The following is a 142,223-nucleotide window of genomic DNA, read 5'->3' on the forward strand; positions in this document are numbered from 1 at the left end:
GTGTGTTCATGTACATGTGCGGCAGCCTGTCTCCGCCCCTTCCCAGGCATGCGCAGGGCGATCGACCGTCATGTGAAGAGAGGCTCCCCGCTGACCATCCTCCTGTGTGGGTGCAACACGCCCCCAGCGCTTCGGCCGCCCGCCATCCCGCTTGGTCCGTAATCGATTTGAGTGGGGTGCAGCGGGGGTCAGGTGCGAGCGTCCAGAATTCTTTCATTCAGCTGGTGCTTGTACCAGCAGTGGTAATTTACTTACACTGATTTACCCCTTTCACAGCAGGGTCATTTTTACTGTTTTACTGCAGGTTACGTACATTGACCAAGGATACTACAGCAGGAGTGGGATTCAAACCTGCGTCCTCTGGCTCCCCGTGCACAGCTATTAACCGTGACGCCACCTACTGCCCACCTTTAATGGGGAGGGAAACGGGCGCACTTTTGCACAGCGGGTCTGTCAGATGGAGCCGTTTATGAGATGATACACCGTTTTGTCTGACCTGCTGCATTATTTACACCGCTGAGCTGTGTAGAAGAGCCTTTTTACACCGTTTCTTACTCCGAACTCATTTATACAGCTGGATATCTTTAACAGGCAGATTGAGGTTAAGTACTCTGTTCAAGGGTTTAACAGCATAGCCCTTCTGGGATTCCATGACGGTACGATACAAGACAGCAGAGTACAGAGCAGTGCGGTCTATCTGTGTAAAGCACTTCGCCCTGCGGACACACGCAGAGCCGCACACGCGTCGCGTAAAGGACGCGCGTTTGCAGCTGACATTACGTGATAAAGCTGAGATGTCGGACCTTCACGGCGAAGGGCCACGATCGGTGCTGCGAACGGGTTTGAGGGCCACGTGTATAAAAATCACAGTAAGTGACACACTGAGACTTAAATGTCCAAAGCGAACATTTAGAAGAATTAAATTATTGTATTGCAGGGTACAGTTGTAGAGTTTTCGATTATTATTTTTAGGTGCAGTGTGTGTTCAAGTGTCTGTCTCTCTCTCTATAGCTGTAGCTATGATGTTCATGATGGACGTATATATGTAGGATATACAGTATTTTATACTTTACATTTTCGGGTTGCATGTGGGCACCCTTCTATTAAAAAGTACAAGTAAAAATAAGTGTTACACCACTAATAGATTCTTCAGTAAATATTATAATAGGGTCATAAATGATGTTCGCGTTGTGACGATGAAGGGGCCGCTGGCAACGGAGGAGAAGAAAACAAAACGGGCCCTCTGAAGCTCTGTGTAACCCTGGTGCGCTGAGCTTTGTCTCGGGTCACCATGTTTACCACGTTTGCACCCACTGTGAGAGATCCAGCGCTCTGCCGCCGTCCCTCTGACACAGCCAATGCACAGCTCTTACTTTGGGTGAAAACGCACAAGCGAGGAGTCATGAGTCGGGTGTGACATGTGGGGGCAGGGCAGCGGCGTGCGGTTGCTATAGGGTTCAGCGTGTGGTGCTCTTACATAATGCTTTTGCTTGCTGCCTTTGCATCTGAAGGTTGCTGGTTCAAATCATTGAACGTGATATTTTTCATAAATGTGGTTTTTTTTTGCGCTTTCTACTTCCGCTTATACCAAGTTGGGTCACGGCGAGCTGGAGCCTAACACAGGGCTCAAGGCTGGAGGGGGAGGGGACACACCCAGGATGGGACACCAGTCCATCGCAAGACACCCCAAGCAGGACTCGAACCCCAGACCCCCCGGAGAGCAGGACCCGGTCAACCCCGCTGCACCGCCGCGCCTCCCCCTTTACCATAAAATGCTCTAGTAAAAATAAGTTGCCCGTTTCTTTAAATAGGTAAATAGCTGAGGAGAGATTAATATAACCCTGCTCTGTGACAGAGTAAACCAGTGTAAGTTGCTTTGGAGAGAAATATCACCTAGAGGAATGAATGTGATAAAAATGGGTCAGATTGTTGTGTAAAAAAAACAAACTTCTTTGCTAATTATTTATCCGATTCCAAAGTTCTCCAGCATGACTTACACTGATTTACCCATTCACACAGCAGGGTAATTTTTAACGTATCGTTCAGGGTAAGCACCTTGATCAGGGGTACTACACCAGGAGGTGGGATCTGAACCCAGATCTTTGGAATGCAATGACAGCTCTAAGGACTACGCCACCTGCTGCCTTCATTCCAGATGGTTCCTGGGGGGGTCATTAGTTACATGGTGCTGTGTTAATGTCAGACACACACACACGTCTGCAAAAACAGGACTTCCAGCTCTTCACAACAGAACTTCCATCAGAGGGGCAAGAAAAGCATAATTTCACTTGTTAAAATCCAATCGAGTGTGACAGTGAAGACGGTAGAGATTGGCACTGCGCCGTGGAGAGGAAACACGGTAAAAGGAGGTAACCCCTTATGATTCTGCATACATTCAGGGGCAGTTTCAGACTAGACATGTAAACGTTGGGGTTTAAAAGGTGTGTTACGTTGCATGATGCGTCTGGAAAAGAGCGTGTGTTTGTGACGAGCTCCGGAGACCGAACCCATCCTGTTCTGGTGCACGCTGGTGTTCTGTCTGTAGTTGACGGAGCAACATCTGTAGAAGTGAACACTTCTGAGCTTTGCTGACGTGTGGATCCTCTCCGGTTCGTGACGAGACACCGGAGCTCACGGTGCCGGCGGATCCCCGTGTCACATTGGCTCTCACATCCAAGTGAGCCCTGCGAGTCCGGAACCTTCCCCGATATGAAATTAATACTCGTGTGTTCATTCTAACTGTAGCGAACACTACTTGTGCGCATTTCTTTTTTTTATCGATTGGCACTGGGTAACAGCAGCATGGAGATGGAAAGAGCAGCGCAGAGAGGTCATGAACACATCCAGCAAGGGGAAAAAGTGCAATATTTCAAAATGACCCATAAACAGGTAAATCAGTGTAAGTAATTTAGCATTATCTGTCATAGTGGAGGAAAGAGTCCGATAAAATGAATAAATAGAATAAAAAGCCTTTGGATGGGGGCAGCTGGGAACCTCGGGGGACACAGGAGGAGGCAGGTGGATCACGCTGGGTTGACCAGGTGCTACAGGGAAGCAGGTAGGCCTTGCCAACGAGCGTGAACTACGAAAAGCGTTCGGGGTCGAGGGGCGGTGTCGGAGCGTTGGGCCGGGAGGTTCCGTTGCCCGCATGGGTGCGAGTCTCTGCGAGGCCCCCGATTAACGGCAGGATTTGCATTGTAATGAGAGAGCTTATCTCCGCGGGCTCGGCGGCACCATCGAGACCCGACCTGCGCCGCGTGCCATCGCCCGGCTGGCTCGATCCCGGCCCGGCGCAGCCTGGCACGAGCGCTCCGCGTGACAGCGTGCCGCTCGGCGTCTTCGCCGCAGGACAGGGGCTTCGCTAACTGCAACACGTTTTCCGCTGTGAGGACGGTGCCAAACTGACGGGCTCCAACTGAGCACAAGTTCGCTGCCTCGACACCTCCTTCTCCAGGTTTCCACGGATGACAGATGCTGTAGCTGTATTTCTGTTTTTCTCTCGCCACTCCCCCCCCGCCGGTGCGCTCGGAGTGGCTGATGCATTTCTAAGTACAATTTTGCACAGATCAGGTGAAAATGAAGTAACCCTTCAGTGAACTGGGCTCCCACCCAGGGTCTACAGCACCCTGCATCATTCCCTGTGCTTCCAAGCTATACTGTGGACCACGAGGACTCGGCGCCGGACAAGCGCTGCGTCCATAAGGTGAAGAGCCGGTGTGCTATCGAAGATTCGTTCTTTGCGTTTGAGGTTTCCGCTGAATTCAGATCACGCTGCAGCGTTGGCTCATCGTACCGCAGTCACACCGTGTGTCTAGCAGTAAACTCGAGAGTGGTACCCTGCGGACGGCTCGTCGTTTCCAGGGTTACTGCCAGAGATGCTGAATCGTAATTAAAGCCCGAGCCTAGCGTCTGCTCTGGCGATCCCTCGAATATGTTCCTTTTCGCTGTGATGAGAAGCTGTGTGCGGCGGGTTCCAGCGAGACGCCGGCGTTGGGGGCCGATGAAGAGCTGCGGCGTGTGCCGTCGTGTCGCAGTCGCCGTTCGCCTCGCTGTCTCCCGCTCCCTGTTAGCCAGACATCCGCCTCTTTGATAGAGGCGCTGGCAGCTCCTCAAGGCTCGGCGCCGGCCTGTTGCCGTTGGCACCGAGTCCGAGCGCTCCGGTTCGACGGCAATTCGCCGAACGCGTGCTTCTCAAACGCGGCTTCTTTGTGTGTCGGAGATACCTGATGCTTAATGGTGCACGGATCAGTTTAATGTCACGCCTAATTAGGGCTTCAGAGAACGCGCTGAAATGTCAATATCTCAGCTGTGTCCTGGGGGGCTTTAATGAAAAGACGTGTTTATCTTATTTTCTTTTTAGCAACAGGGCTTGGACTTTGATGAAAGACATAAACTGCATGTAATTAACTGAAATATCCCTTTAATACAAGATAATTCCCAAAAGTCTTGTGTTGCCAGGAGCAGAAATGTTTGGTTCCCTCTTTGGCGGATTCGTAAACTAGGGTTAGAGCCGTTGCCTTGCACGTGAAGGGTTTGGGTTTGAATCCCGCTCCTGCTGTACCGTCCTTGATGAACACATTTACCGTAAACTGATACAGTCAAAATTACCTTGCTGTATAAATGGGAAAAGCACTGTAAGATGTTTTGGAGGGAAGTGTCAGATAAAAATGTGCATTTTTTTGCACATTTAGGCATACTCTCGCCATATATCTGCCCTTATCTGACCCCTAACCAATGGCAGTTCCAGCCCTTCCCATCAGGCCTCGGGGCGAGTTCCGCTCCGCAAAGTGCACGGGCTCATGCTAATGGTATCACAAAGCTGTAACTGGCGAAATGAAAAGAATCCCAACCCAGGTCAATTAAATTAGGAAAACAGAAGGTGGATGCCACGCCCACGCTGCCGGTGCAACGAGCTACATCTGGGACCCGGTCGAGATGGAAGCGTAAAAGGCGGCGACAGGACCAAGACTGACGCGGAACCTTGCTCGCCTCGCGCATCAAGCTTCCTACGGCTCGCCGTTCTGGTTATCCGTGCTCCGTGCTCCTGCTCCCTCGCTCCTCGCCTCGTGTTCCTTGCTCCCTGATCCTTGCCCCCCCCCCGAAACCTCCTGACCCGGTTGGATTCCTGCGCTCTTTGACCTTTTGCCTGAATATCGACTTCGCCTCCCGGATCTCCCTCAGTACGACGTTTGCACCTCGGCTAACTGCGCTTGTCTGTGACAACGATTATTGGATCTTCCTTAATAAACATCCTGTTCCCTCCGCGCTTGGCTCCGTCCTCTCACTCCGGGAGCGGAACATGGCAGAGGATGTACCCAGCTCCCGAATAGTGTCTTGCAGCTGCGAATATGTCTCACTTATGCATGTTTGGGAGACATTTTTGCCAAAATCTGGTTTCGACAACAAACAACGCACGTTAAGAGTACCTTTTATGGCAGAGCTGTAGAAATTTACTGGCGCACTGGATGCTTTGCTGCAGCTCATGATAGTTCGCCGCAGAATGGAAGCGCTTCCAGGATTCGTGCACTGATGTGAAGTAATTTGCAACAACGTGGAGGATTATGCAAAGCGGGTGCGCCGCCCAATCCGTATGGTTTTATCCAAAATTTGCGCGATCCATGTTGCTCAGAAGAGAGGTCTATTGTGCCGTCTCGAAGCGGAGATCACCAAGATCACCCTGGAAGGCTGAGCAGGTGGGGACGATTTCTGCGTCCCATCCTAAGGTGCGTTTTCTGCGGGCCGGGAGCACCGGGGGGCCGGCTGCCAGCTGTCGGCTCTTACGTAACCGCACCGCGACTCTGATGATGAAAGCACTGGCCACATCATCGGCAGTGAGTCATCACTCTCTGACGTCCTGGAGACAAACCAGCGACGAGGGCGAGTGGGCGATGTTTTACACACACGCGGACCACACGCCCTCCCCCAGCCACCATCACCACCGCCTGGGATCTGCTGACAGTGTTTACGCTTTGAAGAAGAATCGTCCGCCGCTCTCGGCGTGCCTTGTTGTTTTCCTCCTCCACGGAGCTGGCGTTCTCCAAAGTGCAGCTCTGCAGTTTTCTCTGCTGGATGATCTGCATATGTGGCTTCAAACATGTCGTAGCTCCGCGTGGCTTCAACATAATGCAGCAGCAGAAGAGCAGCAGCTGCTCTCCGCCAAAGGCCAGCTGTTGAGGTGCACAAGAAGCCCGGGTTGCTTGTATGTCTGATATTTATATTCAGTCATATAGCAGATGTCCCTGCCCCCCCACAAAGAGATCTACAGTGTTGAGGTACTTACACTGATTTACCCATTTATACACTCAGTCACTCACTCCTGTGAATGGCTTGCCCTTGCCAGGGTGACAGCGGTCCAGAGCCCAGTCACTGGCTTCTGGGCAAGGGGTCGTACCGTGGACGGGACACTAGTCCATCACAGGGTAGCCTATTTATTCACCGGGGTAATTTTTACTATTTATTTATTCTTTTTAAAATGACTTAATGAATATTAACTAGTATTTAGCTTACACCTGTACTCCAAAATGAGCTACAGTGGTAGATACACCACACTAAATTACTCATTCTATAAATTCCGTGCATCACTTCAGCCTTCTACACAGAAGTGCAGTTTAACAAGCACGAATGCACACACAAGAACAAGTAGGTTATAGCAGTTTGGGATGTTCTTGGTGTTCTCCATCTCTGAACTGCTTCTCAGCATGGACAAAACCCCAATTCCTCTAGGGGACAAGCCTGGACGCTTTTCTCTCAATAAGGTGAAGAAGAAATTTGACTTCAGACAGTACTGCGGTGACTAGGGTGTTGCAGTGTTAATGGAGAGCAGCGCTTTGTCCGCCAGGCCGCCTGAAGGATCAACGTGTGCTGAAGGTGCAGCAGGTCGCTGAGATAAATGTGCCCGGCAATGTGGATGTACTGTGTATGTACATACATCCTCTCATGAGCGGGCCTCAGGTGGCAGGAAATTGGAGTAACCGGACAGTCCGGTGCATCACTGTATCGTTTATAAAGACATTTTATTTATTTAGACAAAATATAAGAAACTTCTTGAATCTATTTTACTGTCTTATTTTGTCTTGTCATGCGATCATAGGTTTTACTAATGTATAACAAGGTTACTGCCATGCCAGTATAATCACGTCTATGATAGCTTGGTAGTCTGGTTACGTGTTGATGAAGTGTACCGCAAATTATTTCAGAGGGAGGGAGACACTCACTCACACATAGCACTGGTCCTGAATTACCTTTAACAATGGTGTTACAGAGGAATATTGTTCCAGTGATCATATTATTAGTTATTGATTTGCGTCACTCAGCAGGAGTTCATTGTGTTGCCATCGCCATGGTTACATACCGGCAACAACAGGGCCCACAGCCACTATCAGGCGGCCCTCCGTCCAGGGATTCAGGGCACCTGGGGCCCATGGACTGCTATGTGTTAGGGTTAGCGACTGTCTGTGAAGGCCACCGAAGTCCTAATCATCGCGTGGGGCTGGAGATGTGTTGGAACGTCATTCGGCTCCAGAGAAGGAGCAAATAACAGTGACGTTTGGGCTCTTTGATACTCGTGCACGAGAGCAAAAACTGCCGATTCTCTTTCACGCTTTAGATGTGCAGGATCGGACCGTCTGCTTGCCCCGGACAGCTCGATCGTGAACCCCTCAGCCGAGGTCCGATAGTTCGCCGAGTGGGGCAGAGCGCCAGGTCGTCGGTTTCAAACCTGACTCCGAGTTCCACGCTTTCAGCTGTATGGACTTTCTTCTGATTGATTTCCTTTACAGCGTAAACAGTACAATGAAGAAGGAAACAAAGTGGCCGCTTGGCAGGTGACATTAGTGTTGCTGTGCCATGCAGTTGTGGGTTTGAATCCAGCCGCAGCTCTACCTGTGAGTCTGCACTCATCACTGAAAAGTTGTGCAGAAAATGGATCGACGGGAGGATGAATGGATAATGGATGGCTGGATGGCAAAAAAGCAGGACTTCATCCCTCCAGACCATCATGAAACAAATGTCCCGTGACACATTATAATGAAGAACGAGACAGAGACACAATCGACACTCGCGTTTGATATTGTTTACATAACGTATTAACTCCATAAACCGTTGCCATGGACACAGTACTTGCCAGTCACAGGTGGCTTTATTTTGGTGACAACGCAAGCTAACTTTTAATTAGTCAGTCAGGAGTGACACTCTGCAGATAACAAAGCTATGTCTTTCATGTCTTTTTTATAAGCTAATTCCTCGCAACAATTCTGGGAAACATTTGTAAACTGCTGTCGTTCAGAGTCAGAGATTCTTTCTGTATGGCATCTGAGCAACTGGAAACTTTTGCAGCATAATCATACACCTGGTATTGTTGGCTATATAAATATTGTAAAAGGCCGCAGTTGGTTGGATATTTGCGTGTTTTTTGTGAGTTTTTTGCGAGTACTCACCAAAACGCATCTTTTCTTTCCCTGGAGGTTTTCGCCAAAGTGCTTTTTCAGCGCACTCAGCCACCGTCACGCGGTCTCCTCATGTCTGGTCTTTCACTTCTACAGTCAGCAATTATTAATACCACTTATTGTTAATTGGTCCGGCTTTTATGTATCTAGTTTGAGACAACCGATCCGGCATGATAAATTGAGATAGCATTTGAAAATCGCGCAGATCAGCTGTACGACGCAATGCATTGTGGGAATATTGTACCCACGCTCTCAGCTGGTGCTCTGCTGTCTCACCTCTACGCCGGTGTTTGTGTTCGCACTCTTTGCGTTGCACCATTTATTTCAGTGTGACATATATCCCTAGTCCTCCTTAAGCCAGTCCATGTGCACCATCACAGTACATTTAATTTATGATATTGTTACTATTTCAATTTTAGAGACATTTTATAAATTAAATTTCTGCCAGTAGCTCACCATTATCCAATAGACCCAGCAAACCTTAAAAAAGCATACTAGAATACAAATAGCAACAAGAAATAGCAAATCCTTGATTTATGCATTTATTTATACAGTGGAGGAAAAAAATGTTAGACGTATAATCTCACACACACACACACACACACACATTGTCTGAAACCACTTGTCCTGAGTGGGGTCGCAGCGAGCCAGATCCTAACCCGGCAACACATGGTGCAAGGTCGGAGGGGGAGAGGACACACCCAGGACGGGATGCCAGTCTATCACAAGGCACCCCAAGCAGGGCTCGAACCCCAGACCTGTCAGAGAACAGGACCCAGCTAAACCCACTGCGCCACCGTGCCCCCCTTAGACATAAAATATGAACTAAAAAGAAATGTTGTTTTGGTTACATCTACTGTGAAAATGTATGTAGAATGGTGAACATGGTGAGGAATCTTTTTTATACCCAGGCCCATGTTTTCTACTACAACTGTGACTCCAACAAGCGTCACTAATGGGATTGAACAAAAGATTACATTTTTTTTGTTTGGCAACAAACTTCAAAAAAGTGAAAGCGCATTGCTGTTGGTATTAATTCTGATTTAATGAGTCACGCAACTTTTTTACTTGTGACATGAGGGGTGATTTTGAGTTGAAGCTGAGGTGGGTTTTGAACTGTGGGGTGTGGAGAGAAAATACACGCACCCGCGCACGCACTCACGCACGCACACACACGACGCCACAAGAGGACCACGAGACCGACGGAGAGGCGCAGCCGGGTGTCGTTAGCACAAGGTGACACACCGCGACTTTTCCCCTCAGCCGGCAGACAAGGGCACACGTCGGTTTGCATCGGCGAGGTCGGCAAACGGCCCTGCTGGGGGTCGGCGTGGGGGTGGGAGACACAAACCCGAATGGCCCTTCCGCCTGCGGTGGCGGTTGTGCAGCTGGGAACGATGGCTAAAAATACCCTCCGTGCTCACGGGACGTGGGAGTCACGCCGGGGGCGAACGGAAAGGTCGTCTTTCGGCCGTGTCTGAAAATGTCGGGGCGCAGGGTTCGGGGACGGGACCCGCGACGTCGACTCGAGAGCTCCGTGGCCATGTGCTCCCGGGAGCTGTATTCACTGCCAGAGGACTGTGGGATGATATTGGTAATAGCGACACACCCAAAGCCTCAGATTACAGGAATGAAGGCCAAAAATTTATATATAATATGTTTACACTCATATTTTATTACTGTCTTTATTATCAGAGGATCTGCATCTTGATACCTGCAGGAGCTGATCGCTCGCTATACCCCAGCAGGAGCGCTGTGCTCCTCCACCTCTGGCTGCTTGGTGCTCCCACTCACAAGGGGTTCAAGTTCAAAAGTCTATTGCTCTTCAATTTTTGCCCCAAAGTGGTGGGACGAGTTCCCTGTGTCCCTCAGAGCTACTGAATCCCTCCCACATTGAAGAAGAGTCTCGAACCCATCTCTTTGAGAGCCACTTCTCTCCTGACAGCTCCATCAATGAGTCCAGCACCATCTGCTGTGATTATCTATGTATTTGCTGTTTGAATGTCACTTCTGTAGGAGCTACCGGAGGGATGTGAACCGGCAACGTGGTGGTGTCTCACACACAAACTGTGTTCATAACCATGTGTCTGTGTCTAAAGCTCTTTGTTGATGATGCGCTTTTCTTTTCTCCGAGTTGCATGTCACTTTGGAGAAAAGTGTCTGATAATTAATACATCGTCGTTGTTTCTGATGTTTTTGCACACAGTTTTGCTTTGGTGTCTCAGGGTCTCGACCAAACCCAGTCTGTGTATCTGAGGTGCGAAGCTGTTGAACGCTGCAGTGGGAGGAGCACCGTGTGCAGTTAAGAGCACTGTGTGGTCGCGCTCTTGTTTCAGTAGCACAAAAGCAGCGAGGGCTCCATTCTGCACGCTTCATGAATAATTCGGTGTTGACACGGCTTCAGACCACTCCTTCCCGGTTTGGGTTCGATGGGTTGGGTCGTGATCCCAGTGGAGGAACCGGGCCTTCTGAGAACTCGAGGTGGTGAGTGCTGGACGGGGGCTGACAGCAGCTGGTCGTCAGCCTCTCCACCCTTCACCTTCCCTCTGCACGAGGTCTTCTCTTTGGCCTGTAGGCAGCGTCACTGAGGCATCTGAACAGCAGCAACAGGGTTCCAGCTCGTTGTTTACCGTAGTACAGTGGGAAATAAATGAATTGTGTGTGTGTTTTGATGTGTGAAGATGTGTGTAAAGCAGAAAGGAGGCGTCCTGCTGCGGCTCCCTGCGGGGTGTATTGTGTGTGTGTGTGTGTGTGTGTGTGTGTGGATGGGGGGGGTCTCATGGGAGTGTGTTGGGAGGAGCAGGAAGTTCTTACCTGCATGGCAGGCAGCTCATTAGCACCTTTGAGACGCATTAGCAGAAGTGGGCACCGGCGGGACCCCCCCGGGTGAAGATGGACTGTGGAGGAGAAGGCTGTCTGAACATTCTGGTGACAAGCGTTTAACTCATAGAAGAGCTGTGGGGGTGGGGGCAGGTCACTGGACACAGAGCACCATCTGGTGAACTTCACCACGGTAAACTGACAGTGACGACTGAAGCCCTGCCGTTTGATGCTAGCTTGTTAGTTCAGCTGCTAGAGTTACAAATAAAGTGTGTGTGTGTGTGTGTGTGTGTGTGTGTGTGTGTGTGTGTGTGTGTGTGTGTGTGTGTGTGTTTTTCCTCATATTCGACAGCTCCGAGGACAATGATTCAGATTTAATGTCATGGTTAGTACTGAGTGGGGGGGGGGGGGGGGTGTCCTGTGCTTCCTCTGTACTCATTTCACTCTTTTATAACTGTGTGAATGTGTCCATTCATTCATTCATTCATTCATTCATTCATTCCTTCCTTCCTTCCTTCCTTCCTTCCCAGGGTCATTCCAGTCTTCCAGCCATATGGTACACACACCTGCACAGTGTTTGACAGAGACAGTCAACTGTAGGAGACAGCAGGTGGCGTAGTGGTTAAAAATGCTACCTTAGACTCAAAGGATGGGGGTTCAAATCCCCCTCCTGCTGTAGTGTTTTTGATAAGGATGCTTACTTTGCATCAAGACAGTGACGTATGACTGCTGTTCGACTGAGTAAATCAGTGTGTGTAGCTGAGAGTAGAAACCAATAATATAATATAATAAAATAGGGATACATATGTATGGACTGTATGTATATATAGTACAGAGTTAAGCGTCGAACCTTCGGCGCTTTACTACGCAATAAGTAAAGTGCGGACCTGTTGCTCTGTCCAGGGCTGCACTTTCTTTCTCCGACCGTGTGAAGAAAAACCCGACGACTCACTTGTTTAATCTGCACTGTGGCGAGAGCCTGTACCGCGGTACAGAGAGCTTTGCATCTCTTCCTTGTGATAATTCACTAAAAAGCCCCCCGTGTTGTGCGGCAGGCCGCGCCGCACCGCACCGCACCGCGCAGGGAACGCTGCCGTTGCCTCGTCTCTTTGATACGTCCCTAAATATTAACGAGGCCGCACTGGGGCGCTTACACCCCGCTCTGTGTTTGAGTGTCGGGTCCAGAAGCGCCAAAAGAAGCGTTTCTCCGCCGCCGTCGCGACGGCCGAGGGGGCCGATCCAGCGGAGGCGGCAACGCGGAGGTGATGGAAGGAGGATGACGATCGGGACGGGACGGAAGGGGAGTTACCGATGGGCGATGACCGACGGGGGGACGACCGGAGGCCGAGCCCTTCTCGTCTGACTCGCCTCCCGTTTCCCTCTCTCTGATAGCTGAGGAACGATGCCCTGCTCCTGCCGCTGCCGGGCGTGACCCCACACCATGCGGAGCGCCACCAGTTTCTGAAGGACAGGAGCCGAGGCCTCGGGTACGAGGAGAGGAACAGGCACCGACTCCCGGTGAGTGTGGGGACGTTGGGTGCGGAAGCCGCTCCGGCGCCGTCCTCGCGGCCCGGCGGCTTCCGGATCGTCTTCGTCTTCTCGACCGTCCTGATCTTGGCAGCGCGTTTGTGTCGCGGCCCGGCAGCAGCTCTTCTCTCCGGTCAGCGGAGAAACGGTCCACGTCTGAGACGACTTAGCGAGACGCCCAGATCCGCAGCGAAGGAGAGTGCGGAATGAACACACGGTGTGTGGGGCGGACCGATACGGATGAGACGTATCGATCGGTGAACGGGGCGTGACTGCAACTGTTTTTGCCACTGGTTATCATCCAGGAGGTTGGGGTGATGATGACTGCGTTCATCGCTGCTTACTCTAAAGAGAAACTTGAATCCACCTGGGTCACGACTTGCTGTTTTGAAGATGGAGCCGAAGGTAACTTGCGTCGTGATTATCTAGGGCTGCGATTGGCTCTTGTACAAAGGGGTGTGTTTGTAACTAAGGCCGCGATTGGTTGTTGTGCAGATGGAGATGACAGTAAGCAGGGTCCCGATTGATTGTTGTTATGAAGAGATGACGGTAAGTTGTGATTGGCTGTTGTACAGAGGGAGGTTATGACAGCCCTGGCTGTGATTGGCCGCTGTGAAGGTGGAGCCGATGGCGAGTAGGGTCGCGACTGGTCATTGTGCCGGTGAAAGCGTAATGATCACTGCGGCCTCACGCTGGTCTCTTGCCGGGGACAAAGTTTCCCGCCTCGCTGTCATGAACGACGTACGGCTAAGGACACATTTCCTGTAACCTTTCGTATAAATGTAGGAGTTTTAATGAGGATGTTTTCGAAGTGAACTTCAAGCGGCGGGAGACTCACCGCTGCTCCGCTGCTCCGTTGCTCCGTTGCTCCTTCCCTCCTCCCTCCAGCTCTCGGGTTTCGCGCGTTTCCCACGGAACCGTGTGTTATTTCCGCACGCGGCCGAAAAGTGCACCTTGACCGTCGGGTGTCGTCTCGATTCGCCCGCGAAGCCTCGCCCTGTCAGCCGGGATTTTTCCAGAGGCGGCCGCGGTCGCGGGAAGCGCCGAGTCGTGCCCTTTTCCCTGCCGGTTGCTAGGAAACCGCCCCTCCGGAAGCTGCCCGACTCCCGTGTCAATAAGCAAGGTTATTTTTCTGCAGCGTGGAGTCAACAGAGCCTCGCGGGAGGGGGACGAGAACGGCCCGTACCTGGAGCGGCGCGACGGGGTCGTAGACGGGCAACGGAGGGTTGTCGTGGCAACGGCAGTTAGAGTGTGGTGGGAAGGAGCGGCGAGCGAGGAACATCAGATTGCGGCGCTGGCCTCCTTCGCACTTGACACGCGGAGCAGCGAAGCATCATGGGAACGATCGTTCCCAGCGGCGGGCGGCTCCTTGGGCGCGCGGCCCGCTGTTAAATCCATTTCGGCCCAGAAACTTCCGGCGAGAAGAAAATCCTGTATCGATGTGCGCACGTGGGACACGCTTGGAGTCACGGTGACCTCACTGCCGATGGACTTTAAGCCTGTAACAGTGTGCAAACGTTGAAATTTTAATGGGATACGGCGAGCGTAGGGGCTGGACTCACTGCCTCTCGAGGTTGCAGGTTTCAATCCCACCGCCTGCTCTAGTACCCTTAATTAGGGTACTTACCTTGAACTGACAAAGTAAAATGAACAGGTATAAATGGGTCAATATGCGCACGTGTGAGAAAACTCATCAACCAAATGCAGTGTCAGTTGAAGTGTCCCACGTTAAGACACCCCCCGGCCCCCCACCCTCACAAAAAGGAATGGGGGCACAGGAGTAAATTTCAGAATGAAAGAAATCACTGTTAATGAGGTCGGATGTCTCTCTCTGGTTCCGACTCTTCTCACATTAACATTTCAACTGCAGGCCTGTAGCACTAGGAGTGAAACTGGCCAGTAGGTGGCGCGGCAGTTCGGGTCGTCACTTTCACTTCGATAGATCAAGGCTTGGATCTCACCTCCTTCTGTGGCATCCTTGATCGACGTACTTACCCTGGATCGATCGTGTAAGCGTCAGCCTGTGGTTTACGTGGGTAAATGAAGTCAGTTTGGACGAAGGTGAAGCTCATCTCAGTCGCACTTCCTGACGTGAGGTGTTGGTGTCACGCGCTGCGGTGTCATGTCGACCGTTGCTGTCAGGATTTTGTTACATCTTTCATGAAAACATGTTCTGTCCTGTCACAACTCATGAGCTGAGATGAACTGAGGAGACGGATTCCTCGCAGGCCGATGTTCCGGCGTCGCTCTGATCTTCGCATTATCGGCACGCAACGTGAAACCGCCCCGGGGGGCTCCAGCAGACCCTTTTTTCTGCGCTCAAAGTGCTCCGTCTTCTCGGAGAGGAACTGGGCCACTTGGAGAGAACTCACACGCGTCACTACTTTTATTGTTAAAGTGACACACGGCTGCTCCGGCCCAGCGATCGATGGAAATTGCAGCCTTGGCCCCGCCTCCAAGGACCAGTACAGGTGGAGTGGGCGGGGCATGCTTACTGAGCCCAGGGGGAGAAAATGGGCGGCAAGAGATGAGCAAAGAGGCTGGTTGCGATCTCGGTTTACCTTTATACTGACGGGGGCACTGGAAGGGCCCGACCTGGTCGATGCGACACCACAGCTGCGAGGAGAAGCCGCACCGTTTGAGGAGCTCACGCAAGCCGGCCCCATTAGAGGGGTTTTCCCTCTCGTACCCGAACACGGCTCTCAAGGCGGTCCAGCGCCGTTTGTTTACTTGCTTGCATAATACCCTCTGTGTAGCTGCCATCATACCGAATTGCACGTTTTGTCCCAGAAACACCGCGGTAATGTAGCAATGCTGAAATATTAATATTCCTCATGAATAATTGATACCTCATTATATTGCGTGTGTGTGTGTGTGTGTGTGTGTGTGTGTGTGTGTGTGTGTGTGTGTGTGTGCGTGCGCAGTAAGGAGAGGTTTCAAGCATGGGTGTCATATGCAAGTGCTTGGAGCCATTATTTCTTTGAAGTTATTGCAAGGGCTTTGTGTGTGTGTGCGTTTCATGTTAAACTGCCATTAAAAATGTTCAGGGGAATAACTTCTTAACTTAATAAAAACTTGTGATTCAGTATAGTAATTCTGCCACTGACTGGTTTGAGATGTCGCTCTGTGTGTGTGTGTGTGTGTGTGTGTGTGAGCTGTGCTCATGCATAGAATGCAGAGTTGTGCTACTGACCAATCCCAAAGCTTGTGGGGAGCTCCGCCCCATTCCTCACCGACTGACCAACGAGATGCTGTGTGGGCGTGGCCTGAGCGGCAACCATACAACCTACCGCGTGGTTCCATCATTTTGGTGAAGTTATGGAACGGAGGCTCGTTACTTTTACACTCTTGGTATGTAAATGTATTTTATAGCAGTGGTCGATTCCTCGAGTTCCGTCTTTAAAGATGTGGACGACCAAAGTGTTCAGTGTTACATTTATCTGCTTCTTTTCTCCAAAGTGACTCATAGTGTTACACTTATTTAGCCGTTTACACAGCTGGGTAATTTTACTGAGGTAGGCCAGGGTAAGTACTTTTCTCAGGGGTACTGCAGCTGGAGGTGGGATTTGAACCTTCAACCTGTGAATCCTAGGGTGGTGGAGTCTAATCCCCCCGTTTATCTCTCTTCTGCTTGAGTCAAAGTTATGGAGAGTTTGCACAGCCTTCTGGAACACCTGACTTTGTTTGGGGTGGAAGGGTTCGAATCGCTGCCCTTTGACCTTTAGGTTGCAGGTTCAAGTCCCCTTCTTGCTGTATTCCCCTTGATGAAGGTACTTACCCTGAAGTGATACAGTAGAATTTACCCAGCTGTGTGACCTGGTAGAAACATTGTTAGCTCCTCTGGAGAGAAGCGACAGACTAAGTAGTTAACGCACAGCTGTGTGATCATAACTCTGAAATACTGCGATCTTCTGCCCTCGCTTTATGTCCTCGGATGTATTTCCAGTTTCTCGGTGCCGTCAGTCTAAGAACGAGTGAATGAAACACGTTTACAGCAGGGACAAGAGCTTCCAGAGATGTTCCGCCGGTCTCGCTGCCCGCCGCTGTGGCCCAGATCTCCCGTTGAAGCGAACTGGCTGCGGCTCCGGGTGCGACCCGGGGATGTTCCACAGCACATCTCCTACAGGAGCGGAGACCCACCCAAACACCCCACTTTCCCTGTAAAGTCCCAGGACGGTCAGCGGTCTCTGCACACGCCCGCAGAGGGTGGAGAAGAAGGTTCTGGTTCTCCCTGGACCGCCCGCGTTTCCGAACCGCCAGGTGGAGCTTCTGCACTCCTGGAGTCTCGGCCATGAGGCACAATAAGGCCTTGAAATGGTTTATTACTTTGCTGCAGCAGGTGTTATCCATCACTGACGTTCGCACACACTTACGTCAATGCGCCTGTGCGCGTGTGTGTGTGTGTGTGTGTGTGTGTGTGCGCGCGCGCGCGCGCGTGTGCATGTGTGTGTGTGTGTGGATGTCTCTGCTCCCTCTTTCAGCACAGCCTGAAATTTTCTGATCTACTTGCACCCAAAACAAGAACCATCCAATGTTCCAGGTTACAGAGCGGCTTCTTTCTAGAACGTTCCGTAGCCTGTGGGTCACAGTAGCAAAGAAAAGGAAAAGAATTTAAAAATGTAAATGGATAACAACGAAAGACATAATGACATTAGGATTAAATGATGTTTAAATAAGAGCGAACAGTGCAGTACGGTAATAAAAAACGCAAATGCACTCTGTCAGGGAGCTTCAGCTCGAACCCAGGACCACAAGCTCTCCGTGAGCTGCTGGATCGCTGCGTTACTTCAGCCGCAGTGTCATGCTGGGTAATGATGGTAATAATGATGTTATTACACGATGCACCACTCCCACTTCTCTTTAAAGAGAACGGTGGCGGGGGTCCCTGTCTCGCACCTCCACCCTGAGATGGGGGGGTCCCTCGTCCAGCCGTCCCTCCTGCCGCTCGCCACTCATGATAGTGACACTAATAAGGCGCATCAGGAGGACACACCTTCACACAACCGTCGGTCTTCTGCTGCTCAGGCTCCTGTTGCCTCTCACGCTGGATATTTATTATGTACTGTTCTTTATGTTGGGTGTGCGGTGGTGCAGCGGGGTTGGCCGGGTTCTGCTCTCCGGTGGGTCTGGGGTTCGAGTCCCGCTTGGGGTGCCTTGTGATGGACTGGCTTCCTGTCCTGGGTGTGTCCCCTCCCTCTTCAGCCCTGTGCCCTGTGTTACCATGTTAGGCTCCGGTTCACCGTGACCCCCCTTGGGATGAGTGGTTTCAGGCAACGTGTGTGTGTGTGTTTAACATAAATCTTTAAGTGATTTTCAGGAGTAGAATAAAAACAGATAAAAGCACGACACAAAATATATAAAATACTGCCTTGAAGATGAAGAATTGGGAGGAATCCTTGTACTTTTTCCACCAGCCGTCTCCTCTCATTAGTACCATCATCATTTTTCTCCCACGAGGGAGGATATTGGGTAAAATGACACAAAAAAATAAAAAAACCCCTAATATCTGCAAGTATTCAAAGTTAAGTGAACACAAAGATATTTCATTAAAACGTCAAACATACTATTTACATATAATAATGTTATTGTCATGTCAACGTGATTTTTAAAAATGACCTCGACGATATGTCAGAATGACTGGTGAGTCACATGACTGGACCCCCCCCCCCCCAACCCCCACCCCATTAATGTGGTCGAGGGATGATCAGCTTTATAATAATAATTTCATAATCCCTTCATGTTTCCTGCTGTTCACTATCGCAGTTCCGTGTGGGAACTTATTGACTGAGGTCGTGTCCGCATGGACGTAACCGTGGCGATGACCCGCTCCCTGCCTTGTCATCCGATGAGGCAGCCCCCCGCCCCCCCCCCCAGGCCTTCATCATTTCCGCTGGCTCTGAGTAGGACCGTGCCGATCGCCGTGACAACCGTCCAGGGAGCCGCACGTCCAATCGGCCCTCGGTTCCACATCTGCTCTGCGGTTTCAGTTTTGTTCACACATTTAGTTTAGTCGCTGTAAAGTGTAACATGTGAGAGGGTCACACTTTACACAGGAATTCGTTTCTCCTCCAACCAGTCAGGTTTAGTGATCTCTGGAGGGGACAGTAGCAGGACCCCCTGGACTTCACTGTCCAACCTGCCGGACACAAGCGCAGCCTTTCGGTCGCACCCCTCGGTGCTGCAGTGAGGTGTCGTCTAGACTAGTGTGGGACTGCGTGGACACGTGTGTCCTCTGTGACCTCAGTGTGTGTGTGTGTGTGTGTGTGTCTCTAACCTTTCAAGCTCAGTGAGCTCGCGGTTGTGTTCAGGTGAACGCACGTGAACTGACCTACAAGTGTGTATTATGTAAGAGCCCGTGAAGCTCAGGGATGCTGGGTGGGGGGTGCGTGTCGGGGGGGGGGGACTGCCGCTCTGCTCTGACCGCATTTGACTTGTTATTTGGCGCGTATTATGTGTGCTGTTAGCAGGGAACTCAGCCAGTGGAGCCCCGGTACGGGCCGTTCGGCTCCCCCACCTCCCCACTGGGAGGTCCTTCATCCTTGCAGTGTCATGGTAACAAAGCCATTGTGTCCATGATAGACAAGGCTGTGGCCCCGCCCCTTCCTCCCTCTGCCTGCTTTCTAAGGCGAGAGATCCATCGGCCCGCCCCTTCGCCACCGGTCCAGTTCTTCGGCCCGCTGCCCCCCATCCCCCATTCCCACCCCATAATAGGGTGTTAAAACCGGGGGCTAAAGTGGCGTCTCGCACACGTCTGTTACTTTAACTGAATTAAACCTTCTGCCCGAATCGTGACGATAAAGTAGTAAACGGGAGGAAAGCGGCGAAGGTGTTAATCGGTGCGGAAAAGGCCGGCACACGACGAGCGAGATAAACATGAGAGGAAAAAGCACCTTTTCCACAAAGCACTAATACTTTCCCAAATATGACACTGAAAACTCGCCCTCATTCGCTCAGTATTAATAACAATAATAATAATAGAAATCACAGAGTTCTCAAAAGGAAGCGGTTCTCCTTCAGATGCTCTCATCTTCTCCTTTCAGAAGCGCTGGAAGATTTGCATTAAAAATAGCGAGCAATATTTGGGACAGGAACTGTGTCTCTGCGCTCATATGAAATTTGCTCCAGTGGTGGGAAGACCAGCAAAAGGCCGGGGGAGATAATGAACTGGGCCCAGTTTCCTGCTGCAGCAGCGTGGAGCTTCCTGTGCGCCGGCGATTCTTCCGGAGCACCCTGGCGACACCCCGGGGACGGTATTCGAACCGTCGGTAGCAGCGCTGCTGCCTCACGTTCCCTGGCTGCTGCGAAGGAGCATGGGTTCGATCCCCACTCAGTTCGTGTGGAGTTTGCACGGTCCTCTCGGTGCTCTGGTTTCCTCCCATAGTCCAAAGACAAGAAGTTCAGGTGGATCGGTGATGCTAAATTTCCTGTAACGAGTGTGTGTGTGTGTGTGTGTGTGTGGCTACCCTGCGATGGGCTGGTGTCCAGTCCAGGGTGTACCCTTCCCCTCAGCCTTGTGCTCAGTGGTTCCAGGATAGGCTCTGGATCATCACGACCCTGAGCGGGACAAGTGGTGAATGGAATTGGATGGATGGATATTAATGAAAAGCAACAGCGCAATAAAACCGCAGAGAAAAATCATTAAAATCACATTAAGACCAAAACCGTCAATCGAAAAGCTTCTCTACTTATTATCCGAACGTGGCGACGGGGGGAGGGGGGGGCTCTGCTCTCTGGGCTCCGTGGGTTTGAATCCCTCCTGGGCTGCTCACCAGTCGGAGGGGTTGGGGGGGCTGTTAGGATTCGAGAAGCCGTGGGGCCCTCGCTGTGCCCCCCCACCACCAGCCCCCGATCTCATCTTCAATAATGCAGCTCCTTCCAGCAGGATCCCTAAACGTTCATCTAATTTTCATAAGGCCGTTATATGAGTGGCACATGGTGGCGGTGGACCGTTCCGGCGAGGCCTCACAGACACTCGCGCAGGGGGGCGGGGTGTGAATTGTTGCACCAGCAGCCCCCCCAGGGGAGACCAATGGGGGACCAGAGAGGATGTCACTGTGCACGTGTGTGTAGATCAACTTAAACCGGTATTGTTTATTAATGTTTATGTGCTGAAGGAGTGCAGAGCTGCTGCACACACACACACACACACACACACACACACACAAACTACCGCCTTGGGCCTTAAAGGTCCCATTCACTCCTCGGTGGGGTTTATACATCAGTGAGCTCATGAAATTCCCACCGTGTCATGTGTTACGTTCTGAGTCTCCAGGTGACACCTGCATCAGAACCGCAAGATGGGCCGTTTGTACATGGACATGTGTCACTGGTTCAAGTCCCACCCCTACTGTACTACTGTGGTAGCCTTGATCAAAGCACTTACTCAGAACTGATACAGTAAAAATTACCCTGCTGTACACATGTCACTCTGGAGAAAAGTGTCAGATAAATTAATTACCTGCACTGATGGCTTCTTGTGGTTTTACACACGTCACACACTTGCTTCTTGGTGTCTTTTCTCCCATTACCTCCCACCTCAGGGTGGGGGCGCTATTGTCTGAGCTTGTTTCCAGGACCTGGCGCTAATGTGGGTCATCAGAGCCTCTCTTTGCTTTAATTAGCATTTCATTATTGTCACGATCATCTCTTTTGGCAGCTCGTCCGACAGGTTTAAATCTCACACACACACACACACACACACACACACACACACACACACACACACACACACACAGGGATTGTTCCAGACAGTTACCGCAGGGAACTTGCTGGACATCAAACCTGACGCTGCAGTGAAGTTCAGGGTCACAGAACCGTACTGCGGAAGCCCTCCGGCTCATGTGGAACACCTTCATGTTGATTTCTTGTGTGTGTGCATATGATCATGTTCATGTGAGTGTGTGTGTGTGTGTGGCACAGCCTCCTGCATGCCCCCACAGCCCGTCTTGCTCTCTGGGGCCATACCCATTGGTGTGTGTATCCAGGAGTGCAGTAGTGGACATGCCGGAGCCTCAACTCAATTGCCTCCTCTCTCTGAGTTGTTTGCTTCATTCATTCTCACACACACACACACACACACACACACACACACACACACACACACACACACAGTCTACAACCTCTTGTCCTGAGTGGGGTCGTGGGGCCTTACCTGGCAACACTGGGCGCAAGGCTGGAGAGGGAGAGGACACACCCAGGACGGGATGCCAGTCCACAGCAAGGCAGCCCAAGCAGGACTCGAACCCCAGACCACCACACAACGGGCACCGGCCAAACCCACTGCGCCCCCTCTTTGCGTCATTCGTTTTTAATTATCTTTTCCAAAAATAAAAATATAATGTTTTTCAGCCACAAAACCCATTGCCCTGTGGATGGACTGAATATATGAATGACTGGAGGATTTCTCCAGAGTGACTTACACTGATTTACCTACAGTATATATATTGCAAGGTAACATGTACCACATCAGTTCAAGGTGAGCACCATGATCAAGGGTATTATGTGCAATCACTCAGGCCAGTTTAAGGGCCTGGACCCAATGTCCGGGTAATAATGTGGTGGGAACCCCCCCCCCCCCCCCCCCCAGTGCTGACCCAGAGCAATATCTCTTCATATTTTCATCTGGGTCACTGGGCACTGGTCCAGAGCGGGGGCTGGGCAACGGGTGCTGTACTGTACTCTACTGCCCTGTACTGTACTGTACTGTACCGCTGTACCGCTGTAACCCGATCGAAGGGCCTCGACAGGCGTTCTCCGCTCCACACGACATCCGATCGGGTTACAGAATTCAGCAGCCGCCCGGCGCCCCGGATTCCAAACCACACCGGGACTCTCGCCCGTTCATCTCCTTGGATGTGGGGGTCCCGCTCCGAGCGCCAGGGGGGATGAGGGAGATCGTGAACCAACCGTGTGCCGTCTGCATGTGGGAGAAGGTAAGGCCTGCGGTATGGAGTACAGAGTGTAGTAAAGCATAGTAATACCTCACAGTGGCGATGACGTGTCTCCACACTGTAGTGTGTCCAGGATGGTCTCCAGGGAAGCTGAGGGGTTTGAGAGCAGTATCTCCTTTTGCATGTAAAGCACTTTGAGCTTTCTAATAATAATAATAATAATGGTAATAATAAGGAATACATTCAGCAGCACAGTTATTAACTTTTCGCCCGTATGTTGTTGGTGTCGTCGTTGATATTGCTGTTCAGTATCACTGAGTTTTTTGTTGGCTCCTGTTCACCACATACAGTATTTCCTTCCAGAACGTTCTAGGCTCCACTTGTGTCCTTAGTGTTAAAGGGCTGTGTCCACTGTCACTGTCGTTGAGTCCATCCACCTGGTTGCTGCTTGTTTTCTTCTTGCTCCACTGTCACCATGTTTTCTAGAGAAAAGATATTTCATCTCATGTCTTTCCTTGTTTGTTGTTTCTTGTCACTTTTTGGCCACATTGTTTGAACTCTGGAGCAAACGTGTTGAGAAGTGCGCTGTGCTGTCCTGAACGCAGCTGGAGGGAACTGAACTGACCCTGTGATGGTCTGGTGTCACATCCAGGGTGTACCTTACCAAGCCTACTGTCATGTGCTTCTAGGATAGGCTCTAGACCACCATGACCCTGACTTGGGATAAGTGTTATTGGTGGAGACTGGACTGAACCGAAATGACCTCAATTGAATTGAATTGAATTGAATTGAATCTTTGAAAAGAGCACTTTCTGTTCACTTTAGCCCAAGTTTGACCATACACGAATTTGGTCACTCCTGCAGCTGGAAGGTACGGGTTTTGGTGACTCATGGTCTCACGTGGTGCAACCCAACCGTCTCGAACCCGTGCATGCGATGCATGTCGCAGGGTCGTGGTAAATGGACACCGAGAGTCGACGGAAAGTCTGTGTTCCCCCCCCCCGGCTGAGGAAGGTGAGAAGCACCTCAGATGTTGCATAACTGCCGGTCGCCTTGCCTTCTCCCCTACTATGGCGTTGCCCTGTTTGCATCATCTTCCAGCCCGATGGAGAGGTGGTGCTGGAACTGCCCACACACACACACACACACACACTCATTCTGGGATGCTGGTTGGAATTTGGCGTCAGATTTCAGTGAAGGAGAGGAGATCTCCTGTCTTCGTCGTCCTGCGATGACTCATGTTCTTTCTCTCCCACGGCCGGGCGAGCGAGCGAGCGAGCGAGCGAGAGAACGAGCGATAAGGGTTCAGGGCGGAAGGGGGACAGAAAAGCTGGAAGAAGGCGAAAGGAGAGAGAGGGGGAAGTGTTCGAAGCGCCTCGTCTGACAAATTGTCATCCTTAATGGAACATGTGCTCGAGGAGCTCCTAGCGCTGCTCTCAGTGCGCCTCTGTTTGTGGATCTGGAAGCTTCTTCAAAACAGAACTGACAGGCCAATTATTCTCAGATAGCATCTCAGGTTCCTGGATTACACCGCGCAGCTCGACTTTATATTCCCACAACGATGGCGTGAGCAAATAATTACGGCGATGCTCGCTCCTCTCGGAAGGCCGCCCCAGAAGAGGCATTTGCACGGTGATTGGTCCCCGGGGGGGTCTCCGTGACGCGGGGCGACAGCTGGCGGGGAAGTTGGCCGTGACATTTACAGCGATTGAGGATGCGGTGAATTGTCGGGTTCCGCAGCGTAACAGAATTCAGCTTCGCGACCTGTTCATCCTCGCTGTGGTGGCCAGCAGGTGGCGCAGCGGTTTGAGCATCACCTCGTAATGGAAGGAGCCGGGTTCCATACCCTTGATCACGTTACTTACCTTGAACTGATGCAGTAAAAATTGCCCTGCTGCATGAATGGTAAATCGGTGTAAGGAGCTCAGCGCACAAACCTCACACTGTAAATGTGAGAAATATGAATACGTACAAATGACTTGTACATTTAACCTTTGACCTCTCGTTCCTTGGCCTGTTTCTTTCCTGCGCTGCGCTCGGGACACGGCGAACCTGGTTTCACCGCGTTCCTGCCACAATTCGCCTGCCGTCTGAGTCTTCGCGCTGACGCGCCTATTCTTAGCACTTTGTGTCCAAAGATGCTCGTCTCGCCCCAAAACAGCTCCCATTAGCAGGAAGCGAGAGACGTCACACCTCTGCTCACCTCCAGCTGCGAACTCCACGCAGCCCCGCTATACGTCACCTTCGGTTCGCTTCGGGCTCTTTTCATTCACCCCCCACGGAATCCCACAGGTCTTAGCTTCAACGTGCCCAAATGGAGTTACCCCAGCGTTGTGACTTTACTCTCCTTTACCGTGCAGCGACTCGCCGTTCTTATTAAACCTTCTTTACCACAATCCCTCCAACCGACACCGTGGGGGGGCACCTGTCCCAGGGGGAAATGTGAGTCAAGACACGGGTCCCACCACACTCAGTGATCATGGAAACGGTGTCTCGTGTCTCATCTATATTAATAATTAATATACAGAGCTGGTGAGAAGTTTGAGTACACGTGCTTAAAACGAGATTCGTCCGGCCTGTAAAACCGAGAAGCTGCGCCTTTGAGGGGTGTAAGTCAGTCTTTCGGACTGATGAGTGAAAATGGAAAATATTTGGGTGCAGCTGCTGAGTATTTGTAAGACACAGGAAGGATGAGCACGTGAACTGTCCCCGTGTGGGTCCCGCTGTCCAGCATGGTGGTGGCAGTGGGATGGTGTGGGGCTGCTTTGCTCTGCGACACAGCTGGTGATCTTTACCAAGTCCACAGCAATCTCAACCAGCGTGGTTACCATAGTGTACCTGAGAGACATGTCGTTCCACCAGGCTTACGGCTGGTTGGGCGGTCCTTCGTTCTCGCAGAAAGATACCGACCCAAAATACACCGCAAATTTGTGTGACAACTATCTGACCAAGAAGGGATATGAAGCATTGCCCATTGCTAGAAACTAGTGTCCTGCACGTGTACTCAAACTTTTGACTGCTAGTGCACAAATCAGTGTAACGTGCTGCAAATGAGTCATGTGGCACTCGACAGAGAAAGAGTAAAGTGCGAGAAGAAGGCCACGTCACGGCCGGTTTAGTTATGGGGTCGACTCTACGTGAGCCAGTGACTGAGCAGGACCGCACTGTGCAGCGTCCTGTTAGTTCCTCAAAGGGCCCCATAGGGGGCGCAGCCCCACAGAGCACCAGAGCCTGTGCAGAGTGTCCTTCTTCAGGCTCCTCCAGCGGTAACCGCGTGTGAACAAGGCCACTGGTGTATTTGTCGTCTGGTAACATGTTACCCTCTTCTGGTGGAGCTGCGTTGAAGCAATTACTTAATTAATCTCCTGAGCTCACCTTCTCAACCATTCCAGATATTTGTTTACAGTCTGGATGAGCGAGTGTGCAACCAAAGAGACGCAGCTACATAAACTCTCTGATGGGTGGCAGGCTGGGATGGAACCGCCCCCCCCCCCGCCACTGGCTCTCCTCTTGGATACTCGTACAGCCCGTCCCCCAAACAGGCAGTTACTTTGACATTCGTTCAGTTCTGAGATGTTTTTCTCTGAAATGGCTTACATCTCAGAAAGCAAAAGTGGTTCAACAGACAAAAAGCTTTAGCTACAGATACAGGATTGATGGACACACAGCTTGAGCATGTGACATCACCATGTTGCTGGTTCACATCCCCCCAGTAGCTTCTCTAAAAGTGACATTAAGAGAGCAAATACATATATAGTCATAGTAGATGGTGTTGGACTCATTTTTGGAGCTGTTAGGAGATCAAGAGAAAAGTGACTCTCAAAGAATGGGTTCGGGACCCTTCTTGAATGTGGCAGGAGGGATTCAGCAGCTCTGAGGGACAGAGGGAGGCAGCCTTCTAGCTGCAGCATCCTGTACCTGCTCGAAAGGCTTGATGATAGAGACCAGAAAACCACACCAAAGGGAGCTGCCATTGACCAGGTGAGATTTCACCACAGTCTGGACCAGCAGCTCCACAGAGTGTGTTGTGACGTCATAGCGAAGGATTCTGCAGGACCAGGTTATGGCCTCGATGCGTCGACTCAGAGACTTGAGTAGTTTGTTAGCCCCAGGCTCTCGACTGATGATGTGGACGAGATGAGCGAGCTGTCCGGTGTGACAGAACAGGAGGAGTCTGACGGCAGCCCATGATTGACGGCATCTAAAAATGAGACGAGATTGATGGTGGTTCATGTCCAACAGGCCGCGTGGACAAATTAAATATGTTTGACGATAAACACCCGAGAAACTGCATGAGCCACTTGAATTAGTTCGATGATTGCCCCGAATACAAGACATGCGTGAACACACACATACAGTACATCTTTCACTCTTGTGCTGGGCATATAAGCATGAGAGCACCAGCAGTAAGTGGGGCTGAAACCAACGACCTTCAGGTTACAAGTCACGTCCTTAACTGCTGTGCCAACTGCTGCCTCTATACAAGTAAAGAATGGTATAGCGGCCTATTAGACTGGTGTTGTAGTGATTGCGTGTGCGTATGTGTGTGCGTGTGTATGTGCGTGTGTGCAAAACGGTGCTAAAACTGGGCCAAGGTCAGGTGGAGGCTGGAGCGGGCTGTACTGGGCGGGGCGTGGGGGTGGCCGCAGTGGACAACCAGGTGCATTGTGGGTCTGGACTCTTGCTGCTGGCACACCTCCAGCGCAATAAGAACAACTGATTTTTCATTTAGCGAGAGTTCAGAATAGGGTGGGGAGGTGCAGCAGGTCGTGGAGAGCAGGTGGGTGTGAGCTTGCGCCCCTAACACGCCGTCTGGACACAGTGACAGGTAGGGTCAGTTTGGTCAAGGGACGGGCAGGTGGACACTGCCAGCGCCGCGGTAAACACATCGTCCTCCACAGCGTCACGTGTCAGACCGAGCCGCATCAGATCATAAACACACACACCAGCAATGAGGCCCCAACGCGCCCCGTCTGCTGGGCATCATTACGAACAGAAACATGACATCATCGACTTTACGCTCCCTTCGAAGCTCTTTGTGTGATTCTGTGCGCTCGTCCGCTCGCTGTGATGTTGCTGCCTGGTCCTTCTCATCGGGGTGATCTGGAGTGTGTCCTGTCTCTACTCACTGATGCAGAAGTGTGTGATAACCCTGCGGGGTGCCGTGGCTCCCTGGCTTCTGTCACTGCAGCCCTGCTCAGATGGCTCCGCCCACACCACCATCCAGCACCTTTGATGAAATATTAACAGTTCCCCAATTTATTCCTTTATCTGATAGGACGATTTATATTTACTTACTTACCTGACTCTTCCCCAAAGGAATAATGTTAAGCTACTGACACTGATTTACCCATTTATACAGCAGGGTAATTTTGTCCAGGGGAGCAGGTGGCACAGTGGTTAAAGAGGCTGCCTCTGGGCTAGGGTTTGAATCCTGCTGCAGTGCACTTGAGCAAAGTACTTACCCTGAAAGGATACGGTAAACATTACCCTCCTGTATAAAGGAGTAAATCACTGTAAGTAGCTTAACATTGTTGTTTTGAAGAAAAGAGTCAGATAAATGGACGTTAGACTTCATCGTAGGCCACGCGGCACTTCCCTGGAATGTCAAGTAGGCGCTGGCCCTTTAACTGCTCACACAGGTATGCTAATGTGCTGCCCCACGGGAATGTGCGCAGAACCACGTGCTGGTTATCTTTACCTCCCATATTCCTCGGGCTCAGACCCTGTAACCAGCTATTAATGAGATGTTCTCTCTGGATCCCAGCACTTGTAAAAGACTGACTGCGGCGGGAAATGGCTCTGATCTTCAGGTGTAATTTACCATTAAATACACAAGGTGCATGCAACGGGGGTGCGGTGGTGTAGTGGGTTGGACTGGGTCCTGCTCTTCAGTGGGTCCGGGGTTCAAGTCCCGCCTGGGGTGCCTTGCGGCAGACTGGCGTCCCGTCCTGGTTGTGCCCCCTCCCCCTCCAGCCTTACGCCCTGTGACAAGTGGTTTCAGACTGTGCGTGAGTGTGTTAAATGAAGAAAGTTCTACTAAAAAATACAGGCATCTATTGATTTACGAAATAAATCTGTTCTTGAAAACGGAGCAAATATCAAAATTTCGGACACCGAAAATCTATTTCCCATTATTTTAACTGGGGGGAAAAATAATGTTTCCCAGACCATCCAAAAACCCGAATGAATTTTCTCAAACATCAGTAGGACAGTATAATACGCTGTATATCTATCAGGCCATGATTTCAGTCTAAATTAAAGCACATTTACACACTTACTGTTCTGAAGTAATTCCCCTTTTTCATCTTAATTTATTGGTTCTCTGCAGGAGGAGCAATAAACCGAGCCGAGATCCACTGAGCTCATTGCGTCTATTGTGAACGACTTTCTAAAACTGCACAATGCTGCTAAAATGCTCATAGATGCTTGAAAAACGATCAGTGAAACCTTGCCCAACTGTCTCTAAATACCACACCCAATACAGGCAACAGACACTCCTGTCTGGTCTCATACACTTGCTATAAATCCTCACTTTTTTAAAGCAGCTCTTACATTCATAACACATTAACACAGATACACCAACTACAGCTCCTCACTGCACTCCTGCTGCACTCGTGCGACTTCACAAATGTTTTGGACACGCTTCAGATGAATTTCATTATACCGATTTTTTGCTTCATAAATCAAAAATTAGGTATGACAAGCAAAGAGCCGTTATACCTAAATCTGGATAAATGGAAGGATGCCTGTAAACTGGAAAATGTTGGCATCATCGAAAAAAGCGTAAGACTGCCATTCGTAGTCGGAGAAGTTGCTTTATCGCACATTTCTACACGTTGGTCCTTCGTTCAGAGCTGCTGAATTCACACTCGCTGTTTTCATTGTGCGGCAAGGGTGATGCGGACGAGTCTCTGAACACGACAGGCTTCACACGTGTGCAGAACCGCTGGAAAACCGTACGCTTCGCTGGAATGCGGAGCTCCTCGTCGCCTCGAGACGCGGAGCCCCTGGTTGAGTCTGGTGGCCACATTTACGTGCTTTCTGGGATTTTATTTACCACACCCAGCTTAACTGTTCCTCGCTTAGAGGAAACAAATTCCCACAATCCCTCGTTGTGTTACTGGGTCGGAGCCGCAGTTTGTTGGACATTTCATGTTCAGCGGATAAAAGGATTTTAAGTTGACCTGAGGTGACCCGCTCTGCTGTGACAGCCTGTGCGGAAGCCGCACGGGGGAGCGAGTCGCGGGTCCCACCTAGACACTCTGGGGACCTGGCCGACGGCCCACCCCCCAGGGGTCGGATCCCCCGGCACCACCGCTGCGCGCCCAGCGCAACTCGTCTCACGATCATCTCGCAGTTACCTTAGCGATCGTGTCACGATCATCTAACGATCATCTCAGATCGTCTCGTCCCCTGGCGGCAGAGGGCTTCCGGAACATGCGTCCCGTGCCCCTCGCCCTCGTCGCAGCCGTCGACACGAGAGTGCGGCGCGGATGGGAGCGAGGCGCTAAGAGAACAACAAGGAGAAAAAAGCCCAAGGTTAGAAACGCACTTGGAAATCTGTCTTCTGGGGCCCACGATTTTTCTCCCTCGTCTCTGTGAAAAGACACCCAGAACGGAGCGGAAACGCGATTAGTCTTGCTGTCACTTTGCATTCAGTCAGAGGAAGCGGGTGCGGGAGGGGCTTGGCAAGCTGGAGTGCAGAACGAGGCCCATTTATTGTGTCCCTGCCGCTGCGCAAAGACTGGGACTGCAGCCCACATATTATTATCGTTATTATTATTATTATTATTATTATTATTATTATTATTATTGGAAAGCTCTTTTCTCCAAAGTTAGGCAGTGAACGCTGTGTCCAGGACTCGAGAACACGGGAACTTCCGTCTTACTATCTTTTATTAACTTGAAATAGCACATACAACATTCCTGAGTATCCGGCCACTTCCAGTTTGCTTTTTTATCCATATAATAAAAAAAGAGACTACGCCCACTTACATGATATAGAGACATACCTCCGTTTATTCACCGGGTAGGTGCTGTGAAAGTCTTGGATGTAGCCATAATACATTTTAAAAATCCTTTGTAAGCTTTTACTGTTAATATTTTTATCAAGTTACAGTAAAAGCAGAAGTAATTGAAAGTAAAAAACACTTTGTCTCCACAAACTCTTGTTCAGTGCTGATCGTTGACCAGTTCATCTCGTAAACATGTTCAACGTTCCTCGTGCTGTTATTGATCGCTGACACTCAGGAACGCCAGAGAGGAGCCGTAGGAGCCGTTCTCTCCCCGCAAGGACGAGAACTTAACGGAACGCAGCAACAACAACCAGGGTCTGGAAGTCGCACTGTTTATTTCCTCTATATTTATGATATTTATGTTCAGGATCCTACTAACAGTTATGATATCAATCGCAAGAAGAGATAAACACACAACACCAGCTGCTGCCGAGTGACGGTACAGATCCTTCTGAAAATTGGATCCCTTCCCGACACGGCGGTAACTCATCATCCCGTTCGCGTGGACGCCATGGAGACCAAGCGTGAAGCTGCGTTGTGTAAATGGACCGCATGACAACCGCAGACATGAAACGGAAACGTGTCCAAAAACGGGGCTGGGGTTGATGGGGGGCGGGGGGGGGCGCAGGACGCCTCCACCCCTCGGGTTTTTCGGGGCGTGTGACTCCACCTGGGAGGGGGTTGGCCTGGTTGTTTAGTTGCAGAGTGAGGCGTCACGCACTGGGAAACGAACCAATTTGTGTGTGTGTGTGTGTGTGTGTGTGTGTGTGTGTGTGTGTGTGTGTGTATCATTTGCCACCCTCCCCTGAGTCCCCCCTCCCTCAGTGACTGGCAGCAGCAGTGTGATGCTCTAACTGTCATCCTGTCACCACAATCTGTTCTGCTTGTGATGCCCCCCCCCCCGCCCCCCACTGAGTCCCACACTGATATTCTAAGTTACATTTAATTTCACACACTGTTAAGTTAGACCCCCCACTATCCATACACTGCTCTCACTGCTCAGCTTCTGCTTTGGCTCACGAGCTACTCCACCCAAAGTGTTGCATGTCACCCGCATCATTACCGTAACAGTATGTCACCTGCTCCATTGCCGTAACGGTGTATCACCCGCTTAATTACCGTAACGGCGTATCGCCGGCGTCATTCCCGTAACGCCGTGTCACCTCCTTCGTTACCTGCTTCGGCAATGAGCGTGTCACATACATGAATAATACTCGAGTGCCATCGTCTTCATTATTTGACCGTTTCACATTTGCTCCGCTGATGTGAGTATAGGTCACGTGCTTCGGTAACATCGCTGAGCTCTTATTCTCGCTAATGGGATTAAATGGCTAAATTTAATATTTCAAGAAAAATGTTCATTTTAAGCAGAAATACACTGAGTGACACAGAGTGCGTCCGTTTCCTTCGGCTTCTGCCCCGACGAAGGATGAGACTCGTGCACAAGCGTTTTACAGTGACCCTAACAGTGACCCTAACAGCGACCACTTTGTCCCAAACACCGAGCGGCTATGATTCATATCTGAGTGACGTTTCGTTCGTCTGCGGACAGTTGGCTGACGGGTTTTTTTGGATTTCCCTCTATAAAACAGTAAGCTGTAAGGAACCGAAACAAAGTCTCCGCTGTCTAAATGATGAATCGTTCAAGAAAACTGCGCAAGTAATACATTTGGGAGTGCGGAGCCGTGGAAGAAATATAATGTCTTTAATCTTATATTGCATAATTTCATTTGAAGGCCTTTCAGCCTGATTTCCATCATCTGGCGCCGGGACTCTTACACCAGGGTGTAATATGGTACTGTACTGTACTGCGCTGTACTCGCCATCTGCAGGGCATCGTATTCCTCCCTGAAGCGTCTGTGAAGAAAAAGTGTCCAGAAACACAATGGATTGTTGGAAAAATGCACGCGCTGCATCGTTAGGAAACCAGAGTATCGTTCTGGAGAAGTCGCTGCTTTATTATATGGATGCTGTGCAGTATGAAATATAGCGAACGCAGCGAGTCGGTAAGACATTTACGTTTATTCATTTAGCTGACGCTTTTCTCCAAAGTGACTTACAATGTTAAGGTTACAATTATTTACCCATTTATACAGCTGCGTAATTTTACTGGAGCAATTCAGGGTAAGTACCTTACTCAAGGGTACTACAGCCAGAGGTGAGGCTTGAACCTGCAACCTTTGGGTCCAAGGGCAGTTGGTCATTATATCTGAGTATCGTTTAGATAATGCAGTATAATACATGACTGGATTATGGTAAAAACAAATAAAGATGAATTTAAATAAAAATTAGGAAAAGTGATGTGGTCCTTATTTGCACGTAAAGGTGTAAAGTTTCGGTGTTTCACTGCAGACTCTGCGGTCAGTGTGAGGTCACACTCGGGGGCAGCTAACAGGGGGGACGACAGTGTCGAGCTCGAGTTGCCGAGGGCGACAGCAGTGTCGCGCACAAGGCGTGACGGTTACTGCGGGGGGTGGGGTGGGGGGGGTGGCTCTCAGAGAGCGCACAGACGAGGAGAGCGGAGCACAGGCGTCGGCCACAGCACCTCGAGGGGAACCACCGGTCGGCGTGGGTGAGTGACCACTGGGGGGTCTGTGCCGGTTCACAGAGCCTCACCGCTCACACACACACACACACACACACACACACACACACACACACTCCTTGCGATGCACAACCCTGTTGTTGCTCTGTTTGAGGCGCCTCCTTCACTTCTCCTGCTGCTGAGCCCCGTTGTCGCCCACCTGCCTCCTGGGTGCACTCCAGTCGGCAGGGGGCGCTGTGCACAGCTGTGGCCTCGGTGTTTCCTCTGACTGTTGGACGTTGTGCTGGTCTTGTGTGGTCACACCCCCTGCTCCAGCTGGAACTGGTTATTATGATTAACAGGGTGTGTGTGTGTGTGTGTGTGTGTGTGTGAAAGGGCAGCAGGGGGCGTACTGGTTAGAGCCTCTGACTTGACCCAAAGGTCAGGTGAACCTCACTGGACTGGGCTCTGGGCTTGAGGGTTGTAGGTTCAAATCCCATCCTCCTGCTGTAGTAGCACTGCACTAGGTACTCATCTTGAATTGATACAGTAAATGTTACCCTGCTGTATGAAAGGGTAAATCAGTGTAAGATGCTCTGGAGAAGAGTGTCAGGGGAAATGCGAATGATGAAGTGCGTAAACCGCTCTGTCTTCACCGTCTGTTCTGTGGCTCCATGCGGCGCTATTTGAATGTCGCCAGACGGGTTTCGCTCGAGTTTTGTCGGTGACGCCCGAAGCCTCTTGGCGCCGGGCCTCCTGTGGAGAGTAAAAGGGATCTGAGGGAAAGAGAGCTGTTTTTAACGGCTCCTACGAGACACATTCGTGCGCGTCGTCAGGTCTGTGTTTGTGTGTTTAAATGACTTTTCTTCATTTTGCTGACACCATTCGACTGACATGGTTATTTACACTGTTATTTACCCACTTAGACTTTAAGGTAACCGTTACTGTATTGATTCAGGGTGAGTGCCTTGATCAATGGTACAACAGCGGGAAGTGGGATTCAAACCCGGGTGCGTGTGCCACCCGCTGTCTTCAACCCCCGGCCCGCGCCTCGCTGTTGCCATGACGACAGGTCAGGTGTCAGATGCACCTCGCCGCCCCTCCCTCCTCCATCCGTTTGACTTCCTGTCCCTCCCGTGTCGGGACACCGAGCGCTGCCCTCCTGTCCAGTGCTGCCCAATGTGCTCCCATGATGCCTCACCTGCCCGGCCTTATAACTGCCCCAGCTATGATCACACCTTTTGGTGAAGGTGGGTGGGGGAGCGGGTGTTTCCTGACCTATATTAACATATTTAAACAAGGAACATAATCTGTGAACTTTGTACCACAAACATAAAAAAAAAACTCCTGGTCAAGACCTGAGTCCGTTATGGGGTCTCTAAACATGGGAGCAAACGCACACACGCACACACGCACACACGCCGGCTCTGTGTCGGTCGCAGTGCCATTCTGCAGTCCACCTACACACCGGTTTCTATAGCAACCCTATAAGTCTTCCTGCCCTTTCTCCTCCCATGATGCTCGTTTGCTGCAGCGTCTCGGTGCGAAGCGGGAACACACACAGTGCCGGGGTGGTGGGCATCCCTGTCCTCAGCCAGCGACAGGCCGGAGAAGGGCAGTGCGCTCCCACGGGCACCATCTGCCCGTCTCTCATTCCTTCTCTCTCTCTCTCTCTCTGTCAAACACACACACAGACATACCCGCTCTTTAGGCCTTGTCCACTGCACACTGCTGTACTTTAAAGTGTGTAAAGACTCAGCTGCATGTGTATTGTTCATCCAGCAGGTTGCGTAGTGATTAAAGGAGCAGTCTGGCACTCGGAGGAGTCAGGTTCGAATCCCACCTCTAGCTGTATTACCCTTGATCAAGGAACAAGTGGTCCATTCTGATGATGTCGCTAGTTGAAAACCCCCTTATGCTGTGTTATATAAACCATAAGCATATACTGTATAAGCAATTAACATGCATGAATGCTGTGTTACATAATAAGGCTTTGTTATATTTTTCACTAATTATACAAATTATTGATGTTAAAATAATGCTAATAAAGAAACTGTTAATGTAAAATCAGTACAATAGTGGGGGGTGCGCCGGGTTTGTCCGGGTCCCTCCCTCTGGCGGGTCTGGGGTTCGAGTCCCGCTTGGGGTGCCTTGCGACGGACTGGCGTCCCGTCCTGGTTGTGTCCCCTCCGCCTCCAGCCCTGCGCCCTGTGTTGCAGGGTTAGAGTCTGAGACAAGCGGTTTCGGACAGTGTGTGTGTGTGTGTGTGTGTGTGAGACAGTACGGTAGTTATAAAAATGAAATATAGTACAGGCCATTATTTATGGATAGCGTAGTTAATACTGTACAGAATTAGTCAATCGGTAATAATCACCTTGGTGACTGAGACCCAAACAATGACAGATATGGATGTTATCATACAGCACATGGAGGCTCAGTGTATAATAATTATCATGAAGTCGACAGAACGCCCTTGTATGTTCAGCTCATCATAAGCCACACGTGTTGCAAGTCGAAGACCACCTGTACCGAATGCGATATTGATGCGGTAAAAAGTACCGTGCTGTATGAACGTGTACGTTTCGTCGAGTACAGCAGCAGTTAAATGACTAAATGACCAAATCAGCAGGCAGATGGCGCAGCGATGAGGGACACGGACCAGGACTGCGCAGCTTCTCTGGGTTGGTTCGCTTCTGAGCCGACACCTGTTAACGAGAAGGTCCCGGGATTGAAGCCCACCTCCTGCAGCAATACCCTTGACCTCAAGGTACTGACCCTGAACTGACACAGTAAAAATTACCCTGCTGTACAAATGGGTAAATCACCGTGACTAGATAAACACTGCAGGCTGCTTTGGAGATAAATGAATAAATGTAAACGAGTGTGTGATAAAACAGTCTCGACGTGGTCCTGAGAGTCCGGCCGGCCGCACGCGGTCAAGGCTCACAGGAAGCCCCGCCCCTCGCAGGACTGACACCTTCTTATGGGGCCCCGAGTCTTCGAACCGCAGCTTGTGCGTGAAGGGTCGAGCTGGTGCCACGAGGGGGGGGGTTTACTTGCAAAGGGCTCCACTCTGGACCGGGTGCGGCACAGAGAGTCCGCGGGAGATGCCCCCCTGAAGCCCTCCCAGCCCCCACGAAGGACGGAAATAAAACGCACCACATGTGCGCTGCTTTACTGCTGCGCTTATTATTAGCTGCTCTTGTATCTCCTACATGTTCGCCGCTGAGACACGAGCTCCCAGGGCACCGTAACACGTTGCTCTCGCAATATTACGCATTTGTGCCTTTTTGGCTTTAAAGCAAATAGTAAATTGAAACGAAGTGAAGTGAGAGAAAGACAAAGACACAATCCTGACTGTGAGATATTTGGCTTTTATTGTTATTTGCTTTTCTACTCTATGTATTTATTTGCTGTATACTTATACATGTATATGTGTAATTTTTACAGTAAAATAATTATTTATTATATAATGTATGCTATGTTGTATGTAATACAATGGGCAGCACGGTGGCACATCGACTGCTGTCTCACAGCACCTGGGTGGTGCGAGAGGGCATGGGTTCAGTCCCTGTTCAGTCTGTGCGGAGTTTGCATGTTCTCCCGTGTCTCTGTGGGTTTCCTCTGGGTGCTCTGGTTTCCTCCCACACTCCAAAGACATGCTGCTCAGGTTCCCCCATAGTGTGTGAGTGTCACAGAGAGAGTGTGTGTGTGTTCCACTGATGTATGGATGAGTGACCCATTGCAAGTAGTGTATCTAGCAGTGTAAGTCACCGCGGTGAATAAGGTGTGTGGCCTAATAACACTACGTAGAGTTCATTGGAAGTTGCTTTGGAGAAAAGTGTCTGATAAATAAATGTAAATGTAATACATAAAACCATCTATTAGATATGGTTCTTCCACCTTTGCTTTAGCTGTACAAGTGGGTCACGTTCTCCTGCCAGCTGAGAGCATCATGGATCATGCACTCTGCCTTGGGATCTGAAGGTCACAGGTTTGAATCCCACCCCTGCTGTAGTACTGCCGGGCAAAGTACTTACCCTCAATTGCTCCAGTGAAAATTGCCCAGCTACATAAATAGGGAAATAACTGTAAGCAGAGTAACGCTGTAAGTTACTCTGGTGAAAAGTGTCGGCTGAGTGAACCAAAGTAGAGCGAAGCTGTGAGCTGCAGCTCTGTCCTGCAGGAGGCGCTACAGTCGGCCGTTGTTGGAGGTCGGGATCGCAGCCGTTTGTACAGAGTCCCTCCTGCCGGTGAAGCTCTGGCCAGAACCTCGTATGAGTCGGTCAGAGCGAGCAGGTGGACTGGCCTTGGAGCCGCTGCCGAAATACGCGGGTCGACTTCAGTCTGCCGCCTCCTCTCGGCTCCGTGTTCCTCCACGCATCTCAAACTGTAGTCCGAAATCGCTGGCCTTCTTCCAAGCGCAGTGACGTGAAGCTGCTGCTCTCTAGCTCTTTTCCATCATATCGAAGCTCCTGCCTTCGGGGACAAGAGTCCAGAAGTGGTTCCTAAATGGTCACTGAGCACAGAGTTTGTCTGTGTGTGTGTGTGTGTGTGTGTGTGTGTGTCTGAAACCCTGGAGCAAAGCTGTATGGTTCTTCTCGCTTTCTGGTCTTTTTGAATACCAGCTGAAAGCAGTGGAGGGCTCGGGGGTCGGGGGGAGGAGAGTGGAGATGAGTGCTGGAGGCGGAGCATCATATCTACACTTATTAACCATTTGACAGTTTCCTCCAAAGCCCTATGCTCTGTCAAACTACTCGCTCTAACTGGCCCACATATACAGCAGGGTAATTTTTACTGTATCAGCTCAGGGTAAGTGCCGCAGGAGGTGGGATTCGAACCTACAACCGCTGAGTCCAGAAGCAGCAGCTCTAACTACTACGCCCCCTACCGCTCTGAAGCTGTTTGTGTCTAAGCAGTGGACCAGGGTGGCATTTGCGTGTAGCACATTAAGACCAGGTAAAAACCACACTGCTGTTGTCCTGCCAGCGGAACCAGGATTTGAATCTGAACCTCCTTGCAGTGACACGCATGCGGATGGTGTCAGCGTCCCCCAACCTCACGGGATCGGACCCCCAGTAAAGTAGGTTGCTGTGCTCCCGCAGGAGTTCGAAGTGAAGAGGAAGCCGAAGGAGAACCTCGAAGGCCTTGAGGAGGAGGTCAACACCAGGGACCAGACATGCCAGACTTTGGTGAGTGCTCCGGGTTCGCGTCCTTCGTGTGTCGTGGGACACATCTCAAGCGGGGTTTGTGTGTTCGTCCTTGGGGGGGGGGGGGCGCTTTTCAATGAGAGTGGCGCCGGTCTCCACTCACCTTCCTTGGGTGCGCAGTGTGGTACCTCCCTGGTGTGGTGCATCTTGGGAATTGGGTCGAGAACCTGCACGTGTAGCGCCAGCGGCTCTGGTGTTCGCTAAAGGAGGTCAGCGTTGTTACGCAAGACCCCCACCACAACCCCTACCCTGCATCCCCACCCACTCCCAGATGTAAGGAAAGGTGTGTGTGTGTGTGTGTGTGTGTGTGTGTGTGTGTGTGTGTGTGTGTGTGTGTGTGTGTGTGTGTGTGTGTGTGTGTGCATCTTAAAGGCATTTTACCACCCAGAAAGGCAAATGCCACTCTCGCCCTGGGGCACCCATCTCTGTCGACAAAGGGGGCAGGAGGGGGGCGAGGCGCTGGTGGTGAGGTGGTGGGGGGGGGAGCTTTTGGTCCTACTCTAAAGCAGCACTTTCTGTTTTTTTTGTGCTTTTTTAAAAGTAGCTCCTCTAGTCACAATTTGGGCCGTAAAATTGAGCTCAATAAAAGGGTTTTTTTGGGCATTTTTGAGAGAGCAGAGCATTCTGGGATACCTGTCTACAGCCAACGGGCCCAAAAATACACATCAGAACAGCAGAATTGTGACTAACAGGGTTTTTGATGGTGTGGGACACTGTTCAGATATTACATTTGTGTGTGTGTGTGACTGCGGCAAAGAGCTTCGTTCCCGCTGCACTCGTGGACAGCAGTGACGATGATTTCTCAAGATGAAGATGAAGGGCACAGCAGCGGAACGGAAGGGAAGGGGTGTGAAGAACCGCACGTGAGCGTGTGTGAAAACCGACACACGCATCCGTGTAGCTGCACATGAAAACTCACGCCGATGCACCTGTACCTGTATATACTTGTTTCGTTCTCGCGTCTGCGTGACCCTACTGACGGAAGACTTGGACCCAAAGGTTCGATTCAATCCTGAGTTACAAAGGGGGGGGGGGGGGTGTTCAACCAGGAAAAGTCAAAGGTTACATTGAAATGATGCTCCAGAAGGTGGTGCAACAGAGCCAGGTGTGACACCTCACCTGAAAACAAGGTAACAAGGCTCTGCTCCGCCACTCACTGTGTTATTACCGTATTGTACCGCTGTGTTATTACCACACCCTGCCACTGTGTTATTACCTTACCATACCACTGTGCTGTTACTCTAAGCTGTCGTTGTTACTCCCCTCTCTGTCCTCCTCACTCATCCCTCACCCTGCACTATATATTTTTTATTTTTTTATTTTTATAGAGCGCTCTTCTCACGTAGTGACACAGAGCGCTTTAACACAGGCATAAAGCAAGAAAAACAAATACAAAGACAGTCGACTAATGGCTACCATAATGAAGAACTTATTATAGAGCTATAAGTATACCTATACCTACTGGCCACCGGGGGAAAGGAACAAAAACTCCCAACTGAAGGTAGAGGGAGGAAAAAAAAAACCTCTGGGGGTCCACGGGCCAGCGGTTGCCCATCCCTCCTGGGCATTGTAGAAAATAACAATTTGTAAGCCGGTGTTTAACAAGTAATTATAATGTCGGTAAACGGCATCTCGGATCCCCGACTCGGCAAGGAACGTCTCGATCGTCGCGGCGGATGGACATCGTCCTCCGTCGGCACGGGATTCGTCCGGCGCCGCCGGCCGGCCGGCCTCCTCGGGCCTTACGTAGCGAGGTAGCGCTCGACGAGAAGACGGAACAGAGTTAGGAATTTGTTACTTAAGTCAATTTAAAATGCATTTTTGTAAAGGTGATAAAATAAATAAGCGAGGCAGGTCGAATTACATTACGAGGTGGAATGCCTGAATGAACATGTAAGTCTTAAGTCGGGATTTGAACACAGAAACGGACGGGACATTTCTGACAGTAACTGGTAGATGGTAGACTATTCCACAGTTTAGGTGCTCTGTAACTAAAGGCGCGACCTCCTTCTTATTGATCAAAGGTACTTTAGAGATATCGTCCTATATATTCGTACCACACCTGTTTTCAGTCACCTACCCATGGGGCCACGGTCCTGCTGGACTCCTCTAGCAAACCGTACCGTTCCGTATTCGTACCGCTGGCCGGAGACCCTTAAACGCTCATCTGCGGAAAGTTTGTTTTTTCGCTCCATCTGCACACGGTGTCACTCGGCGACTCGGCGTCGCTCTTCGCTCTTCTTGCCGTGGAGTTTGTCGCCGGGTCTCACGCGATGAAGTGCGAATTGCATGCTAATGTTTGCCTCTTTTGTTGCCAAGGCAACCGCCTCAATTTGCTCGAGTCGACAAATAGGACATCGCGGAGCCGCTCAGCAGATGCACAGCGTGGGCCGCCATGCTTCGTGGGTACCGTGGTAACCTGGAAGGGCTCTCAACTTAACTGGCTCACGGAGGCAGACGAAAGGGCACGAGAATTATTCCGTTTATCTTGAAACTGGAGCAAAGTTGCGATCGGAGCGGTTTTTACTTCCAGTCTCGCCGTTTCCTTCGAAATTCAGTGTCGCCGTAACCGCTTCGAAACACCGGACCTCGACGACGCTGCGTCGCACTGAAATTCATACTAATAGTCTGAAAACCATGTCCAGCAAATCCTGCACGGTTCTACCAGCCAGGAGATACATGACAAATGGAGAGAGTGAAGCCGATTGTGATGAATCGCGTTGCATTCGAAATGTCCTTATGCGTTCGGAGCCCACGGTGGACTTTCCGCCGGGAGGCGACGACGAGGCCCTACGGGCGGAATCGCACGGCATCGACGTTGCGACATCGGCAGGCTGGAAACACACAGCTGCGGAGCGCAGGAGACGCGTCGGCGTGACAGATGGAGCTGTGCGCATGTTGTGCGCGCGTGTGAGAAAAGCGCAAGGCGTGCCACCGAAACAGATTGTTGAGCTGCGGCCCCAGCGGAAAAACGAGATGCATTATTGAATATTGGCATCGCCCGCATGGTCGTGCGGCCTCCTCGTTTGTGACCATTCGTTTCTTGTCGATCTTTACGCTTCGCGGGTGCTGCCGCGGTGCGAACCTTCCCCGCGGGCCTTACTGGAACTCGACCCGTTTCGCTTTCCCGTGGAACGAATTTGCGCACGCGGTCTCCACCGAAAACTCTTCTGGAAGGTGGGAGTTTCGTTCGCTTTTGACCTCCTCCTTGGCGTGGAGTCGACGACGACGGTCGATGGGTCTTGAGAAGTCCAAAGATGGACTAATGTGGAACTCGCGCCAGTGGTCAAGGTACCTCGCTTCTGCCATCAACGTGCAGCTCTCCGAACCGGCATCAGCGGTTGGGTGGAAGGAGGCCGTGTTTGGGGAACCTCGGCGGCACCACGGTCTTGGAGCAGCTCCGGCAAATGCCAGATCCGGGAGGTTTTGCCCCGGGATCGAAAAGCGCTCTCGAAACGTTAGCCTCGTTAGGCGGCCTTTGATGCGTCGTTCTCATTACTGCATCTGGGTTGAGGAGACGCGGGTCCGCTTGTGGTTCCCGTGGTTCCCGTGGTTCGTACATCTCGACGGTCCCCGCCTCGTCGACGGCTAATCGCAACGCCTGCAGCGCCGGCTTCAGTTTTCACATTATCCTCCGTCGTGGGAGCTTTGACCGCCAACGTGAGCGCATCGCACCCATGTTGGTGACATTCAGCGGTCATTTCGCACCCGAGCGCTCGGCACACATCGCCTGCGGCGGGGGGCAATTAGTGTCGCTAAATAAACTTAGCAGCGTTTAGAAGGCCAGATTGGGAGAGCAGATTGGGAATTTGGCCGTGGTGTCGGGCGAACGGCCGCACCCTTCGAGGGACGTGACGGGAAGTGTGATGACCGCACGCCGACAGACCGGGACCCCGCTTGCGAGGCGAGCCGCGGGAACGGAATCCGTTTAGCAACGCAGCGCCAAGTCTCGCGTAGCATCGAATACGCAAAGGCTCACATCGCGTGTGTGAGAACATGCGCTTCCAAAGAGCGAGACGCTGGAGGTGTAGTGTTTTGTGTGCAGAAATCCACCCCCTCCCCCCCCCACACACACACACACACACACACACACACACAGACGCATTATAGACCCGGCTCACGGCTCCGTAGCTCTTCTACTATAGGCTCATAAGGGTCTCAGTCACGAGCGCGGACACGTCCGACTGGAGCGCTGGTGCCGACAGACACGGGCTCCTCTCCGCCCGCCACACACACGTGTCCTCCATGCAGAAGCGCGTCGAGCCCGGCCCTCGCTCCGCCGCCGCGGAGGAAGCCGGTGGGAAGTACGAGGCAGCCCGACCGAGGCTTGAATCACCGAACCCTGTCCCGTTTTTTATTTATTTACTTATTTACCAGCAGCAGTTGACTCACACCGCTTTGAGAGAGCGAGACACACCGAAATTGTGGTAAACAGAAAGCAGCCTGTGGCCCCGAGAGCTTCGCTGTGAGACTGGAGCTCCACGCGGAGAGGACCCGTGCTCGGTGTGTAAAATTGTTTAAAGTGCACCCGTCGCTCCGTGCCTTTCGGTTCACGTCCGCTCCGACTGACCGCAGAGAGCACCGTGTTTCCAGAAAGTTCTTTTCCCCACTTGTGTCCTGAGCGTTAAAGGGCCGTGTCCTTCGTCACTCGGCCGAGTCCATCCATCTGGTCGTCGCTCATCGTCTTCTATTTCCCCACGATTCCTGCAGAGAAGGTTCATTGTTCCAGATCGGGGCAGGTGTGCGACCCCCACCCCCCGACCACTCGTGTTCCCAACTGTGTGGGTGCGAAGTGGCCGCTGTCAAACAGTTCTGCTCCTGTTCCCTACATCCCTTAAAGGTCACCCGTGGGACGAGGTTCTCCTCCTACGTTTCGACCAGCAGCCGATTGAGGATGCGACATTTCACCGCAAGCACAGTACAGCTTCGGTCCTCATCCCTGGGGACGTGGGGAGAGGGCACCGTTACGGGGGCGGGGGCAGACGCACACGCACTTTACAGTTTTTCCAGGCAGATGAGTTTTCCGTGACACGTGTCTCTTGGCCGCTCCTCGTGTGCTGTCCATGCGTCTCCTGGGGGCGACCCTGCGGGGACACTGGACTCGTGGAGCTCTTGCCATACAGCGCTGGTCTTTCCTGCCTGCGAGTTGTTACTCCTGCTTCACATGGACCCCACCCTGACTGTGCTCTCCCTCCGTCTCCATCCCATCCCATCCCACAGGAGAATGATCTCCAAGATGCTCTGCAGGAGAAGAATCGCCTGAATCTCGAGTTGCTGAGCCGCAGCCAGAAAGCAGAACGGTATGAGCAGGTGAGCGCTGACCTCTGCGAATTGCGGGTCTCCTAATGGGACGGTCACCTTGGGTCCAGCGACGGGCTCCGGAAGGGGACCTGTCCGTAGAACCTGGGCTTTGGTGAGACGGAGCTGCGTCTCCCGTCCTGCTGCCGATGTGCTCTGATGATAGCCCTCTGTTTCATATTTCTTTACTCTCATGCAGCTGTAAGAGTCCAGCGCAGCATGTGAGGCTCTTTATCAATGGAAAAACAATTTCCTGGAGGCTCAGGCCATAGGCGTGGGGGGTCTTTTGGCTGAGGGTGCTGGGTAATGATGTCTTATCTGGAGCTGGAAACCCAGACAGCGTCGTCTGCCGCAGTAATCAGGGATCGGGATGTTGGATTATTAGATTATTATTGTGCTCCTCGGCACACCCCCCCCCGGCCCCTCCACCACACGTGCGTCCACCACTGCGCTGGCTTGGACCAAGAGGAGTGGCCTCAATCACGTTTGTTTGTTTGTTTGTTTGTTTGTTTTTTCCACTGCTTCTCTCCAAGGCCACTTATCATGTTAGGCTTGTGCACTAAGCTGCTTACACCGATTTACACATTGATATAGCTGGGTAATTTTTACTGTATCAGTTCTGGGTAAACACTTTGTTTAGGGGTACTACAGCAGGAGCATGGTTCGATTCTGCAGCCCTCAGGGAGTGAGGTTGCTCTAACCACCGCGCCACCTGCTGTCCCTCTTCTCCTTTTACCTTGCGTTTGCATATGCAAATAACGGATGTGTTTCTCCAATGGAAATGCGGTTCACCGGATACGAAACGAATAATAAAGAGTCGGGGATCATCTGCACCGTGCGACACAGTAGCCCTGACCCCCGTTGGGGTCACTTACGGTACCAGTAGAACACGCAGCAGAGCAGCAGGAAACCAAGTCCATGGAACCATCGCCTTCCAGTCAAAGGTCTTGGGTTCGAATCCCACCACCTGCTGTAGTACCTTCGACCAAGGTACTTGCCCTGAGCTAGTACGGTAACAATTACACGCAGTACGTAAATAATTCCATGAAAATTTCACCACGTCACCTGGCAGCTCTGACATATGTGAGGAATAACATCACACACCTAACGGCCATGCGCACACACACACCTCTGTGTTTTCCACCCGACAGCCTTGAACTGACGCTTGTTGCTTCCTGTCATTATCAGCTGTTATTTCCACTCCCACGTGTTATTTTGCACAATGCGCCAGGTGCTAAAGCTCCGTTCCGCACCGCGATTATAGTAATTCCCCTTTTTCCCTCTGCTGTGCCGTGAACGAGTGCTGGTCAGTTTCCAGGCGTTTTGCAGACGTGTGCTGCCTGCAGGGGCGGAGGAGGATCGTGGCTACTGGCACTGCCAGCTGTCGCCATTCTGGCAGCGATTCCACGACGAGCTTCGGACCACAGTGTCCCGTCGCAGGTCTTCGCAGGCCGTCCCCTCTGCCGAGCCTCTCGAACCCGAGGCCAAGGAGCTGGGGTTTCAACCTGACAGTCGGTCTGCTGGCAACTTGGCGAGCAGCTGCGCCGCTCTCTCACCTCCCCACGCTGCCCCCTGCAGGTCAAGTTGGACTATGAGCAGCTCAAAGAGACCCTCGCCGCTGTGACCCGCGAAAGAGACTCAGCCCTGAGGGAGAGGACCGAGCTGCAAGGCAAACTGGAGAACCTAGAGCAGGTGCTCAAGGTGAGGACACGCCCCTTTCCCTTGCCCCGCCCACTCCGGCTGACCCCGAGTCCCGGTGCCAGTTGATGGACAGAAGGCTGCGGAGCTCAACGGCGTGCTGGAGTAAAGGGTCTAGTGACAACGTTCCAGGGGAGGTGACGAATGAGTTAATGCCCCTGTTTCCATGCTCGTACTCGAACACGCAGAAGCGCTCAGCTGGACTAATTACTTCCCTAATTGGACCAAATTAGCCTCGTCTCTCCACAATTAGACCGTTAGGGGTTCAAGTACATTTTTAGAACCCGCATGCTGTGCCGCCCACCAGGACCAGGGTTCGAGACCTTTGGTTTAAACTGACACTAATAGTTACGAAATGTAAATCCGGCAGCGCCGAGAAGGACAGAGCAGAGGAATCGAGTGAGACGGAGGGAGGAGGGGAGACAGAGCATCGACAGCAATGAAAACTCATCCTTGAATCGCACACGCAGGTGCACAGCCCCTCAGCCCCCCTGTCTTTCACACCACTTTCACAGGAAGCTCAGCTCCTTCTCTTGGTTCAGAACAGGGTGTTGGTTCACATGTCGACGATGAGTCCGCTGTCGCCATGGTGACGTCATCTGTCTCATCAGTGAGTCCATTTGTAGATGCAAATTAGGACCGCCATGCGTCTCCTGCACCAGGGTCCGACGTCTCCCTAGGGTCTCAACGGCTGCAGGGTCTGCCCATGGGTGCCAGAGTACCGTGTTTTTACTTCACGTGTGTTTTCATAGCACAGCGAGCCAAGAGGCCGGGGGTTGGTGGGACATTCCTTCGAAGACACGCAACGACTCCGCTTAGGACAGAGGCCTAGAGCGAGAACGTTTAGTGAAACTCTGCATGAAACTGTAAGAAAAGGCAATTGTGACAGACACCTGGCAGTGGACAGTGGACAGTGGAGTCCACGGGATAAGTCAGCAGGCAGTGGACACTGGACGAGTCTATGGGACGGGTCGGCAGGCAGTGGACAGCGGGGGACGTGCTGCTGAAGGTTTGCTGTTTAGCGATGAAGTTAAAACATTAACTGTAACAATGAGAACAGGGTGATGTGTGCAGTATGTAATGAAGTAAAAAATACATTTCGAGGCAGCGGGGGGGTGTAGTGGTCAGAGCCCTCAAACCTGCGTAATTACCCTGAGCGGAACGGTAAAAGTGACCCTGCTGTACACATGGGTGAATCAGTGTTAGTAGCTTAGCACTGTAAGTCATGTCTGAGAGCAAAAAGTATGAGTTAAAAGTGAGAAAAGTGACAGGACAGACAGATGGATGGACAGACGGAAGGACAGGGACAGACAGATGGATGGACAGGAACAGACAGATGGACACAGACAGAGAAACGGATTGACAGAGACAGACAGATGGACAGAGACAGACAGACGGATGGACAGGAACAAACAGACGGATGGACAGGGAGAGACAGATGGACAGAGACACGGATGGACAGAGACAGACAGACGGATGGACAGAGACAGAGACAGAGAGACGGATGGACAGGGGCAGACAGCTGGATGGTGGACATATAGGTAGATCCCGGGAACGCCCCGGGCACCACGCGTCCACCAGCGGCCGGTGTCCTGCGTCTGTCGCCACTAACTGGACTGTCCCTCCGTGTGTTTCTGCTTTCAGTGCCTCGGAGCTGCAGCCGCCATTGACTAGGAGGACCGAGGCGGTTCATTGTCCCCCCCCAACCCCAACCGCAGCAACCCCCTTTAGCCCTTTGTGATTCAGAAGGTATCGCGCTATATCTGCACCAGATACTGCATCCAAGCGACTCCTTGACTTGCCTTCGAACCCGTCACCCCACTCCTCCCCTCCCCACCCCACCCCACCCCACCCCACTGGATGCTCGCACTGGCAAACGCTTCCTTGCTTGGAATGAGGTTTTGCATGCTGGATAAAGTTGTTCATGTGCTCCACTGGAGGCGACTGGGGCCGGGCACCGGTCTGCCGAGTAAAAGCATGAGTGCAAAAGCCCTTCCGACCGCTTTGCTCCCTCAGCCGGTCGACCCTGTTCGCGTTCAGGTCGCCTTGAAGCCAAACGGTTGCGTCTTACGGGGGAAACGCAGAGGAGACACGAATCTCCCACACACTTCGGGACCTCGCAGGACCTCGCCTCGGGCTTCTGCTGCTCGGCCGCTTTCATCCCTGCAGGAGCCCGTCGGCACCGGGGCATGCTGGGAGACCGGAACGCTCCAATTGACCGGGCAATTTGGTCAGTGCGGGAATAAATTAGGAACAAAAAGGGCATCTGAAGAGAGGCTCCGAGCTCTCAGGGAAAAGGGGACAAAGGTCTGTCTTTAGTGTCCTGCCTCTCAGCTCTCAGAGCTCCACCGAAGCAGGAAGGTGATGAGGACCGCAGGTGACCGCGGGTGACCGCAGGCGCTGTGTGATGAGAAGGAACAGCCCAGAAGGGCTGCGGGCAAAAGCTATGAGTGCTCAGCGTGTGATCCGTGTGAGTGTTCGGTGTGTCATCAGTGAGTGATGAGCGCGTGTTCGGTGTGCGATCAGTGCGCGATCCGCCTGGGATCGAGTCACTGTGACTCGGAGCTGCTGGGTGGGGGAGGGGCTCAATCGGCCACGCTCGTTCAGGTGGCCTCGTCACGCTGTCGGGTGTCTGCCGGTGGCTCCTCGCCGCCGGACGGGCGTGCTGCCGATGCACCGATCGGCCACCGGCCGCCACCCGGTTCCAGCTGGACAGAGACGCGGGAGATGAGGCCTGGAGCAGAATTGGCGAAAAGTAACAATGTGACTCTCGCTGCACCCCACGCTACAAAGATCTACGGGCTCTGCAGGTTTCACCAATGAGCTGGAAGTTCAGAGGTTGAGGTGGAGAGGCGGCCCACCGAGTCCCAGCAGTCCACTAACAACCCGGTGTTCCTCCCCGTCTTCCTCTGTGACCCTCGACTGTTGACCTCTGACCCCCACAGCATATGCGAGAGGCCGCGGAGCGGAGGCAGCAGCTGCAGCTGGAGCATGAGCAGGCTTTGGCCGTCCTCACTGCCAAGCAGCAGGAGATCGACCTTCTGCAGAAGGTGAGCCGGCCTTCCCCGCATGAGGGAACACATCGCGTCTCTTCTTTTCGGTGTGTTTCGCAGCTGTGAGCCAACAGTCCATTTCCGCACCTTCTGTAACTGATATTAAATACAAGGACTTACAGATGGATTCGCTGTCACTGTCTGCCTGACTGGACAAAACGTTTACACTTATTCATGTATCCGACACTTTTCTCTGGTGACGCATAAGTGAGTAAACAAAAATGCATCAGCATCAGGGAACAGATTGTGTGTCTCACACCACCGTGTTGCTGGTTCACATCCCTCCAGTAGCTCCTATAGAAGTTACATTCAAACAGCAAATACTTAGATGATCGTAGCAGATGGTGTTGGACTCATTTATGGAGCTGTCAGGAGAGAAGTGGCTCTGAAGGAGATGGGTTCGAGACCCTTCTTGAATGCCGGGATTCGGGGATTCAGCAGCTGTGAGGGACACAAACTGTCACGCTCTGGATTTTGAACCCTTTCTGAGTGGGACTGAGGTGAAGGAGCTCAGTGCTCCTGCTGAGCTCTGCAGTCACAAATGGTGCAGAAGAAATGACGGAAGCGACGGTTGTAGAACCGCGGTTCATGTCCAGTGAAGAGACCAGAAGAGGACGCCGCAGTGAAGACACCTGTCCAGCCCCCACCCATCAGTAGGTCTGTGAAACTGTGGGTTTTGCGAAGAGCAAACGGAGCAGTTAGAGTCGTGCGAAATCGGTCCCCTGGGAGCGACTCAAACACGTCTTTCATTTCCGGCCCGGAGCGCGAGGAGAGACGCCGCCGCTCCCCCCCAGCCCCCAGCCCCCAGCCCCCACCCCCCGTCAGACGAGCGGTTCGCTGCGTGGAGCGGCTTCTCCCCGATCACATGACACAAGTGAAAAGGAACAGAAGCGGCACCATGCCGTAGTGCTTTTCATGCAGCGCCGTGCACTTTTAGTTGGTGCGTTCATGTCGAACGGCCTGCGGTGACACCGCGCTTTTACCTGAGCGTTTGAAACCGTAAAGAAACGCACTCGTTCCCCGCTATTCGCCGTCCCGACATTCGGTTTGTTACACGTCCCGTCTGAGGTTATTACCACTGCTGGCCGTCCATTGGTGCCGACTGTCGTGTGCGATGTGTCGCCTTCGCTCCGGGACCTCGATTTCTGGTCCGACACCATAAACTGAGGTTTAAGTCGTGCCTGAGAGACACAGGTTTCCTCATTATCCTAATTTCCATACCGTCATGGTTTGTTTATCGAATGATTACAAAAAAATATATATATATACACACACACACACATTTTCAGAACCGCTTATCCCATATGGGGTCGCGGGGGAACCGGAGCCTACCCGGCAACACAGGGCGTAAGGCCGGAGGGGACACACCCAAGACGGGACGCCAGTATGTATACACAGTGTGTGTAGGGGGTGTGGTGGCGCAGTGGGTTGGACCACAGTCCTGCTCTTTGGTGGGTCTGGGGTTCGAGTCCCGCTTGGGGTGTCTTGCAATGGACTGGCGTCCCATCCTGGGTGTGTCCCCTCCCCCTCCAGCCTTGTGCCTTATGTTGCTGGGTTCGACTCCGGCTCGCCACGACCCCTCTCGGGACAACCGGTTTCAGACAGACAGTGTGTGTGTACATATATATATATATATATCTAGAAGTTGAAACACCCAAACACTAACAGCGGCAAATGCGCTTGAGGAGCAGTGGACTCTTGCGGTGTTGCTGAGGTGTCGCACCTGCTTATTCCAGTCCACCTCCAGTCCACCTGGCGCCAAAATCAGACCCACGGATCGCCGTAAAGCCCAAGAGCCGCACATCGGAATCGCCTCCTTCCTTCAGTTTGCTGCAGTTCAGGCGCTTCCTCGGTGTGACGTGTGCCCCAAAAACAGCTCCTTGGCGGTTCGACTCCGCCCGGCAGCGCGACACGCACGTCTCCGTTTTCGCCCTCGAGAGGCGCGGCAGCAGGCGAAGGGCGGACCGCGTGAGCCGAGCGACGCCGTTCCGAGAGGAATCCTGCCGCTCACCGTTCCTGCAAAGGGCTCGATCCAACGTCCTCCTGTGCGACATTGCGAGGCATCAATGTGCGAAACCGCATAATGGCACCGGAGGACCATTCGGCGTGACGCTGAACGCGAGTGTGTTTTAGATGAAAAGCAGAATGTAAGACATCCTGGGGTGTGTTTCAATGCGACCCACCGGAGGGTCCCCGCAGTAGCCGCATCCGGGTGGATCCGAACCCGAGGCCGCGTCGAGCCCTGCGCGCGCGCGCCATCCGGCCCGTGAGCCGCCGGTCGGCCGCGTCGTGGGGGATTGCGCGACACCCGCGGTCGACCCGCAGACATTATTGCGTTTCTCTTATCTGCACCGACTCATCGTGCGCAAGTCTTCCGTCAGGCTGGACGTCAAGTGGAAAATTAGATTTACCGTGAGTCTCACCGCCATTAGCGTGGCTTCGTTTCCTCCGCCTCGCTGATCTGGAGAATAAGACGGGATATGTGCGGAGACAGCGGCGTACAGGACTCTTAGGTCAACCTGCAGTGTGAACGACTCCATGAGCACATTCCCTCATCCGGTACATTGTAGGAATGCCTTGTCCTTCTGGACACCTGTGGAGGAGGCTGAGGACGTTAGACACGCGTGTGTTTGTGTGCGTGTGCGTGTGCGTGTGTGTGCGTGAGGGCCGTACCAAACATAATGAGCCTGGCTACAGCGACTGTACAAGTATAACGATGTATCTAGTAGCTCCATCTCTCACCTCACATCTGAACGAAAACGAGGTCCCCCTTGAGTCCGACACGCGTCCGTGTTTCAGCGCCGAGGAAGGACATCTTCTCTGCCGCTCCTCTCATCCGATTGTCTCCATGCTCATTTCAACTCAACAGACGAGCTCGATTTTTCTCCTCTTGTTCCCGTTGAGGGGGCTGCTGGTGGGCGGCCACTAGGGGGCGATATCGATCTCGTTTAAACTTGTCGCCGGGCACCGCTAGTACTCATTCAGCCATCCCGTGCACGTGTGTGTCAGCGGTGGAGATTTCCTCCATGGCGCCCAATTCAGCCGACACACGTCGTTGAATCCACACGTCCTTGCAGGCCACTTTTTTTCCAAACTGCAACATCAACACGTGAAGAAGGTCTTGCAACGAACGGTGAGAGAAGAGTGTTACGATACGGCGTGTTCCGCCGCTGTTCATGCCGCCCTTTTCTGGAAAGTCCAACAAGACCCCCCCTACGTGGACTTTCATGTTATTGTGCAAATGGGTGCTGGTACAGACACGAATGCGCATAAGCTGTGGCGCAAAAGCAGAGGTGTTTGTGCACGAGGACGCGGATGATCGCTGTCTTTTCTCTTTCTGTCCCGAAGGCTCAAGTTGAAGCTAAGAAAGAGCACGAGGGAGCTGTCCTGCTGTTAGAGGTGAGTTTGGACGGTTTGCTCAGATGGACGTGCGCTTCCATCGCGGTGGGACGGAGGGAGGGGAGCCGGGGGCGTGGCCTCAGCATCATGGCGGGACGCATGCGTTAGCCGAGACTGGGCGGCTTGCTTCTCTCACCCAAAGCCCGCCCGTCGTTCATTGACGCCTCGCTCAGCCGATCATCAGCTGATCGCATGCAGTCACGGCCGCACACATTCAGACGAGCGCCTCACATCACGGAATGAGCCGGAAGGCTTTGGCCGACACCCCACGCGTAGCAGCCTTCGAAGTGTTCCATTTCGCGCCACTCACAGATCCCATGAGAAGCAGGGCCTTTAGACAGCGAGACCGCAGGTGAGGAAGGATTCGAGAAATGAAAACGTGGCGATTTACATTGTGACTGGCGCACGATGAAGGCGGAGCCTCTCCACCGCTCACCCCCATTGGCTGCTGCTTGGCTTTTCTTTACCTGTTTCTTTTCCAGGGCTCTGTTTAACGTGTCTAGCAGTGCAAATATTCACCTTTACTGCGCTGCTTCCGCTTATCACTAGCTTATTGGCATAATTAAGAGGCAAAAAAAATAAAGCCCCCCTGCTGTGATGTTACGTGTGTTTTCCAGAGCTAAATGGCTCTCGCGTGTTTACCGTTTCAGCGAAAGCCCCTCCGACAAGCAGTATAACTCGTTTTAAATATTTCAGTGCGGATTTTCAGCAAAGAAATGATTTGTCTGCGTAAGAGTCTGAGTCGCACCTCGTGGAGCATCTTCTAATTCAGTCCTTCCCCGAGTCGAACGCGCTGTCCCTTTAAAGGGCGCTCAGGTTTCCCATTAATGCCATCGCTTGCGGTATTTTGGGTTCATCCATGTTCACTGTGAGCCGGTGAGCTGCACTCCTAGGCAGTAGAACCTGTTTTGGTGAGACTTTTGAGTTCTTTGCATGAGCGACGAGAACCTCTGTCTCCAGCCTTCTGTACCACTTTGACTGTTCATGTATGTAAATGTGCTTTCATTTCTTTTCTTCCGTCTCGTCGCCGTGTTATTGCCGTGTTCTTGTGCGTGTACAGAACCACTTGGACAGCATGCAGGTATTTCAGAACTGTTTTTCCTCAGCTTTTTCACCCTGTTTTCCCGTAGTAGAAAAAGTACAACCAGAACTACCCTGCCCCCCCACCCTCCACCCCCAGTTCATTTTAGCTTTCTGAAATGAACCGTGTTGGGTAGATGTGCTTTGTACCTAACTTCCTGCTTGGGGTCGTTTCCTCCATGAGCTCATTTCAATGTGGGGGGGTTTTATTGCTCTTCGCTCGGCTCAACGCGTGGACAGATGTGCAGCGACTCCCCGTGACAGAACGCAACGGGCCGTTCTGGCCCCAAGGGGTCCGCCGGTGCCCCCCTGTGTCAATATGCTCAGTGTTGTCCTGTTCCTTCGCACCCAACACCCCTGCCTGACGCCCCATACACCCTTACCCTCCTCCCATCCCCTTGGACATGGAGTCGTACAACGAGTCTAGGCTTCAGTTCTTGAATGTGCCCCCCACCGAACCGTGACCACGGGTGTGAACTGCAGCGTAGTGTCCCCCGCCCCAGCCGAGATTCGCCACGGCAGGTGGGCGGAAGTAGATGACGACAGGCAGCCCATATGGAGGGTACGCAGCCCACTCGGCGCCGGAGGAGGATCCTACGTCAAGACCTCCGGTGAGAGCAGCGCCACCCGCTGTCTGCTGCGGAGCTCAGCATCTCGAATGACACCCGGAGTCGGCGATCCTGCACGTGACACCCAAGAGGGCAAGTGGTGGAGACAGCGAAGCGACATTTCCTCCCGGGACAGGTTCCTGCTGAACGAAGAGCACTGCTGGTCTACACCCATGTGCCAAACGTGTGTTTCTGGGGTGCGCAGCATCTTTGAGGGCCCGGCAGCAAGGGCCCCGCACGCTCCACTGAAACGGTACCTCCGGTAGCTGGAACACGTGTAGATGGAAATGGCAAGGGAGGGATCAGAGAAGTTCTGAGCAACAGGGAAACAATGAGTAACAGTCGAAAGAGTGGAAACGGAGTTGACGATGTCGTGTAGCTCCGCCCACTGTAGTGTTCAATGCGGTGGGGTGGCGCTCATGCTATGAGAGTGCTGCTTTGGAAATGAGGTTAGACCTTCTTCGGTCACCATTCAAAGCGAAGCCTCATCTCTCTTCCTGCAAGAGGAAAAGGAGGCGACCTGTCGAACCTCCAGTGAGCTGGAACTTCTGGAAGGTGAAAGGAAGGGCCAGCTGATGTTCATCTGGCACCATGTGGCAGCTCCCAGATCTTGTTTTTGGGGCCTGACCTCCTACAAAGGAAGAGGAGAAACAGGACAAGAGCTGAAGCTACAAAGGCAGAGCTAGGTGGAAAAAGCCAACGGTGAAGGTAAGAGGAGAACTCCCATGGAGAAGACCGATGGAGAAGATCAGCGGAGAGGACCGGTGAAGAAGCTTGGCGGAGAAGGTCAAGGCCACGTACCACGTGTCCATTTCAATCACCATCAGCCGCATCCAGGACACTCATTGGACATGAACATCTTGGGTTGACCCAAGGTGAACACACAGTGAGCTGGATGTCCAAGTCGTTTCACCCCCACCACCCCAACCTCCACCATCCAAACTAAGGCTCTTGTTGTGCAAACACACACACACACAAGAATGCATGATTCAATGGTGTTTCTAACTACTGATTCCATCTTCTCTAAGAGTTCATAACTCACTGTGATTCTTGCCTTTATTTCGTTTATGTCTTTGCGCTGAAGTTGAGGAGCATTCCGCGCGATTTGAACGCAGTGCAGTTTTTGGTATGCAACCTTTTCTCAGCCAGAGGCCCCCTCTCGCCTCATGTGCATGTTCCCCAGATCCTCCACGTAGAAGAGCTCTGAGAACGTCTCTCCACCGCTTGACTCCGCTGTCGTATGTCCCGTAGTCTCAGCATGTTCGTTTGCAGCAGCGTCATTGTTTTCTCCTCTCAGTCTATAGACCCTAGTTGCACTTGGCTTTCATAGCGACGCTGTGTGATGACATGCAAGGCTGCTCCGAACGTCGGCTTGCGGTGCTTCCTAAGTGCCCCCTTCCCCGGCCCCCCCGCCCTCGGTTCTGCACCCTTTCCGGCAGGCCAAAGTCCGAGAGCTGGAGGAGAAATGCAGGACGCAGAGTGAGCAGTTCAACCTCCTGTCCAAAGAGCTGGAGAAGTTCCGTCTGCAGGCGGGGAAGCTGGACCTGATCACCAGCGGGCCGCTGACGGCGCGCGAATCCCCCGACTCCCCCAACAAGTCCCTCTCCCAGCTCCTCAACGGTCTCTCCGCCCCCATCGGGAAAGGTGAGCACTCGCTTGGGCTCGCGGCGCGCCGGTTAAGGAGCTGGGGTTCGAAAAAGTCCATGCTGGACGATCATAAAGATTATTTTTGGATACTGTTTAAACTCTCGGATCGTTACGATCCTTCGGTCCCTCCGCCTCATTGGCGCGGAATGTGGGCGGTCGAGGTGATCTTTGTATCACCCGCAGATTTGCATAGCTGAGCACTAATCTGAAAACGGATAAAAACGGATACACGTGTGCGTGAATCGGTCATCAGTCAACATTTCTTAAGATGTTTGTGGAGTCGACAACCCACTGCGGTCCCAGCTCTGTTTATACTTGGCAGCGTATAAATGCATATATTTTTATTTATTTATCTATTTTTAAGATGTGCTTCTTATGTTTTGTGCCTGAAGTGGAAAGATCCCAGAACATCCGATGTTCTCAGAACCTGCGACTGCGCGACCGTGTCACCGTGTGCTCCGCTCCGCAGGAAATGAGAGTCCAACGCACAGGGCCGTGATATCCGAGTTCATCCGACCGCTCCAGGTCACCGGAGAGAAGCCCGAACTCCTGTCCGTCAAACCTACGTTCCTGTCCAGGACCCGGGCCGGCAGTCCCCGTCCCGCAGTCCTACCAGAGGTGCGTCCGTCGTACCCCCACCCCTGCGCAGATTCATGGTTAAGGGCTTGAAACTGACATCAAAAAGCTCCAAGTTCAAGGCCCGGGAGGGTCCTGCCATTGTACCCTTAAAGTAGCCCGAGAACCCAGAACCTCTCGAGAAAACAGTCCCATAATGCAGGCGAGACCGAAAGGGTTTTTCTGCCTCTGTCAATAATGACACCTGTATATTAACAACCCTGCATTTAATTGGCAGGTGCTTTTCTCCGTCGCACCTTCTTGGTTGAGAGCGTTTAGATACGGAATGTGGGCAAACGTGTAAGTGCAGAGTAATAATAATAATTAAAAAATAATAATAATAGTAAAATACTGTAGTGCTGTTCCAAGCACTGGAAATGAATTGTTTCACACTGACCGTTTGGGCAAAGTCAGTCTTATAAAAACACACAGAGTAGAACGTTTAAAACGTACAAGTCGGATTTTTACTCTAGTATAATGCATCGAGAGAAGCGGATGTGAAATCTAAGCCGTAAAAGTACTGCGTTCCGCCTCAGCCGAAGCTGAAGCCAAGTGGCAGGTTTCGCGGGAGCGAGGCGTAATGAGGGACACATGGCGACGCTCTCGCAGCCCCGTGAGCCACGAAACCTGGATTTGAGTCGTGTCAGACGACGAATCTGTTCCTCTCCGCCAACGGCTGTTCGGGTCGTTCCGCGATTTCGTTCGTCGATCCGGGCCGCCGCTCGGGAAGCAACGCGACGTTCGGTCGGAGGCCCCCCGCGGCGCGTCCGCGGGCGCGCTTTTCTCACCCGACGGCGGCTCGGAGAGAATCTCGGCCCGGCCGCCCGTCCGGAGGCGCGCGTTCGGCGGCGGGGAGCGCCGCGCCGGGGTGCCGGATGAAAGCGGGGCGTCAGCCTTCGAACGACACCCCGAGAAGCCGATGTCACGCGCGACATGTACACGCCCCCTCCACTTACGAATTTTCCAAGGTGCAAACATTTTCTAGCCGATTCGTCCGTGTTCGGTTGCGTCTTACGCTTCCCTCCTCTCTGAAATTTGTGCCGTGGTGCGAGCATCACCCGCATTTACCGTCGAGTGACCGATTAATTCAACTCACCTCCGCGGTGTTCGCAGCTCCAGTCTTGTGGCCCTGAGTGTCGGTGACCAGTAATAAAATGGTTAATGTCGCACATGTTTATCTGAAGAGTCGGTCAATAACCAGCACCGAATAAGCGCTTATGGAGAAACTTGTTTATTTTATCTTTTAAATTTGATTTCGATGTAGCTTGGAAATGCTAAAATATCAGAATAAAACACCTTACTGAGTATTTTTAACATATTATCGGTAAATTCTCCATTTTGACAGAATCTAAGCCGTGAATAAATGGAACGACATCTCTAATTGTTCACTTTGCTCAATCGCTCTTTTAGAGTAAGTCAATTCAGAGGATAAGTCAGAGCGCGAGGCGTAGAGGCCTCGTGTGTCTGTGCCTTTCTGCGTCTGCTCTGGCGCACCAGCGCATGCTGAGGTCCATCTCCCCCCATGCAGATGGACAGCGAACTGAGCTCCACCACCAGGTCCAAAGCCAGGTACACGGGGAAGGTGCGGCTCTGTATCGCTCGGTACAGGTGAGTCCGCTGTGAGATGGGGTGGGATGGGGTCGGGGGGGGTGTTTGTTGGCATTCCTGTATCTCAGACTTTGGTTCTGTTACTTTCATTCTTTTAGTACCTTTCTCCAAAGTGAAGTACAGCTCACAGTAAGCAGCAGTACATTAACAACAGATGAAAAGCTTTAGACACGCAGGATTATGGACACAGCTTGTGTGTGTGACACCACCGTGTTGCTGGTTCGCATCCCTCCAGTAGCTCCTATAGAAGTAACACTCAAACAGCAAATACATAGGTGATCTTAGCAAATGGTGTTGGACTCATTGATAAGGAGAGAAGTGGCTCTCAAAAAGATGGGTTCGAGACCCTTCTCCAATGTGGGAGGGGTTCAGCAGCTCTGAGGGACACAGGCAACTCATTCTGCCACATTGGGGAAAAACTGAGAACCAGTCAGTGTCACACTGCTGTCCTTAGTGTTCTCTGTGCTGTACGGTTCGCAAACTGCACTCGACTCCGGTGTGTCAGTAAAGAGGATGTTTTCGATGCCATAAATTGTCTTCCTCCCCAATGTCCAAATAATGGTGAGTTTTCTTGTTTCCAACCCTGCTGAAAAAAAAAAAACAGCTTCAGAAATTTGTCAGCAAAGGCAAATGCAGTTTTTATTAATGAAACGGGATGTGATCCATCCTGCCGTGTCGCCTGGATTCATTCTGCTTACAGCGGATGGCAGCGCTACATCAGCATTTACACCGATCTGTACCGTGGTGCATTTTGACATTCCTCTGCTTCCGTTCTGCCTCTTCCTGCCCTCTAGCTATAACCCTTATGACGGCCCCAACGAGAACCCTGAGGCAGAGCTGCCCCTGGTGGCCGGGAAGTACCTCTACGTCTACGGGACCATGGATGAGGACGGATTCTACGAAGGTTCGCTTTGCCTCCACCGCGGTATTACCGCGTTAGCCTTTCTTTGTCCGGCGTCACCCTGGACCTCTCATGAGGCTGTTGTTGTGAAAAAGGTGCACATTATAATCCACACCACACCTGGCCTGCCCCCCCCCCCCCCCCACCGAAACTGGCAGAATGCAACTGGGACTTTGCTCTCCTAAAGTAGTGTCACCAGTTTTACCCGTATCCAGTAAAAGTACACTTTGCACAGCTGCTATCCCACCTCGTATTGCTTAGATTTGTACGCGGACGTCCCCGTAGATAATGGATTTGGGTTTATTCATGGGATTAATGGGTTCGCATAGTACATTTATTTATTATTACATATTATTTATCACAAGCACTTATTTATCAGACCCTTTTCTCCAGAGCAACAATTATTTACACGTTTATACAGCTGGATAATTTTGACTCGAGCAATGGAGGGTGAGGACTTTGCTCAAGGGTACTACAGCTGGAGGGGGATTTGAACCTGCAACCTCTGGGTATAAATGCAGCAACTGAAACCAATACAGTATCAGCAGCCCCCGTAATATTGGCTCTGTTTTCTTCCGACTCACTTCATCCTCACTCTTTTACGGTGGCCTTGTTCAGTTACGCTAAATGTGTGCGAGGGAGCATGGGACATGTCCATGTCCACGCACACACACACACACACACACACACACACTCGCCCATCAAAGCGTCACCTTCTCTTAAAGCTAATCTTCAGCGGTTCCTCAATGACCAGTGAAAGCAACTGCTCTGGACTCGCGTTGATTACGCTCTTTGGATTCCCTTCCCTTCGTTGACGCAGCGCAGTGGACACGGGACACATGTTGCAGAAGCACAACGTGTGTTTGTGTGTATTGACAGTTAATTTAGTGCAGAGCTGTAATTATTGTCACTGAGTCATAATAATTACGCTTCCCGCTCGCTGAATCATCGTCAAGTTCGTCCGTGCGGAATTTTATATGCAGCACTTTTGGGTGTTTCCTGCTGCCAGTAAACAAGGAGCCTTCTGCGCGTCACTGTGTTTTCACTGTGCTTTCACTGTGCTTGCACTGTGCTTTCCTTGCCCTGGAAAACGAACGGCGTCTTCACCCCGGTGTCGGTCTCCTGTCAGAGGGGGCGTGCCTTTCCGTGTCCCCGTCTCCTTGATCCCTGACCCTCCCTCTGTCCGTGTCTCCGCCCCAGGAGAGCTGCTGGATGGCCAGAGAGGCCTCGTCCCCTCCAACTTCGTGGACTTCGTCCAGGACGAGGAGGTGTCCTCGGTCCAGCCGGGGGACGGCATCAAGGAACCGGGATACCTCGGCCACGGCGGCGCGGGGCTGGCCGGCCTCGGCGGCCTCGTGCAGGACTCCAAGCTGGACGGCCCCGGCGTGGGCGGCGGCTTGGTCGCGGACCTCCTGGGCTCGTGCAGCAACGGGACGGGGACCCTGGACGTCAGCATCGACGAGATCGGCGAAGACATCGTGCCTTACCCCCGCAAGATCACCCTGATCAAGCAGCTGGCCAAGAGCGTGATCGTGGGCTGGGAGCCGCCGCTCGTGCCCCCGGGCTGGGGCTCCATCGGCGGCTACAATGTCCTCGTGGACAAGGAGGTGCGCGCCACCGTGCCCTTCGGCGGCCGGACCAAGTCGCTCATCGAGAAACTCAACCTGGCCACCTGCACGTACCGCGTGTCGGTGCAGAGCGTGACGGAGCGCGGCCCGTCGGACGAACTGCGCTGCACCCTGCTGGTGGGCAAGGACGTGGTGGTGGCGCCCTACTGCGTGCGCGTCGACAACATCACGCAGGTGTCCGCCGAGCTCGCCTGGATGCCCAGCAACAGCAACTACAGCCACACCATCTTCGTCAACGACGCCGAGTACGACGCGGTGAAGGCCGCCAACTACAAGTACCAGTTCTTCAACCTGAAGCCCATGACAGTGTACAAAGTGAAGGTGGTGGCTCAGCCTCACCAGATGCCCTGGCAGCTGCCACTGGAGCAGAGGGAGAAGAGGGAGATCTGCGTGGACTTCTGCACCCAGCCCGCAGGTGAGCGCCGCGCTGCCGCCGTTCCGGCGATGTGGCCGCACCTCCGCTCTGCCCCTGTTGGCTGTTCTGGCCCCGCCCCCTCCGGGTTCCTGGCCGCACCTCTGCTTTGCTCTCGTTCGCGCTCTTTGCTCCGGTCGGAGCTTTCGGTCCAAAGGCAGCAGTTCTGACCGCTGCGCCCCCTGCTGCCCAGTCCTCGGTGAAGGAGGTTTCTACGGGTGGGGTCTTCCTGTTTCGGCAGCCGTCGCCTTCACCGAAACCCCCCGGGAGGTGACATTCGGCCCCAGGGTGCAGAGCTCAGCGCTCCGCCGACAAACATCTCCGCGGTCGAGAGTCACGGCCCATCAGGCCAGAGCAAACGATTATCAGGTGGAGCTTCGCATGCTTCTGCAGTTGATCCATCAAATACTTCCCTGCTCTTAAGGTGTTCTCCAGGGCCCCGAGGGCAGTTGTGCTCATGAAACACACACACACACACACACACACACAGAGGTCAGTCTCTCCAGACAGATGGGCACTGGGGCCGAAAGCTGCAAAATGTGGGACAATAAGGATGAGAATGAAGAGGAATGAAGAGTCTGAGGGAGAATGAGGAGGAGCAGAGTACAGCCAAGTGAGGTAAAACGAGGGTAATGGAGAAAATTGGGTTCCTCCCCCAGGACCCCCGTTCCCGCCACAGGAGGTGCAGGTGCACTGCGGACAGTCCCCAGGGGTCCTCCAGGTGCGCTGGAAACCCCCGCTGATGACACCCAACGGGACCTCCAACGGAGCCAAAGTCATCGGCTACGCCGTGTGCACCAAGGGCCAGAAGGTAAGGAGGCGTCGGGCAGGGTGGCGCAGCGGTCGGTCGAGGACTCGCTCGTCGAGAGAGCCGCTCTGTCTTCAGCCAACATTTCACACATGATTCTCTTTCGCCCCCTGCTGGAGCGGGGAGATACAACAGCTTTGTTTTACCGGGGTTTTACTGGGGTTTTACTGGCAGTCACAAGGACCTCAGTTTGAAAAGAGTCTAAAAGGGTTATTTCTACCGTTTTAAACAAAATTTCCAACACGTCGCTGGTTCCTGCCATCCGATGGCAGCAAAGGCGGACGCGTTCGGCTCATTGTGCGTGTCGCGCAGATCGCTGAGGTGATGTTCCCGACGGCCGACTACGTCATGGTGGAGCTCAACAGGATCCAGGGTCTGGAGGCACGCGAGGTCATCGTGAGGACGCTGTCGGCGCAGGGGGAGTCGCAGGACTCTCCCGTCGCCACCATCCCCCCCAACCTCCTGGCGTCCGCACACCCGCCCCTGCACCCCATGCCCCCCCACGCTGCGCAGCCCCCGCACCTTCACCCAGCCCGGCCGCAGGCCCACCCTCCGCCCTACCCGCAGACCTACCCCCCTTCCCACCCGCAACCCCAAATCCACCCCATGCCCCAACCCCAACCCCGAGCCCACACCCTGCCCCAGCCGCACTCGCACCCCGTGCCCCAGCTGCAGCCGATGCCCCGGCCGCTCCTCCAGCCCCTCCCGCAGCCGCAGCCCCAGCCCCACCCTCAGCCGCAGCCCAAGCCATTAGCGAGTGCCCGAGAGAGCGAAACCAAAGAGCAGGAGTCGAGCGGGCCCCACCACGGCACCAGGCTGGGCCCCCCCTGGGAGCTGGCGCGCTCCCCCTCGCCCCTGCCGTCGGCGCACCCCCACACGCTCGAGCCCCCCCATGTCCAGGGGCGTCGCTCGCCCTCCCCCCAGAGAATCCTCCCGCAGCCCCAGGGGGGACCCATCTCCAACACGGCAGCCAAGGCCATCGTCCGCGAGGCGGCGCAGAGAGTGGCCGAGAACAACCGCGTAAGTATGCTGTCCAGCTTGGGGGGGCGGGGGGGGGGGGTCCATGGATGGAAAGTAGTGTGTGATTGGTCAAAACAGGGGTGGGAGGGACTGAGAACAATGTCTTATGGGCCTCATGGGTGGGGGTGGTGGGAGGTGTGGCCAAAAACTCGATTCAATTCAATTTATTTTTCTAGAGCTCGTCTCACGCGGTGACACTGAGTGCTTTAACGCAGGCATCAGGCAAGGAAAACAAATACATCAGATGAGAAACAAAGAAGACACTTGACTACTAACTACCGTAATAAAGTACTTTTATAGAGCAGCTATAAGTGTGTCTACTGGCCACGGAGGAAAGGAACAAAAACTCCCAACTGAAAATCGCGGGAGAAAAAACCTCTGGGGGTCCAAGGGCCAGTGGCTCCCCCACCCCCCACCCCTCCTCGACAAAAAGAGTCACACCGTCATGTACAGGTGACCTTTGCTAAGCAGCTCATTCTGTTTCTGATCACAGTAACTATTAGATCCACCGGACAATCTGGACAACACGGCAGCCTGTCCTACCGCACAGTTCCATTTCTTGCAAGCGTCTCACTTTCCGAGAGAATCTCATAATCGCTGAGCTACGGCGGGAGCTGTGCCGAGTCCCGGCGGTTCGGACGTCACCTTCCTCCACCCTCCTTTTGTGCTCCAGGTGGAGAAGAAAAACATCTTCAGCGAGAGGAGCGGCGCCGTCCACCCGCTCAACTCGGACGAGGAGGAGGACGGGTACGAGTCGCCCCACGCTCGGAGGCGGGGCGCGTCCGTCGATGACTTCCTGCGGGGTTCGGAGCTCGGCCGACAGGTGAGGAGCCGACGCCTGCTCGATTTCGCACCGCGAACACGTGAGGCCGAGTTCCCGTCCCTGCTGTGCCACGCTCAGCGTCTGTGTGCGGGGGGAACAGGATACATAAAGCAGCTGCATCCCCCCTACAGGACACACTCACACAGCAAGTACCGCGTGACATTCTGTACAGCAGGGGGTCTAGTTGTGACATTCGTTCATGTAGCTGATACGCTTCTCCAAAGATCACTTACAACTATTTACCCATTAATACCACTGGGTAATTTTACACTAAGTACCTTGCTCAAGGGGGGATTCAAACCTACACCCTCTAGATCCAAAGGCAGTCACTCCAGCCACCGCACTACCAGCGACTTGTCCTCGTTATGTCAAAGGAAGCGGCTTCAGATTCCCCACTCATGTTGCAGAGCCCTTGATCACACTGATCCAATACTGCAAAATTTACCCAGCTGTACATTGGTCACATACAGTAAATGAATGATGTAAATGTACCATACAGTTGTACTCTTGTTGCTGTAACAAGATAGAGGAATGTTAGGAAGGAATTTAATGTAGGAAGGATTTTATTAGACGCTTCTGACCTCTTTAAACTGCTACTGAAATTAAAAAGCTCGTTAATAGTGGCGCTGAGAAGCCTGGTTAGAAGTGGTTCATATACTGTGTTACTGAAAATGCACCAAGAATTTACCCCCCGCACCACGGGAAGGGAAGATTTCCGGTCAGACTTGTGGGCAGGGGTAGGAGGCCCGGGACGCCGGCTGCTTGTTTCACCTGCTCTTTCACCGTGTTTCCCGCAGCCGCCGTACAGCCACAGCGAGGAGTACCAGACGGAGAGCAGCCGGGGCTCCGACCTCTCCGACATCCTGGAGGAGGATGAGGAGGAGCTCTACTCTGAAATGCAGCTGGAGGAGGGCCAGCGGCGCGGCATCACCTCCCACAGCACGCTCAAGGTATGGCCCCGCCCCCGGAGGGCGGGGTTTTGGAGGGGACGCGCGAGAGCGGGCCAGGCTGGTGGGCTGCCGCACCCTGCCTTGCTGAGTTTGCTGCGTGGTCATCCGCCCCCAACAGAGCTCCGCTGTGGAGCACCGCTTCATCATTCTTGAGGCTAACACATCCCCATCGCCCCCTGCCCAATGCCGCACATGCATACGTAGACACACGCACACGCACACGCACGCGCACGCACACACAGCTCACACAGGACTCAGATGTAACTTCCTGTGGGGGAACGGTGCACAGAAGTTCAGCGACATTTGAGGGAGCCGTTGTTCACCTTGTCCTCGGTCCCCGAGAGGGCCGCGAGGGCGACGTGTTCCACGCCGGAGAGCCGCAGCGCGACCGCAAACACTGTGTCCCGCCGCCTAGGAATGACCACGACACGATGAACTGATGACTTCACCATCGGGAATCTCATTTAAGTGTTTCCGCTTAAATGAAAGGGTCCTTCACTTTCCGTTCGCCTTATGTCTCATGTCAGTTCTTATTTCAGTTCAACAGTTTTTCTCCCTCTGTTCAGTTACTTTGATTCTACTGACAGTCAACTGACAATCCATTGAGTGCAGGACACCGTTATTGACCCAGCTGAGCCACAACATCATCAATGGCACCATGAAGTTTAAAAGAAGCCGAGCAGGCCAAGGATGGGATAACTTAATTTGCAACGATACGACTGTACGGGACAGCAGGTACCCAAAGGTCGCAGGTTCTAATCCCACCTTTAGCCGTAGTACCCTCGAGTAAGCTGCTTTTCCTAAATTTCTCCACTAAAATTACCCAGCTGTATAAATGGGTAAATAATTTTAAGTACCTTAACATTGTAAATCGCTTTGGAGAACAGTGTCAGGTGAATGTAGTTTTTTGATGCTTATATATATTTTCAGCGTAGTTTTTTGTCTTGCTTCATAATTACTGAATTACACCAGTGCTTTTTACAGTTCACCGCTCGCAATCCATACTGACAAATATATGTGACGTGTATTAAATATTTCTAATACATCTACTTAGTTCTGTTATCCTCTTTAGCTTAGGACCTCAGTGCTTCAATTATTTCATATCAAGACGTGCAGCAGGTCGCGCGTCTGTGTGTTCGTGTGTGAAAATATGAGTGAATCCGTGGCCTTTTGCGCCTGCAAAGTAATGTCCCCTTTAACCCGTTCGGCAAATTTGTTGCAAATGATAAATACATTTAATGTTAAATTGAGGATTTCTCTGTTAAATGCATCTCCAAGCCGACTGTTCGCTTGATGCAGGACAGCAGCGCCGGTGCTCATTTCATAGGTCCTCATAGGTCAGCAAATTACAGCAGTTTTTCATATTCTTCCATGCAGGCCAGTAAGCAGTTATTAAACTGCAAAGTGAAAGGTGCCCGTCTTCGAGCGTTCGGTGCGAGAGTTAAAGTGAACGGTGTTAAAAGAGTCCAGCCGAAAGTGGAAGCGGAAGCGAAAGTAGCGGTGAACACCTTCGGACATTTGGAGCTCTTGTACCGTGTGGAATAAGAGGGAACAAATGAAAAGGCATCAACGGGACTTTTCATAAAAAAGGAGCTTTGCGGTCTGCAACGTCCATGTGTTTTCTGAGTAGAGTTCAGGAGTCTGTGACTTTGTCTCATCGAAATGACATCCGCAGCGCCGGGCTGCACGAAGGGTTTTCCACGTGACCCGTGACAAGCTGTCGTTCGTCATATTTTTTGCTTTTTAAAACTCCTTTTTGGTCTTGTTTTGCGCACAGCAGTATCACCCCTACATTTTTTGCACACAATTTTACTGTTGTTCCATTTTCACCTGCCCATCCGTACCACGCACCCCAGTTTTATGTTCCCACGGCGCTGTGAACCGTGCACGGACCGCAGTGCTTTGGGTCACGCTCAAGTCAACGTGAATGCGGAGAGACCCGCGGACTAGATCTTCGGGTGTTTAAGTGTGAGGTTTCGCTACAAGTCTTCTGATGAGCACACACTTGTCACTGATGGGTGTAAGCGGAAGGTTATTGTTCTCACTGGGAATAGGACCGGTGTAACGGCAACCGCGGGATTCCTCGCTCTCCGTTTTGCAGCAGCACCGCGACAGTCAGCGTGTGCGTACCGTGCGTCTTCGCACGACTCCGTGCTGCGGCACAGGCCACATCTCGAAGGTGTCGCCGCCACCAGAGCTCCTTCGGGACTCGGTGGAGGGCAAATAGTGAGTAAAACTGCTGAAGGTTCAGGATCAGGAGCGCGTTCTGGAGACCACAGACAGCTTTGCAGCTCCTAGAACAGAGTAGAGGAGGGTGCGCAAGTTTTCCTTTCTCATGTTTATGGAATGTGCTTTCCATTCCCTCATGCGATGGGATTCTGCACTATCCAGTCCCCGTTCAGTCATCTTTCACTCACCATTCAGTAGTCTCCATTCAGTCATCCTTCAGCTGCCCAGAATGTGCCTGGTATGTCTTCCGTCATTTAACGTACGTTCGTCCGTTCGCCTTCATCGTTCCGGAGCTTTCCGTTCCGTCATTCCATTCACGTGTCCGACCCCGCGTTTGTCCGAGGACTGGGTTTTTGGCAGATTCGCCGAGCTGATTCGCTGACCTTCTTGGCTGATTGGAAATCTGTCCCAGCCTCTGAAATCCTCCTCGAGAAACACATCTGCTGTGTTTTCATTGTTTCTCTTTGATTTCCCTCCCACAGATTCCCGCTCAAAGCATGCCGTTTCCTTCATGGAATGAGTCTGCATGCATTACGTTCCGCCATTGCCTCCAATTACTAATTCTGTCTTTATTTTGTCTTTTTTTCCCATTTTATTTTCTATTCACACACTGTGTTGTGTCCCGCCTGTTCTAACACCTTTGAAACCAAAAAACAAAATGAAACAAACGAAAACCAAACGAAACAAAAACAAATAAACAAAACTCTTCCTAAAAAACCACATTTTTCCGGAAAAACAAAAAAACAAAACAAAACAAAACAAAAAAAAAATCGCCGCCAATCTAACCGAACGGCCACCGCGACCCCCTGCCCCCGAAACCGCCAAAGGCCTACTACAGGCGCCAGGACGCAGGGGATGAGCCCGACTGCTGGGACCTGCAGCGGGAGGTGGTGCGAAGGAGGTCCTTGCGCAGCAAGCGGCTGCACAGCATCCCCGAGGTGGCTGAGGAGGAGCTCGATGGCGTCGAGGCGCTGGGCCCGGGGCAGCGGCTGCGCTTCGACGACCCTCGGCCCGGCACCCCTCGCGCCCGCCACCGGGCCTGCCTCCAGGAGCCCCGGGTGCACCGCCGCCTCTCTCCGGGCAAAGGGGGCCGCAGGCTGCCCAGGCAGCGCTCCTCGCCACGCTTCCCCGAGAGCCGGCAGACCACCAAGAGCCCTGACAGCGGCCTGGACTGCGGCAGCGAGGAGGAAGGTTCGCTGGGCAGGCGGCGGCGCCTCGAAGGCCCCGCGGCCGGCGGCCGCAAGCGGACGCTCACTCGCCAGTGCAGCGTGGAGGAGGACTTCGCCGACGTCCCGTTCGCGGCGACCAAGACGGTGCACGTGGCGGATCTGAGGAGCCGGGAGCTGCGGTGCCGGCCGGGCCGCGGCGCGGCGCATGCCGAGGGCGCCCTGAGCGAGGGCCGCCGCAACGATGCGCGCAGGCTCTGCCGCAGAGACTATAGGGCACTCTCAGTGACAGAGCTGAGCGGGAGCCCGGAGGAGCCGCTGGTGTGTGTCCTCTAGCCATGCGCCTGCTTTGCACTGCATCTCCAATCAGTAAAGCCCTCCTTTCGCTCCTTCTTGGTGTCTCTCCATGGGTTCCTCCTTTGCTTTTGCCTTGATTTTTCTTTTGCTCATGTGCAACGTTTTGATCTGTGCCACTGTGCATTGAGTCATTGTGCCAAATTTTGACATGCGAATGCATTCGAATCCTCAGTAGAGTTTCTTATTTTCTGTTTGTATGTTTGTCCCCAGAACGTTCCGTGAGTTTTTCCTTTTCTGCGTCCCGCTTGTTTGGTTACCTAAAGGCCATTTCAGAAAGGGCTTGTTTCTTGTTTCTGTGTGGAAAAAAAGCAGACACGCACACACACATACACACGCAGATGAGTGGTTCAACCATAATAGTTTCTTCCTGTCTTGCATGCGGCAGGGGGTTGGAAGTCAGGTTCCGATCCCTTCGGCTCTGCGCTCCCGCCCTCCCCACCAGGGCACGCACCCGGCCGTGCGGGGCGAGGGATGCCCTCTGCTGTGGCCCCCGACTCCGACGACTCTCCCTCCCGCGTTACCGTAGACCCTCCAAAAGAGCACCACACCATCTTCACATAGTACTCCATGATGGTGACACATACACCTGCTGCACTTTGCGTTCTGTTTAGTTCATAGATACACCCACTTGTTTTATTTGAAATTAGCCCCCCATCAGCACCCCCTCATTGACAGAGCCCCTTCGCCAGAAGACCCCGGGGCTGCCTGGGACAGCAGTATCTCAGCAGGCGCTGTCGCTCGGTGGCACCGTAGTCGCAAGCGCACCTTCCGTTCGCCCACCTACGAACCAAACGGCTTCTTCTTGTTCCCGATTCCAAAGCTGGATCACGGATCACTGGATCACTCCGCTCGTGACAGCGGTGCGTGGGTTCCAGTCCGGGAGCGCCGTTTCTCCGCAGGCCGTAGATGTCAGACGTTCCGCCTCAGTCCTCCTCGTGTCGGACCCCAGCCTTGTGTGACACTACGGCTCCTCCATGCATCACTGCAGTCATCTGTGTACCGGTGCACACACTGCTCAGCACGTCCTCGCTTCTTTCCAACTCCTTCCTCTCTCCATCCCACGGGGGGGGGGGGTACGGGGGAACGCTGAACGTCCTGAACGAGAACAGACTCGCGGTTCCTCCGACTCGCTGCTCCTAAGTGAATGCCCTTATTGGTGTGTCTACCCGGTCGAAACCATTATGGTTGTTTCCAGTCACTCGTGCCCTTTGCCCTCACCAGCCCCCCTTTCCCCCCATCTCCCTTCTCCCTCAGTATTTCCATCAGCCAACAGACACGTGCAGAACAAAAAACAATAGCAATGGTCTTTAGTTAAACATGTGATTCAGCCGAAACCTGGTCCTTGTTGCCTGGGGCTTTGTTTCCATTGGTTCTGTTCAATGGGTTCTTCCTCTTCCTCTACCTCCTCCTCTTCCTCATTTCTTCTTCTTCTTCTTCTTCTTCTTCTTCGTCTTCTTCTTCGTTTCTTCCATCATTTTGCCTCCTTGACAACAAACTGAAATGACGTGACTGATTTTTCTTTGGTGGGGGGGTTCAGGGGTCGGGGTGGGTTTCTCTCATTTCGTTTCCTGATCTCTTTGCTTGGCTGCTCTCCCTCAACGGGGGGCAGGAAGCCGACTTTGATGCGTCTCTGTCTCTCCTTTTAAGATTTTAGGGACTCCCCCCTCGGTGGGCGGCCCCCCCGACCGGCTGGACCACTCAGGGCGGAGACCGGCTCACGGCGGCGCGCCCCCCCAGCGTCGGCCCATGACGGTCCCTTCCATCGGTTAGTGCAGTTTCCACGCGAGGGGCTCGGGAGCCTCCCCCCCTCCCTCCGCCCGCCAGCCATGCGTCCTTCCCTGAAGTCCTGGGAACACTGGTGTTGTGTGCCTTTACTGTACCTCTACCATGTTTCTTTCTCATGTGAGCTCAGCATCTCTCCATAGACTCATGAGAGTAGAATGTCCATAGGGTGTTGTCCACACACGTGTCTCTCAATCGTCACCGTCAACACGTGCGTGTGCAGCGTGGTCTAGGTCGAGGCTGTGCAGGTAACTGGGAAAGGGGAGGATTTCCATGGCCGGTGAAGCCCATTAACATGCTGTTTCTTCCAGCCGTTAAAGCCTCGTTTCACGGGGGAAGAGGGGTGGAGGGGACTGACTGCCTGTAGCGTTGCGCTGTTGCTGGGATGGTCCGTTGGAGTGTCGACCTATTTCTGCGTGTCCCGCAAGACCGCCGGCATTGCTGTTTTACAACGGACTGCCCAGAGCGCCGTCTCGCACCTGATCCCCCCAGCACAGAGCAACTTGCCCGGGGGGGTGCGGGGTGGAGCGGTGTTTGGGGGCGGGGTCTGCAAATGTAACGTTCTGATTGGTGTCTTCTGTAGAGATCACCATGGAGAGTAACAGTGAGGGGAGTCAGGGACACGTCTCACCTGTCAAGGAGGATGTTTACTTTGGCAGTGTAGCTCGACGCAGGAAATGGTCCTTACAGCGAAGTTTGGCCTCAGAGCGGCGATATGGTACGTGGAGCGGCTCCGTCCAACAGAAGGGTTCTCACATGAGCCAAAGACACTGTAAAAAAGAGACAAAGCTGCCCCAGGAGGCAGTAGCCAGCAGAATGTGACCTGGTGTACTTTTCTGGGGGGGGGGGCAGCAACAACCCCCCCCCCCCGCGATGCACGTCCTTGTTGCAATGTCAGCGCAGCAGATGCTCAGAAGTGTGTGTGTGTGAGATACTCCAGGATGGCTGCTTATGGTAGCTGCACAGTGACTGTTCCTGTACCCCTGTATGCTCTCCCCCCTCCCAAACCCGTGGAAAAACCCGCTGTGACCTCCCCCCCCCACCCTCCTATACCCTGTTCGCCCCCGTCATTTTCACGTTGTTTCTTTTGCATGACTGGTTGCTAATAAAAACGAGGAGCGCAGCGCTGGATGAGACACAACACTCTCGCCTTTGTGACGGTGTCCCCCACCAGTACGGCAGCACACGCGTGCACCGCTCTCACACACGCACGCACACACACACACGTGATTCTCACTGAACAAGAAACACTGCAGGATGTTCAGCACAACATCAGCGAAGAGCAGCGAAAGAGGCTCATTTGGAGGAACCGACCCGTTAGATCGGTTCTCTTCCGCAGGTCAAGCGCAGCGATGCTCACGTTCACGTTCCCCTGCGTCCGGTGGTGTGTGCGGCTGGAGGCTGTGGAAGTGACGGCGATGACAGTGCGGACCGCTCGTGCCGCAGCTCCGAACTCACTTTTACCACATCAGAAAAAGCTCAACAAAACACAAGTTCTGGCTTATTCTTTTTCTGGAAAGTTCGGCTCAATGCAAATCATCGACCGTCGACCGTTCGACGTTCCTCGTCTTGTTACTGATCGCCACCGCTCGGAAACACCAGGCACGAGCTGTAAACGCAGTGGTTCCGTTTCGTGCTCTTTACTGCCACCTATCGGACTGGTGGGCAAATACAAGTTGCGTTCAAATGAGTTTCACAAAACAATCAGTGCAAAAATGCAGCTGAAAATAAACAAACTGGGAAATATTTGTGCCTTTCAAAATTGGCAAGCCGAACATGAGGAGCCAATGCACGGGTTAGCTGACAAGGAGACAGAGAGCAGTTCACTAGTTAGAGCTGCTGCCTTCAGACCCAGAGGTCACGGGTTTGAATATGAGCTGCAGTACCCTTGAGCAAGGTACTTACCCTAAATTGCCCCCCTAAAGTTACCCCCTTGTATAAATGGGTAAATAATTGTTGCTTCGCTGAAAAGTGTCAGATAAAAGTAAATATATATATTTACGTTGAACAAGTCGCACACAGCTGGACCTTCTCGATGCAGCTCCTTCCATTGAACCTCTGGGAAGCTTCCGGATGTACCAAGGGACATCGGCTGTGGAATCTTACTGTTTCTGCCACGCAGATCCCCCGTCTCACTGGTGTATCGTACAATCTCACACAAAAAGGCCTCTTCCGCTGTATCTCAGTTGGGCATGAGTTCCAGACTCGAGGGGGACACCGAAAAACAACCCTAGTGCCGCGTGAGCAGAATCCCGCCGACAGCGCTGTCCCGCATGATGACTCCGAAGTGCATGGTCCGTCCCCAGTCGGTGTCCTTCTCTGGATGCTTTGCTTATGGTGTTTGATACTCCCTGGAGGCCCTTGGTACTGTACTGTATGTGTTGTGGTGCATCGCTGTGTGTCCGTTGATGATGCGTGAAGAGTTTCTCTCCACCCCTGGACTGAACTTGAGTGTCTCCCCTCGAAGAAAGCATGGACTCGTCATCTATCGTCTTTTTTGTTCCTCCAATCGTCCCCGTGAGACGGTGTGCTCGCGTTGGCGGACGCAGATGGTCCCCTTTGGACTCGAGAACCTGAGTGCACTGGATGATGAGTGGGATGCATGCATGTCCCCGGAGGTGTTGTAAAACAGCAATGTGCGTCCCTCTCCCCGTGTGCTCGCATGGCGTCTGGAATGCCCCCGCACCCCCCGTCTTTGCTCACATCACTAGAATGAGACACCAATGAGTTGCCGTCAATGAAATTACCGAGTCCTTGGAACATGTGTGATCTTAACTGCAGAGATGTGCAAAAAACCATTGAAATTCAGGAATATTCCGATTTGCCAGCGATTCTCCCGAGACCGAGAAGCGTTATCACTGCTTGATCATAATCATAAAAGGGTGCTGCACTCGCATTATTAAGCAGTTGAAATTTTTTTGCACATCCGCCTGACAGTTTTCACTTTAGACATCGCCCGGTGCTCTGCCCCCTGGTAGTGGGCCTGTCTGGCCGCAGCGACGCCCAGGAAGTCAGGTGTGTCTTTCTGTGTCCTAGATGGGTACGGTGGCCGGGACCGGCATTCCCCAGAGTACTACGACGAGTCGGAACCGGAGGACTTGCCTCGGATATTTGTGGCTCTGTTTGACTACGACCCGCTGTCTATGTCGCCGAACCCCGATGGCGCCGAAGAGGAGCTGCCCTTCAAGGAAGGCCAGATCATTAAGGTGTCCATCTGTCTGCGCCGCCCTGCTTTCTGGCTTTCGTTCGCTCAGACATTTACACTTAGGAAGTGTTCTTACTCCGGGAGACGTGCATTCAAGCCCTTGATAACAGCACAGCCATAGTGTGTGAAGAACATCCATATCTTTGTTTTACCGGGACTCTCAGGTAGTACCATGAGCTACGGTCCAGCGTGAGGAAGGCAAGAGCTTCACTGACCCTTCTTGCAGCCCTGGGCTGCGATGCCAGACAGTGCTCTGGAAGGGACATTGTGGACAGTAGATACTCATAGATGTCCACCAGTTGCTCAGTGAAGCCATCTGGAAGGGTTTGGTGCAGCTGATGAACTTCTGGAGACACGGAGGTCCTGATCCGTTGCTCTCCATTTATGATGGCGCATTTCCAGAGAGTCCTGCAGTCTCATTCTCATTGCAGAGCACTAGGGGTAATGGGGGGGACTGTTCTGATCATGTTCTGACCATGTCCTCAAGGTGTATGGGGACAAGGACACAGATGGGTTCTACCGGGGCGAGGTCAACGGACGAACGGGCCTCATCCCCTGCAACATGGTGTCCGAGATCCAGACGGAGGACGAGGAAATGATGGAACAGCTGATCAAGCAGGGCTTCCTGCCCCTCAACACCCCCGTGGAGAAAATAGGTAATCCCCCCCACCCCCACCCCCAACCTGCACCGGCCCAAGCACCACTACCCTGGAGCTCCTTTCCACAACACTTGTTCAGTTCCGCCCCCTTCCTTCCGAACACCTCTGACCAAGACCATGTGGTCCTGAAAAAGAGTTGCCCTCTCGTTGCCCCCCCACCCCTCGCCCTGCATCCTGCCAGTTTCATTGCCCCAACTGGCAGTTGGCAGAGATGGGTCACGGTGGGACAGCGGGTGGAACCGACGAAGCGCTTCCTGTTGTATCCATTGATGGTTTAGTAGAGAGTCGTCTAGTCGCCTCCGAAAACAGGATCCTGAGTTCCTCTCCTCTCCTCCAAACACCTTGGACCTCAAGACTGTATTGGAGTCATCCTTTATTAGCTTTGGAATAAGAATAAAAATTCCTTACGGTAGTTATGAAGCAATAGTGAAGCAGTCATGTAAGCGGAGATGCGGCTGAGACGGTTCAGGTAGAGTACCTTGTTTTCGGACCATTGAATTGTGCCTCTGCTCAACCCTTCTTCCCCGACAGAGCGCAGTGAGACGTCAGTACGGTGTAGGTTCAGTGTCCGGGCCTCCCGTAGTTAAGGGACCGTCCAACGGTCCATCAGTGGCGCTGATGAGATCCCACGCAGTCTTGTGTCTCCTGATGTCTCCTGCAGATGACCTTTGACCCTCGGCCTTCTTTGCTCTCTTGTTCTGTTCTGTGCGGCTCTCCCTCGCTGTCAAGTGAACTGCGATCGTTTTCGAGACGGCCGCTCGGCGAACCGCCGATCCCGAAAGTCAAAGCGAGGTGTGTGTGCCTTCCAGACGGACCCCAGACTCACGCCCCCACCTCCCATCACCCCCAGCTTTGCATTTCTCTCGCCTGCTGTTCTGCTCTCGTGTGTCTCCATCCGAACGTTTGTGATCCGTGCAGTGAGTTGTGTCTCTTTTTCTCTGTTCATTCACCGGCGAAGCTACGGAACACACACCGGCTACTCGTCTTACGAACGGAATCGGGGTCTGAAGTCTCTCCGTATCTCTCTGCCTCTGCAAGTGCACAGTCACAGTCAGTACAGGGTCAATAAGAGACTTTCTGGGATTTATTAGCTCCTGTAAAAGTGACAGAAACAGCCGCAGGTGGGCGGAGAACCCAAATGCAACAGTTGAGTAAAAGTAAAAAAGTAGCACTGCTTTTAGAAAATACTCCAGGAGAAGTAAAGCCAACCCACGTCTACAACCACTTGTCCCAAGTGGGGTTGCGGTGAGCCGGAGCCTATCCCGGCAACACAGGGCGCAAGGCTGGAGGGGGAGGAGACGCACTCTGGACAGGACGCCAGTCCACTGCAAGGCAGCCCAAGCAGGACTGGAACCCCAGGCCCGCCGCACAGCAGGCACTGGCCACACCACTGCACCCCTCATGAAAGTAAAGCAAATTAATTAAAACACACGCACATTTTCTGAACCGCTTGTCTCATACGGGGTCGCGGGGAGCCGGAGCCTACCCGGCAACACAGGGCGTAAGGCCGGAAGGGGAGGGGACGCACCCAGGATGGGACGCCAGTCCGCCGCAAGGCACCCCAAGCGGGACTTGAACCCCAGACCCACCCGAGAGCTGGACCCAGTCCAACCCACTGCGTCACTGCCCCCCCCTTAATTAAAACAAACTAGTACATTTAGGGCGTCATGGTTGGAGCGGCTGCCTTTGTCTCCGAAGGTTGCTGGTCCGATCCCTGCCTCCGGCTGTGGTTCCCTTGAGCAAGGTGCCTTGCGATTGCTCCGGTACCTTCGCCCGGCTGTGTGCCTGGTTTCCTAGCTGTGGCCCTGCGATGGACTGGCGTCCCGTCCAGGGTGTGCCCGGCCACCCCTTCAGCCTTGTGACTAATGTCTCCGGGACAGGCTCCGGCTCACCTCGACCCTGCTGGGGGCAAGCAGTTATTGAAATTGGTTGTTTAGTACATTTAGTAAATGAACTTTTTAGTGTTCTGAACCTCTACCAGAGCCGAGATGCAACAGTTTTAACTCTTGATGCATCTTTTCAACGTTACTCTCCTCTGGCTGTTCTAAAAATATGTTTTAATTATTATTACTATTTTTTTTTTTTTGCTTTAAGCTGCACTAAAATTAAGAGAAATTTAAATGGACCGAAAAGAGAATGCTCCCGAATGCTCACTGCTGGCCGATTCCTCCCAGAAACGCATCCCCTGAGGGACACCCGAAACAATGTGTAAACACTGCGGCGGCTAGGTGAATCGAGGCGGTCCTCTCTCCCGTTGTCCGACTTCTCTTTACTTCCAGCTGTGATTCGGAGGGTGGAACACGGGTCTCGTTCCCTCCCCTGCCGGCCAAAATTTGAGGGAATCGGTAAGTGAATAAAACTGAATGAGCAATAAAGCGGGAGCCGTTTCTTTACTCAAAGAAGCGTCGCTCGGCCGTTCGTAACGCGAGGAGTCGGTGTTTCGCCCACATGCTTCTCTTAAGTGAGGTGTGAACTGCACATCGCAGCAACATACCGGAGTAAACGCGCATTCGGTACCGCAATGGGACACTGGCGGTCTGCTAGCCCCCCGCCCCCACGTGTGGGCTGTCGAAACGATTCATCTCCCACATTCTGCACACTGACTGTTGCCCTCAGAGCGGAGCTTGGCGGAAGGCGTCACCCACTCCTTTGCCCCCCAACAGAGCGGAACCGTCGGAGCGGCCGACAGCAGCCCGTGTCCACGCGCAGGATGGTGGCGCTGTACGACTACGACCCCAGAGAGAGCTCCCCCAATGTGGACGTGGAGGTACTGCAGCCATCAGCCCCGCTGATATAGTGACATAGTATTTCATTGTGGAAACTGCCACCCCCCCAGTGAAATAGTCATTCATAGCTGCCAACCTGTGATGGAAAAAACGGAATTGGGATGTAGGGGCGATATTAATATCACCATCACTGCCACTGCTTTTATTGCCCTGTAGTTTTACACCGAAGAAATACAGAGTGTAAGTGAGTGAGAAAAAGCGATTTTGAGCAGGTTCCCCACACAAGTTCTCTACGCTCATGCAGTAAACGGAGCTGCAATCGTTGTCACATGGGGTCAATATGATGTTGGCGCCCAGAAGCAAGTATCCATACAAATAGTAGATTAAAAAGATGGAGCGGAGACGAGCGTGTGGGTGGCGGTAGTGAGCGTGGTTATCGTAAACGTAATTTCCGTACTCAGTGTTGGAAATCAGAACAATTCCGGGAAAATTCCAAGGGAAGGCGGCTCCTGGATCGTTTATCGGATCATTGTACAGCGTAGCGTATGAAAGCTATTTGGGTTTTCCCTGAACCTTTTCTGCCTTTCTTTGGTACCAATGACTCTTGAAGGACTCTAAGCATCTAGTTGGTCATTGTGTTTCGCTCTGCATTTATGTCTCTTTTGTGCCACATGGTTTTGTCTCCCGTTCTCCTTTTCTAATTTTCCCCCGTGGACCTTTAAACACAGTTATTGGCACAGTTATAGCTCTCAGTGCAGTGTTAAAGGGCAGGCCTTGCGATCAAATGCATCACCTTAGAAGAAGCGATGAGGACGTAGCGAGGCTCAGCGGTCGCGTGTGAGCCGTGTGGGGAACGGCTCTCGCTCTGACGCACTGACCGTCTGCTTTCCTCCAGGCCGAACTGACGTTCTGTGCAGGAGACATCATCACTGTCTTTGGGGAAATCGATGAAGACGGGTTTTATTACGTGAGTATTTGCTGCGTGGAGACGGTCGCGCGGGCGGCCCATATCTGTGCCCCTCCCCTCTCCAAACACACGGACAAGCCGGGCACTCAAACCCGAGGCCCTCTGGAGCTCATCTGCGCTACGTGTTGTTCCGGATCTCATCCCCAAACATGTCACACATGCTGCTGTACAAATGGGTAAATCAGTGTAAGTAGCTCAGCGTATGAACGCCACGCTGTAAGTGTCCGATAAAAGTGCGAATGATAATAATGTAACAAAGAAGGTTATTCATTATTAGCCCTTGTCGGTGAACATGGGGTGGTGCCTGTTCCAATTGCGAATTTGTACCGTTTATTTTTAACCCAAGTAGCTGTCGATAGAAAAGCAGCATTCAGCACATTAATGTCTGAGAGCAGCAGGTGGCACAGCAGTTACAGCTGTTTCTTTAAAATCCAAAGGTTCTTGGTTCAAATCCAGCAGTTCGGTACACAAATGGAACATTGTAAGTCACTTTGGAGAAAGACACCTAGTAAGTGACATTGACCTAACACGTTTCTCAAAAGCGACTTACAATGTTAACCTCCTTACAATTTTTTACCCATTTATACAGCTGGGTAACTTTACTGCAGCAGTTTAGGGTAAGTACCTTACTCAGGGATCCGAACCCGTGACCTTTAGATCTGAAGGCAGCAGCTCCAACCACTACGCTCCCGTGATGTTCCCGTAACATCACCCTAATAGTAGCGAAGATGCGCTGGAGGCCACCCGGCCAAACTCTCGCTCTGACACACTCTCTGGTTTGTGGCTCTCCCTCCTTCCCTCCTTCCCTCCTTTCCTCCTTCGCTCCTTCCCTCCATCCCTCCAGGGTGAACTGAACGGACACAAAGGTCTCGTTCCTTCAAACTTTCTCGAAGAAGTGCCTGACGACGTCGAGGTCTATCTCACGGACTCTCCATCCTGCTTTGCCCAGGATGCTCCAGCAAGGACCAAGACCAAAAGGGTACATCCTCTTTCGCAGTACTAGCCCCCCTGTCATCCATTAGCCGCTTTGGTTTCTTTATCTCCTTATTAATTTCCTTTTCCGTCCGTGTTTGTGTTTGACGGCTGAAATAACGGCGAGCCTTCGCGATACTGGAGCATGTTCCGATCACTGTTAGCATTATAAACGCGACGCAGGGCCTGCACCGCAATGCTTTATGGAAGAGCGAATATATTTTACATGTTCAATGCTGTAGATGGGGAAACGAGTATGTATTGTGATCTTTTCATGAGTGGAAATATTCATAAAGCATTCTCGCAGAAGACGAGAGCAAAGACCTGGCGGAGAGGAACAGCGCACTCGCGCACATAAATTCGTCCACCAGGCGCGGATCGATTTGCGCTGGGTGGTGTGTGAACTTGCACTTGTGACATGTGCTTTATGAATATAACCAATGTTTGAGCTAAAGAAATCCCTTATAGCGGAAATAGCCTAGATGCATATGAATTATGAATACCATGTGTTAATGTGTAGCAAAGCATGTCTTCTCCTTTTGAGCCTTGAAAATCTTCAACAAGTTTTATAAAGCTAAATATTACGCCCATCAAAACTTTTGTATTTGTTCCAGATGGTTCTTTTGTATATTGCCTACAGTTAGAATATATATATATATATATATATATAAATACATATATACGTACATATATATACAGTATATGTATGTATATATCTGAGCTGCTGAAGCGATTACGCAGCCAATGAGTTTATGAAAAAGCTCAGTAAAGCAGTAAGCGTAACATTAATACTGTACGAATAACTGTTTGTAAATATATTGCAAATGAACATGTTTGCTTATCAACAGGATTCATCTGAGATTTGTATTCCTTTGTTTCCTTTATTATAACCCTTTATGATTTCTTCATATTCATAGTGCAGCTTATTGAAATGCCATCACTGCATTCTTTTATTTCTTTTCTCACCCGCTTGGCAAAGCAGAAGAAGAGTGTTCATTTCACACCTTAAAGGCACTGTTTCCGTCACGTAAGTGGGCAACTGAGGATACCACGGTTACGCCCTCCTCGTCTAATGCACGTGTCACGGGTACGGTCTGTCTGCCTTACACAACGCGCGGCCTGCACCCCCAACCTCCCTCCCCACTCGTCGCACCCCACAGTAACATTTCGAAGAAATGTTCACCGCCGTTTGCCGTCGACTTGCTCACGTCCCCAATTGACCTTTGTTAACCTGGAAGAAAAAACAGACCTTTGTGAAAGGAAGGCTACTTTACTGTTATGAACGCAGTAGCTTAAGAGCTCGCTTGGCGTAGAGTCTTCACAGGAGGACGAGGAGCCCGGCCAATGCATTAGACAGGACGTGTGGTATCTTCAGTTGTTTTTATGGGTGTTGTACATTACAATGTCCGTCTTCCATGATAAGTATCCCTGCTGTAATTCATGGGTAGCTAAAAGGCCACAAGTTGCACGCCAAGGTCGCCTCCTTATTGTTTGCTCTTTATGACACGATTCAGCCTTCACTTAAGACACCCCCCTCCTCCCGAAGTAGTGCACCCTGCCCCTTTTATTGATCGAACCGTAAAAGTAGTATTTTGTGCAGCGGTAATTCTTCCTCACCTTTGCAAAAACAGTCTCTGTGCAAGTTTGTACTGTACTCTGTGAGTCGCCACATTGCGTGAGGATCATGGGAGATCTCCAAATTGCTTGCCTGGGTCCGTTTCTGTGCGCTCAGTGGCGTTCCTCCAGCTTCCGCTGCACGGATGAGCGCGATCGAGCCACTCGTGGGGTGCACTTTTTCGCTCATGCCCAAGGAATGATGCGAAATGACACAAAAACCTACTAACTGTTTGTTTCTTCCCCTCCCCCATAGATAATGGCATCCGTTAGACTTTCAAAATTCATCACTATATTAACATGAGAACAGTTTATTTATCTCTTGCTTTTTTCTTTCTTTCTTTGATTTTATCTATTTCTTTGTTTGTTTACTGTTACTTGATTTTCACAGCGATCAAGTGCTTGCAGACAGATTTGTAAATAAAACTTTTTTAAAGCAGGTTGAATTGGTTCCAACAACCTTCAGGAAGTTACCTTGGTGAAAACTGATAAATTGCATCAGACCTGGTAAATTAAACACTTATCTCCTCTTTTCATATCATAAGATTTTTTTTTTTTCTTTACTATAAAATTATGCACAGCCTATTGTCCTTAAAAAAGTTTCATCCGGAATCTCTGAGGGACTTGATTCAAAGTAGCTGCTACCGTCTCATGTTAATCTTATTTTGAGGGTACCCGCCTCTCCTAAGTGCAATTAAAAAGATGCCTTTTAGCCCATGATTACAAGGAAGGAATATTTAGATATTAGATGTTTCACTGTAAACTGTATATGACTACTTTTACATTTAAAGGGGAAATCTGAAGCAAATACACATGCTGTCATTTTGTGTGCCTCACTGTAAAATAATCTGATATTGTGCTCTAATCTCTTGTTTTTGTATTATTATTATTATTATTATTATTATTATTATTATTATTATTATTATTATTATTATCTTTGTGCCCATCGTAGCCATCTTAAAGAGCCCCCTGTAATTAAAAACTGAACGATTAATGACATTTGTGAAGAAATTATATCTCTCACATGTGATCTAAAGTCCTGTAAGACCTCCAGCTTTCTTCAGGTTTAACCCTGAAACTGCTGGACTCACTGATCTTACACAGAGGTGGGGGCTGGGCTGGCTGGGGTGGGCCCTGGTGTTGCAATAGAAATGTGTGTAAGGGTATGATATGCTTTATGAAATGTCATTTAAAAAAAAGAAAAAAAAAAACACCAAATGGGCAAGAGAAGGCAGTCTGTCTACAGTGGCCTGCAGAGTGACACGGGACGCAGGGGGACTGGGGTGCGAGAGCGCCGGCTTTGTAATGGCCTGAACTCTCCCTTACGGGTCTCCCATTAGGTTCCCCTGGAAAGCATGGGTCCACCCAGGAGAGCTGCCTCCCCCACTGTGCGCCAGCATCTCCCCAGCTCCAGGCCCGCTGCGCTGGGGTCGGGCAGCTCCGTAAGGGGCCCCCGCGACTTGTCCTCCAAAAAGAAAAAGGGCCTGCTGTCCAAAGGGAAGAAACTGTTGAAAAGACTTGGTGCTGTGAAATGATGACCCGCCACATGTAGTCCCAGTACGCCCCAGGTCCTAAACGTGTTATGGAAAAATGTCCAATTCTTCCATTACTGTAACTGAAATGGGGAAAAAAATCAGCTGTCAAAACTAGGGTTTTCATGACAACGGTCAACTAGTCGAGTGCTGTACACACCTCTGGACGAGAGCCGTTCTTACCGCGCTACGTCTGGTGGCCGAAAGCTGGACGTTTTGCTCCTTATGCAACCGGTCAAGGAGAACGTGAGCGTTGCCGGTAGAGCCAAGTGAAGATGGGGACGCGAGCGGGGCATCGATGCGCTACTTCGTCCTCTCTCTCCTTCCCACTGCGGCTCGCTTGCAGGGCTCAGCATGTTGACTCGTTGGGTATAGGGACACTCGAAGCACACGTTTACAGCCGCTGACCGCTAGGGTTTCGAACCCTCGGCACGCACCGAGGGAGGTCTACACGTAGTGTGGCCCGCACCTGTAGTAGGTCAGTAGACCGGCTCCTCACCGTACAAACACAAACGAGTCTCTTCGGAATTCCACGGTCACTTTTAGCACCAAGTCACAAAGAGGGTAAGAAAAAGGATAATAACACAGATGTCCGTCAACTAAGTCCCTGGTTAGCGTCTTTAAAGAATCGTTGATAACGTTACAATAAATAGCTGCTTTGAAAGAATCTGTAAGACTGTATTAACAATAAAAAAAATGTGATTGCTGACACTCATCCTATAAACACGTGCAATGTTCCTCATCTTCTTGCTGATCAGCGACACTCAGGAACACCGGACAGGACCTGTAAACACTGTGAAAGGGAGTTGAAAGAAGGTGGTCCCTCGCTCCTGTTCTGTTTTGGATGATCCTTTCCGCCATCTGTCGCCTCAGACAGCAAACACCGGTTGCTTTCACTTGGCTGCTAAAATTTTACAGGATAGATACGTGGAGAAAAGACGCATTTGAAAATGAGCTTTGAAAATTCCTGACTCGAGCATTCGCAGCACGAGGAGCTTGCGGACCGCGTTAGCTTTTATATGAAGTGCAGCCCGTGTGGGGACCCGTGCGTGGACCCGTGCGTGGACCCGCGTGTGGGGTGCGCTGTACGCGGCCCGTTTGTGGCGCACAAACTCCCACACCTGTACTTATTATGCATCGCAGTGGGTCAGCGCACAGCATCTTCCCTGCTACATCCACACACGCGACGCTCAACTATCCGTGTGCATTTTGCCACTTTCCTCATTCGTATCACCTTTCAAGTCTTTCAGACACGTGGCATGTTTAGGAATCTGGGGGGGGGGGGGTCCTAGAAATTTAAAAAAAGCACATCTCAGTACGTCTCCCGATGCCTTTAAGCACTGCACACGTGAGCCGAGCCGTTTTAAAATGGGCCCTGAGAACAGTCTTTGCGGCTAACTACTAGCTAACTGGCTAACTAGCTAACCGACACAGCGTATCTATCCGGTCACTCAGGACTAGTTTATCAATCCAGACTAGTCATGAAACACCTAGTTTGAAGCAGCCCTCCATGTATTTGCCTTATAAATGCACAATGGTTTGTATTTTGTCCGGTTAATGGAGCAAGAGTAGTTTGTACGTTTCGTGTGCATTCATGTTAGTGCATTCCATCTAAAAAAAAAAAATGTAGTTATAAGTGATGTGATCACGTGCCGTTCTGCCAACTACATTTCCATGTGTTACTTGTTTTGGTTGGAGTGGGGGTGGGTACTTAAAATGGCTTACTCATTTTATGAAAACAAAAAAATGAAAGTTGTCCAGTTTTACACTGCTAGCTAACCCTGAGCTGCGAGCAAGCTGTCGCTAAAGGGGCGGAGCTCTGGACATGTTGTCCAATGGGGTGAATTTATTCCTGCTGTGTGTCTGGGCATCGACCAATGGGAATGATCCTGCAAATGGGGTCGGAAGGTGGAACTTGGGAAGGGGCGCGAGACCGAGATCGCGGGGAACACCTTCTCCAGGTACCCTGAAAATCCACGGGATTTGACCCAACGCTCAGCCCTGTTTCGGCCCGCGGCCGCTTTGTGAAATGAAACCTTTTCCCACTCTTCCCATGAGGCGTTACTCAAAACCAACACGTCACCACTCCATGTCTCCAGTCCATCTTTTCGTTTCTTACCCTTTCATTATTTTACCTCTCAAAAATCCACTGCTTTAAGTTCCTACCTGGGTGGAAAAACACAGAACATTGAAGAGACTGAAAGTGAGACTGCCAAAAAAGGAATGTATAAAATATTCAGTTTAACTTGCATAACTGTCAGCCAAAAAAAGCATTTGATCCATAGGAATAGATGTACATTTTTGCAAATCATGAAACCTTAAGTCAGTAGTTGGGCATAGCTTCTATACATATTGTTTGAGTGACTTGCTCTTTTTGTACTTTGTCCATTTGTAAATTGTTTTTAAATGTTTATACTTGATTTTCAGACTGCCTTTTTTGTAAATTAAAATTTATAATCAGACAGTGCAAGCTTTCCCCATGGTGTCTTCTACAACATGATGTTTAAAAGTCTGCAGTTGTGTGCTAGCTTTATGAAATTAAAATCATTGGCCTATATTTGTGGTTATCAAATACCGTGTGGGTGTGCATGTGTACAAATTTTTTTATCAAAATAAATTTGATATTTTGTACAACTGTGCCTGTTTTGTCTCTGCCAAACATGTACTAAATTACGTATTCAGAGCAAACCTGAACACTTTTTTGTGTACGATTCACGCGCCACATCCAGCACTAAATCTCACTTTTACCCTCTGCGCCCTTTCACCCGCTATGATCCCAGCACCTACCTGCTAAGCCTAAGCTCCCTGTGTCACGCGGGACCGCCAACATTTCCTGTCCGTCTCAAGTGGTCCCTGCAGATGCACAACAGCTGTTGTGTCCTCTGCAACAGAGTCTATTATTAAATGTTAGAAGGTCTTCCTTGAGGTGTATGTTGTTAAGGAATGTGTAATGTATACCTGCACTTGCTTTAACATTTATTCACTGGGCAGCGTCTTCTCTCTAAAGTTAACAACAATTGAGAATTTACAACAGTGCATCAGCAACTGACGAAGGGCTTTGGACGCAGACACAGGACTATAGACACAGTTTGTGTGTGTGACACCACCATGTTGCTGGTTCACATCCCTCCAGTAGCTCCTGTGGAAGTGACATTAAAACAGTAAATACATAGACAATCATAGCAGATGGTGTTGGACTCTGATGGAGCTGTCAGGAGATCGGCAGACAAGTTGCTCTCAAAGAGATGGGTTCGAGACCCTTCTTGAACACTGGGATTCAGCTCTGAGGGACACAGGGAGCCCATTCTGCAACACTGACGCCGAGGCAAAGAACTGGTCAACCAAAACTGTAACACTTATCTCTTTCACAAACTCTACCTGAAACATCAACGTAGATGACAGTCAAGATTATGGTGAAATTGCAGTCGGCCCCCCGAATAAACAACAAGGTGCGATGGTGGACAGAATATTTTCTGTAAGTTTGTACATTTAGTCCATGTAATGAATGCAGTATGATAAGTAATGATATGTTTCATGCAGAATTCCATTTGATTAAATCTGTACCAAAAATACTCTGTTATTTGCCCCATTAGTTAGTTATTCAATATTGCAAACGCACTTAAAATCAGTCTTGTAATAAACTTAAACCATGTATGAATATAATAATACATACAGCATAATACATTTTACACTGATATTTATGCACAACCGCAAAATAAGGTCTCGTATACAACTATAGTTCACATCCTTCAGTTTCACCTGTCGATTGTTGTTCATTTACAAGCTGTCAAGACACAGAGGCCTTTCGCCCCCAAAGTCAGTGTCAAACATTCTGACGATAAACACTTCCCCACCGTCTTCTTCTACATGGGAATCACAATAAGTTACCTTCTCATACATCACTTATGAAATTATTAACAGTCACTTTGGTATTGTGCGCTTACAATCACTTTCCTTTTTTAAACCATGTAATAAACCTATAAGCAAAGTTTTAGTTTACTTGTACATTCGATAAACCCTAAAAAAGTGCTACTTTACTGTCAGCCAGTAACCATTTTTAAAAAGTATGTCTAGATTATGGGAAAGAAGTTTTAACACCAATACATTTCAGAGAAAAGCTGCTAACGTTACTATGTACAGTTACATTTATTTAGTTGTCTCACACTTTCCACTAAAGCGATTTACAATCTTGGGCTCCTTACAACGATTTACCCTTTTTACAGCTGCAAAATTACGGGAAAATCCCGCTTGATTCATTTTCAGACACTTCATTTTACACACCGTTCTATGCAACAATATATCGTCACACATATTTGCTTTGACTTCAGCCCTTCAAGCTGTGCTCCATGACGCATTGAGCCGAGGGGTAACATTCTGCGGTGAACCCGTCTGTCCGGTTACTCTCTCTGCATTAACTCCTTCCGTGCTGGAGCTGGTGGAACACTGTTTTTACTCCAGCTCCAGCGTCATCAGTTGCCCTCTAGGCTCTCATAGCTCTCCTGCCTTGCTGTCCTACAGCCAACAACACTGCAGAAAAAAAACAGAGAAAACAGGTAAACGTACTGTAATGACAAACTTGTCACCATGTGGTTGCAGGTTCGGGCCTCGCTTCGGGTGTAATTTTCTCTACAGCTGTTCAAAAAGCTATGACAATACTACGTTTAAGTTACTGTTTATGTGACTCTTTTCACCAAAGTGACCAGTGCTAGGATTGTAGACTAGGATCCATACACTGATTTACCCACTTATACAAAAGGGTCAGTCTTTACTGTGTCAATCCAGGGTAATATTCTTGATATCCAGCTACATTCGTGTAGTAAAACAGCAAGTCTATCTAAATAAAAGGGTGGACTTATAATAATCATCATCAGCATAATCACAATAATCTTACCTTATAGGTATAATGGCAAGGACTGTGAGGATGCTGGACAGCAGGAAGACAAACCCAGGGAACCAGTCGAGCGTGGCCTGGTAAACCTTGGTGAAGATGGGCGAATACACCAGACTGGCGAGGGCAAAGCACAGCTGGAGCAGAAGCAGAATTCGGCCTTTGGAAACAGGAAGCGTTGCCGTGTCAAGAAGCATTCCTCACCACACAGATCATACCACCTAATGCAATTTTAAAAAGCAGAAGCTTTTCTTTCTCATGCAAAAATGGAATGGGAAGAAGGTCGCCTTTTTCGTGATCTTGGAGGGCTACTGCTCTCACGGTACACTGGGGGGGGGACAGCTGGCCGGGTGGGACTCGTACAGGGACAAGTCAGCTCTCTTGTCCATGTGTGGACTATTAGTTTTTCAGATTTACACTCACAAATCAGTATTAAAAGTTCAATATGCTTAATTTCCAAAAACAGAGGTAAACTCAGATAAGCGTGACTGAAGAGATATAATGAGAATATTGCTTTGACTTTTGTGAAGTAGCCCTGCCGTACAGCTGTCCTTTTGTGCTCGTTTGCCTGGATGTTACCAGCGAAATTAATAGAAATTTAAAAAATATTATGGACAACATCACTGTGATCCCGGCAGCGGAGCCACTATGTCCATCCTCTCGGCTGAATGTCACCGAACGATAAAACGGGAGAACATTAACGAATTATGTGAAATCTCTGCGGCCCGGACCAGGTACGGCTGAACCACATTCTTCTCCTTCCATCCTAGCAGTTATTCATTGTGGAGAAAGTTCAGACCATATTCCCTTCCTCTTTGGGAAGTTTCTGTTCTCTCTGTGACACCGTTATTCTCGCTGTGGGGGAACAACAGGAAATTGTAATTGCAGTTAGTTCACGTCCCTGCGTGGCGAACCATTGACACACACTCGTTTTCACGTCTCCATTGTCTTTCTCTAGCGACATCTCTCCGGCTCTTGTGCAAGGAAGGCTGGGGTCGGTGACTCAGCTCAGTCTGCGCAAAGAGGACTCACCGCAACAGGACGCTTGGACTTGCTTCGACAGCAGGGATCGAATGGTGGGCATTGGAATCAGGGCGAACACGGTCAGGGTTCGAGCTGCAGCCACAGAGAGGAAAGACCTTATAACAGAGGTGTTTATGACATGCAGCCCAGTCAACGTTTACTACAGAGCGAGTTTTCAATGGGACACCAGGCGGCATATTGACTAGAGCCTTGTGCTCCATTCGAAAGGCATGGGTTTGAATCCTTACTTTAGTAGTTGTAATCAAGGTATCTGACACAGTAAAAAATTACTCAGCTGTCGAAATGTGCAAATCACTGTAAATAGCTTAGTGCACTAACCAGCACTATTATTATTATTATTATTACTACTACTATTACACCTTATTTGTCTAGTCATTTATTTACCTTACATTAGCCATCAGGGCAACACTAAAAATCAATTAACAGACCCATTACTATTATTATTAAACAAAAACAAACACTCAGCTCAGTACTGTTTTAACGGAAACATTGATAACAGTAGAGTTTTAGTGGAAGTACTGAAAACATCCACTCATACCTTTACATAACGCAATATAATTTTTTCACACTTTCTTTCATGAAGCTCTTTTAAATATTCCAGAAGAACTTTAAGGTGGTAAAAGCTCTTTCTCACCCAGGTAAAACATGTAGGTAGCAGTCACAAATGCCATGAAGTAAATCCCCGCTGCGAAGGAGATCATGCCAATGATGACCAAGGTGGTATCTACCGCATACTTGGAGAAGACCCAGACCCCCAGGAAGCTGGTGAAGAAGATCACGAAGCCCACAGCGTTGCCATAGCCCACCTGGGTGGCGTCCCAGCTCAGAGGTGCCTTCATCACAAAAGATATGAGCATCTCCATCCCTCCAGCCACAGCTACATCATACAGGATGGCGCTTAAGAACAGCAGGCCGATGGTGAGGTTGAAGGCGGGCAGATGTCTCCGCCAAGTCTTTGTGGGATACTCTCTTCTCTCCCTACCACAGTCTTCAAATGTCTCTGGAGGTGTCAACACCAACACGACGTAGACCAGACAAAACAGGTAGAGCAGGACACACAGCGCCACCAGAATCGTCCCTTGCTTCGTTCCAGATGCGTACAGCTGGAAGAGGTGTCCGGAAACCAGACTGCCCACGAAACCAGCCAGCCCATAGATCAACTCAACAGCCATGATCCGCAGAGACCTGCGCTCCCTCCGCGACGTAACCGACGCCAGGGCCATCACACCCGCCCAGTAGGAGGAGAACCCTCCGCAGAGGCCGTAGACGACGGCTCCGCCAAACATCACCTGGATGGGCCAATCGAACAGGAGGACCACGAGCAACAGCATCCTGGAGAGCAGGTAGCCCACGAGGGGTACGGCGATGGGCACCTTCCTGCGGCCGCGGTCTCCGCACCTGGCCAACAGGTAGGCTGGCAGGAAGGGCAGCAGGTTGGAGATCATGGTGTAGGTCATGTAGAAGTCCGATATGGCCCTCTGCTGCTCATCGGGGCTGGAAGAGGCGTTGGAGGAACATCTCAGCTTGACAACCATCTGCAGACCCGTGTCGTAGAAGGAGCTGGCGACCTGGGCCGTCGCGACCACCGGGTGGATCAGGGTCCTCGCGGAAGACAGAGAGAACATCTCGTCGAGTCGAAGGAAGGAAGGCGCCAGGACAGGAGGAGCGCGAGGCGTCCTTGTTACAAAGTCGCGCCGCCGCGTGACAAAAGAAAAGTGCAGCGAAACTTAAAGCGAAAGCAGAAGAGCACAGAGTGAGGAAGCGAGCGATTCGGGAGGAGCTTTCGAGCAGAACCCGAGCATAACGTTGAGCAGCGCACCTCCTCACGATCCGAACGTCAGCGCGAGGGAAACGGAAAGGAGCGACTCCCGCTGCTTGTAGTGTGAGGAAGCACGGCTCGCTTCGTTGATTATAGTACCACTAGTTTCTGAAAAGCTCGTGCGTATAATAAGGAGGTGCGATCCCAGAGTGCTCTCGTCTTTACTCTAGGGGTGTAAAGCGAGCCCCGCAGAGCCTGAGCGGAGCCCCTCCGCACGCTGCGCTGCGCTGCGCTGTGGAAGTGTGAGAAACGTCCTCCGTCATAAGCACAACAGCTTCATCATATTATCCTACCCCTCCGTCCCCAGCATTTAAATATATTTTAATGCTTGCTTTTAAGGAGGGGAGTGCGGTGGCGCAGTGGGTTGGACCGCGGTCCTGCTCTCCGGTGGGTCTGGGGTTCGAGTCCCGCTTGGGGTGCCTTGTGACGGACTGGCGTCCCGTCCTGGGTGTGTCCCCTCCCCTTCTGGCCTTGCGCCCTGTGTTGCCGGGTGGGCTCCGGTTCCCCGTGACCCCGTATGGGACAAGCGGTTCTGAAAGTGTGTGTGTGTGTGTGTGTGTGTGTGTGTGTGTGTGTGTGTGTGTGTGTGTGTGTGTGTGTGTGTGTGTGTTTACTTTTAAATATACTTGCCTTTCCCCTCGGTTTGCTTGCTTGACTTCTTTAACGTGTGTGTGTGTGTGTGTGTGTGTGTGTGTGTGTGTGTGTGTGTGTGTGTGTGTGTGTGTGTGTGTGTGTGTGTGTGTGTGTGAAGCGGAGCGGTCCCTTTAAATCCGCAGAGAGTCCACAGGTGACTTCTGTAAATTTGGGGGGGGCGCCCACCTATTATTTCGTGGTCCCGCGTGCAGGTGTGTTTCTACTAACATCCTTTTTTTTAAAATATATGTAAGTTGATGATGTTGAACTCAAGATGTTGTTCGATCTCACGCGAGGAGAGTCGATGGATGGGCGCGCGCGAGTAGGTGAGCGGCGTTTTTCAAAGCGGACAAAAGTTTTGAGTTACGTGAATAAACAACTGTTGTTGGGTATCTAAAATATTGGAGGAGTTAGTTGGATTTGGTGACGTTTGGAACTGATGTCTTGTTCTATTTGTTTTGTGTTCACAGAAGGGCTGGTGGCCGAACCCGCGGCTACGGCACCACTGAGTGGTACAACTTAGTGGAGTTAAATTTTTTTTTTTTTTTTTTTTTTTTTTGAAAATCGTGAAAACATTCCTGAGCCGTTAAAATTCTTGATTTTATACTGAAACGCAAGTAATGTTTTTATTGCCATTTAAGCGCTACTGGCTGAATACAAGGTAAAGGCGAGGTAAATTCATCGTAAACGCTGTTCTGTCTCTTTCTCACAGAGCGCGCGCTCGTGGCCACGAGGTGGCGCGAGGTCACCTTTCTGGCGGGAAAATGTGGCGCAGTCGGTCGCCGTGGCGTGAGGCGATAATAAAGCGGCGGTTCGAGCGGAAGAAACGGTAACGAGTCCGGTCGTTCATTTCGTGTTCGCTGCACGTACCGCAGTAAAGGGCTCGAGCGTGTGCTGGAACTCGTGTAAAGTCGACATTCGCTTTCGCTGGATTAGTCCGTTGAAAAAGTGTGTGTCGCTCACGCGGCTGTGTTGCCTCACTCACTCAGTCAGTCAGTAAACCGTTCTTCTTTTACCTCTGTGTGCCCGGCTTTTGCCGTAATGTAGCGGTGCCCCATTACCTCAGTGTAACAGTGTCCCTCTAATTAATAATCAATAATGACGTGTTGGGCAGCAGATGGCGCCAGAGGACAGCGTACGGATGTGGTACATTTTACCGCTTCAGTAGGTAAAGTGACGGTGCTTGACGTGTGTAAATGAGCTGGGCTCGTAATAGCTGTGTCTAGAAGTTTCTAACTTCCTCACGACAGTAGAAGTGACTGCTGTGCTTCTATGTGCTGCGTACAGTGTCACTATGGGAAATCATGTGTCCAGGAGGGAGTAAAAGTGTGTGTGTGTGTGTGTGTGTGTGTGTGTGTGTCTTTAATAAATGACCAAGTTGTGAAACTGGTGACTTTGGTCTGAAAAACTTTGCATGGTCAGGTATCAGGGAGACGCGTAGAGGTTGTGCGACCGTCCCGTGCCGCAAATAATGTGAAAAGAATTCATCGGAAGTGTAATATTATGTGGGGCGACAGCAGAAGAGAGAAGCGCAGGTTGGAACACGTTGTAAATTCCACCGTGGAGTTTCGACGGGAGCGGAGAAGTCGAGGGCAAAGATGGGGGCCCTCGGGCCCTCGTTAACTGCTAGGCGTGTGTGTGAGGGAGAGAGCGGGGAAATTTTAGTTGGAAAAGTGCAACGATGTGCTCCGTCCTTTGGCTCGGATGTGACCTGAAGTCGTATGGTCCCCTGTGCGGTTCTACAGCTCTTAGCCACCACTTAGTGGCAGGAATGGAATGCAGGTGCTCTATTGAAGGTTGTGCTTTACATACATATTTTCAAATTTTATCTGACACTTTATTCCCCCTTTCAGTGTGATTTGATGGTGTGTGTGTACACAGAAGGGCAGGTTTTCCTGAATCAGTTCCTGTTAATTATTGCATAATAGAGATCAAAATTTAATTTTTATGATTATTTTGGGCTTATGAGGTATTTCATACTGTGTTTTACTAATTATACAGCATCCTTTTTCTGCGTTTGTGAACATGTTCTTTGGCATTATGCGCTTCAACAGTGACCACTCTGAGTACGCTGCTTTGAGAGTGTTACAGATTAACTTAAATACGCACGCACGCACACACACGCAGTTTGTCCCAAGCAGGGTCACAGTGAACTGGATCCTAACCCAGCAACACAAGGCCTGGGCTGGAGGGGGAGGGGACACACCCAGGATGGGACACCAGTCCGTTATAAGGCACCCCAAGCAGGACTCGAACCCCAGACCCACCGGAGAGCAGTGAGCCACCACAGTCCTCCACTTTTAAATAGACATTTTTATATATATATAAAAAAAACCAAGTTCCCTCTTGCAGTGCTTACAGTTCTGTGTGATGCCTTTTTTTTTTTTTTGTGTCAACTATTGCGTGTTCATTTTTATGTTTTCTGCGCAGAGGGAAATATTAGGCTTTGACCCCTTGCTGTTCATTGTTCATTTTGGGGTCTGACTGAAGAGCTGTTCACAGATGGCTGTGGGGGCCTGAGTTTTTTTTTTTTAAATGGCCCCTGCACAAATGTGCTCCTGCTTTCACCACTCCCAAGTACTTTGAAAAACTAGTGACCCAGATGCTGGGGATCCTGTCACCAGCCCCTCTCAAGGGATTATATGCCACCATTACCCCCCTTTCCATGTGACCTCAGATGCCCCTCCTGTACTCTGTCTTAAGTGTTTTTTTCTAATTTTCTTTTTTAAAAAAAAAAAAAAAAAGCGTTGGGTACCTTGCGGGTATTCTGAGGAAGGCGAAGTCGGGTCTTTCATGTGTGAGATCTGAGTGTGATTACAGAGTCAGACCTGAGGGAGCAAACGGAGATTCTGCACCCGACACACTTTACTGTACATTCCTCAGGAAGGCCGAATCATTGTCATCACGGCACATTTGGCCTTCCCTCACATGCTGGGCCAGTTCATAAAGGATATCTGCCCAACATAGTTCACCTTCCTCTGCTTAGCCTCATAGCTTGCTCACTTGTGTTTATTCACTTTGCAGATGTTTTTCTCCAAAGCACTGTATGATTGAGGGTATTCAAAAAGTATACTCCAAACTTCACACAGGACTATGAAGTGTAAATCCCACAAAATAATTTCACTGGACTGCAGATGAGGCAGAATCCAGAAACCAATGGTGTTTTATTTCAGAGTGAAATAATATTTTGCTTAATTAGGTTAACGGCTATTTCACTTCTGATGAGGGGCAATGGTAGTTTTACACCTTTCAGCTCGGGGAAGAGTAATTGAATGAAAAGCAGTGGCGTTGTTTTGTTCTCCCAGGAGTTTTGACAGCTTGTAAATCTCCATTAATTGCACCAACACATTTACAGCACGGCTGTAAAATGCAAATGTGAAAGAAAATGAGAACTTGCGAACCCAACACCTGGAGTGAATGAACTTAGCAAACCCCCGCAGCACAGTGATATTGTGAACCGCTTCCTCTCAGTGTCCTCATGTGTCCCTCGTGCATCAAAAGGCCCTTTTGCTTTACGCGGAGGAGGACTTTGCTGTTGGCACACAACTCATTAGGCCCTGTTGCATAACAACTGTCACACTGTACTTTAGTGCCCTGGGAATGGCTTCAGGAAGTGTGCAGAATGATGCGAGTGAAGCCTCTCCTCTCCTCTGGGCAGGCGGCGCAATGGGGGAAAAAAAAGAGAGTAAACAAACGGGTTTGTGAAAACCACAGTACCCTGGTTCCTCCGCTTACGAATGGTTGAGTTACGGAAGTTTGTTAGAAATTTTCAAATGTGAAGAAATTTCTATGTAGTGAAACAAATGTGACACGTTTACAGTGTGATGTAATAGATGGCAGTAAAGGACACAAAACAATAGAACTTATAGGGTCCTCCTTCATTCAGCTCGTTTCCCCGGTGTCTGCTTTGTGTTGGGCCTTCTTCCGATTCCGCGATCAATTACATTCTGAGCAATGCTGCGTGTGTCTCTGCCTCAAACTGTGACCGACATCTCGCTTTCAACATGAGAGTCTGGAGACTGTTGTTTTGGTCATTTTTAAAATAGTTTCCATTTTATTCTGCCTGAAAGTTTTAAAATATTAAGAGTTAAAGAATTATAAAAAATTAAAGGCTACATCCAAGATCTTTATGGAACCTAAATCATGAATAAGTTGGCTTAACTTTTCGTTTATTGTAGTTGAGTAATAAAAGTGACTTTGGAGTTATAAACAAAAACAAGACTCCCAGTCCTAGTTACATTGTTATAAGCTGAGGAGCCAGTGTATCTGGAAAACCATTAAGTAAATCATTATTCCAGAGTAAGACATCAGACTAAAACTCTTGTCTCGAGTCATCAGCACTAAAGGAATAAAAACAAAAATAAGAAAAGAGGAGAAAAATACTGCAATAGCAGCACCCTCAACAGCAAAACAAGGACCAGTGAAGTTCATAATACAAAATGTTAGAACACAGTATATGGAGTCATACTGCATAAAAATAAACATGACACTCTAGTTGTACAAAGTACATAAATGGTCATACACATACAGAATTGTATGTCCATCTGGCAGATTGCTGTATAATGTGGTAAAAGCAGCCAGTACTGCAACACTCTGAAGCAGTTAGGGGAGTTGTTTGAATTCCAATTTCTTTATGGACCTCGGTATTTAACGGAGTCCGTCTGATGCCAGCGTGAAAAATGGAGAACTTGTGCAGAAGATCTGGTCAAGTTTTCACCAACTGCATTAGCATCCCACAAAACTTTGTTCGTTACATAAGACTGAGTGAGAATTGTTCCTGCAGGCCGCAAGTTCACAGATCTGCGTGTTGGAAGGCGAGCGGATGGACAGAGGCCTTCTGCAGGGTCTCGTTCGCACGGCGCCGTCGATTCGTGTTCGGTTCCTTGTTCCAGGCTACAGCTCCACCTGCACCTTAAAAGGGGACACTCTTTAGTACAAACTGTATACTGTGTCCACAGTTACCTGGCAGATTTTATCTGACAACTTTCTTCAAGGCAACATACTGTACATCAGTACACTGACTTGCTTGCAGTTATTTACAGGGCTAGGTAATTTTTACTTTATTGGTTGGGGTAAATACCTTGATGAAGGTTCCTACGGGAGGCAGAGGATTGAAACCTGGGTCCTCACAAGGCAATGGCTGTAACCACTATGCCGCCTGCTGACCAGATGGTCTCACAACGATAGTTGTTACTCTAACTGTGGAGATGTTACAGTTGAACTGAAATAGTTGCCCTGGTACCTGTTAAAAAGAATGAATGTGCAGGTTCAATTCGCAGCCACTGCTGAAGGGAACACTTTGCCAAGGTACCCCAAGTTATGCACCTTCTGTCACATGGTCTTTACCATCTTCCCATGATCCTCCACTCTGACTGTGAGCCATAGTTCTGCCCCCGCCCAGCATTTCAGCATCAACGGTCGTGTGTCAGATGTGCGGTTCTCCTACTTCAGGTCAGAACCTCTATCTTTTCAGCTTCTGCTCATTTCCAAGAGGTACCATTTAAAAAGTCTCGGTATAAAATGTGCTTGTTATAAGAGAGGGGAATGATTTAGAAAAGTGACACTTGCAAAGAGCGATTAAATGTGGCTCCTCTAGTTCTTCATTACACCGCAACCCTTTTTAATGGGCCATTAATAAAACTTAAAGGGATTATTTCTGCTCTTTTTGTGTACACATTTGGGTCAAGTCCAGCCAGTTTTATCTTCACACAGATTCCTATCAGCATAATCTGGATCATAATTAAAGTAATTATTAGGAGCGTCTGTCGCTGGTGTTTCCCTCTGAAGGGCGCTTCAAACGACCCCGAGGAGGAGGAGGAGGAGGAGGATGAGAGTGATCCGACTCTGAGCTCAGTCCCGTTTCCCCGCTCCACCGCCGTGGATGAGCCTGGGCGCCGCGCTGCACCGCATCTCCAGAGCCCACCTGAGCTGCACACCGTGTGCACGCGGCCTGTCAGAAATGCCCCGAGTGAAGTGTGAGTCGTACCACCTGACAACGTGGCGTGTGTTTGATGGTGACAAACACCGAGTCTTTGACAGGGCGCGTTCCGCAGGCTCACGGAAGGAGGGCGTGCAAAGAAAGGCCGCTGTCATGTGGCAGGGTTCACATCCCAGTGAGAGGAGGAGCGAGCGGTGACGATGCGGTAAATCGGCAGTTTGCACGTTCTTCTCCGTTCTTGGACAGTGATCGTCACGCAGGATTACCACACAACACATCACATAACAACGCAATGATACAAACACACAGGTCGCCTTTCCTTTTACCCACTTTTACTGCTGAAGGATACACTGCTATTAGAAGTGTAACTGGTGTTTTTAACAGTAGCTTCTTTAATTTTTTATTTTTTTTTTTGGCTTCTTTCTCACTAATTTGTCCTCGCACCTTTGGCTGAAACGATAAGCCACTGGATACATGAGAATCTCTTTGAAAAAGTTTCTTTCAAACATAAGCCCCCTTCCCCCTGAAAAAACAACAAAGACAAAGCCCCCCTCCTCCCCCCCTACGAGGAGAGGGGGAGAAAATGAAAGGAAGGGTGGGGGGGGATGAGAAGAGTACGGTAGAGGCGGCGGCGGCGGCGGGTGAGCAGCGCACCAGCGAGCGGGCCGTGACGGGGGAAGGCACACACCCCTGCTGGGAGAGACCTCAAGCTGGGCCTGCCCCCCCCCCAACCCCCACCCCCCGTCTGCCTGGATCCCACACTGGCGCTAATCAACCGCTGCGAGAAGACCGCTTCGCACACAAATGAGGGGCTTCGCCCCACCCCCCGCCCCGTGAGGGTGGTGCGGTTCATATTGAGCTAGAGCTGCTCCTACTGCTTTAATACTGAAAAAAACAAAATCATCAGTACTTGCAGAAGGCCAGGGGTTGGGGGGCTTTCCACATTAAATAATAGAGATTAGTACCTGTTTAGTAGCAAATATTAAGCAATGACGTATTTTGTGCATGTTGCAATGACTCTTACGTGTTCCAGTATTGGGGTTTTAACTGTACTCTTTTCTGCATTGTATGTGTGTTTTCACTCTGAAATACCTCACCAGATACCTCGCTGTATGAACACTGGAAGCGATGTCACAGAAATGAGTCCTTCGCTTTATCCGTCTTCCGCTCAATCTCCCCTCTCGATGCGAGGGGTGCTTACCCTAACTGCACGGTAAGGTTTGTTTATCTCACCTTGTGCTCCGTGCTGTTTCCTAGGGGGGCAAATAAAAACAACGGCGCAATTCAACATTCCGGCGCAATGAGAGCTGCGGAGTGTGTGCATCTCACTGCAGAAATGGGGCAAGGAATTTTAAATAATAAGGCCACTGTGGCAAGATAGTAGTAAGCGGGTTATGAAAATGAGATTATTCTATTGCCTGCTGTGCAACGTAATTATCTGAGGATCGGTAAGAATCTTCCGGAAGGGGGCACCTTTGGTGAGCGCCAGAGAAAGCCTTTTTGTGCACTTTGTGACGGACAGATTGCTTTCCTCGTCCTGTATTGACCAGAGAATGTTTGGTTACCTTTATTTCATCTGACTCCACTGTCCAAAGTGCTTTACATGGTTTTCCAACTTTACATTGACACAGCAGGGTAATTTTTAGTGTATCACTTTTTAGGGTAAGCACCCTGATTAAGCATATTACAGCAGGAGCAGGACTGGAACTAGGGACCTTTAGGCTGCAAGGCTGCAAGGCCACGGCCCTAACCACCACGCCACCTGCTGGCCCTAAATGAAACATTGAGAATCTGACCTGAGTACGGGAATCCACCATTGGGGGGGGGCAGCTGGGGATATCTGGAAGTGTAGTGGTTGGAGCTGCTGCCTTTGGACCCAAAAATTACAGGTTCGAATCTCTCCTCCTGCTGTGGTATCCTCAAAGAAGTTATTTACCTTAAATTACTCCAGTAAAATTGCCCAGCTCTATAAATGGGTAAATAAGTGTAGACAGATCAACATTATAAGTTGCTTTGGAGGACAGTGTCAGTTAGTTAAATGAATGAATAAATAAATGTGAATGTTATAGAGACCTGAAACAGTTCAGATATCAAGAGTGTGTAACGAAGGAGGTTCTTTTCTATTATTTTAAATGGGGGGGGGGGGGGGGATTATTTGTTCGTGGACTTTACTCACTTGCCCAAATATTTTCACAAACACCCTTGAAACACTGCAAAACGCTCTCTAGAAATAGTGATCAAAACATTAGGATGTAATCAAGAAGGAAATGAAAAAGACTAGATTGAGGGGGCATGGTGGCACAGTGGGTTTGGCTGGGTCCTGCTCTCTGGTGGGTCTAGGGTTCGAGTCCCGCTTAGGGTGCCTTGCAATGGATTGGTGTCCCATCCTGGGTGTGTCCCCCCCCAGCCCCACGCCCTGTGCTGCCGGGTTAGGCTCCATCTTGCCGCAACCCCACCTGTGGCAAGCAGTTTCAGACTGTGTGTGTGTGTGTGTGTGTGTGTGTGAGAGAGAGAGAGAGAGATTAGGGCAGGAATTCCATTTTTACTAAAGTACTATACAATAAGTACATACAGTATATTTGTATTTATTCATTAATGAGACACTTTTCTTCAAAGCAACGTACATCTCAGAGAACAATATAGAGATTTCATTACATCAGCAGTGGGAAAGATTTGGGTGCGGAGACGTGATTCTAAAGTACAGTCAATTTGTCACACACCACGGTATAAACCAGTGTACATTACACCATGCCTGTAGGCTTTTTCGTTATAAAACAAATTCTTTTTAAAAATATTGAACACGTACACTTTTATCACTCTCGTGAGATCAGTTTTGAGACCCTTAAAAGTGGAGAAGTATGTAAACAAACAAAAAAAAAAAAAATGAAAGCAAAACATCCTTGGAGCTGTAATAAAAGAATTTGAAAAAGAAAGCAAAATGACGAAGAGGTCACCATACATCGCTGAGAAGAGTGAGCCTCATTGGCTCATGGCCTCCCCGTTATCGGGGCAAAGGCTGTAATACCGGGAGCCGTCGCTCCGTGTAGCGAACGTGGGCACAACTTGTCTAGGGCCGTTGTACCGAAAGTGTGAACCGGCAGTCCCTATGCCGCGGCATACCTGTACCAATCGGAGTGACATCACTTTTACACGTATTCCTTCACCTGATTCTTTCCTCCAAAGTGACTTACAATAACTTACCCAATGATTAGGTGGGATTCGAACCTGGATGCTTCCGGGTTTTCGAGGGCAACGCTTCCAGCCACCGCACACTTTCGGTGGAGTGTAGGACTAAACCCCCCCAGGACAATACCCCCTCAGTTGTTCGAGGGGTTTCTGTCCTAGGGGGGTTTGTCTGGACCACCTTTCGGTGAGCCGATCAAACCGAAATGATCCTGCGGAGGAGGTGATTCGACGGTTCCACTCAGATTTTGCATACAAATGTTATAGTGGACTGTAAGGGCGGGGCTTGTTGCCAGGAGGGTGGAGCTTATTGCCAGGATGGGTCAGCAGTGCTCAGTGCTGCGTCCGTCCATCTGTGGCCGGTCGGGGTCACGCAGGTCTACCCCGTGCGCCGTCCTCCCTGCGGCATCGCTCTCGTCACAAAACACGTTTCTCATCGCCAGGCCCTACATCCACTGTTAGCCCTTTCCCGTGATTCTCACCGTTCGTACTTATCGTTATCGGGGCACCAATAAGGAGGTCTAACGTCTGCGTTCGGCTCGAGTGAGACCGCGGGGCCGTGGCAGAACCCCTGTGTGTAGATTGGCCCGTTTCAGTTACGGCTTCGTCCCCCAGCGCTCTAAAGCGGTGTTTTTCGGTGAACGTTCGGGGGGGGGGCGCTTCTGCCCCCCCATGTCTCTTTGCAGAGAGTCGTCTCGGCCTGTAAAGCCACCTCTTCACTTCCCCCAACGCACCGCGTAATAAAAGTACTCCGAAGTACTTAGGGAGGACTTTCTTCCGAGGCGGGACAAGTCCGTGGAAAGGGATCTTTGTGTGCCGATAAACGGACCGGTTTCCGCCTTTAATCTTTAAAGAGCCCAAATAGCGCCATTATCTGCTCTCGGAATGGCCTTCGCCAAAATTACGAGTCTCCTTTGAACTAGTAAGTGGAAACAAATGGCTTCGCAGATAAAATCCCTTCGGAGGTTGAAGACCGAAACGGACATTCTGAGCAACCCCCACTCCCCCCCAGGAGAGAGACACACACACACACACACACACACACACAGTTTTGTCATGGTCTCCAAAGTGGTTTCAGCTGCCAGCTAATTAACACGTCCGCACTTGATGTTCACTTGATGCTCCGAACACAATCATACAGCAATTTGAGTCTTTACCAGATTACTTCTAAAGTGGAAAGAGATCATTCCGGAAAGGGCCGCCAGCGGCGTCTCTTATTTCTGCCGTTCAAGGTTCTTAAGCCGATGGGGTGTCAAAGAAGGCGACGGTCGATTAAAGTTTGCATTTAGCAACCGCACAATGCTTACCGCGGTAGGAATTAGTGTCTTTCCCTGTATTTATTGTGCTGCTGGCGTTTGCAGTAACTGCGGGCGAAGGTCACGCACGGCAGCGGCCGACCGTTAGTCGTCTCTCGCGAGGAGATTGGGGAGCTGTCTTCACACACGATGTTCACGCTAAGAGCCCAATTCAATTAGCGCTCTTGTACGAAAAGATGCTTTGAGGTTGGAGGAAATGAAAAGAGCAACTGGAGCATAACTTCCTATCGGCCCAACAGTTTTTAACGTACACACACACACACAGGGACGTGTTTACATGTGGTGTCTGATCTAAGAAGTGCAGGTCAAGAGTACCATGTTTGTACGTGTTTTTAAGGCTCAGCGGATGAAGACTCTTGGTCTGGGGTTCGAGGGACTGGAGGTCAGTCACGGAGAGTCTTCAGCAGAGACCATCCGTTCACTTGGTGAATTACAGCCCTGCCACCGCTGCACCCCGAGGGTGTTGGCGATATCGACCCGTGAAAGGTAAGCGTGGGAGACACGGTGCTTCGCCAGGAAAGGCAGCTTTGTGCCCCGTTGAACGTGAGCCGTCGACCAGTAGGATCGCTGCGTTGGGCTCCGCTCGGCAGGCGGGAAGCGCTACGTCCGCAGCCCCGGTGCGCGAGGACACGGGTTGGGCCGGGCCGGGCCGTGCCGGGCTGTGCCGGGCTGGGCCGGAATGGGCTGGGGGCCTTTAATAAGTTTTCCAGAGCAATTGGATCCCCAGCAACCTCCCTTGAGCTGCTTTCCAAGAGGACGCTGTGTGATCTTTGTACGAGCGAACAAAGAGAACGGTCCCAGCTGGGCTGCGGAGGAACACAAGGGATGAGCGCATAGCAACAGCCCCCCGCCAGGGGCGCTCAGGGCAGGGCGGGACAGGGCAGGACAGGGCAGGGCACAGCGCACGTACACCCGCCTGCAAACGCCCGCGTCGGCTCGGCGCGGCTGGAGCTACGTCACGCGATCTCGCTTTTTACCATGCGGAGATTTTCTCGTGAGTTTCGGCCCAGTGGGTGGAGCTACTCTCGATTCGGGTCAAAATATTCCTTTCTCATTCGCGATGCGTCCCGCGCTCCGCTGCACAGGCCTTGAACAAAGGTGCACCGAAGCATTTTCTTGCGGTGAGGATCTAATAAGCGGCTGGGAGGACGTGGTGGGCGCAGGGAGGGGGGAAAGGGAGAGAGCAGCAGAGAGAAAATGAGCATCAAAGGCGCGCAGACCCAGCAGGACAGGCCAGCTCTGAACTCCGAACCCGAGACGCACAGCATGCCGTTGAGCGATAGCCCTTTCGGAGCGCTCCTCGCCACTAATTAAAACCATCGTTCCCACTGCTGCAGCGTCTCATTAGTCCGCGGGGCCCTCTCTTTTCATCGCACCCCCACCCCGCTTGTCCCGAACGCTCACCGCTGCACATCAACAAAGGGGAGCGGCTCCCGACGCACTTTGCTAACATCTCCGGGCCAATTAAAATATGCAGCGTTTAGCGGGACAGTTTATTCGACCCGCCGCCCTTTTGGGGGGGGGAGCAGAAGAGCGCGACGCACGAGGCCGGAGGCTGCGCGATCCCCCCCCAACAGGCTTGACTCCGACCACCTTCCTTTCCCTGGACTCCCTGGGAGGCGGAAATGCTACATGTGGTGTCTTGGCGTTGTGCGGCTGTGGCGCCGTTGGTTCCGGCGCGGAGAGACGCCGGTCGCGCTTCAGCGCCAAATGTGACGGCTCCGCTTCGAAGTGACATTTAACCAACGTGCTGCGACTGGCACCGCGAGGCTCCCTAGATGTCCTCCTGGACGATTCCGAGCGCAGGGTGCCAGTCGGGCGCACGTGTGCTTCCGGTTCCTCACCGCGGTGCGCACGTGCGCGCGAAGCTCAGTATGTCGTGTGTGCCTCGGAAGAGCAAAAACGGACTTAAACGGAGTGAAAGCGGTGCATTCGGCAGAGCGGTACAAAAACTGAAGACGTCCTAGAAGTGAACATGAAGCACTTGGCAGCGCTGAGCTGAGTGGAGATGAAGCGTTTAGACGCCGTTGTGTAACCAGTGAAAAGGGCCTGATAGCGGTAAACTGTGGGGAGTGAAAGCGAAGCTCTCGGCAGCACCACACACTCGCTCCTCAGCTCCACGCACTCACTGGGCCAGAACTCTGATCGTTGCTCTTATTTTTTTCCTGCAATGTCACTTTCACCGCTAAATCAATAAAGGTCCGATAAGAAAGGGTGGGGCGGCACCGTGGCGTGGCACAGCGAGTAGCACTGCTGTCTCACGGCACCTCGGTGGTGCGAGAGGACATGGGTTCCATCCCCACTCAGTCTGCGTAGAGTTTGCACGTTCTCCCCGCGTCTGTGTGGGTTTCCTCCGGGTGCTCTTGTTCTCTCCCGCAGTTCAAACACCTGCTGTTCAGGTTCCCCCAGAGCGCGTGAGTGACGGAGAGAGTGTGTTCCGCCGATGTATGGATGAGTGGCCCCTTACAAGTAGTGTATCTAGCAGTGTAAGGCACTGCGGTGAATAAGGTGTGTAGGCTGGTAACACTAAGTAGAGTTCATTGTAAGCTGTGTCTGCTAACTAAATAAATGTAAAGGCCTCTCCTTATTTATTCACACATTTGCTTCTGTAAAAGTATCGGCTATATCTATAATAAACTTAAAAACACTGTTCCCATTAAATGGGGTGCGGTGGCACGGCAGGATGGGCTGGGTCCTGCTCTCTGGCGGGTCTGCGGTTTGAGTCCCGCTCGGGGTGCCTTGCGACGGACTGGCGTCCCGTCCTGGGTGCGTCCCCTCCCCCTCCGGCCTCGGTTTAGGCTCCGGTTCACCGTGACCCCGTATGGGACAAGCGGTTTCAGTCAGCGTGTGTTTTCACTAACTTCATGCCAAATTAAGATTTAAACTGTTTTCAAAATAACTAATCTGCACAAACCCCCATTCAGTGTTCACCAGTCCATCCCATAAACGTGCATCTTTCTTCATACTGTTGTTGGTCAAGAGCATCAAACACAAGCTGTAAACACTGAAAAAGTGAGTTGAATGAAATGGACCCACTGCATCTGACACAGTGGCGCAGCGAGTAGCGCAAACCCCTCACAGTGTGTCAGCTGTACGGTCGTACCTAGGTTTGAAGAGGCAGGGTAGCTGTGGTTAGAGGTGCTGCCTTTGGATCTGAAGGTTGCTGGTTTGAGTCTCACCTACTGCTGTAGTAGCCTTGAGTGAGATATTCATCTTTAAAAAATGCAGTAAAATTTCCCAGTTGGGTAAATAGCAGTAGGTAGCTTGTCTGGAGGTGGTTAGAGCTGCCTCCTTTGGGCCCAAAGGTCACAGGTTCAAATCCCACTGCAGTATCCTTAAGCAAGATACTAACCCTAAATGGCTCCATTAATAAAAGAAAATTACCCTGCTGTATAAATGGATAAAACATTGTAAACTTCTTTGGGGAAAAAGCCTCAGCAAAATAAATAATCTCCACTCAGTCCCTGTGGCATTTGCAAGTTCTCCCTGTATTTGCGTGTTCCTTCTGGGTGCTCTGGTTTCCTGCCACACTCCAAAATCATGTGTTTGAAATGAAATGGTGGCTCCGAATTGCCCGTGGCAAACGGCTGTGTGCGTGCGGCTCCCGCGTTCCGGGTGTAACCCGAAGAGCGTTGTGCACTCTGCTCCTGGGATAGGCTACACACCACTCTGTCCCTCAGTCCCCAACTGTATCGTTGCTCTTTACTGCCGACTGTGGCCTCTGCAGAGCGACATGGGTTGCATTCGTTCCGCCACACAGGGATTTTGGGAAACGGGTGGGAACCGGAGGCCGAACGAAGAGCGAGCGAAGCACCTGGAAGCGCGGCTCGGCTCCGTCCCGCGGACGACGTGTGAAACGTAGTCCTGAGCGGCGCCGCTGCTGCTACAGCCGCCGTCCTATTTTGCGCCTGGGATATAAATAAAAAGAAAAACATCTTGCCATGTTTAATCGTGTGAGAACCGTGACTAAGTCTGATACACGCAGGGCCCGGAGAGTGTGCGCGGAGGGCCGCCGAACGACGAGCTGGTGAACCTGAAAGGGGGATCCACACCATCCAGATGTGCAGTGCAGTGTAGGGCAGTAACAAGCTGCACAATAAGTTTTTGTGGTTGTACGGCCAGGACTCTCTCTCTCTCTCTCTCTCTCTCTCTCTCTCTCTCTCTCTCTCTCTCTCTCTCTCTCTCTCTCGCACACACACACACACACACACACACACACACACACGCGCAGAGGCACACTGACATCCTCCTACAGAGCGGTTGCACTCGGCTTCAGCAGCGCGTGGAAACATGATGAAACGTTAATCCACTGCATGTTATTAACCTACTTGACACTGGTGCCAAGCTGTTTGACTGCCTTGAAACGCCACCCCCCCCCCCACCGAAACGGAGAGGGAGGACAAGTTATGAGTAAGAGTCTGGCTGCCATCTGGGTCGCAGCCGCTTTCACCAGGAGGTGTGTGTTCATGACTTTTTTAGCAGGTGGAATATTCTCAAAACAAAGAAATACATGTTTTTTTTTTTTTTTTAACCCCCCCCCCCCGAGTTGCACTGGGATCTAGTGATTCCTTTGTCATCCAACACCTGAAAAATGTTTTTTTTTTTTGTGCATTTTCTGTGTCACTCGGTTTTCACACGACTCCACGTGTGACAGGCTGCCGTCACGCAGACCTGTCATGTCGCATCGCTGCCGTGAATAAATTTGCGTTTTAATGGTTCGGCTGAAACGCGTATGTGGAGCGGTTTCCTGTGTCGCGGAGCCGCTGTTTCAGGGCAGCACACGTGTGTCCGTAACAGCGAGTGCGGATGTGACCCCCCCCAACGGCGTGCGTGCGTACATCCCGGGACACTTCTGTAGCAGGAGAGTATCGGAGGGCCGTGTACGTCGTCATCATCACTTTACACTCCTCTTACATGTGTGTCAGACTTTGTTTTTCACCCTTTTAGTAACACAGGTACTAAGGATCCCCCAGTCTCCTCACCACCGGTGGACTTGAAGGCTTTTCGAAGATGACGTCTTTTCCACGTTTGTGTTTTCCGTGTTTGTTTGCTTTCCTAAGTGAGCCATGTTAAAAAAAAAAAAACATACAAACGGAGTAAACAGAGTGCAGGAGCACCTTAGACAAACTCTTTCCTACCATTTTTACTGCTGTCCATTCTTGCTGGAGGCCAGGGACAAGGCGATGAATACAACGAGGAACGTTGGACACGTTTGTGGGACTCATCAGCTGACGCCAAATAGGACGTGTTTGCCGGCTGTGCGGAGACTCGTTTTTGCGTTAATATTACCCTCCATTTTACCGTATCTCAAAGCTGGTTCATCTTACAAAGTGTTCTGTGCTCATCGTAGCTCTATGTAAGACTCTTACAGGCCCTCACTGAGTGAATTGTGAGTAAATGGTGCGGGAGGACATGGGTTCGATCCCTGCTCGGTCTGTGTGGAGTTTGCACGTTCTCCCTGTGTCTGCGTGGGTTTCCTCCGGGTGCTCTGGTTTCCTCCCACACACCAAAGACATGCTGTTCAGGTTCCCCCGTAGTGTGTGAGTGACAGAGAGAGAGAGTGTGTGTGTTCCACTGTTTTATGGATGAGTGACCCATTGTAAGTAGTGTATCTTGCAGTGTAAGTTGCCGCGGTGAATAAGGTGTGTGGGCTCATAACACTACATAGAGTTCATTGGAAGTCGCTTTGGACAAAAGTGTCTGATAAATAAATGTAAATGGAGGGACGAGGGTGAGGAGTTCGGACATCCGGGAAGTTCTCAGAGTAGAGCCGCTACTCCTCCACATTGAGAGGAGCCAGCTGAGGTGGTTCGGGCATCCGGTAAGACGCCCCCTGGGCACTTCCTTTTGGAAGTATACCGGACACGGCCAACTGGGACGAGGCCCTGAGGTTGGTCCAGGACCTGCTGAAGGGATTGTATCTCCTAGTTGGCCTGGGAATGGCTGGGGATCCCCCGGGTTGAGCTGGAGGAAATTGTGAGGGACAGGGGCGTTTGGGCTTCTCTGCTCTCCCTGTTGCCACCACAACCCTAGAAAGACAAGCGAGCAAGAAGATGGATGGATGGATGGATGGATGGGAAATGAAACTGAGGGACGTCCCTGTTATTAATCCTTTGTATATTGCAATTTAGTGGCAGAAGTGATGCTGGAGCTACAAACAAAGTGAATTATGAACAGAGTCGTAGTTGACGGTCAGTTTACCGCCCATGAGGGAAATGACACGATTAATGATTTTTCTCCAAAAGTGAACATTCAGTCATTTCTCTGTTCTTCGGGAGCAGTGGGTTAGTTGCTGATGTGCGGAATGCGAGTAGGAAGGTGCCGACTCCCCGTAGTCGCCGAGAAATCGTTCCCATACGAGCGCGTTGTCGCGGTCGCTAACGCCTCGTCTGGGTGATAGACGACGACCCCGGCCGTTCCGTCGCCTTTCGGCGGCCGGCGGCCCTTCTCAGCTAATAACCCATAACCGCAGCCTCCTCGAAGGCCAAGTGTCCGGAATGCCCCCCATCGCTCGTGTCATCGAGAGAGTCTCCGCTCCCGCGGCGACATACGGCGACACCGCACGTCCTGCTACCTGCCACCTTCACTGGCTCCGCAACAAAGCGAGAGCTAAATCTCGCTCCTATGTGACCCGCACAGGTGCGATGAGATTAAGCGCCTCCCCCCCCATTGCTGCTGCTGCTGTTGCTGCTGCTGCTGGTGGTGGTGGTGGTGATGGTGATGGTGAGGTTGAGGCTGGAAGGAGGGAGCGCAGCGTTCGCCTACCCGTAGCGTGGCTTATTCCATTTACATTTTTAATGATGCCGCGTGGCAGCAGTTCAAACGAAAGAAAAGATGCTAAAAAATCCGACTGCCTCCAGATTCCGCTCGCAGGCAACGATCCAGTCATTTCAAGATTGTGCCGCCACATATCAAGCGTGAACACAACGGTGCCCCCCGCCCCCTGCCGCCTCCTGCCGCCTCCTGCCGCCCACCCACAACAAGAGATAAAGGGCGGCCTCGCTGCGAGCAGACGAAAGATCGCGTGCCCCTCACTTTTGTGCAATCTGTCCGGCCACGCCCTGGCGCAGACCTGCGTTTTACCGCAGTAAAGCGAGGTGAAAGGTCGGGACCGGGTTTCCCGTGCTCTCCTGCTCAACACGTCGTTTGCTCCTCTTGACTGCTTCCCGCGAGCAAATAGCTCGGATTTCGCGAGGGTCTCGCCGTCCCGGGATCGCGTCGTTTCGCCCCCGATCCGCGAGCTGGGAAGCGGCCAGGCGGCGTTAACCAACTCTGCGTCTTTTCGACTCTTCTCGGGGAGCCGTTTGATGTCGGCAGGGGGGCTCGTGCATCTCACTCGCGGTGGCGAACGATACTTTAAGCGATTCTTTTTTATCCGACTAGCTTAATGAAAGATTAATGGGTTTGATATTCCTCCTTGTTTATGTTTTATTTAAAAAGTGAGCCGTGGTCCTTGGAACCTGTTAAAAGCTGCTCTGTAATGATTTTACGGATCGGCGAAATGCTCTTTTCTCATGGCTGCGCGAGAAAACAAACGCGTCGCGTGCGTGTCCCCCGAGTGAGGCCTTTCCTTCGCGGCTACTGCACGTCCGCAGCAGGACGTGGAAATCATGTGCGCAACGTACATCTGCTTGGGCGCGTTGGGTCACACGCAGAGAAGCCAAAACGATCGCCGAAAAGATACAGTCTCTGCGCTCACGTGACACTTGTGATTGTAGCAGCGTGCCGAGGGTGGTCTTCACAGGACGTGGGACTTTGCTGTTCTTTTGGTCCCCACGTGGATCCTGGACCTCATCTGCCGGAGCTGTGACGTTCTCCCGCAACAGCCTCCCGGCAGGCCGTACGGACCGCCGTTCAAACGGGGCGCCTGGAGCTCTTACCCTGGAGACGCGGTGACCGAACGGTGTTGGGTCCTCTGCCACGAGGCAGCAATTAGTAACTTGGTAAGTATCGCATTGAACACTCTGGCTACAGCCCATAAAACCATCAGTAGATCTCCTCCGCGATATCTGCGAGACCCGATGAGTCACTACACCCCAACCAGACTGCTAGACTGCTACACTCCTCCAGCTCTACCCGCTTGGTGGTCCCACGCACAACAGGTCCAAAATCCAAAGCACGAAGGTTTGCGGTTCTGGCTCCAGCGTGGTGGAATGACGTCCCCCTTTCGCTCAGAACTGCTGACTCTCTCTCTGCATTTAAGAAGGGTCTCAAAACTCACCTATTTCTGACTTGCTGGTATGTGACACATGGACCGTACTCAAGAGTCACGTGCCTGCACCCAGATCTCTCCATCTTTTGATGTAAAGCAGTGTTTTTTTTTTTTCTTTTTTTTTTCTTTTTATTGCTGTGCATAAAACTTTTGTAATGCAGTTTTTGTGTCCTTCTCGTCGCTTCGGAGAAAACACACACACACACACACACACACACACACATTGACTGAAACCGCTTGTCCCGAGTGGGGTTGCGGCGAGCCGGAGCCTGACCCGGCAACACGGGGCATAAGGCTGGAGGGGGAGGGGACGCACCCAGGACGGGACACCGGTCTGTCACAAGGCACCCCAAGCAGGACTTGAACCCCAAAAAAAAGCAAAAAAGCTTAAAGCGTCTTCTAAACGAGCAAATGTAAATGTCTCGTGCAGATTACGTGCAACATCAGCTAGGACTGACAGTCGTCGCTGTGGTGCGGGACAGGGAGTCCAGTTTGTGTTCGAGCTTCGCCGGGAAAGGAAGGTGACCCCGAATTGCATCCCGGCCATAGGCCCCCTTCCCCAAAAGGCCCGGGAGGGGTGGGGTCTGCGATCGGGAGCCCGAGTCAGAGTGGTGAAATGAGAGAACAAAGCAGAGCAAATAATGTGTTATTTAAGAAGATTAGACGGTTAACCGCGGGCGGATATTTTAGAGGCACATTTAAGTCTCTTGTCGAAGTGATGTTGCGCAATCCTTCACAGGAAGTGGCGTCTCCTTTGAAATGGAAAAGATCACGAAGCTCTCGATGAGGATTGCGCCGCGTCTCTGCCACACTCTGTCAGGGAGAGACGCCAAATGTGAGTGGCGTGCCAGCATCGGAGAGAACATGAATTCGGGCGGGCAGGAGGGGGAGGTGGAGATGAAACAGAGTGTGTGTGTGTGTGTGTGTGTGTGTGTGTGTGTGTGTGTGTGTGTGTGTGTGTGTGTGTGTGTGAGTGAGAGAGAGAGAGAGAGCGGACAGCGCCACAGATTTAGGAGGTAGGTGGGAGTGTCGGAGACACAGAGCTGGCGGTGCTTGGGGGGGGCGGGGGGGGCCACGTGGCTCATGCACATCTTTCAAAAGGAGTCAAACCTGTTAGTTTCGGCAGCTGGAGCAGGAAGGCGATACTGCACCTCGCTGCTGTGTTGCTCTTCAAAGTAACCTGGTTTTATTTAGTGGAACAAATGGAGGGAGTGTGCCGTGACGAAAAGGGTGTAGGGTGGGGTCGGCTGACAGCTGCGCCGCGACTCGTCTCTTTATCGGCTCCTCCTTCCCCTCCTCCTCATGCAGGTACAACCGAACCGTGCGCCGCGGAGCCTGTCGAACTGCGGGTTCTCTTGGCTCTCGTGTCGCTCAGCCGAGCAGGGACCCCTGCTCCCCGAGCCCCACGGGGACCAGAACCAACGCCACCGCTGGTTCGTAGCGCTCGCGCTCACAAGGTGTCATGTTACCTGGAGACCAGTTTCCATTTATCTGTCCAACTGCTCCTACAGTCTCAAGTACCTTGTAACACTGTGACACAGCAAGGTAATTTACACCAGAGCGAAGGGTAACCGCCTTGATCAAGGCTACTCCAGTAGGAAGTGGGATGCGAACCTGGAACCTGTGAGTTCAAAGGCAACGACTCAAAGCGCTACAGCATGTCCACACATACAGAGTCTTTCCAGAAAGTTCTGTCCTCCGCTTGTGTCCACGGTCTCTCCGGTTCGGTCCATCCGACGACGGGGGGGTGGGGGGGCAAAGCGACGAACGTACCGAGCTGTAGCCACTTCGGAGAAACGCGTTCGCTGGAAGGAGACATTTCGGAGACGTCGTGGTGTAAAAGCAGAGACTCTGTGCGCGTGACGGCGCCTCCCAGCCCCTCGGGTGCGTTTTGCAATCAAATAGTTTGGCTCTCAGGTATCTTTGACTGCTTAATTGTAGCCTTCGCCTCCACAAAGTATCCCAGCCTTGTTGGACTTGCTCCACTTCGGCTGCGAAAGACACGGTCTCCGCCAGCAACGAGAAGGACGCGGCGAACGTTCAGCGCCCTGTTTGCGAAAGAAACCGAGTCCGTGTTTCCATGCGTTTTCCTTTCTCCTTAACTTGCTTCATGTGTGTACCCCCCCCCCCCCCCCCAGGGCACTTTACACATTCACAAGTACTGAGGAATCCAGGCGTGAACATCAGTGGTTCACAACTGAGCACCACTGTCTCTGAATGTGACACAGGACAAATCACCCTGTTTTACTACGGGGTGAATCATTGCGAGTACCTTAGTGGGGGAAGCAGGTAGTGTATTAGCTGGAGCTCCTGCCTTTGGACCCCAAGGTTACAGGTTTGAGTCCCACCTCTAGCTGTAGTAGCCTGGAACATGCCACTTACCGTATGTTGCATTACTCCAGTCGAAGTACCCAGCACGGTAAATGGGAAAATAACTGTAAGTTACTTTGGAGAAAAGTGTCACATAAATGTAACTAATGTAAAGTACAAAGCACACGTTGTTATTAACTTTGGCGGGAGGAGTCAGCTGAACATGTTTAAACAATAAGGTGCTGCGCTCCTCACACACACCCTCTGTGTGAAAACCCCTGGGGGTCCAGTGCCAAGTGGCTGCCCAGAATTCCTGGTTCAAGTAACATGGTATTTTTACTCTGAATGTGTACCGTGCGAGGAAAGTGAGAACAGGGTCAGTGTGACCTCTTGGACATGTTCTGAACTAACACACACACACACACATATCTTTGGGTAGTTCACACATTATGACAATATGTAACCGGCTTTCTTTAGTTCTGAATCTGGATGATGTCATTTGCATATTAATGTACATTTAAAAGAGAAATCAGGGTGATGGGATGACTGTCAGCTGGTGGTGTAGTGGTCAGAGTTGCTGCCTTTGGACCCCCGGGTTGCAGGTTTGAGTCTCACCTCCATCTATAGTACCCTTGAAGAAGACACTTACCTTAAAAAGCTCCAGTAGAATCACCCAGCTGTACAGATGGGTAAATAATTGTAGGTAGATTAACACTGTCAGTTGCTTTGGAGAAAAGTGTCAGATAAAGGGGTGAGTGAAGGTGTTGCTGTTTCACTGCATGCGGAGCTTCTGAGTGTCAAGTGCACACTTTGGTACGATGCTCAATAGGCAGCCCAACTCTGGGCTGAGAGCGTCGTGTGGGCAGCGGGGCTTGTTTAGCCAAGCTAAAGGTTATGTGCTCGAGGCCCGGTGCTCTCATCAAACCCCCCCCCCCTTCCACGCGGTCTCCGATTTACTCTTACAGGTGGTAGTTGGGACACGACACAGCACAGCTTGGGGAAGGCACTGGGCTATGAGAGAAAGTGCCCACGTGAGTGTGACGAAGCACTGTCCACCCAGCCCGCTCACCATGACAACTCCGTGGAGAGGAAACTGGGGTCGGGGGGGGGGGGCATGCGCTCTTTCTTCGACGCCGCACAATGGGGAGAGGCGAGGCCGTCTTAACCTCGGTGACATCCCCGTTGTCACCGGGTCAAATCCCTGAATATCAATGAAGTGACTGGGTCGCCCGCCCCACTCCTGCCCCCCACCCCCACTCACGCGTGAGTCTCTCTCCGGCCCGAGTGACCTTTCTCGACAAGCTCCTTCCACCAACTTCATTGAGCTCGAAGGGCTGTTTTCTTTGGAGCGAAAGGCCTCTCAATGCGCGCACATCAATCTCGTCGAGCGTGTGGTGCGTAGCGCGGCGGTGGCGGCGACGCTTCGCTCCCGGCTGCCCCCCCCCGAGCCCCCCGGCCCCCCGGCCCCCCGGCGCCTCTGTCCGCCCAAGGACAAAATCCCACATTGAGTGGCCCTCTGCTCCTTTCTCCCTCTTTGACGGAGCTCCACATTAACAAATGTCACACGCAGAGCGGAAGACGCGCCGAGGCCCCATCTCACTCGCTTTGTGCCTCCTCTTCTCTCAGACACACATCCACGCGTTTTTGGGTCAACGGCGGGGAGGGGGCCGCGAGCAACCACACAAATGCGGGAAATGTCCTCGGCGGGCAAACGCGTTGTGAAAGGCCGCCGAATTTTAAGCAGATGGAAGCGTTGCTGCTGGAAATGCTGCGGAAGCGGGGCTCCGGAGAGACGCGACGCGGCGCTTCCTCCCCTCGAAGTCGCGACCCGCACAAAGAGCGGGGCGGGACCCTCCTCGACACCATGAGGCGAGTCGGGTGCGGTGGCAGTCGCACCTTTTCTCAAGGATGACGCAAGTGACCAGTTTCACAGCAAGCAAAGGCGAGAGAGAGAGAGAGAGAGAGAGAGAGAGAGAGAGAATGTTCCGGTAACTCGAGCAACAGACCGAAGGCTCTCGGAGCTGTTTCCGGCCTCTTTCTCCTTCAGAGCCATTGCAGCCACGGCTTGTTACAGTTTGGGTCTCGCTCCCTGTTCGGGTGTCCAACAGCAGTCTTGCTTTGCTGACAAGACGTCGGTTTGTCGTCCAGTTCAAGTTACTTTTCGTGGCCAGTGGACTTAGTGACAGTGAGAGGAGCTCTATAGAAAAGAATCGAACTGAATTTGAAAAGTACTCTTATGTAACACGGTATAACGAGGTAAGCGTGCGCAGGAAAAACCGATGTTGACCGTTATTAATAGTCCGAAACATTTGCTTCTTTCCTGCTTCTCAGCGTCTCCACAAACACACGTGTAGGAGCAGCACTGCACTGAATTTGCTCTGAATTACAGTTACAGCCCACTTGGCCAAACAACTTCGATATTTACCGTACACATGGATACCACGGTACCGTCAGTGTGTTTGGTGCCACACCGTTCACGTCGACTCTTATTCACCACAACATACATGGAGTTCTTCCGGAATTTTCCGCCCCTGCGCTACGCTGTCCTCGGTGTTAAAGTTGAGTTCGTCCACCTGGTTGCTGCTTGTCGTCTTCTTGCTTTTCTCTCAGCTTCTCCGACCTTCTCCGTCTGTGCGTGTCTCATCTATCCCGAGTGTGATGACCCCGGGGTCTTCAGGATGTGGCCGAGATGATCAGAGCCCCACTATAAGTCCTTCCCGTTCTTTTTCCACCTGTCTGTGAGCTCTGAGGAAATGCCCAGGACCCGAAACAACAACAACTGTGTGTGTGTGTGTGTGTGTGTGTGTGTGTGTCTCTACAACTCGGTGTCAAGTGGCACTATTGAGAATTTGACCAAGTCAGGTTCTCTACAGTGGGATTTTAGTTAGGTAAATGAAAGCAGAATGTGTGGTAAACAGGGTACTTATGGAGTAAAAGTACACTGTACGCTGCTCTGGGGAAAATACTTGATCTGCAAGAAAAGGAGTCAATGTGAGCAATCGGTGGGGGAGTCACTTACTAGAAGAGCTCGTCAGGGATCCGCACGTGAAGTGTTTCAGTGAATGTGTGTGTGTGAGGGGGAAGCCCCCCCATCCCTCATCCTCCCCATCCTCCCCATCCTCCCCAACCCCCCCAATCCCCTCATTCCCCCACCAGGCTGTAATGAGATCTTGGCCGCTGGAATCCTGATGGTTTTTTTTTTTTTTTTTTTTTACTCCGGTGCTGTGCGGATTAGTGCCGCGGCCAATGGGAGCCCCGCAATCTGGCGCCGCTAAATCACCCCGGTGATGGCCCAGCATTCACACACTCCCCCTCCCCCCACCCCACCTCGTGCCCCCTGCCTCCAGCCGCTCTTCTTTTCATATATCTCTGTGACTCATTCCAGCAAGCGGATGCCTGTGGCCATCGCAGCGCTCTTACCTTATCTCTTCACGTCACGTTTAAAGTGAACTCAAAACTTCTGACACGAGTGTCGTGTGTGTGTGTGTGTGTGCGTGTGTGTGTGTGCGCGCGCGTTAGAGAGCGAGAGAGACACGAACGTTCCGCCCAGAGAAAAACGACATCAAGGATGTTTAATCATCTCCCACGTAAGCAGCACACAGCCACACTGAACTTCTTCCATAGCTCTTAAAAAACGTTGGGTGTTTAAAAAAATGCCTAAAATGTCGAGACTGTGAATGAAACAGTGAAACTTTTCTAGAACAGTCCATACAGTTCAATATGTTTCACTTGTTCATCTAACTCTTTTCTACAAGGTGACTTTCAGTGACAATTTTCTACACTAAGTTACTTACACTGATTTACCTGTTTATATTTTAGTAATATTTTGGCATCCCATCCCTCAGTGTGTGTACTCTCCCCCCCCCCCCCCCCCCCCAGCCTTGTGCCCAGTGCTTCCAGCATAGGCTCTGTTTCACCACAACCCTGCTCAGGACACGTGGTTCCTAAAATTGGACAGACAGACTTTGCAGTCAGTATCTTGGTTCAGGGTACTACGGTAGAAGCAGGAACTGGACCCTGGGACTGGACCCTGGGACTGGAAGCTGGGACTGCAACCAAGGATTGGAAATTGGGACTGGAAGCTGGGACTAGAACCCAGGACCGCAACCTGGGACCGCAACCCGGGACCGGACCCTGGGACCTTGGCACGCGAGTCAGCAGCTCTGCTCAACACACCGCCTGCAGCATCCCCCCCCCCCCCCCCCCCCCCCCGGTTCTTCCTCCGCCAAACGTGTGGATTCACCGTTTGCTCCGGACATGCTCTCGTTCCCGCTTAGTGAGTAGCGCACATCACACGAATGAGACGCCACATCGTCCCCCAGAGACACATCCCTGCGAGCAGAGAAAGCAGCGGGTAGCGAACCAACGCCTGTAAATGTCCGGCGATGGCTGGATCGCGTAAGCAGGCAAAAAGAGCACGTTTATGTTTACCGGCTCCAGTCGATTTCTGTCTCCATGAGTAAAGTGATGATGAGACCCGGTTACCGGTTCTCCTGCCATGTGGAGAAGCAGCAGCGATTGCTGTCAATCATGTTGCAGAGGGAGGGCTTTTCTCCGCGCTGTGCTCGCCGTGTTCGCACGGGCCTCCTTCCGAGCTCTGCTGCACCGCAACTTTCTCCAAGGTATTCACTTCTCGAGAGAGAAATTCAAGCAAACGTGTTGGTGCCCTTGATGTGTGTGTGTGTGTGTGTGTGTGTGTGTGTGTGTGTGTGTGTGTGATGAGGTGCCGTCATCACCGGCAGAATGTGTCCGTTGTTCTTCGTGGACGGATCAGATTCTTGTGTAATTACTGTCAGCGCCGACAGCATGTCTGTGTGGGTGTGGGGGGGTGTGTCCGTGTGTCTGTTTACGCAGCATGTGCACGTCTGCGTGAGTGCGTGCGCGCAAGGAGAGAGGTGTCCGCTGTGTCATGTACGATCCTGCAACGACGGTCCAAGCAGTTAACTCTCATTTTGCAGCAGCCTACATTTGCGGGTCACGTCGAGGGGCAGCCGGTTGTGTAGCGGTTAGAGCTGCTGCCTTTGCACCTGGAGGTCGCAGGTTTGAATCCCACCGCCAGCTGTAGCAGCTATGAACAAGGAACTTACCCTGGACCGCTCCAGTGATAGCGTCCAGCTGCATAAAGGGGCAAATCATTGTAAAGTAGCCGAACGGTGTAAGTCACTTTGGAGAAAAGTGTCAGATTACTGAATTAATGTAACTGTTAAACTGTTAAATGTCATCTGTGTGCTTTGCACATGGGGATATTTTGGGGTCGTGTGTGTGTGTGTGTGTGTGTGTGTGTGTGTGTGTGTGTGTGTGTTGTCACCATAGGGATTTCGTCCTGCTTTCAGTCAACGTTGCCCTACAGAATAAGACCTTGCGTGTACCTTCTGGCCCGGGTCACGCTGCATTATGGGTAACCTGTACCGCGCACAATGCGTCAAGGTTCGGCTCCCTTTGCTCCTCCGCTGCGCTGGAAGTGCTGGATTTTCCCTTTTTGTCTGCTGGCTTTAAGAACGCAGCGGCGAGAGGCCTCCCTCTCCACGTGACGTCCCCGTGCTTTCCTTAAACGCCCAACTGCGCACCGTGCTTTACCGCGTTCTCATCCACCTTGTACCGCTCCACTTATTACCATGCGTGCTGCTGTTCTCCTTTTGTACGAACTCGCATTATAATGCCATTTCACTGCTCTGTTCCACCCTGTGAACGAACACGGGACACGCCTGCATTCGTACCGAAAGACCCTTGTGCCTCGTGTCCTGCCTTCTTTCTTCCCTCTTCAAGTCTCTCCATGCTTCCTTAAACCGTAATCTTTTCATCTGAGGGATGGCGGCGGCGGCGGCGGCGAGGGACCTGCGGGCCTGAGCACCAGCGTTACACGGTTATTATCGAGAGCAGAGATAATATTTCATTTAAAATCCGCTGCTAAAGGACGGGCTGTTTGGCCGAGCAGCGGCCGCCGAGTTCAACTTTCAGCTCCCGCCTGAGTTCGGCGCACCATCCAGCCGAGCGGCAATGTGACTTTGGGAAAAAACTGAACCGACCTGCAGTCTAGAGCTCGTCCAGAGCGTGGCTTCGATCGGGACCGGGCGGCGAACGCGTGCGAGGCGGAGGACCCTTCGGCGAGGAGCGGTCGGCATCACGGGTGTTTAAGGAGCGCTCTTCCTCCGTCCGTAAACTGGACGCGGCGCGACGGCGCTTTTTCCGCACTCGGAGCCTGAAGGTCTCCGGTGCTCAGATCTCGGGGAAATGAGCGGGTGTGAGGAAAATAAAAATGAAAACGAGAACATGCTCAGCACACGCAATTTTTATTCCGCCGGACTTCACATGCTTCTCACTTTGTACTTTGACAAAGTCATCAAGTGAAACACGGTGAGGATAACCTCAGGGGTGGGGGCGGGGGCTCTGCCACTTTATATTTACAGTCTTGCCGCAGGCCTCGGGAGCCTCTCAGCCAGGTGGCCTGGACGGAAAGTGCCGGAAAACGTTCACGTTTTCGCCACGGTTGGACTTTGAGGCCCCGAGCGTCGACGGGTCCCGCTCGCCAAACTGTACAGAGCAGGTCGAGCCGACGCCGGGACTTGAACGCCCCGTGGGAAGAGCGCAGCGCTGTCAGCCCTCCACACGCACACGCACACGCACGCACACGCACGCACACGCACACCTGGGCGTCCGCCTGGTTGAGTCTGAAAGGAAGGAAGAAGGTGAACTCCAGGTACTCTTCACTGGGGGGCGTACAGCTTGGGGGGGGTGGGATACTGTCCTGTGCTTCGTGGCGAATAAGTGTGTGCTGCTATATTTCATACAGCAATAATGCCGCTTATGAAACAGCACTTGAGTGGAATGCTGCAGGTTTGAAGGTGTCCAGCACTGAGGGACCTTCACAGGGACACTTACCCACACGCTGTGTGTCACGTGACTGGATGCAGGGACCGCAGGTGTGTTTGCACTGAGCCTTTAATGCATCCTAACTTATTATGTCATTTGTGTCCTCTTCATTCGTTTATCCAGATTATTTCTCCAGAACACTTTGCAACCTTTGCACACTAAGCTACTGGCAATTATTTTTACCACATTTCCACAGCTGTGCAATTTTTGTTGCGTCACTTCAGTATCAGTTTAGCAGGGAAACGCAGCGGCAGGCGGGGGTCGAACCCCAGGCCGTCCGCGGCGAGGCGACGGCTCCGGTCCGCCGCGAACCTCAACGTCCGCCGTGAGCCCCGAACGGAAGAGGAAAGACGATCGATCGCATGTTCGGCGATCAACGCTGCGTTGCGTGGAGGGACACTGATGAACATACTTTGCTCGGGAAACGGATGACGATCTTTTCAGTCGGCACATTCGTTCTGCTTTGAGATTGCGGTTCTTAACCAGTAATTGAAGTGCTGCGTCGGGCCCTTCTGCGGTCCTCCGAGGGTGCCGTAACGGGGTACAAGTGGTAAGCGATGTCGCCCTCTCTCCGGGGAACGAGCCGAAGGCTCGGCGAGTCGAGGCGCCGCTATCGTCGCCGCTGCGGAGAAACGGAGGATTAGTCTGATGTTTCCGCGCCGCTTTGAAGAGCCGTCAACTTCGCTGCGTGTTTTCGGCATCTTTAGCGTAATGCCGAGATGTTTACCGTGTCTGAAAGGCGTTTAGTTGGCAACAAAGGCGTCGCTCGGAGCGAAACGGTGGCCGGAGGCGGCATCTCGCAAAGGGATGAAAGCAAAGCGACGAACAAACGGCACAGGTGCTGCGGGTCCGAGAGCCGCGGGAGGCCGGCCCCCGAGGACATTCCCGCAAGCCGGGGCGTGCGCCGTCGGGCAGCCGCTCTCCGGAGCGCCGCGCTCTCTACGTTCGCAAACTTTCCGCGGGATTAATCCGCTATAGAAAATGCGGTTTGGTCACATTTCAAAGGGCGCTTCATAAAGACACTCCAGATGTACCTTCAGAAACGGCCGCCGCTGCGAAAGGAGCAAAGGCGGGAAAAATAATACATTTCTCTTTGTAATTGTCTCCACGTGAAAGACAGACCCCCCCCGGGAAGCGGTGTAATCCCGTCCTGAATGGCCGTAGGGTGGCTGTGTGAGTGGGGGGGGGGGCCACAGATACGCCCACACACATGTGCGTTGGCTCACAGCCCTGTTCGGTGTGTTTGTCTGCGCTTCTCCATAGAGCGGCCAACACCCCGGACATCCTGTCCTCTCCCCTCCCCTCCGCGCTGCTCTCATGATGCAAGACGCGTGAAGGGTGACAAAGCCGCCCGTGTTTCACGTAAACGTGCCTGAAAATATGAGCGTCCGAAAACTCTGAAAATGATCGTCCGTCCGTCCGTCCGCCCTGCTTCAATAAGCCCGCGTCCTGAGCAGGGTCCCGGTGGACCGGAGCCCATCTCGGAGGCATTGGGCACATGGGAAAATGACAATTTTTTTTTTTTTTAAAAAAAAGGGTTTCTTCATCTCACAGTGCGTTTTTGTCCCTGAGTGTTAGTAATTGTACTTGAGTAAAGTGCCGTTAATTACTAGAGCTAAATTACTAAGGCAATTGGTGAAGTCTTCTGTGATTTGAAATATTAACAGGCAGGGAAAAAAAAAAACCAAAGGGTTTTACAAGTTACACATTTTCTAAGGTGTAATTTTTTTACATTTTTATTGCTTGCTTTTTAGCGTTTTTATTTCTCGACTCATTCCCGAAAATGTCTGCCTCGAGTGAACAATGACCTGCGTTTACGCTCCGATCTGGAACAGGCCAGTACAAGGCAGCCCCCAAACCGAATAAAAGCGTGCGACCGTCACCTCCGCTCGCTGGCACAGTGTTTACAGCTCGTGTCTGGTGTTGCTGCGCGCCGGCGATCAATAACGGCGATCAACTCCCAAGCGGTCAACGGGGAGCATCGAGCGGCAGTTCGTGAAGATGATGAATTTTGATTTTCATACATTTCACAATGGCTTTAAGCTTCTTAATGTAGCAGGAAAAGTGAAAAATTCCGGTGAAAATGTTCCAAAGTTTTCTGTGTGTTTTACATGAATGAGAAGTTGATGGAACCCAACCTGCAAATAAATGAGGGCACATGGATGCGTTGAGCTTTTACCGACTGTCACTTAGCGGCGAAAGCGAGCGTGGAGTCGCAGAGAAAACGAGCTGCGGACGCTTGCGGCCCCGGTGCCGATTGCGGGCCGGGAGCCGATACGTGAGGCTAAAACAAGGTAAATGCGAGGTAAGACGACGCCGTTCCCGTGCCGCCAAAGAGGTTTTGGCCGAGTTTGCCTGCATTCCGAGAGGGCCGAACAGAAGCCGTAATGTTGTTCTTCGCCTCGTCGGAAACACTTTGCTGCGTGATCAAGGTCAGGCTTGCTGGAGCCCACGAATGAAGCGGCAATAAGCTCGGGGACGAGAGGCGACGCGGCGCGTGCGCGTGACGGCGGCTCCGAGCGCCTTTCGCCCGACACTCAACTCAAAGAGTTCACATGAAAAGTGGCCCGACTGCAGACCTCAAACAAACAGGGTGAAAAAACGGGAAGCGAAATGAAACAAACTCTAAAGGCTCCGTTTCCGTATTGCTTATATATGGAACATGGAAGTGAATAGATTAATTTTAATAGGAGTGAAATATGAAAGAGCAGCCCTTAAAAGTGCCTTTTCTAAAATAACAATAAAAAACGCCTTTGTTCACGGGCTCTTTGATGCCATCAAACTTTTTTATTAGTCATCTCCCCTCTCGCTAATAAACAAGCTCTATGAGAGGCAGATGCGGCCCCCCTGGGGCTACCTCCCCCGCCCCCCACAATCGCACACAGCAAATCCCCTGCTGGACGCTGTGTGTGTGTGTGTGTGTGTGTGTGTGTGTGTGTGTGTGTGTAGAGTCAGTGCACTTTAGTGCAACACACCAGTGTCCTTTCCTGAGGACAAACCGGACCACGTCCAGGCCTCGGTGGATTTGGGAATACCAACACACACCCACACACGTGTGGTAGGAAGAAAGAGACTCGGCACAACCAGGCGCTCAGATTGCCTGTGTATCCACTTGAATGCACACACACACGCACGCACACACACACAGCGAAACAGGACATCTGCGTCACCTGCAGCTGCATTTAAAATCGCGACTGACATTTCTTTGTGTCACTGTCCCTCCTGAGTGCCACACCTCTGTGTCCCAGAGCACCGGAAACACACTCCGGGACGGCGGGCGATGGAAATTGCGGAGCGAAAAAAAAAATAACGTAAAGTAATTATTGCATATTTACTCCCAAATATCACACTGTTGTCCAGAAGGCGTTTCCATCATTTGTGAAAGTGTAATAAGACATTATAAAATAGAAAAAAAAAGTGCCCCGGAACACAGAGCTGCATTGATTAACATTGATATATAAATGACTAAAGCTATTTTACACACTTTACTATTTGAAACAATAAAAAGTGCTGTGTGCTAAATTAAAAAAAAAAAAAAAAAAAACACTTTAAGATTTAAAACCAGGAGAAATATTAAAGACCAAACCCTCAGACGCTCCGTTTAAAACTAGAATGTTTTATTTCCTTTCTTTATAAAATAATGAACTTTAGTTAAAAATATATACAAATGTTTCGATGTGCTGCGAAAGGCACAGAGAGGAAGGGAAAGAGGAAACGTGGCTGTAGAAAAGTTTGTCCGTGTCCAGTGCTCATCGTGGTGACGGCGAGAGCCTTTCCTGAGCGTCGCCCCCTCCGCGGGTGACACCACCCTTATTAGCATGAGAAAGGCCAGAAAGGCTTGCGCGAAAAGGCCCGGCGCTCCGCGCCGATGTGCCGATGTGCCGCTCTGTCCTTTGTCTTTAGTGTGCCACTACGGTATTTTGTGTCTCTCCCTGTAACTAAGGACAACATCTATTGCACTTCGTCCGAGCAACCCGACGGCACGCCGAAGCTGTTTGCGAACACGGTAAAGTTTAAGGATCAAGCGGTATCGCTCGGAAGGGTGCTCGACACAAGCTGGGACACAAAGAGACGCGAATCTTGCTGTGTGAATACATCGCGTTTTTTTCACTTAGGATTTGCATAAAAAAATAAATATGAACCTTTAAGGCGTCCGCGTCGTTGGCGCCGCGCTTCCGAAGGCTCGCTCGCTCGCTCGCTCGCTCGCTCGCCCCCCTTCTGAGTAAAACTCGACGGAGAGTTTTCGGGCCGGCGGGTCACACGCATGTGGGCGGGGCCCCCGCCGGCTCGTACTTGCTGTTGCGCCCCTTGAGGGGGGCGTGAGGCTTGATGTAGGGGCCGCCGTTGGCAAACACGCTGGCGGGCTTCCTCCGCACCCGCTTCTTGAGCTTCCGGCTGAAAACGTTCTGCCACGACTGGAGCGTCTTTGAGGTCCAGATCCACATGCCGCCGGTAATGCCCACCACGAGCAGCATGAAGATCTTGACCATGAAGATCTCCACGGCCGGGATGGAGCTTTTCATCACGCAGGCCTCGGGCTCCTGCCCGCCCCCCTCCACGCACGTCTGCTCCCGGGCCTTGATCTGCCAGTAGTCCATGTTGAGCCTCTCGTAGAAGTAGCAGGCGATGACGCAGGTGGCGGGAACGGTGTAGAGCACGGAGAACACGCCGATGCGCACCATGAGCTTCTCGAGCTTATCCGTGTTCTCCCCCTCCGTCTTCATGACCCGGCGGATGTGGAAGAGGGCCACGAAGCCCGAGAGCAGGAAGGACGTGCCGACGACCAGGTAGCAGGAGAGCGGGATGAGGACGAAGCCGGTCAGGGCCTTCACGTCCATGCTGCCCACATAGCAGACCCCCGTGAGCTCGTCGCCCGCCACCTTCCTCATCACCAGGATCATGATGGTCTTCACGGCGGGGATGGCCCAGGCGGCCAGGTGGAAGTAGCTGCTGTTGGCCTCGATGGCCTCGTGGCCCCACTTCTTACCTGCCGCCAGGAACCAGGTGAGCGTGAGCACCACCCACCACAGGGAACTGGCCATGCCAAAGTAGTAGAGGATGAGGAAGACAATGGTGCAGCCCGTGCTCTCCAGGCCCTCCTGGATGATGTACTGGACTCCGTTGTCCTGGTCGCAGGCGATGTTGTGCGCCCCCGCGAAAAGTCGCACCAGGTAGCCCACCGAGTACACGCAGTAGGACATGGACAGGAAGATGATGGGCCTTTCCGGGTACTTGAAGCGTTGCGGGTCCACCAGGAAGGTGAGCACCGTGAAGGAGCTGGAGACGAAGCAGAGGATGGACCAGACGGACATCCAGAACAGGGAGAACTGCTTGTCGCCCTGGCTCCAGTAGACGTCCACGCGCGGGTAGCAGCGCGGGGCACACGACTCGCTCTTCTGCACGTAGTGGAACTTGTCGGGGTTGGCGCACGTCTTGCGGCCACCGCTGTCCTTCATCTGGAGTTCTTGGCCGCCGCTGGAGCGGTGGAGGCGGAAGTCCGGGGGCTGCGTATGGGGACCTTTGGCGGGCTCCTCGGAGCTGTTGCTGGGGGCCTCCATGCACAGGTTGTTGGGGTCGTTCTTACTGGGCAGCCGCGAGCAGTCCAGGGAGTCGGGCCAGCGGAAGCTGAACTGCTCCATGACGGGGGAGCACTTGAGGCGGACCTGCTCGCACATCACCTTGCAGGCGGGGATGGGCGTGGACACCTGCTCCGTGCACATGGGCGCGTACAGCGAGCACAGGAAGAACTTGAGGTGGCTGTGGCAGCCGTACTCGATGAGCGGCGCAAACTCGTGCAGCTTGATGGCGGCCTCGCCCTGGTCCGCGTGGCCCATCAGGTTGGGCATCTTGGTCATGTTGTAGCCGATGTCCCTGCACAGGGGGATCTCGATGTGCTGGCACCGGCCGTCCCCCGGCTGCTCGGGGTCCATCGAACCGATGGCCGCGCAGCCCCCGGCCGCCGACGCCAGCACGAGGCAGAGCAGCTCGAGCCCCGCGGGACGACGCATCCTCTCGGACCGCCGGCCGGGACCTCCGAGGCGCCTTTCAAGGGAGCCGCTCGCCGCGGGAGCTGCGCCTCCAGGTGCAACGAGGAGCAGGGCGGCGCTCGCAGTCACGCATAAGTCCCGTGGGGGGAACAAGGGAGAGAATGAACGAAGCTCCCGGGCAGGACAGCCGCCTCGCGACCCCCCAGCCTGTTAATAATCCCGCGTCGTTTCTTCGCAGGAGTCCGTCTCACCGCTCGGGCTCGGACCGGGCGCCGCGGACATGAGAGCCGGAGCGCGGAGAGCAGAGAAGGAGTCCGGATCCCGCACCCGTCCGTCCCGGTCCTCCTCTGCCGCCGGATCCGCGTGTCCGGCGTCTGTCTCCGTGTCCGTGCCGTGCGTGTCGTGCGTGTCCGACGCGCGCTCCCGAGCCCCTCGCGCCTCGTTCCGCTCTCAGTCGGAGGAGCTCGTCGCGCAGACAGGCGGCTCCGCTCGTGGCCCCGCGCATCTGAGCGCGTCCCCGCCGCCGTCCCGCGCCGACCTGCCGCGCGCCGCTCGCCCCGCCCCCTTCACACACACGCGCTTTGCATAAGAAAGGTGAAACTGACACGGTGATTATGTTCAAATGGCGCGGAACAGCCCAAGGACCTCCTTAAACCCCCCTCTTCCCCCAGCCCCTCCCCCGTGGGTCCCAGTCACGGTGCAGGGGTAAAAGAGAGGACCCCCCCGCCCGCCTCCGGACCCCCCAGCAGCGCTGTCCAGGTGTGCTCACCTGCAGCCCGCGCTTGGCTCCGCGGCGTGCGTCGATTCCACTCGCGTTTCTAGTCTCCGCGGGGTGGGTTCAGACCCCAGCAGCGTCCTGTCCTCTCTCTAGATAGAAGCGCCACGAGACGTGCTGCCGCTCCGCGCAGTAAGAGTAACAGGTCTGTTGCGCTGCGCTCTCGGTTCGAAGGAAAACGAGGGAAAACGAAGTATTTCCGCTCCTTCCTCGGGTTCCGCACTGAAAGGAGACGCGAAAAGTGTCTCCACGTGTCGCGCCTCGTCCGTCTCCTGCTCGCTCGGTAGAAGCGAACGGAAGATGTTCGAGGCTCTCGCGCTCGGACTCGCCGCGCGCGTCTCGGATCTGACACGCGCCTCTTTTTTATATGCAAAAAAAAAACACACACACACACACACACACACACACACACACACACACACACACACACACACACACACACACACACACACACACACACACACACACACACACACGCGCTGCTGCATCAACAGCACAACGAGTGAAACAGTGATGTTGCGTCGCTCTTCTGTTTGGACACTGCAGATACACCAGATACCCCCCCCACAGATACCCCCAGCATTGCAGTGGCAGGAAGTATAAAAGACTGGAAACGGTACCACTGTTGACTCTATGCTCTCTACTGGTGTGTTTTGTTCCTTTTACTGTCTTTCGCAGTCTTGCAGTGTGTTGCCGTAAACGTGTTCATTATCGTACGAACTGTGCCGTTATGAGCACTTTCCGTGCGTCGAGGCCCTAATCCTTGTGTAAAGTAGAGCTCCGCTCCACAGACCGTGCTGCTTCGAAATGCCAAAACGCGCTCGTATATTTCCGTACCCGTGCGCTTCGGGTCTCTGAGTGTAAGAGGAGGAAACGTCCGAAGCGCAAATTCGGCTTCTTCCCAAAAACGTGCAGTCGGACGATGTTCGAACAGCACTTTTTGCACCGTATTTAAGGCGCTTCTTCCTGGACAGTAAAGTCTGCTCCTGCATTGCCAACATTTCTCATTCCCCCTTAAGTGAGGCCAACAATATCAATTAAAATAGGACGGTGGGAGTGGGGGTGGAGGGGTCCGACCGAAACAGGCGCCGCTCATCAAAGAGCTCTCGGCAGTTTGCCATCCCACTCTGGGCTCTTCGCATTTCCTCCTCTTTAAAACAAAAGCAGCAAAATCAGGATCTTCATCCTGTCCTCTGATACCGTTTCCTCGTGCTGCTGCGGCGGCTGTCGGGGGGGCACCGATGTCAGCTCGAGATAACGTCTTGTTTTTACCATTTTCCTTTGTGCTACGTGAGGGAAATTAATCGGAGCCTAATTGGCTCGGCCGCCCAAAACCGTCCATATATACTTGTTTGCGAAGAATACTTGTGCTCATCGGTGCGGTTAACGGCTCATCGAGTCCCTGTCCTCTCTCTCAGTGGCTGCACGTGTGAGGCTCCCCCCGAAATGGAGGAGTGGAGATCCTCCCCGGGAGACCCTCCCTGCACCGAGCTTCGCGGAGAGGAGTGACTCACCAGTGTATTTACGGTTCCCTCAAATATTAATCCGCTAAGCACTTCACATATATCACTTTAGTCTTCAAAGCCGTCATTCGTTCAGCCTGTAATTTCTGCACAATTAAATCCGTCTAGAGCTGCGAGCGCCGGGCTGCCGTAGGGCCGATGCCCGTCGACTCCCGTCGGGGCTCCGGTTCGGGACTTCCGCACGTTGTCGGGATGCGCTCGGCGTGTTCCCAAGGAAGACGCGGAACACGGGGGCCCTGTGACCTCCCGACGTTTTCGCCGGGCCGGGCGCCGGAGGGGGACGTGTCGCCAGGTGCTGTCGTCACGCTGCGACACGGGAACCTTTCCGTAAGAAGGCTGCGGCGATGTTAAAAGAGGGTCCTGTTCGGGTAGCTGGTAGCGTAGCAGTTAGAGTTGTTGCCTATGCATCCAAAGGTCGCGGGGTTTGAACCCCACCTCTAGCTGTAGGTCCCTTGCGCAAGCTGTTTACTCTAAATTGTTCCAGTGAAAGTGGCCACTTGTATGACTGGGTAAATAATGGTAAGTTAATTTGGAGGGAAGAGTGTGGTAAATGTAATTACTATTTGGTGTGTGCAGTAGGGAGCACCTTTCGACATCCTAGTGGCACATGAGTTGGGTTCTAAACGAGCTCATCGTCCTGCGCAAAAAAGCCCCTGCGATGTGTGCAGGGCCACAGTAAACACAGTGTTGTGTTCACATCCCAGCGAGTCCCAGCAGCATAAATGAGTGAAACTGATGGTGCTTTTGGATAAAATACTAATAAATGATGAAGACTTCACAGGTGGCTGGGATGCGCCGAGGGAACGGGAAGCGGCGCGGTTCCGTCCCTCCAGACCGCCGACGTACCGTTTCGTCCCGGTCCCCTCCGAACTCCTTCCTAGTGTCTGTACACGAACGCTGCTCTGGTTTCCCGTGTCCCGTCTGACCGCGCCACTCTGCCCAGCTGTGTCGGTCCTCTCCGCACCCCCCGGGTGAAGCGTTGACCTTGGACACCCCCCGCTGAAACGCGAACCGAGCATCGGTTCCCCGATGGGGGGGATCCGGCTAAGCCGCGAGGCCCACCGCATCGCTCCCAGTCACGTTACCTCGTGAAGGGGTGATTTATTCTGCACGCCCCCCCAAGTCCCTTAGATGTGGGGGTCGGGGGTAAACAGAATGCTTTCAGCCTGTTTTTATGGCAGGCACTGGAGGTGCTCCTTGATGGGGTAGGAATGCAGGACCTCGGGCGCTCGACGGGGCCCCCGCGCCTGCTTTTGGCCATCCTGTAGGGCCCTGATTTGCCTACGTTTGTACATTTGCATTCGTTTATTTATCTGTTTATCTTTTCTCCAAGGCGACCTACACTTGGTTCGTGCACCAAGCTACTCACACTGACTTATCCATTTTTTCTCTACCGATTTAGGATTAGTGCCTTGAGCATGGAAACTACACAGGACGTGGGATTCGAACCTGGATCCTAAAACAAGGTGGAGCTCTAACCACTACGCCACCTTCTGTCTCAAGTCATCAGTATTAGCTAAATGTAAAAACGGTTAAAAATGAGTAGAATGAGTTGAAAATAAGTTGGCTGCAATGTGGCATTCCAAACACTGCATCACCTGGACAGCTGGTAGCGTAGGGATCAGCGCTGGTGCCTCGGGACCCACAGGTCGAGGGTTCGATTCCCACTTCCAGTTGCAGTAGCCTTGAGCAAAGTGCTTAGCCTAAATTGCTCCGGTACCTTGACCAGTACCTTGCTCAAAAACGACCTAGCTGTATACATGGGTATTTAAATGACCGTAAGTCACTTTAGAGAGAAGCACGAGACAAAAGTAACGCCGAGGTACCTGTTTTATAAATAGTTAAAACTCTTGGGCTCTAGTTACATAAGCTGCTTTGGAGGAGCTCATCTGCTCAGTCGAATTTGGGAAACGTTCATTAGCCTTCGCTCAGCTCTGCCCTTACAGCCGCGCGGTCGTCTTCGTGACTCAGTGAACGACCCCAGCCCCCAGCCCCCAACCCCCTCCTGCCAAACAGTTGTTTCTGCCTGTAACGCCACCTCTTTACAGTCATCAGAAGCATGACCGCGGGGGGATGGGGAGGACGGGAGGACGGGCCCGACGGTCGGTCCGCAACAGCCGTCGGCTCGATCGCGGCGATGCGGCGCTCGGGAAACGGCGGCCGACACCATTAAAGAGGCGCGTCCGGCCCCATTACGGCTCCCATCGCTCCTTTAATATAACACACCACATAATATTGTCACGTCGCCTCATAAAAACACGCAGGCTGCTGGTTGTTCGAACCCGGCGCCTTTGTTCTGGTTTCTTGCCTGCTACTCCCCCCACCCCCATCCCACTCTTTTTATGATTGTTTTGCTGGTCATGATGATCTCTCTTTGAAAGCGAGAAGAAAGGGGAGAAATCACTGCAGCTCAATCTTTGGCATCGCTGGCCTCTGTAGCTACTACTGTCTCTTTTATCTCTTTTATTTCATTCATTTATTTATTTATTTATTTTTATTCAGCTATTTATTTAATTTTTTTTATATTTTTGCTGCCTACCTTCGTCTCTCACACACACAGCAGCCTCATAACCCTGCCCCCCCAGCGCACACACGCACACACGCACACACACACACAGCTCTATCTCATCTTCCCCGGCACAAGAGCGCTGTAAAGCGAGGGAACGCGCAGCATCTCTGAGAAATCAGCAACTGTGAGATAATTCTGTAACTAATAAAGAGAAAGGGACCCTTTGATGGCTCAAGCTGAAAAGATATTTTATTTTTTGTGTGTGGGATTTGAGATGTGCGGCTCCGTGCTGCTCGCCGGCCCCCCGCTGCTCGGCTCTGGCTAGAAGCTGGCCCCCCTCTGGCTAATGTTATGGAGAATCGGAGGAATTTTATGGCTGTCTTTTCCCTCAGCCCTCTTTTTTCTTTTGTTCCCCTTTGAAGAATGACTTTAGACATTTTATTTACATATTTAACCATGGATGAAAGAAACGAGGGGTGAAAAAGAAAGCTCCCAGGGCCCTTGTGGGAATTTTGATAAGTTTAAATTAATGGAAATCTTATTAGCTATTTTCTAAAGAACTTAAAGCTCGTGTTTTCCTTTTCGCAAAGTTTTTAAAAATGTGTTTAAAGGTGGACGTCGCGGCACGCAGAAACAATGCGGATCCTTGTGTAATTGCCCCGTTTTCCCACCGCTGTGGAAATGGATCGAGGACACGCGCGTGACGCTGTGACGGTGTGACGGGCCGGTCCGCCGCCGCCGCCGCCCCCTTTGTCCCGCGTCCCTCGGCTTCCTCCCCCGGGTCGCCGTCGCTCCGGATGCGCGCATGGGGCCGAGGAAGAGCGGCGCTCGAAAGGGGAAAACCTTCAGCACCAATTGTTTCCCTGCACTTTCGGCCGACACAGTGAAAGCGATGATGGGGGGGGGGGGGGGCTGCGGAGGTATTTGCATTGTTTGCCAAAAAAAGGAAGGGGCACGTTGATTGAACCAATGGGGTGGGACGGAGGCATAATCTCCTTACGAAGGAACCCCCTCGGTGACTCATTCATGACCCACAATAACAAGAAACAACACGCTCCGCAGGGGGGGACCCTGTTTATCCAGATGCACTTCGCTCCGATGGGCCTCGGCCCCGAAATCGCCCCGATTCTGCTCCCGCCCCTCATTCTGATCCTGCCCCACATCCTGCCCCACATCCTGCCCCAGATCCGCCTATTGCCCCTGCAGCTCCTGCCTGTGTAGCCATTTCCCGGCGACAACGTGTCAGGCTGTGTCAGGAAACGGGGCCCGGCGTCTGTGAGCTCAGGGAGAGGAGCGCGTGCGCACACGCACACGCACACGCACGCACACACGCGCACACACCCATTTGTTTACTTTACTCTCCGGCAGCCGGTAAGTGACGCCGATAAGATGCGACATTTTGAGAGAGATCCTCCAAGTTAAAGAGTCGCTCTTATAACCCAAACGGTATCATTATTCAACTAGGCAATAATCATCGGGAGAATTATCATCAAAAATCGTCAATAATCACTTTGCACAAAAGCATCTTTTAAATGAACGTAAACGTCAATGAACCCTTTTCGTTTGTCACCCTTGTTCAAAGCAACTTTCCGCATTCGTTTGTACACCAAGGTACCTGCCATTATTTACCCATTCATGCAGCTGGGTAATTTTTACCCTCCTGAGACCTAGATAAACAGGGTTCTGGATTTGTTTTCAGGAAGCTGCCCAAGTCCCACCCTCAGACATGTGGTTTCATGCAAAGGCATAAAATGTCCCGTAGGGTCCATTAACATTAACATATATTCATTCAGCACACATAACGCAGTACATGTTTATGGAACATACAGGCGATCAAAGGAGAAGTGAGTCTGAAAGAGATGATTTTCGAGACCCTTCTTGAAATTTAAAAGGGATTCAGCAGTTCTGAGGGACACAGGGAGCTCATTGCACCTCATCAGAGCCATAAACCTTCATGCTTTGGATTTTGGACCTGTCGTACATGGGACCACCAAGTGGGCAGAGTGGAGGAGTGTAGCGGTCTGGTTGGGGTGTAGTGACTCACCGGGACTTGTAGATATCGGGGAGCAGATCTGCCGATCATCTTTAGGATTCGGCAGTGCAGCGAGTGCAGTTGTCCGAGATGCACTTGGAAGCACATGTCCTCCAAAGTGGACAAAATAAATGAGTGAGTCTCAGGAGGTGACTGTGTAAATTCAGGGTAAGTACCTCAATGAAGGGTACTACAGGCAGGAGGTGGGACTGAAACCCTTCTTGTACTGCGAAGCTCCAGCTAGAAACAGTTGGGTTGCTGCTCGTTCTCACGGCGCAACGTGGTAAAGGCGGCCACGGTCACCAGCGTTCGCGGCGGTGTCTCGACGCCATGAGCTTCGCCGTAGCCGAAGCTCCCGGCGTGCTTTGCCACCTCAGCGCACCTTTCCGGCTGCTGCGTTTCACACGCAGGTGTTTGAAAGGAAAGCGAAGGGCTCGGATGCTGCGAGGAAACGCATATGAATCTTCCTGTGAATTATTAAAGAGTCCAGCGACATCAAAGCCGTGAACATTCTCTCCACACAAGGTTTCAACAGTTCAGTGAAAATAACTTATTAATGAATACTAATTGTCCCGCTCGTCTCCTTCTCTCGTGTGACACAAAAGTGCAGAAAATATTACAATCAAGTTCACAAAGGCCTTCATCGCAGCTCCACGGCAACAGGAAGCGACCAAAAGCTACATCCGAACCGTTTAGCGTAACGGGGGTGCGGCGCGCTCGTGGTCGGGGAACAATAGCAGGATGTCAGCTCCTCCAGATGAAAGAGCACAGAGAACGAAGGAGCCGGGTTTCCGGAAGGTTCCCTTTGACTTCACCTTCGGGTATTTCCTATGTCTTTTCTGCCAGAGTGGACCAGCAGGTGGCGCGGTGGTTACAGCCGTCACGTTGTGCTCAAAGGAGCTGAGGCTTCAGTCGCGCCTCCTGCTGCTGTAGCCTTGGTCAAGGTGCTCACCCTCAACGGATACGGTAAAAATGACCGTGCTGTATAAGTGGGTAAATCAGTGTAAGTGGTCAACGCCACAAGCATAACGTTCCCGGTTGCCCTGGAGAGAAGTGTCAGATAAGCGGATGAAGGAAACACGTGAGTGTATAAGGCAGCAGTTCTGTGTTTTGCTGTACTCACACAGCAATAAGGAACTGGTAAATAATCTGCTGTTGTCACGGTGACCATGGGGTCCCGTCCACACTCTCAGGTCACACGCCTCGCTCTGCATCAGTGCACGCAAAAGATAATGGCCAAAAAGCAGAAGCGCAATGGAGAGGAGTGTGGTGCCCATCACATCGAGCTCCGCAGACTGAGACAAATCCATTTGAGGCCACAGAACCTGATCTGCATGGTAAATGTTCGAGGAGCGCAGGGGTCGCCCAGGAGCTCCTCCGTCTCGGACAAAATCACTGTAAAATATATATTGATTTTATTTGGAATGATTAATTACAGTGAGGAGAGGGGAAGAAAGGGAAGGGGGGGTTGGGAAGGAGGTGCTGGAGAAAGCTGCCATTGTCCCCCGATGAAGGAGTGCGTTTATTGAAATATTACCCAGGATGCTTGTGGGCCACTTGAGTGTGAATTGCAGATCAGGAAGGGCCCTCTCTAATCCCCCTTTCAGCGGCTGGCCCAGGATCATGCCGTCCAGGGGCGACTCCCCACTGCGTCCGGCTCTGGAGGCGCCATTCCCACACTCCCCCCACCCCCCCACCACGACCCAGTCCGGTGTCGCTCGCGGGCACCCTCTGACCAAATTAGATTAGGCTTCTTCTCTGTCTTACAGCACAGCGCTGGCCTTTTCTCTGCCAAGCCTATTCTTCGTGTCCTCGGTAGGAAAACTCCGGAAAAAAGGCAACGGAAGATTAAAAAAACGCTTGGGGTAGTGGCTTTGGTCACTTCGAAATGTTGTTGTGATTAAGCGGCGCTAAGACTCCCTCCGTCCACCCTTTGCCATCCTATTGTTGGGGTGATGGACTGTCTGTGGAGCGGAGCCCGCAGGGGGAGGGGTGTGGGGGTGGTGAGAACGTAAACAGCTGCGCTGCTTGCCGACCTGAAGGGGTAACATGTGCGAATGTCTTCATAGGGCTCCGCTTGCGATGGGCTCTCATCTCCCGCCCTCTGCGGTCGGTCGCTGTCGCCATCGTCGATACCTCCCTTACGGCACCTGTGAGCTTCCCCTACTAGGGTACAACAGCAGGGCCTGGGGATGCATCCCATTCCGTTCTTCTTTGACCAACGCAGAGGCTTCTGAAATAATAAAGTGGGTGAAAGGTCAATGATTGGACATAATAAGGGCATCGTCAGCTCTGCAAACTGGCCGACATTCTTACCGAAAAATGTGACTGATTTCTCTAGACGCCACAATGCAATTAAAATAACCGTCTTTGTCTGGCAATAAATATGATGCGTGTAAAATACACAAAAGGTTGTTTACATCTTCGATGGACTGACGTCCCGTTCAGGGTGGACCCCTCCCAGCCCACTGACTCCAGGATAGGCTCCTGACTACCATGACCCTCGCCAGGATGACTGACTCTGTGAGGTTGGTTACATTTTGTCTAGACGATATCTGACTGTCGAGCCAAAAAATATCATCAACGCAATATTTAATGAATGTTGTCACTTATTACTGTTATTTCTAGTACTGCAGTAGTAACAGTGTTGGTGATAATAGTAGTAATAACGGTGTTAGTGATACTAGCGGTACTAACAGTAGCTGAAACAGTACCGTGGTAATAAATCATATACTGTATTTACAAATGAACAATATGTTACTCTATAGTGACATTTAGAAAAAGCTTCTCTTGAAAAAGTGACACTGTGGTGAACTAGTTATTGGTTAGTTAACTGCTTAATGAACAGCAGCGGTCGGATGTTTACCGCATAATGCTGGGATGTGAACGGTGTAAAACACGGGACAGTTGTTGTCATCGTCACTCCTGTTCAGTGCTGAGAGAAGTACAAAACTCGGGATCGTGTTTTCATCCATGTTTCCGACGAGGACGACTGGCAGCCGAGAGAACGGAGCCGTTGGACACGGAGCTCAGGGGTCACCCTGCGGTTCTAACGGTCGATTCGCCGCAACGGTTTGAGGATCGCCGACAATCGCAGCTTCAGCTCCATTTAGACCCTTTTTACGAGGAAGATGTCTTCTGGAGTGTTTAACTCCCGCTTGCTTTGAGGTTCGGTCAAATTTATCTTTACTTCATGGGTCAAAATGGCCCAAACGTGCCGGTGGGAGAAGGAGGGCGGGTTCGCGGCCCGGGATGGACAGCGCCGGCGAGTCGTGGGATCTTAAATGCTGCAGGCGATGAGACAGTGATAGTGATCATACTTCGGTCTGTTGTTCTGGGGTCAAAGGTCCCGGTGGACCCGTGGTGGTCACGGTCCTCGTTCCCAGAGCTCAAGCGCTCCATGTGGACACGCGGAAACATGTGAGTGTTTCTCCAGTTCCTCCAGGAAGCTCTCGCTCAGACTGGGTGGATATGGGGGAATCGTATGCATGTACATGACAGCACTTCCCTCATCTGAGCTCTTTAAAGTCCTACAAATCTTCTTACTTTTGTAGCCTGAACTTTTCAAAGAGCTCCTTCTGAATCTTAACATTCTTTCTTTCACCGCTGCTATTTATTAAACAGTATGGTTTGAATATGCAAATTATGTCGGGTGCCTTAAAATTAGGTTTCACCGATTTGGGAAGAATCATACTTGATATGTATATATATATCTATGTATCATATCACATCATCAGCTGAACCGCTTGTCCCATACGGGGTCGCGGGGAGCCGGAGCCCAACCCGGTAACACAGGGCGGAAGGCCGGAGGGGGAGGGGACACACCCAGGACGGGACGCCAGTCCGTCGCAAGGCACCCCAAGCGGGACTCGAACCCCAGACCCACCAATATATAAAATGTATAAATGTGTCTGTGTGCGGCAATAAGCCGTGTCAAAGACACTGAGAGAGAGCGAATCATCTGTTCTGTGAATAAATGGGGGCGGGGGGAGCAGTGCCAGCTGTTTGCCAGCTGTTTGCCAGCTGTTAGTACTGGTGTTCGTGGAACTGACCGGGGGTCGAACCCCAGCAAAGGGTTCTGGGGGCCCCTCCCTACCCCTGACAGTGAACTCATTAGGCCACATTTCCATTCGCTGTAAACGAAGAGAACGGAAACACCACGACTGACCGCGGTAACCTTACTTGGCTTGTGAGCCTATGTTCTGACCTCGTCCAGCACCTTACCATGGTTTTACATTCCTATAATTCCCAGGGTTCTCCTTCACCAGACATGTACATGTTTCCATTTTCTGTATCTCACTGAATTTTCTCCAAAACTGTTTACGCTGTTAAGCTGCTTACACCGATTTACCCTTTCAACAGCTGGGAAAGTTTGACTTTATCAGTTTAGGGTTATTACTTTGATCAAGGGCACCAGGTCTTCTCACTGTAAGGCTCTAAACATTATGCCACCTGCTGGTAATAAAGTGCAAGTGAAGCCTTCATGGAGCAATATGCAGCCCTGTACCTGCGGCAGCGTGCGCTACGCGGTGCTTTTTACTCCGAGGTCAGCGGAGGAACCGTCCGTGGTAAAGAACGGTAATACCACGGTACCCCGCAGATGAGAAATGAAGTTCCCGCAGCAGGCGGAAGGTTTGCGGCGCGACGTTCATTCCGTTCCGCTCGGTTTGTCCAGCTCCGTGTTCCGCTCGGCCAAGTTCCTCGGCTGAAAGGATACGCGGCGGCGGTTCTGAGACGGCGCCTTCGAACGCGGCGCACCGAGTGGGAGGGAGAGAGATTAGGAGGAGGCGATTTAACCGACGCAAACGTTAAGCTGCTGTCGACTTAGTCTCACTTTCAGAAATGGAAGATACGTCTTCAGTCGTAATACGGGCCGCAGCCTTCGCCGCTCTGGGTTCATCTGGGCTGCGGTGTTGCAGCAACCTTCGTCTCTCGACTCATTTATACAAATGATGTTTGAAGGCGAGGGGGTGCAGGGGCGCGGCAGGGGCGCGGCAGGGGCGCCCGCGGCAGGGGCGCGGCAGGGTTGGCCGGGTCCTGCTCTCTGTCGGGTCTGGGGTTCGAGTCCCGCTTGGGGTGCCTTGGGACGGACTGGTGTCCCATCCTGGGTGCGTCCCCTCCCCCTCCGGCCTTGCGCCCTGTGTTGCTGGGTTAGGCTCCGGCTCGCCGTGTGTGTGTGTTTGTTTGAAGACTATGCTGTGAAAGCTTGTTGGGCTCCATGAAGAGCGTGTGCTGCATTTTCATTGATGTTCACACATTTAGCAGGCGCTTCTCTTCACTCTGACTCTTTAAACGCATTTAGCTTCAGACACAGCATTTTGGACACACCTTGTGTCACACCGCCATGTTGCTGGTTCACGTTCCTATAGAAGTGACATTCAAACAGCAAATACGTAGGCAATAACAGATGGTCTTGATGGGAGGGACTCAGCAGCTCCGAGGGGCAGAGGGTGGTCATCGTATCCCACCTATGGAGGTTAGATTCAAGCAGCAAATGCACAGATGATCACAGTAGATGGCGTTGGACTCATTGATGGAGATGTTAGAAGAGCAGGAGAGAAGTGGCTCTCAGAGAGATGGGTTTGAGACCCTTCTTCAGTGTGGGAGGGATTCAGCAGCTCTGAGGGACACAGGGAGTTCATTCTACCACACTGTGGAGAAAACCAGGAACCAGTAGTCTTTCCACTTTGGACTTTTTTGAATGGGACCACCAAGTGTCCGGAGGTGGAGGAGCTTGGAGCTCTCGCCGGGCTCCCGAGACTGATCGGCTCCTGTAGGTAGCGGGGTGTAGGTCCTTTAAGCGTCTTGTGGGACACGACCTGAGTGCTGAACTTAAGGCATTGAGCCAAAGAACTTGTGGAGGCAGAACAACGAGGAGGTGAGAGTTAGCTTTGGGAATAACACAAGGAACGCTGTCGACTCGCCGACTTTCCCGTCGTTTCTAGCGACGCACTTTCTGAACGCGTGACATTTGTGAGCGAACGCGTCCATAAACCTCCAGCGCGTTCACGGGTAGCGAAGGTGTCCAAGCGCCCAATCTGTGCTACAAATTGAGATGAAAGCAAAATTAAAGCTGACGTGTTCAAAGCAAGATAAAGCGTGTGAGCCTGCAGCGCTGTTTCCCTATTGATTTCCTGCGTTCGGCCTGTTGCCCGGGACGCCGAGCGCTAACGGTCCTCAGCTGAGGTGCAGAGTCCACGAGACAAAACGCACCGGCAATTATGATGGATGGGGAGGGTTACGCAGCGAGTGATGCGGATGCCCCGAGTGCCCTGTCAAAACGGCAGGGGGGTGGGGCTTTGACGAGTCCCGTGTCATTGGCCGTCTGCGGTCACGTGACTGGGAGGACAGCGCGGTTCACCTGCGTTCGTAGCTCCGGACGCGGGACCGGTGGACGTCCTCAGAACTCGGTGTCAAAACCCAGCAGTGAACAGAACTCGGAGCGTTATTCATTGTCTCGCATAGCACTGTGGTCCAACGGAAGGTTTCTTACATTTCTTCAGGTAAACCTTTATATAGATGGATGGCTTCATACCTGCTTCGAGGGTTTAAGAGAAGGACACGGCACGGATTAGAACCTAAAACCTATCGGTTGGTAATAATAATGATAAACAGGAATAAATGTACATCAGGCACTTAGGAGATCAGGGAGAAGTGAAATTATTGACACTGTCAGTTCAAGGTTAGCACCTCAACCAAGGGTACGACAACAGGAGGTGGGATTTGAACCCATAGCCTGCAGGCTCGTGGATGACAGCCCTAACCCCTAGTCCACCGTCGGCATCATCGCTACAAGTCGTCTCAGAAGATGAGCATCTCGCGCTCTATGAGCTCTCGTGCGATTTGTCTCCTCATCTCTCGCCGGAAGTTTCTGCCACGTTCTCGGCCATCGAGAGGCGCCGCCGCGCCGCCGCGCCGCCCTGCAGCCGCACCCAACATCGTTGACGTCCCTCGAAACTTTTTCTCTGCCGCTTGCTGTTTGCCTGAAAAAGCGCGGCGGAACAAAGGAAGTGAGGAAAGCGGTCCTGAGCGGAGCTCTTGTGACAACGTGCGGACGGTCGGCGTGTGCGGAGACGTCAGGTTTCCTGCACAAAACACTTCGGTGGAGCCGCCATCTGGATAATTACTCTCGGCTGCGGCGTCCTGTCGGCGCGCTCCGGGTTCGAGTTGCGCCGTCCTCCTCAGAAGTCTGGCGCTGAGTGACGTACCTCCCGGAAGAGCCGGGCCCGGGCAGCCATCGTTGCCGTCGTCGCCATCGTCCTCATCTCGGTCCCAGCGAGGGGTCCTCAGGCGTCGCTCGTCTCATCCCCCGCACCCGGTGCCAACCGTAGAGCTCACGGTCCATCTGATGGGATTCCGACACTTTATAGCGCTTCTCTCTCCTGCCGACATTTCATCTCAAGGCAGCGTCTCCGCTCTCTCCCGCTGTGCGGGAAGCGGAGACGACAATATTGATCTGTTCCCCTAAAAATCATTTTCCGTATGAAAATGATCTCTACTGTTTATGCGACACTTTTCTATCAAAAAAGCACACCGCGAAGTCCGTTCGGTGAGCTATTTACACCGATTTACCCATCAATACTGTACTGCAGGGGAGTGGGGATTCAAACCAACAACCTTCTGGTTGCGAGGGAGCAGCTCTAAACAGTGGTACCTGCCGCTCCAGGTGCGTAAACGACACGTGCGGTTCGAAGGAAGGTCAGCAGAAACACAAATCTGTACGTTTTGTTGCGCGCACACACACACACACACACACACACTCTCTCTCACATACATACCACGGGAGATTTAACACCTGGACTGGCTGCAAGGTGTGCGAGTCGAATGGGGGGGAAATGCCTTTCAAGGTGTCGCAGGTATTGTTTCGTAGCTCTGAGCGCTCTTACCTCACTTAAGAAACTTCCTGGTGACGCTGAAGGATCAGTGTATCCTCTAGGCGCTCCTGGGGCTCGGCTTTCAAAACAGCCCTAAATAACCTGTCATCCCGCCTACCCACAATGCAGCGCTGCCTGCGTGTCGCCGCTTGCGAGTCGCACCGACAGCGCGCCGGAGACGCCGAGGCATTTGAGGCTTTTGATTTCCCGGTTTTGCGCCGTGACCTTTGGAGGCGTTTAAAGGGGAGTTGATCCCTTTATCTAATTTCACGATGACGAGACGCCGGAGCCGCGGAACTTTAACTACTTTCCCGAAACGAGCGTCTCGAGAACAAGGGCCCGGCTGCTCCGGGACTCCTGACGTCAGCGCAGACCGAACGGAGCGAACACGCGAAACGAGGCCCTTCAGTTCGGGCCGGTGTTGCGCGGCGCGGGTCCGAGGGCAGCCCTCGCTCCGCATCTCAGTCCCCGCTCCTCCTCAGCCTTTTAAAAAGCCGGAGAAAGCGGCGGGGGGGGGGGGGCAGCGCTCGATATGACACAATGTCAAAAACAAGTCCCCATTCAAAGCGTCTTTTGAAATGTGTTTTCATCTCCGAGGAGCGCCGCACTTTTGGGATCGACTCTTTTCTTCTCCTCGCTGATTAAACGGCATAGCAGAGCAGAGCGGAGCGTCGCCTCGTACCGCCGCCACCTTTCTTCTCTCCGTTTGCGGCGCGCACGCTTACGGTTGCGTTTCATGGTGGCGCCGGGATGTGGGCTTATTGCTCGTTTTGCGTGACGGTTCGAGAGCTCTTGAGGTGTTGAGCAGGCGGGGGGGGAGATCGGCACGTGAGAGGCACAGCCGCACGTTCGCGCGCGTGTCCACGGCCCCAGCGAAAATCATCAATGGAAAGCCGTCACGGCCACAGAGCACCGGCGCCCGGTGCCTCGTGTAGGACTTCGGCCTCGCTGAGCTCCCGCAGGTGATGAGGGTTCGGATGCCTAATCGGGAAGTAAATAAACGACGCGGCAGATGGGCGGTTCGAGAGCCAGCGGTGGCCGAAGAACCAGCGTCGGTGAAGATGTGGGGTCAGCGGGTTCCGTTCGGCACGAGCCGGACCGAATCCAGAGTGTCCGGCGCTGGCACCTGTCCGCACCCCTGCGTCCGAAGGCCTCGTCCCGAAACCGCCGTTGCCGCAGGTTACGGTTCGGCTCCATCTTGCCTGCAGATGTGGAGGAAATGTGTGGTTTGAAGCGAGAGACTAAAGGGGGTTAATGAACCTGGAGTCGCCCCCCCCCCCCATTGAAGGGGGCGTCAGTGACAGTCGGTGGTCTGTCCGGGTAGGTGCACCGGGAGTCCGTCAAAGTTCCAGCGAGCAGCAAGGCGCGAAGGAGGTTGCTGCCGCCACTTCCTGCGGAGGAAATGGCCTCTTCCCCTCCCCCTCACCGAGAGCCAGTGTCGGTGCCAGGAGGGTCTCGACGCGACATGTTGATCCGAGAGCCGAGATGTTTCCACCGGCACCTTTTGGGGTGGCCTTAAAGTGTCCCGGTGACGCCAAGGAGGAGCACAGAGTCCGGAGGCGCCGGTCACTCGGCAGAAGGGACGTATGGCTCACGGGAATTGCGGGATGCGTCACTTCTGCAGGGCGAGTAAAGCCCTCCTCCCTGTCCCGGGTGAAAAGTGGAGATCAAATGTGGGTTCCGGTGAGCACGGTAAATGGCCTGTGGACCGAGAGTGTGATGGGGTGTAGAGTCGGAGGGTGTGGAACAGGAAAGCGTTGGGCCGGAGAAGCGGAACGACCCTTCGCGTCTCTCGAAGGGCTTCTCGCGGCGATTCCCTCTGCGGCTGCTGCGCCTCAGAGCTCAGCCCTTCCCATAATCCTCGTTTCGTCTTTCTCTCCTGTGTTCCCTGGCCAAGAGCCCCCCCCCCACCCACCCCGTCGTCAGTATATATAATAAATAACAATTAATGCCATCCTGTTTATTTTATTAGCTTTTATTTCCTTGGTCCCCTGCGCTCACCCTGGGGAGGAAACTAAATCCCCAGTGCAGATGTGGTTTGTCAGAACCGCGGGCCACTTTGGCAAGAGGAGAACACAAGAGAAGAGCCTCAAACAACTCCGAATAGAGCGGTGCCCCCCTCCCCCCGGTGTCTCGAACCCCTCCCCGGCCGGCGTCTTATTTCACACAGAACAATGGAGGCCTCGTGGCACGGTGCCACGCGCATGAGGGAAATGGCGCGTGTTGAAAGGGACGAGAACTTCACTCCTCTCGGAGTCTATTGGGTCTGCTGTCTTTGAAACGAGCTGGAAAACACACACACACACACACACACACACACGCGTTTTGCATGGTGTTGAGCAGGAGGTAGTTACCACAGCGGGCCATGAGTGTCGCCGCTGCCCACAGGGATGCGACTTGCCCTGGCCGAGCCTGTCGGGACACCGGCGGGCGGCAAACGCCCGTGCGGGTGTGTGTTCCGTTCCTGTGTTGCGCGGTGGCGGGATGAAGGCCTCACTCTGGATGGGGACCAGCCGGACTGCGATCCGTACCCTTTGGGGACCAATATCTCGTACAGCTCGCCCTCATCGTCGTGCTCGGCGGCCCATGAGCTCAGAGGTGTCTTTTGTTTTCGCTTTGGTTCACCGTGTCGTTTCGGGGGGGGGCGGCGGCAGCGTGTCCCACCACTACTTTAGGGGTAGGGGTAGGGGTTAGGGTTAGGCTTCGAGTTTGGGTGAAGGATTAGGGTTAAGGCTAGGGGTTAGGGGTTAGGGGTTTAAGCTCAGGTTCAACCCCTGCTGCAGTCAATGCAGGTCCCCTGAGTTGATAAAGAGGTCAGATGGAACAGGGGCTCCAGGTGCTGCATTTGCTCTTGTCCATTACTGGTTCGAACCCCACCTCCCCCTCTAGAGCCCCGGATGAAACCGTAAAAACCGCCCGTCTCTGTCGATGAACTCATCGCACTGGAAAGCAACGAGTCGTCAGCGCTAGCGATCATCACATCGCTCATCCGACTCCTTTACCCTGCGAGGAGCTGCCGGCGCCGGTGGCCAAACACGGGCAAAGCCGTGCGAGCGCCGCGCCTCTCCTGGGCAGCGACCCGCAGCACCTCGAACCCTGGACGGCGGCGCACCGGACGCCTCGCCCGCCCCTCCGAGCCCCGCGAGAGGCTGCCGGGCGCGAAGGGCCGAGGTCTGCGTACGGCAGGCAAAACAGACGCGCGAAAGGCCGTCGTGGGTTCGCCCGGCTTCCCCTCTCAGCGCGTACTCGGCGGTCGCGGAACAGAGAGCGAAGGTGGAACGGGGGGAGGGGGGAGTGGAGGGGCGGAACCGGGGGGGCAGCTCGGGCTCCTCCGTAATTAGTACACGGTCTTCAAGCCCAAATACCGAGCCCTAGCAACCCCGGCGAGGGGCCCGATAAGAGAGGCGGGAGGAAAAAGGCGAGAGGAGTTAAGCGGCAGCGCGGAGGGTGACCCCCGGCCGACCCCGGCTCCCCGACAACCGACCCCTGCCAGCTGGAGTCGGGGTTCGCGGCCCAGTCCGGGGGGGGGGCGGGTTTATTACCGACCGTGAGGCCAGCGAAAGGAAGCCCGTCGCCTTAGATTCCTGACCAGCGGGGCCCGTGGGAGAGGAACGCGGCTCGGTAGGCAGAGCCGGGCCCGCGAAGGCGGCGGCGGTCGCATCCGGGGAGCGCTCGCGTCGCCGCTCGCTGTCCCAAGAACCGACTCCGGCGCTCTTTGTGTTCGCAAGAGAAAAATAATGCTAAATTAATTACTTTCCGTGTCTAATTAGGAAAGATGACTCGGATTTTAAATTCCTACCACATTTTAATATAAAACGAGCAGCGGGGAAGGGGTGCGAGTGACGGCGGGAGGAGGGGGGGGTGTCGGGGGCAAAGGAGGCAGAAGAGAAAGAGAAAAGGCAGCTGTCTATTTTAAGCTGCTAAGCCGCGCTGGAAGCTACCCCGCTGCTCCATTAACATATCAGAATTATGCCGCTACCCGGCGAGGCTCTACAAGGTAGCGCGTCTGAGGGCTCCGCGTTTGAACGCGCGCGCAAGCGAGGCGAACTTGTGTTTCCGAAGCGTTTGAAAATCCGAGACAACTTTAAGTCAGAGGAAACCCGGCGAAATGAGGGGAGAG

The 142,223-nt window shown here is 52.1% G+C and overlaps 3 protein-coding genes across 6 annotated transcripts; 1 reads left to right on the plus strand and 2 right to left on the minus strand.

The window, feature by feature from the left end:
• The first annotated feature begins 12,658 nt into the window (after positions 1-12,658).
• On the plus strand, positions 12,659-83,762 carry rimbp2b (RIMS binding protein 2b). 4 transcript variants are annotated; one of them, XM_029259582.1, is made up of 27 exons: positions 12,659-12,782; positions 38,329-38,415; positions 43,654-43,743; positions 45,310-45,432; positions 48,375-48,479; positions 51,831-51,881; positions 52,942-52,962; positions 54,654-54,695; positions 55,009-55,213; positions 55,686-55,834; positions 57,360-57,439; positions 58,234-58,343; positions 59,541-60,383; positions 61,040-61,191; positions 61,501-62,208; positions 62,882-63,031; positions 63,829-63,981; positions 67,038-67,697; positions 69,381-69,498; positions 70,099-70,233; positions 72,552-72,721; positions 73,208-73,376; positions 74,109-74,171; positions 76,043-76,146; positions 77,001-77,072; positions 77,917-78,051; positions 79,027-79,999. In XM_029259582.1, the coding sequence occupies exons 5-27, from the start codon at positions 48,378-48,380 to the stop codon at positions 79,051-79,053; spliced, it is 4,419 nt and encodes a 1,472-aa protein (XP_029115415.1). In that variant the 5' UTR covers positions 12,659-12,782; positions 38,329-38,415; positions 43,654-43,743; positions 45,310-45,432; positions 48,375-48,377; the 3' UTR covers positions 79,054-79,999. The 4 variants fall into 4 exon arrangements, with proteins under 4 accessions (XP_029115415.1, XP_029115416.1, XP_029115413.1 ...); XM_029259583.1 differs by lacking the exons at positions 52,942-52,962; positions 54,654-54,695; positions 67,038-67,697; ... (1 more) ...; positions 74,109-74,171; positions 79,027-79,999 and adding an exon at positions 80,999-83,762; XM_029259580.1 differs by lacking the exons at positions 12,659-12,782; positions 38,329-38,415; positions 43,654-43,743; ... (3 more) ...; positions 70,099-70,233; positions 79,027-79,999 and adding an exon at positions 80,999-83,762 and having other exon boundaries at positions 45,360-45,432.
• Positions 83,763-84,778: 1,016 nt separating this feature from the next.
• Positions 84,779-89,080, minus strand: slc46a2 (solute carrier family 46 member 2). Its single transcript, XM_018731615.2, has 4 exons — positions 87,757-89,080; positions 87,111-87,194; positions 86,082-86,238; positions 84,779-85,717 (listed from the first exon to the last, which is right to left on the minus strand). Exons 1-4 carry the CDS (start codon positions 88,745-88,747, stop codon positions 85,660-85,662), a joined length of 1,290 nt encoding a protein of 429 aa, XP_018587131.2. The 5' UTR covers positions 88,748-89,080; the 3' UTR covers positions 84,779-85,659.
• A 28,530-nt stretch (positions 89,081-117,610) lies between these two features.
• fzd10 (frizzled class receptor 10) lies at positions 117,611-123,771 on the minus strand. The gene is made up of 2 exons (XM_018731548.2): positions 121,546-123,771; positions 117,611-118,025 (listed from the first exon to the last, which is right to left on the minus strand). Exon 1 carries the CDS (start codon positions 123,409-123,411, stop codon positions 121,660-121,662), a length of 1,752 nt encoding a protein of 583 aa, XP_018587064.2. The 5' UTR covers positions 123,412-123,771; the 3' UTR covers positions 117,611-118,025; positions 121,546-121,659.
• Between the last annotated feature and the right edge of the window lie 18,452 nt (positions 123,772-142,223).

Source organism: Scleropages formosus, chromosome 17 (genome assembly GCF_900964775.1).
Source record: "Scleropages formosus chromosome 17, fSclFor1.1, whole genome shotgun sequence".
Lineage (NCBI taxonomy): Eukaryota > Metazoa > Chordata > Actinopteri > Osteoglossiformes > Osteoglossidae > Scleropages > Scleropages formosus.

Coding starts and splice junctions, on each gene's coding strand:
- rimbp2b (XM_029259582.1), top strand. CDS start 48,378: ATGCGAGAGGCCGCGGAGCGGAGGCAGCAGCTGCAGCTGGAGCATGAG. Junction 58,344..59,540: donor TGAGGACGGATTCTACGAAG/GTTCGCTTTGCC, acceptor TCTCCGCCCCAG/GAGAGCTGCTGGATGGCCAG. Junction 76,147..77,000: donor CCCCCAATGTGGACGTGGAG/GTACTGCAGCCA, acceptor GCTTTCCTCCAG/GCCGAACTGACGTTCTGTGC.
- slc46a2 (XM_018731615.2), bottom strand. CDS start 88,747: ATGTTCTCTCTGTCTTCCGCGAGGACCCTGATCCACCCGGTGGTCGCG. Junction 86,239..87,110: donor AGTCCAAGCGTCCTGTTGCG/GTGAGTCCTCTT, acceptor CTGTTTCCAAAG/GCCGAATTCTGCTTCTGCTC. Junction 85,718..86,081: donor CTTGCCATTATACCTATAAG/GTAAGATTATTG, acceptor TTTTTTCTGCAG/TGTTGTTGGCTGTAGGACAG.
- fzd10 (XM_018731548.2), bottom strand. CDS start 123,411: ATGCGTCGTCCCGCGGGGCTCGAGCTGCTCTGCCTCGTGCTGGCGTCG.